The 142,726-nt window shown below is 44.1% G+C and overlaps 1 protein-coding gene, 1 long non-coding RNA gene and 1 other non-coding gene across 7 annotated transcripts; 2 read left to right on the top strand and 1 right to left on the bottom strand.

The window, feature by feature from the left end:
* Nucleotides 1-24,387: 24,387 nt before the first annotated feature.
* Nucleotides 24,388-29,665, bottom strand: LOC121822404 (uncharacterized). 3 transcript variants are annotated; one of them, XR_013044403.1, is made up of 5 exons: nucleotides 29,326-29,665; nucleotides 28,792-28,924; nucleotides 28,302-28,359; nucleotides 25,026-25,156; nucleotides 24,388-24,503 (listed from the first exon to the last, which is right to left on the bottom strand). It is a non-coding gene; the product is annotated as an uncharacterized LOC121822404 (long non-coding RNA). The 3 variants fall into 3 exon arrangements; XR_013044402.1 differs by lacking the exon at nucleotides 24,388-24,503 and having other exon boundaries at nucleotides 24,901-25,156; XR_006063490.2 differs by lacking the exons at nucleotides 24,388-24,503; nucleotides 28,302-28,359 and having other exon boundaries at nucleotides 24,901-25,156; nucleotides 29,326-29,659.
* A 275-nt stretch (nucleotides 29,666-29,940) lies between these two features.
* Nucleotides 29,941-129,589, top strand: Dcaf5 (DDB1 and CUL4 associated factor 5). 3 transcript variants are annotated; one of them, XM_006973100.4, is made up of 9 exons: nucleotides 29,941-30,231; nucleotides 59,602-59,745; nucleotides 64,445-64,481; nucleotides 65,350-65,489; nucleotides 67,404-67,533; nucleotides 86,484-86,697; nucleotides 104,116-104,182; nucleotides 119,079-119,206; nucleotides 127,723-129,589. In XM_006973100.4, exons 1-9 carry the CDS (start codon nucleotides 30,018-30,020, stop codon nucleotides 129,469-129,471), a joined length of 2,823 nt encoding a protein of 940 aa, XP_006973162.2. In that variant the 5' UTR covers nucleotides 29,941-30,017; the 3' UTR covers nucleotides 129,472-129,589. The 3 variants fall into 3 exon arrangements, with proteins under 3 accessions (XP_006973162.2, XP_006973163.1, XP_042116786.1); XM_006973101.4 differs by having other exon boundaries at nucleotides 29,943-30,052; XM_042260852.2 differs by lacking the exon at nucleotides 29,941-30,231 and adding an exon at nucleotides 31,341-31,719.
* LOC121822617 (small Cajal body-specific RNA 3) lies at nucleotides 76,327-76,465 on the top strand. Its single transcript, XR_006063794.1, has one exon.
* Nucleotides 129,590-142,726: the final 13,137 nt, after the last annotated feature.

Genomic DNA, 142,726 nt, shown 5'->3' with positions numbered 1-142,726 from the left:
AGAAACTGTTTAAAGAATGTGTTCTTCATTAGAATGGTATGTTATCTTATGGCCATTAATAATTTATACCGTCTCTCTCTCTTTTTTAATGTGTTTTGTCTCCACATATACCTTGAAGCATGCCTGAAGAAGCCAGAAGAGGGAGTTCGATCCATCCTCTGGAACTGGGATTATGGAAGGTTGTGAGCCACTGTGTGGGGTTTGGTAATCAAACCTGGGTCCTCTGGAAGAGCAGCCAGTGCTCTTCACTGCCAAGCCATCTCTCCTGTCCCTTATATCCTCTTTTATAACAACCACAATATTGCCTGTATAGGAAGCCATTCATTTAGGATTGATGGGTTTTTTTTTGTTTTGTTTTGTTTTGTTTGTTTGTTTGTTTGGGAGGGGGGTTGTGGCAGGGTCCTGTGTACTACAATCTGACCTCTCCATATGTAGCCTTGAATTCCTGACCCTCCAGCTTCCATGTCCGGATTATAGGCAGGCATGTACTACCACACCCTTTTTATGCAGTGGCGGGGATGGAACCCAGGCACAGCAATGAATTTGACACCAGCCTGGGTTACATAAGACCCTATCTCAAGAAGGAGGAAGAGGAATTGTTTTTTTTATAAACTTTCATGATGTTTTTTTCTGTCCACTAAAGAAGCTTAGGAGCTAATTGGAAACACACACACACACACACACACACACACACACAATGTTAGAAGTGAGAAAGGATATCTTCTTACTTTGGGAAAATGCCTATAATAATCTTAGAACTTCATAAAGTCCTCTTAGACTGACGGTGATACTCTCACACACCACGCAAAGGCACAAGTCACTGAACAATCATGGGTTGAATCAGCATTCCTTTTGTTCTTGAGGGAGTTGCTGAGGGATTAAGCTGAAGATGTGTGACTGAAGAGACAAGAAAATCTAAGGCTCTATGTAAGGAGAACTGACACATGCCTGTACTCGCAGCACTGGCAGAAGGGAACCTGAAGACCAGAAGTTCAAAGTTATTTGTCATACTAGTAATGAGTTTCAGACCAGCTTGGCCTACATTACAGAGAGACTTTGTTTATAAAAGAGAGGGAAGAAAGGAAGGAAGACAGACTTAGAGAAGAATCAGCAAGGGTCCAAACTTCCTAGGAGGAGAATCTGTCTTTAGAAGAGAGCTATTAGTTTAAGGTGTTTGGTCTGTCAGGGAGAAAGTTGAGTGACGTCTCTGTCATTCTGTACTGCTTTTGTCCTAGCGGATTCTCTGGAGGAGTTTAAATAGATAGAGAATTCTGAATCCACTTTTGCAAGAAAACGGCACAAGGCCATTTCTGGATCTGCTGGAGCTGGAGGGTGAAGAGTGGATAGATGACGTGTAGACCACAGAAGAAACACCACTGCAAGAGACTTCAGTTGAAGGTGATAGCTTGAAGCTGGGTGGCAGGTCACCTGCCTGTAATAAAAGCTCTTGGGAGATGGAGGCAGGAAGACCAGGAGTTCAGCCATCCTCAGCTATATGAGAGAGACATGTCTAAACACACACACACACACACACACACACACACACACACACACACACACACAAGTGGGGGTGGGGGGAGAAGGGAAGAAGAGGAGGGAAGGAGAGAGAGAATAGGGAGGAACCACATACAACTCTATTTCCTTCTGAAACAATTGTTAATGTCCCGTAAAGGACAGGTATGGTCATACATACCTATAATCCCAGCACTGGGGAGGCTGAAGCAAGAGTTTCACTACATATTCGTGGAGGCCAATAGAGGCTCCCTAGTAAGGCCTTACTCAAGGTCAGAAAGTCTGAGCTTGCTTTACCCAGCAGGGCTACATAATAGGATGATTTGGCCAAAGGCATAGTTACCAGGTGTTTTGAAGGTCTACACTTGTTGGTACTTTATACCTCGACCTTGAGAGGGAGCGGTCTTTTGCTCCTTCCCTTGCTGATGTATAAAAAGCCCATCATGATTAAACTTGGGGTGACTGGGCATCGACCCAGGGCCCTCCTGAAGCTATCCTATATCCCTGTCTTTCTTGTTGTCTCCATCTATATTTCTATCTAATATGTCTTCATTCCTCACTCCTTCCCACAAGAACCCTTCAGCATGTCGGAGCTGGCCTCCGACACAAATTCAAGGCTACTCTGATTTATATATCATGTTCCAGACCAGCCAGGGCTACATAATGAAGACCCTATCCCAACCATGCCCCACCAAGTATATTAAACATAAACACAGAGAACTTCAAGGTAGGGGCTGGAGAGATGCCTCAGTGGTTATGAGCATTTGCAGTTCTTGCAGAGGATCCTGGTTCAGTTTTTAGCACCCACATGGCAGCTCATAAACACATGAAACTCTAGTTCCAACACCCTTTTCTGGCCAGCAAGCCCCACCCCAGGGATTTTCCCGTCTCAACCTCCACAGTGTTGGAGTTACAGTCGAAGCCATACCCGGTTTAGGTCAGTGCTGGGGATTTGAATTCAAGTCCTCGTGTTTTTACAGCAAGTACTCTTAACCCACTGAGGCACCTCTTCAGCACCAGGGTCATTGTCAAGGGGAAGCTGCAGCCACAGGATTACTTGAAAGTGGAAAACTCCCCCTCCCCGCTGCCCCCATGTATCAGGTTCTATGGGACCCATACTCTTCTTTGATCCGTTGAAGAATCCTAAAGACTCATACATTCTTGGGAAATTGATATAAGTACAAATAGTTATTTTCAGACATTCAAATACATTCCATGTGGTGAGTTTCTGATGACTTCCCTCTGCCCACTGTGCAACAGGCCAGTTTTGTATCAACCGAGAAAATGGATTTCCTTCCTGGGGCTGTCGCTGACTGGTAGAACCCTTGGCTTCCCTCAAGCGATGCCCTAGATACAATCCCCATGTTGCCAAAGGGAAGTGGGGGGTGGACGAGGGAGGGGAAGGGAGATGAAAAGGGGAGACAAGAAGGGAAATGTATTGCAGCATTCATGAATGGTTTGTATATTTGTCTGGCCTTTGGACATCCCATTGAACTCATTGTAACATATCTCCTGGTTCCCTCATTCATTAGTGAATTTTAAAAAAACAAATCTTTGAGCCATATTCATGTCATGTCTCTATAAGAGTCAAAATTTTACCATTTAAAATGTCTTTCCCCTTTAATAAGTCTAATTTAAATATTCACTTTTGGTAGAGTTTTTTTTTTAACCATAAATGTGAATTTTTATTTATCACTATAAAAATCTGAATTTTGGGCTGGAGAGATGGCTCAGAGGTTAAGAGCACCGACTACTCTTCCAGAGGTCCTGAGTTCAATTCCCAGCACCCACATGGTAGCTCACAACCATCTGTAATGAGATCTGGCACCCTCTTCTGTGTACATAATAAATAAAAAAAAAGAAGAAGAAGAAGAAAATACATGTTATTTAAAAAAAAAATCTGAATTTTAGGACTGGAGAGATGACTCAGTGGTTGCTCCTCCGGCACCCACACTCATGTGCCCATCCCCACATACAGGCACACACACACACATATACATAATTTAAAAATAAAACTTTAAAAATAATAAATATCAAAATCTGAATTTTAAACAGATTCTTGGACTAATTTTACAGCTCATTCAGCTTCAGCACCTGGGACTGAAGAGAGAACTCAGTGGTTAAGAGCACTGGCTGTTCTGCAAATGGTCCGGATTCACTGCCCGGCACCCACACTGCCTCTCACAGGCCTCAGAACTCCAGCCTCTGTGATTCTGTAACGCCCTCTTCTGCCCCCTGGCTGGTACTGCATGCATATACACAGGTGCATGTAGATCGAACACTCAAACGCATAAGACAACAATAAATAAACCTTTAAAATACGGAAAGCTTGAACACCCACCTCATCACCAGCAACTTTTCCAGGACTGCCAGGAGTTCTCCCCATTCAAGCCTGGGCGTCTTCAGCACTTATTTCTCCACTGAAAACGGACTGCAGGGGACGCATCCGGCACGCCTCTTCTGTCTTCCCCGGCGCCGCCGCCGCCGCCACTGTCTGCAGTCACTTTATTAGCTACTTCTTTGAAGTCATTTGCACCTCTGGGCTTATGATTTCCATTGTCTTCTGGATATGACAGACCTGCTGTCGCTGGAGGTCTCAAGTATATGGTGTTGTTTGTTTGTTTGTTTTTAGTAAAACCAATACAGAACAGATGAAGCAAAAAACATCAATTGTCTTGACATCTATATGAGATTCCATTATGGGCTGCTATTTTCTGATCATAGAATACATTTTGTCTTGGCATCACATTTAAGATCCATGCCAGGGAAGTCAATCAGGTGGGTTTTGGGCCTGAACATACTCAGCACTTAGCTCTAATTTTCTTTTTTTAAAAAAAGATCTACTTGGCCAGGTGGTGGTAGTGCACAGCTTTGATCCCAGTACTCAGGAGACAAAGGTAGGCAAATCTCTGAGTTCCAGGCCAGCATATTCTACAAGACTGAGTTCCAGGATGGCCAGGAATACACAGAGAAACCCTGTCTCAAAAAAACCAAACCAAAACCGAAAACAAACAAAAAAGATTTATTTGTTTATGTATATGGGTGTTTTATATTGCAGGTATATCTGCATACTAGAAGAAGACATCCAACAGTTGTGAGCCACTATATGGGTGCTGGGAATTGAACTCAGGACTTCTGGAAGAGCAGCCAGTGCTGTTAACTGCTGAACCATTTCTCCAGTCCTAGCTTGAATTTTCTAAATGCAACTTCACTATTCTGTCACTCTGGAAGGCTCACACCAAGCACACAACCTCTGAGGCCATCAGATGGATGTTTGGTGCTTTTCATCCTTGGAATTAGTGTTCTGTTTTGTTTTTTCTTCAGTATTTTTAATGTCAAACACAGCCAGCACTTTCATAGCATATCAGTCTTTCTGGGATCCAACAACTTGACTTAATACAGTCTAAGCATGTTACTGGCATAAAACAGGTAGACCAACGCAAAAGAATAGAGGACTCAGAAATAAATTGACAAAGCACACACACACACACACACACACACACACACACACACACACACACACACACAAAGAGAGAGAGAGAGATCACCATCACTTAAATCAAGAATGTCTCCCAAAAGCCCATCTATTGAATGTTTCATCCTCAGCCTGGTGCCAAGGCAGAACCTGTAAGAGGTGAGGCCATCCCTCAGAAAGGGATATTGAGAATTCCACCTCTTCTACCCTCTTCCCAACTGTAAAACAGGCCTCTTCAGATGCATGCTCTCTGCCATGAGAGACCACCTCACAAAGGCACAAGGGCAGTGGATATGGTAGCCTGAGATTCTGTTACCATGAACCAAAAAAGACTTTTCTGTTTATTTTTGATATGAACATCACTTTATTGTAATGAAGTCACAAACGAAAGCATCACACAACCAGATAAACATAGTGATTTAAATAAACAAACGTCCTGTCCCAAACTCCATCCATCTCAGTGAACTTCTGCAAGTTACAACTTCCACTCTAAAACCAGGGAGCTTCACTCAGAGTTTTACACTTGCACTGTCAATTACATTTTTATTATCCTATCCAACACACACACACACACACACACACACACACACACAGAGAGAGAGAGAGAGAGAGAGAGAGAGAGAGAGAGAGAGAGGAGACAGAGTTAAAGCTAAATCAACAATTAGCTTTATATCCTCTTTCACAGCTCCTGTCTTTTACCTGCATTGTCCTCCTTCATCACCTAATAGTGGCCGTCCTTGCTTTCTTTTCTAAATCCTGTTAGCATACATTATTTTAATGTGTATATATATATTATATATGTATATAATATATATATGTTAGTTGTTGTATAATATTATTTTAAGGTGTGTTACTTTTGTTTATGTTGCATTTGTTTAACTCTGTGAAGCTGTGTTACTGTGCCTGTCTAAAACACCTGATGGTCTAATAAAGAACTGGATGATCAATATCGAGGCAGGAGAAAGGATAGGTGGGGCTGGCAAGCAGAGAGAATATATAGAAAGAGAAATCTGGGAGGAGAAGAAGTAGCCAGAGAAGAAGGAGGACTCTAGGGCCCAGCCACCCAGCAAGCCACCGAGTAAGAGTAAGATTTACAGAAGTAAGAGAATGGGGAAAGACCAGAGGCAAAAGGTAGGTGGGATAATTCGAAGTTAAGGAAAGCTGGCAAGTAACAGGCTAAGATAAAGCTAGACATTTATAAGTAAGAATAAGCCTCCATGTCTCCATGTGTGATTTATTTGAGAGCTGGGTGGTGGGGCCCCCCAAAAGAGCCAAAAGATAAAAAACAAATAACCCCAACATTTTGGTGTTCCAACATGGTGTTCCAACATTTCCACAGAGCCTGAGAAAGCTTTGGGGGGGGGGGGAGGATATGGCTCATTTAAGAGTTTCTGCCTGGGCTGGAGAGATGGCTCAGCGGTTAAGAGCATTGATTGGCTCCTCTTCCACAGGCCCTGAGTTCAATTCCCAGCAACCACATGGTGGCTCACAACCATCTATAATGAGATCTGGTGCCCTCTTCTGGCATGCAGGCATATGTGCAGGCAGAACACTGTATACACAATAAATAAATAAATTTTAAAAAAGAAAAATAAATAAAAAAAAGTTTCTGCCTGCTGGTAAGCCCTTGAGCAGCCAGTAGGAACAAAAAAACTAAGTGAAAATGCCTATCACAGTGCAAGCATCAGAATTCTCGAGCTCTAGGAAAGTTGAATGCAGTTCCTGGTCAGACAAACCTCTGAACCAGCCGGGAGTTTCACACTTGGTTTTCATGACCCGAGAATCGGGCGGAGGCAGCTGAGAGCCACGTGCAGTGGATCCAGGTTTAAGTTAGCAGTTTAAAGGTTTGCTTACATGGTCAAAAAAGGCTGAAGATATGCAATAAAAGAGATCCAGATGGAGAAACCTCTAAACAGGTTACAGTGTGTTTAACAATGTGTGTAGGCTTAAGGAAAGGAAAAGGGTATAGCCATAGAAAAAATGAATAGTCTAAAAATAATAATAAAGTCATTAAAGAGTAAAAGTAATGTAAAAGAAAAAAGCCATGTAAGTTGGGAGATACACAGGGACTCTAGATCCTGTATAGTATTGTGTTGGTTTTTTTTTTTTTTTTTTTTTTTTGAGACAGGGTTTCTCTGTGTAGCCATAGGCTGTCCTGGAACTCACTCTGTAGACCAGGCTGGCCTCAACTCACAGAGATCCACCTGCCTCTGCCTCCCAAGTGCTGGGATTACAGGCGTGCACCACCACCGCCTGGCCGTGAATGTAATCTTTACTTGATAATTATTCTTATTGTGTACAGTCTTGTTGTGTTAAAGACAAAACCTTTCATTTTTTTTTGTTTAGACAAAAAGGGGGAAATGTTGTAAAATATTATTTTAAGGTGTGTTACTTTTGTTTTCTGGAATATTTGTTTAATGATGCAAAGATGTGTTTGAGTAAATAAAATTCACCTGTGATCAGGAGGCTGAGTCAGCAACTAGTGGACAGGAAGTGGTAGGGAGGAGCCAGATGGAGAAGGATTTTTAAGGAGGGGTGAGGAGAAGCATGAGGCATTTTTGGAGAACAAGAACAAGGAGAGGAGGTGAGCTACTTGCTATTCAGCCTCTCAGAAGAGCCAAGTTCCACCTTAACCTTTGAATCTTGAGTTCTTTAGAGGGAGAGAGATTTAGTTACATTCCCTTCATAGCTTTGAAAGAGTCAGTGCCTGAGGGAATAGAATTCCCTCCAGCTACGGATGGCCCTTGTGGCCTAACCGCTGCTGGTAATGGTGAAGTTGCAGAATTGCAGTTGATATTTTGGACAGCTGTGGCTTAAAAGGCAGCAACAATTAAATAAAAGGACAACATTAGTTGACAAAAGTATACATTCTAAGCCTGTTATTGACATAAAAACAGGTAGACCAGTGTAACAGAATAGAGAACTCAGAAATGAACTGACAAAGCTCAAATTATCTAATTTTTAACAAAGGAGGCAAAAACATACATTTGGAAAAGTGTGGTGATATACTGTGTACTCTAATAAGCTTGCCTGAGGATCAGAGGACAGAACCAGCCACTAGATTAGAAATAGAGCCAGGCACACACGTTTAATCCTAGCACTTGAGATCTCATGCCTTTGCTTGGGAAGCACACATGCCTTTAATCCCAGGAAGTAATATGGCAGGGCAGAGAAAGGTATACAAGGCGTGAGGAGACAGGAGCTCACTCTCTTGAAGCTGAGGATTTCGCAGAGGTGAGAACTAGTGGGCGCTTTTCTGCTTTTCTCATCTTTTGGCTTTCACCATGATATCTGGCTCTGGGTTTTTTGTTTTTATTAAAAGACCATCTAAGGGGTTGGAGAGATGGCTCAGAGGTTAAGAGCACTGACTGCTCTTCCAGAGGTCCTAAGTTCAATTCCCAGTGCCCACATGGCAGCTCGCAATTGCCTGTAACTCCAAGATCTGATATCCTCATTCAGACATACATGCAGGCAAAGCATCAATGCACATAAAATTAAAAAAAAAAAAAAAGACCATCTAAGATTCGAACAACAGAAAAGGGTAGCCTATTTACAAACAATGCTGGCAAAACTGGATCTCCACCTGAAAAACAATGAATTTAGGTGATTAATACCTCTCACTTTGTATAAAAATCAACTTGAAATGGATCAAAGACTTTAATTAAAAACCTGAAATGCTGAAGCTATTAAATGAAAGTACAGGGAATGCTCTTCAAGACAGGCAAGAACTTTCTGAACAGAACTGCAACAGCACAGGAACCAGCCCCAAATATCAACAGGTGGGACTCCATGAAAATAAAGTTTCTTCCCAGCAAAGAAAACAGCCATCAGAACAAACAGACAGCCCACAGGATGGGAGAAAATCTTTATCAGCTACATTTCGGATGAAGGGCTGATATCCAGAATTAATAAAGGGGGCTGGAGAGATGGCTCAGAAGTTAAGAGCACTGACTGCTCTTCCAAAGGACTGGGGTTTAATTCCCAGCAACCACATGGTGGCTCATACCCATCTTTAATGAGATCTGGTGCCCTCTTCTGGCCTGCAGGCAGAATACCATATATATATAATAAATAAATAAATCTTTTAAAAAATGTATAATGGATGGTAGAAATTAAATACCAATGAAATATAACTGCTGAATAACAAATGTTCTAATAAATTAAATAGGTTAAAAAAACAAACAAGGGGCTGGAGAGATGGCTCAGAGGTTAAGAGCACCAACTGCTCTTCCAGAGGTCCTGAGTCCAATTCCCAGCAACCACATGGTGGCTCACAACCATCTGTAATGAGATCTGGCACCCTCTTTCGTATACATAATAAATAAATAAATCTTAAAAACAAACAAACAAACAAAAAACAAAAAACTCACCAAGCGGTGGTGGCACAAGTCTTTAATCCCAGCACTCAGAGGCAGAGCCAGGTGGATCTCTGTGAGTTCAAGGCCAACCTGGGCTACAAAAGTGAGTTCCAGGAAAGGCGCAAAGCTACCACAGAGAAACCCTGTCTTGAAAAACCTAAAAAAAAAAAAAAAAAAAAAAACCTCACTGCCAGGCAGTGGTGGTGCATGCTTTTAATCCCAGCCCTCAGGAGGTAGAGGTAGGCAAATCTCTGAGTTCGAAGAGCCTGGTCTACAAAGTGAGTTCCATGACACCTAGGACTACATAGACCCCCTCTGGAAAAAAAAACTAAAACAAATCCTTCACAAATGACCAATAACTTTTACATTTTTTTTTTACAGTGCTAAGAATTGAACCCAGGGTCTTGTGTATACTAGGCAAGCACTCTACCAATGAATCTCTAGCCTGGATGAATAAGCAATCTATTTTTAAAACTATTTAACATCCTTAGTTGTCAGCGAAGTATGAATTGAAACTACTTTGAGATACCAGTACACCCAATCAGAATGACTACATCAAGAAATCTGAAAATGTTGAGGATGTGGAGAAAGAGGAACCCTTATTCATCACTAATGAGAGTGAAAATTAATACAGCCATTATAGAAATCAGCTTGGAGGGTTCTCTCCTAGACCTTATGTAGCTGGAAGTTTCTCTGGTCCCGCCAGGTCCTGTGATCCTGCAGCCACTTATAAAAACAATCAATCAATCAGAGGCTTATATTAATTACTAATTGTATGGCCTTTGGCAGGCTTCTTGCTAGTTAGCTCTTATAACTTAACCCATTTCTATTAATCTATAAGTTGCCATGTGGCTGTGGCATTACTGGTCTGCTGGCATCTTGTTGCTCCTTTGACGGTGGCTGGCATCTCTCTCTCTCTCTCTCTCTCTCTCTCTCTCTCTCTCTCTCTCTCTCTCTCTCTCTGTCCCTCCACTTGGATTTCCCACCTGGGTGTAAACTTTCTTGCCATAGGCCAAAACAGCTTTATTTACTAACCAATGAGAACAGCATATAATGGTGTACAGAAAGATATCCCATAGCACTTATACCCAGAGAAACCATATCCTTTCATTGAGATAGCTTCATACCCACCTAGATGCCTATCAGCAGATGAATGGATAATGAAAATCTGGTACATATATGAAATTGAATATTCAGCATAAAGAAAAATGAAATCTACTACTAGCCTCAGGAGTATCACTCACATATCTGTGAGTTCGAGGTCAGCCTGATCTACAGAGTGAGTTCTAGGACAGCCAGGACTGCATGGAGAAACCCTGTCTCAAAAAAGAAAGAAAGAAAGAAAGAAGAAGAAGAAGAAGAAGAAGAAGAAGAAGAAGAAGAAGAAGAAGAAGAAGAAGAAGAAGAAGAAGAAGAAGAAGAAGGAAAGAAACATGAAATTACAAAATTTGTATGAGATGGTGATGGTTGGTTTTAATTTTGAGATAGTATCTTACTCGGTAGCCCAGGTTTGCATGGAACTCACTTTATAATCCAGGCTGGCCTGAGATTCATAGCAGTTGTTGCCATTCTGTCTCAGCTTCCAACATGCTAGGATTATAGGTGTGAGTCAGCATGCCCAGAGCAAAATAGACTTTTCTCCCTTATGGATATATATATATATATATATATATATATATAATTTTCTCACAATGATAGAAAGCTTACTCTCAGATTGGCCAGTCAAAAGACTACAGTTTGAATTGCACTCTGTTAAACTCCAGGTTTCTCAAACTGATCAACCTCAGTAGATCTTCCTTATGCTAGAAACTACCTCCTCTCTACTCTACACATCATATTTATGTAACTCTCTCCACTATTGATCTAGCTATTAAAGACAAACCCTGTCCAGACAGGCACAGTGGCACATGCTTGGGGAGGAAGGAGGACCAGGGGTTCAAGGTCATCCTTGGCTACATAGGGAACTCCAGTCTAGCCTGGACTACAAGCAACACTGTCTTTAAAAAAAAAAAAAAAAAAAAAAAAAGCAAGCTAGAACCATGTGAAATGTCCTAAATTCCTGTCCCTCCAGGATTTATTTTGAGAGTATGACTATGTAGCCTGGCAGGCTTCAAATCTGCAGTCCTCTTGTCTGGTAAAATCACAGGCGTGTATCACAGCATGCCCACTCTTCCTCAACTTTTGTAGGTCATCTGAGCAGTGCTTGTCTAACTATGAAGAAGTCATTGCTCCACTTCAAAGCCACCCTCTGTGGTCTGCTGTGTGGAGCTATGCTAGGATCACTGCAGTCTTCCTTTGCTTCCTGCTCTGGCAGGTGCTGCCAACACTGGAGGATCTAAAGGGATTATGAAGGGAGAGAAGACTTACTCCTTCCTGTTGCTTCCTGTTCCTATTAGTGTCACCCAGGCAACAGCTCCTCATGCCAACCGCAGCACTTGGATCCAGCTCAGATCCCTGCACCGTCATCATGTTCCTTCCGAGATACTTTCACCTGTCACCTAGCAGCCAATCTTAAGGGTCACCAACAATGCAGGGACCCTCCTCTGAGCTACTGGGGTACCACTATAAATAGGACATCACATTCTCTTCTGGATGTGGGCGTCTGCTATGTAAGGCTTCTCTTTCAAGTTGTTTGGTTGCAATGGTCTCAACTTATTTTTATTTTGTTTGTTTGTTTTGGTTTGGTTTTTTTTCTTTTCTTTTCTTTTTTTTCAAGACAGGGTTTCTCTGTGTAGCTTTGTGCCTTTCCTGGAACTCACTCTGTAGCCCAGGCTGGCCTCAAACTCACAGAGATCCGCCTGGCTCTGCCTCCCAAGTGCTGGGATTAAAGGCAAAGGCATGTGCCACCACCGCCCGGCTCAATGGTCTTAACTTTAACCTTTTATTTCCCCATCTATTTCTTTTTTAAAAAAAATATTTTTAATTATATGTGTGTATGTGTTGGTGGCTGATTATGTGCATGTGAGTGAAGGCGCTCTCAGAGGCCAGAGGTGTCGGATCCCCCGAGAACTAGAGTTACAGACATTTGTGAGCTGCCCAACTTAGTTGCTGGGAACCAAACTTGGATCCTCTATGAGAGCAGTGGTTATCCACACCTTTTATCCCAGCATTTGGGAGGCAGAGGCAGGAAGACCTCTGAGTTTGAGGCCAGTCTGATCTACAGATAGAGTCCCAGGAAACCCTGTCTCAAAAAAAACAAAAACAAAAAACAAAACCCACAAAATAAACAAAAATGAAAGAGCAATAATATGTTTTTTTTTTGTGATATATATTTTTTATTTTACAATACCATTCAGTTCTACATATCAGCCATGGGTTCCCCTATTCTCCCCCCTCCCACGCCCTCCCCTTACCCCCAGCCCACCCTCCATTCCCATCTCCTCCAGGACAAGTCCTCCCCCGAGGACTGTGACAGTAATGTGTTCTTAACCACTGAGCCATTTCTCCAAACTCCACCCATTTCTTGATTTTTTACAATGACTACCTCTTTCTCTGCTTTCCCTTTTAGTTCTCCTTTATTGTGTCTTCAGCAACTCTTTTTTTTTTCTTTCTTTCTTTTTTTTTTTTTTTGGTTTTTTTTCGAGACAGGGTTTCTCTGTGTAGCTTTGCGCCTTTCCTGGAGCTCACTTGGTAGCCCAGGCTGGCCTCGAACTCACAGAGATCCGCCTGCCTCTGCCTCCCAAGTGCTGGGATTAAAGGCGTGCGCCACCACGCCCGGCAATCTTCAGCAACTCTTATCTCTCTGTACTGGGATTAAACCCAGAGCCTTGCTCCTGCTAGGCAAGCACTCTACCACTGAGCTATACCCGGAACCCTGTATTCTAAATTGAGATTTCAAGTTGACTTACTCATAACTTGGGGGTCCCTGAAAGCTCTACTGTTGATAGGGCAATGACCAGGATGAGGCAAGAAGGAAAACTAGGTGCAGCATGATTTAGCTGGGCTGGATCAGACTTCTGGAGTCTAACAACAGGTAGTTTATTTTAGACATATTTTAAGATTTATTTATTTTTATTTGTTATGTGCATTGGTTTTTTACCTTCATATATGTCTGTGTGAGTGTGACAGATTCCCTAGAACTGGAGTTACAAACAGTTGTGAGCTGACATGTAGGTGTTGGAAATTGAACCCAGGTCCCCTGGAAGAGCAGCCAATGCACTTAACCACTGAGTCATCTCCCCAGTGCCTTATTTTAGACATATTTAAGTAAAGTATAATTATTTGGAAATAAGTGCTGTGGGATGGTCTGTATGTCAAATTGCTCTGATTGGTCAATAAATAAAACACTGATTGGCCAGTGGCCAGGCAGGAAGTAGGCGGGACAAGGAGAGGAGAATTCTGGGAAGTGGAAGGCTGAGTGAAGGAGACATTGCCAGACGCCGCCATGACAAGCAGCATGTGAAGATGCCGGTAAGCCACAAGCCATGTGGCAAGGTATAGATTTATAGAAATGGATTAATTTAAGCTATAAGAACAGTTAGCAAGAAGCCTGCCATGGCCATACAGTTTGTAAGCAATATAAGTCTCTGTGTTTACTTGGTTGGGTCTGAGATGCTGTGGGACTGGCGGGTAACAAAGATTTGTCCTGACTGTGGGCAAGGCAGGAAAACTCTAGCTACAAATAAGTTTCCTGGTAACAACCATCCCAACCCAACTTGCACAATAAAACTTAAGGTGTGACTACATTGAAACTCCTTTGCAAAGTACATGTGACCATGAAGATGGGTTCTATAGCTTAGGGCCTAGGATCTGGTGTGGTCTCTGACCGAGCTATCATAGAGGTCAACAGGCTATAAAGTACATGTGACATCTCCCCTAAGGATAGGTTCTTTGTTTTGAAAATCAAAGGTAAAGATAAAGGTCTAGTGTTGTTTTTAATTGAATCTCTATGGTTTGATTTTATCAATAGACTCAAAAGCCAGATGCTGGGGTGAAAACCTGCTAGCTCAGAGGGCAGAGAAAGCACCCAGATGCTTCCTCCTCCACTGTCATACCAGAAAGAGAGCTTTCTCCTACACCTTCTGGAACAAAACTCCTCCAACTGGATGTCCCTTCCTTCTGCTTCCTTTTACATTCTATGTTTTTTTTTCCCCTGTGAACTGGTTGCTTGCTCCACCTTTTGACCTATGGTTGATTTTATTTAATCCTAATTACAATATTCAAGCAGAAAGCTCAGAGATTAAAGATGTGTGCTAGGGCTGAGGCACACCATAGCTAAAAGCAGGTTTTCCTACTAAATAGTGCAATCTCAGGGTTCACAGTGTAATCAAATATCCTGCAACAGTCTAGGGAGGGAAAGTCTAGGATAAACATTCTAGGGGATTTGGGTGAGGCCTAGCTCTACAGATAGCAAAGCTCACCAGATCATTAACAACATCCACTCCCAGACTTCTGGATGGAAAACAGGTATTCATTTCCTCCATTGATGAAACAACCCTGAATTGTAAACAATTCCTGGTTTCTCCAATGCTTATATACAAGCACTCATGTCTTCTATACATAGTACCATAGTATGTGGTGTTGAGTAACTTATCAATGAGACATGGACTAGACTAGCATCACAAATAATCAGCTGCTCACCTTTAGTCAACTGTATTGAAGTGTTTATAAAAAGAAGTACTTTGGAGCAACATTTGATTTTTTAATAATAATTTCTACAACTGCAGATTGAAGGTGGCTTCATTTAAACACACTGAAGACTTGAAGAAATGATACATTCACGTGATTTAAGTATTTGGTTTATGTCAAAGAAAACAAAAATTTTCATGACAGGTCTAAGAGAATCCCTGATTTTTGTCTTTACAGATGAATTTTTTTTTATGGAAAGCTCAAAAACAAAATTTACTTATGCAGTTCTCAGAATGGCAAAGTAAGTTAACTTCACAGTCTTGCTAAATCTCTCTAGAGAAAAATAGGGCACTTGTAGGTGGAGTTTCTCTGTATCCTGACAGCTGCTCCCCAATAATCACACAGAGGCTTAATATTAATTATAAATGTTCAGTTGATAGTTCAGGCTTGTTAAACAACTACATAACTCTTACATTTTAAGTTAACCCATATTTCTTATCTACTCACTGCCATGTGGCATGGTACCTTTTCTCAGTATGGCAAGTTGATCTCCTTAGTCTAGTTCTTCTGCCTAATCTTATCCTGCCTACCTATTGATCAGTCAGCTTCTTTATTAAACCAATCACAGTGACATATATTCATACAGTGTAAAAAATATTCCATATTTCTCCCTTTTTGTCTAAATAAAAAAAAGGTTATAGCTTTAACATAGTAAAATTATATACAACAAAAACAGGTATCAAGTAAGAATTATAGTTACAATATCCACTCCATTTGTATTTGGCAAATTTAAGGAAAGTATTCTACTAGCTATCTCATCTTTGTGAGTCTAAATTTATATATCTAATTTACTTCTATCCTAACTTGTAATACCAACCCGAAACTATCCTTTTATGTTTCTCAATCTTATACACTTTACACCTCTTCTGTGAGTTTCTTTTCTGAATTTGGCAATAAGGGAAACTATAACTATCTAGTCTTCAACTCTATCAGATATCTGAGAAGGATATAATATTACTTGAGTAAAAAGGAAGTGAAGAGCAAACAACTTCCAAAACTATAGAAAAGACAGAAACAGCTGGATGTCTGGACAGTCACCCAAGTTTCCTCTGCAACACTGGGGCATCCATCTTTGGCATACAGACCTAGAATATCTGACAGACTTTTCTGTAAAGTAGGAATTTTAAAGGATTGTTCTGCCTTGTCTTGGCAAAGTTTGGCAGTTGCTTTCTTTTGCATCCTACCTGTCCAGTTTGGACAGTATACTGTCAGGAATTGAGGCAAGGGGAGTTTTTTTCCCAAATGGCTAGCTTTTGCCATAAAGAAAGCAAACTCCATATGGAGGTTCTTCAGTGCCCATCATTTTCTTTTGAAGTAAATTGGTGCTGTCAGGAGCAGACGTGTCCCACTGTCTTGAAAAGCCTTAGGTTATTAAACATTTTAAAACATTATATTCTATCTAAATATATCTGTTTAACCTTGAAAACATACCTAATATGACTACAAGTTTGATTATTATGGATGACTATTAATCTGTCTTTCTTAATTATACATTACACTTTTAAATGAGCTGCATAAGCACAATACCCCAAATAAGAGTAGAAACATGCATACAGTATAACAAAACTAACTTTAAATTTGTGTCAACAAATCAAAATTCATACCATTCTAAAATATTTTGTCATTAATAGTTACTTTTTGGATTAAAATATATTCAATAATATACCCTTTTATCTCATTATTTCTATAGCATATCCTCCTTTTTTCCTTTAGAGAGAGATCTTTGAATTTAACTCCTTTGTTTAGCTTTCTTCCTGACTATGACTAATAACAACTTGTAACCAACCCACTTTAAATGATGACAAACATCTATAATTAATCTTTTGGGAATGTGAATTTTTTTTCTAGACTGTTTCCTGTTGTTTGGAGGTGCTAGCACCTTTGAGGGACCCTGAGAAAATTTAGGATAATGGTTAAGTCTTTAATATTTTGTGAGGTTGGACTATCTCAGCCAGCAGCCTTGAAGCTGTTTTGGAAAATATAACACAGGCATTTTGAGATGCTGAATCACCTGGGTCATCTGTTTTCATTGGTGTCTGATCTCCTTGTTCTGAAAATATATAATTTTTTTTGTTGTTTTTTGAGACAGGGTTTCTCTGTGTAGTTTTGATGCCTGTCCTGGATATCACTCTGTAGACCAGGCTGACTTCGAACTCACAGAGCTCTGCCTGGCTCTGTCTCCCAAGTGCTGGGATTAAAGGCATTCACCACCACCACCCAGCAAAAATGTATAAACTTTTGAAGATAACATACATTTTCATATTAATACAAGTATAAACTCTGTGTTGTATACACAAGTTAACCAACAATAATTTTTTTGTTTTATGTTTGAGCAGATAAAATATACATTATGTGTTTTGTTGTTTTTCTAGGTTTATTTCTTTATGTCTGTAGTCAAGATTTCCGGGGGGGGGGGGGGTCTTCCCTGATAAAACCTGATCCATATCAACTTAGAATGAATCCATAGCCTCTTATTTCCTGTGGAAATAAAATCATAAACTCTAACTCTTCCCCAAAGCAACACATTTTTTGACTTCCCTCTTTTTTTTTTTTTTTTTTGGTTTTTTGAGACAGGGTTTCTCTGCGTAGCTTTGCGCCTTTCCTAGGACTCACTTAGTAGCCCAGGCTGGTCTCGAACTCACAGAGATCTGCCTGGTTCTGCCTCCCAAGTGCTGGGATTAAAGATTGACTTCCATTTTGAAGTCAAGAAATTTTTAAAATATATAAGTTGGTTTAATATAATAGTTTTAATAATCCAATGTTCTTAGCAGCCATTACTCATTCAGCAGTCAAAAAATTCAAAGACGCCGGGCAGTGGTGGCACACGCCTTTAATCCCAGCAGAGCCAGGTGAATCTCTGTGAGTTCGAGGCTAGCCTGGGCTACCAAGTGAGTTCCAGGAAAGGCACAAAGCTACATAGAGAAACCCTGTCTCGAAAAAAAAAAAAATTCAAAGACAACTTAATAGCATACAGGATCCTGACTCTCTGTGTATTTCCTATCTTTATGTGGCTTATTTTTTTATTACTTTATTCCTTTTTTTTAAAAAGGACTTTATTATTTTTAAACTTCTGTTTGTTTGTTTGTTTGTTTTGTTTTTTTGAGACAGGGTTTCTTGGTGTAGCTTTGGCGTCTTTCCTGGATCTCACTCTGTAGCCCAGGCTGGCCTCAAACTCACAGAGATCCACCTGCCTCTGCCTACTGAGTGCTGGGATTAAAGGCATGCACCACTACCGCCTGGTTTATTTTTAAACTATTTTTAAATCTATGACTGTACAGATCCTTTTTCTTTTTTCTCCCAAGCTATGTGTGTTTTTAAACACACTGTAACCCATTTAGAGGTTATTTTCCATCTAGATATGTCTTTATTGAGCATTTGTGTTGTTCTTGGATTGCATGAGGTGGATCTTAAACTGCTAGGTCAGCCACCAGCACTGCTCAGCTTAATGAATGGTGCTAACGCATGCTGGCTCCATCTCACAGGCAATTGCTGGAAGATGTGTCTCTGGACTGCAGCGGGCATGGAAGATACAAGACTAGGAAGCTGGGTTTGGCTCTGTTTTTGTGTGTTTAGAACTTTTTAAACCTTTCTCGGGTCTTATGTGGATGTAGATGCCAGACATTTGGGTGCCATTTGTAGGTGGAGTTTCTCTGTGTCCTGGCAGCCACTTCCAAATAACCACACAGAGACTTAATATTAATTATAAATGTTTGGCTGATAGTTCAGGCTTGTTACTACCTAACTCGTAACCTTTTAAATTAACCCATATTTCTTATCTACTCTCTGCCATGTAGTTTGGTACCATTTCTCAGTATGGCAAGTTCATGTCTCCTCATGATTCTCCAGACTTCCTCCTCCTTCTTCTTCCCAGCATTCTCTTAGTCTGTTTCTCCTAACTAACCTTATCCTGCCTAGCTATAGGCTAGTCAGCTTCTTTATTAAACCAATCACAGTGGCATATGTTCACACAGTGTAAAGGAATATTCCACAGGCACTGATTGACAGTGTAACACTGAAGCTTGGAATAAGGGTCTTAGGTCAATTTAGAGTTAAAATGCAGTGATGACCAAATTTCTTCACAGTGCCAATGAAAGTGGCTTTTCTCTCCTTCACAGAAGCACTATAACTATCCCCAGCACTGAAGGGAGAAAAAGTTCCCAGCTTTATAAAATATTTAAATTCATGCAGAGCAGTGGTGGCACATGCCTTTAATCCTAGCACTCAGGAGGCAGAGGCAGGAAGATCTCTGAGTTCAAGACCAGCATGGTCTGCAGAGTGAGTTCCAGGACAGTCAGGGCTACACACAGAGAAACCCTGTCTCAAAAACAACAAAGCAAAACAAAAAAAACATTTAAATTCAAGGTAAAGTATAGATTATAGTGCATCTTTGGGGAAGAAGAAAAAGAAGGAGGGAGTAGGAAGGACAGGTAGATGAGAGGGGAAAAGTGTTGCATCTGTGGAATTCATCCATCTTTCCATGTACATCATTGTCCATAACCTGCTGGGATGATGAACCTGCTGACTAATGGCTACGGCTTCAATGCCAGTGCTAGGGAGAGATAGCACCTTGAACAACTGGGATTCTTATCATAAAATTCATAACTGTCCAATAAGAACATACATTCTTCCATATATGTTGCTGCTTCTCCACAGGCAGAATACATGGATCCAGGAATCAAGGGTTAAAGATAGAAATGAATTGTCTCTAAATAGCCACTTCCATGATGTCTACTTCCATTTCTGCAACTTTGACTCCTTCAGCTCTGTCTTAGTTCCCAACAGAGAAATGCTTCTGCCCTGAAACACAACAGTACCCTTGAATAAAAAATTGAGACATTACCTTGCTGTGGATATCACTCTATATAAATAAAACACTGATGGCCAGTGACCAGACAGGAAGTATAGGCAGGACAAGGAGAGAGGAGAATTGGGGAAACAGGAAGAAGGAGGGGGAGACACTGCAGCCACCGCCAGGACAAACAGCATGTAAAGACGCCGGTAAGCCACGAGCCACATGGCAAGGTATAGATTTATAGAAATGGGTTAATTTAAGATATAAGAACAGTTAGCAAGAAGCCTGCCACGGCCATACAGTTTATAAGTAATATAAGCATCTGAGTGATTATTTTATACGTGGATTGTGGGACTGTGGGTCTTGGTGGAACCTGGAGAGAAGCTCTCCAGCAATACTACCTAGCCACTTTGGGCTTGTTAGGCCCTGACCAGTAGCCAAGAAGAAAATGGGGCAATTGATCCTAATTATAATATGGGAATTGGATTTCTTTTCTTTTTTTTAAAGATTTATTTATTTATTATGTCCACAGAAGAGGGTGCCAGATCTTATTACAGATGGCTGTGAGCCACCATGTGGTTGCTGGGAATTGAATTCAGGACCTCTGGAAGAGCAGTCGGTGCTCTTAACCTCTGAGCCATCTCTCCAGCCCTGGATTTCTTTTTTAAAAAGTATGTGTATGTGTGTGTGTGTGTGTGTGTGTGCATGTGTTGTGGTGTGTGTGTGTGTGTGTGTGTGTGTGTGTGTGTGTGTGTGTGTGTGTGTGCAGGCACCTGCTGAGACCAGAAGAGGGCCTTGGATCCCCTGGAGGTGCATTTACAGGTGATTGTGAGCTGTCCAATTTGGGTGCTACAAACAGAACTCGAGGTCTCAGAGGAACAACAGGGGCTCTTAATGGCTGGATCATCTCTCTGGCCTCTGAATTTTTGTTACCTGATGGGGACCAGTACCCAAGTTTCTCTGGAATCAAAGACTCTCTGGTCTTCAGCATGCTGTCATAGTCTCTGTGACTTCATGTGTCCATCCCCCCTGTGTGTCTGGGAGATGCTATTTTCTCGAGTCATCCACCCGCTCTGGCTTCTTACCTTTGGCCTCATGACTTCCCACAGAAACCAGCACAGGAACAGCTGTGCAATTTCCTTCTTTTAAACATGTTCGTTTACCTTATGTGAACCTGGGAGTGGGGAGTGCCACACCATGCATGGGAGGTTGGAGGGTCAATCACAGGAGTCGGTTCTCCCCTTTACACCATTACAGTCTCAGGAGTTGAACTCACAGTCATCCTGAGCCAGAGTGCCTACACTTGGTGAGCCGGCTTGTTGGCCCCTCTTCTAACTTCTTTTTCTTTTTTTTTTCCTTTGGTTTCTCTGTGTAGTTTTGGTGCCTGTCCTGGAGCTCACTTTGTAGACCAGGCTGACCTCGAACTCACAGAGATCTGTTTGGCTCTGCCTCCCGAGTGCTGGGATTAAAGGCGAGTGCCTCCACCGCCCGGCTCCTCTTCTAATTTCTTATGTATATTCAGAAGAAAAAAAACTCTCCTAATTCAAGTTCTTCTTCTCCTTCTCCTCCTCCTTCTTGTGTATGTGATGTCTATGGATGTGTATATATAAAGCAACAAACCCACGCGAGTCTGTTCAAGAAGTATTAGGGAAATTTATTAAGGTAAATTGAGGAAACACACTCACGAATACAGAACGGAGTAGACAGCCGAAGTCATCCTCTGATCTGACCGGGAGCAAATCCACCTCACAGGCAGGAGCAGGGAGAAGAGGCATGTGATCCTTCTCCAACTCCTCATAAGAGGTCACTTACAATGCAGGAAGCACCACCTCCTTCGGGCCCTATAGCCCAAGGTCATGGGAGGAGCAAATACCAAATATATGTTTGTAGCTAGAGTTTTCCTGCCTTGCCCACAGTCAGGACAAATCTCTGTCACCTGCCAGTCCCACAGCTGCTCAGACCCAACCAAGTAAACACAGAGACTTATATTGCTTACAAACTGTATGGCCATGGCAGGCTTCTTGCTGTTTTTATAGCTTAAATTAATCCATTTCCATAAATCTATACCTTGCCACATGGCTTGTGGCTTACCGGAGACTTCACATGGTGCTTGTCATGGCGGCGGCTGGCAGTGTCTCCTTCTGCCTTCCTGTTCTTTCTTTTGTCCTCTCTGTTAGTCCTGCCTATACTTCCTTCCTGCCTAGCCACTGGCCAATCAGTGTTTTATTTATTGATCAATCAGAGCAACAGATTTGACATACAGAACATCCCACAGCATATGTTTGCAAGTGTGTGTTTACTATGAAGGGGCCCCAATAGCTTGACCACACAGCTGCCATGACAGGCTTAGGGGCCCAGACACAGCTTCTGTGACAGGCTTACTGGCAGGCAACACCCAGATCCAGGAAAAGCCTTAAGCTAACACCACCCAGGGATCCACCAAACATTCTAACCATTAGATAAGGTGGCCAGATGTCCTTGAGTCTAGCACACATCTTTTTTTGTTTTACAGGTACCCCTAGACAGTTGTCAGCCAATCAGGGTCCTGGACCCTGGAAATCCCCTCCCCCCAACCTCTGCTATGATAAAAACTCTGCCCCACCTGAGCTCAGGGCCCTCTGCTCTCACCGCTGTGTTGGACAGACAGAGGGACCGAGCTCCAGAGCTTGAAATAAAGGCTCTCTGCTTTTACATGCGGGATTCGGTCTCCGTGGTGGTCTTTTGGGGGTCCCCGAGATCTGGGCATAACATTACCTATGGATGGATACTCTAATTTACTAATAAGTGTAAGTTTCCTCTACTTACAATGGTCCTCCCAGGGCTGACAAGATGGCTGAGCTGGTAAGGGCACTTGCCACACACCCGATGACCTGAATTAGACCCCTAGGACTCACAACGTGGAAGGAGAGAACTGACTCCCACAAGGTGCTTACCTCCAAGTTGTCTGTCTCGCTCTCTCTCACACACACACACACACACACACACACACACACAATAAATTGATAAATGTAAAAAGAATGCTCCTCCCTAAATAACTAAAATTGTTCCTCCTTCATCTCACTTAAATCTTTATTTTTTTTAAAGATTTATTTATTTATTATGTATACAGTGTTCTGTCTGCACACACCCCTGCAGGCCAGAAGAGGGCACCAGATCTCACTATAGATGGTTGTGAGCCACCATGTGGTTGCTGGGAATTGAACTCAGGACCTTTGGAAGAACAGTCAGTGCTCTTAACCTCTGAGCCATCTCTCCAGCCCCTGTTTTCTTAAATTTTATTTTATTTTATGTGTATGAGTGCTTTGTTTGTCTATGCACCAGGTGCATGCCTGGTACCCTTGGAGGCCAGAAGAGGGCGGTGTCAGATGTTCTGGGACTGGAGTTACAGAGAGTTGTGAGCTAACATGTGGATGCTAGGAATGGAGCCCTAATCCAAAGAACAATCTATCAGTGCTTTTAACTGCTGACTGCTGAGCCATCTCTCCAGCCACCAGCCCCACATTTCCCTCAACATCTTCCCCCTATAACATACACACAAAGTCTCACAGTGTAGTGCTGGCTGGCCGGAAACTCATAGAGATCCATCTGTCTCTGCCTCCCTAGTGCTGGGATTAACGTGAGCTAAACATTTTTTTGTTATTTTGCCTTTTTTTCCCCCAGAGCTGAGGACCGAACCCAGGGCCTTGCGCTTGCTAGGCAAGCGCTCTACCACTGAGCTAAATCCCCAACCCCAACATTTTTTAATATTGGGAATTATTTGAACACACTTATTAACTTTGGGAGAAAGGCCACTGACATACAACGTATTAACATAGAAGAGGAAGCAGGGGCAGGTGACTAATGGGACAGGCCAATGAAAAGATCAAATGGGAAGCTTCTTTGATGAGATGGTATTTAGAGAAGAATTTTGCAGTGGGGAGACCTGAAATTCAGGCAGGTCTCAACCACATGATCCTTGAGAAATGGCAGGGAGGTCAAGGCTGAGGACAACAGCTTGGAAGTGTACTTGATCTAGAAATGTTACTTTTTTTTTTTTTTTTTTTTTTTGAGACAGGCTTTCTCTGTGTAGCCATAGGCTGTCCTGGAACTCACTCTGTAGACCAGGCTGGCCTCAACTCACAGAGATCCACCTGCCTCTGCCTCCCCAAATGCTGGGATTAAAGGTGTGCAAAATCACCTGAGGCTGGTTTTGAACTCCTGATCCTCATGGCTCCAGTTCCTAAATCCTGAGATTTCAAGTGTTTACTATCACATACTGTCACACTCACTGAAAACTTGTTTTTTAATGTTAGTTCAGTCCAAGGAGATGTTTTTATCAATCTCCACTTTGCAATAGCGTTCCACTTTAAGATGTGCCAGGTCAATGGTTACCTAATTTTCACAAGACTACACAGCTGATGAGTGAGGGAGCCATTTTGGGGGAGTTCTAGTTTGACTTTTCTGATTTCAGTTCCCTAACTGTGTATGTCTCACATTCTTCTGTAACATGGACAGGGAGGGCCTAAGCCACCTCATCCTCTACACTAACCTTACAGTAGAGTGGAGAGGGTACATCCACAGGGCGTGTGAGCCATTTGAGTGTGGAGGATATTTCTCTTCCCCATCTGTGTGTATGGGTATAATTTTAAAAGATTATTTATTTATTTATTTATTATTAGACAGTGTCTCACATAGGTCTTGAACTTCTGATCCTCTTTTGTCTGCCTCTGGAATGTTCAGATTATAGTAGTTTTTAAATCTAAGGAAAAAAAAACAAAATAATTCAGCTTTGCTATCTACTACATAGATAGATGTTCTTTTTTTTTTTTTTTTTAAAGATTTATTTATTTATTATGTATACAGAAGAGGGCGCCAGATCTCATTACAGATGGCTGTGAGCCACCATGTGGGTGCTGGGAATTGAACTCACGACCTCTGGAAGAGCAGTCAGTACTCTTAACCTCTGAGCCATCTCTCCAGCCCTAGATAGATGTTCTTATTCCTATTTTGTCTGGATGGTTTTGAGTCATTTTGGTGTCTTTCAAGACATAACAGTCTTGTGGCTCAGATGGGAGCTATTGCTTCCTGAGTAATATTTTTGTGGGGCCAAGATATGATGGTAATTTTTGTAGGAACATAAATCTTACATAGTAGGGTTTTTCTTTCTTTATTAGAAGATTTTATTTTTTAATTATGTGCGCCTGTATATGGGTATGTGCACATGACGTCAGTGCACTCAAAGTCTGGAAGAGGGTGTTGGATCCTCCAGAGTTGGACTTACAGGGGGTTGAGAGCCATCCAGTATAGGTGCTGTGAACTTAACTTGGGTCCTCTGCAAGAACAGTGTGCTCTTGACCTCTGCATCACCTCTTCAGCACCCCCAGCACCTTCACAGGAGCAGTGGTTTTCAACCTGTGGGTCAAGACCCATTTGGGGGTCACATATCAGATATTTACATTCCGATTCACAACAGCAGCAAAATTAGTTATGAAGTAGCAACACAATGAAATAAGTTTATGGTGGAGGTCGTCACGACACGAGGAACTGCATCAAAGGGGCACAGCATCAGGAAAGTTGGGAACCCTGCATTACGGTCATCTACGAGGAGACTGGTTCATCCGGAAGGGATTGGTTTGATCCAGGGCTATGATAGGTGCTTCTTGTCAGGGTATTAAAATAGTTGTCAAGATCTATAAATAACTTGTGCTTTTACAAAAAGTCAAGCATTAACAGTCTGCTGACTTTGTCAATGATAATAAGGCAGCTGTCAGTGGTACACTACTTTGCAAATACTAAGAAACAATATTTTTAAATTCTGTTCCAATGTAGGCTTGGCATTTTGACAAGTGAGAAAACAACTGCTTTTCAAAAGCTGTTCCAAAGGAATATTTTGAAAAATGATATTTAGAAGTATTTCCATTATGGTATGTTTTCTGTTTTGTTTATTTTTTTAAAAAATGCTATGGTCTCTGTGTGACCCTGGCTGGTCTGAAACTGACTGTGTAGAGTATAAAACAGGCCCCGAACTTGCCACAATCTTCCTGTCTCCACTTCTGTAGTGCTAGGATTATAGTTGAAGTCATTTTTCTCTTTATTTTTCTTTTTATTTTTTGGTTTTTTGAGACAGGGTTTCCCTGTGTAGTTTTGGTGCCTGTCCTGGATCTCTGGCCTTGAGAACTCACATTCACCTGGCTCGGGCTGGGACTAAAGGCGTGCGCCACCACCCGCCTATTTTTTTTTTTTTTTTTTTTGGTAAGTATGTCATCAGGCATGTTGACTCACATCTGTAATCCTGTAATCTGTGACACTTCAAGGTCAGCCTGGGTTTCATACTGAGATCCTGTCTCAAGAACACCCAAAACTTAGCTGGGCGGTGGACTACAGAGTGAGTTTCAGGACGGGCTCCAAAGCTACAAAGAGAAATCCTGTCTCGAAAAACCAAAAAAAAAAAAAACACTCAAAACTCAAAACAACATATATATCATTAATTTCTAAAAGCTCACATATATCTGCATAAAAATAACTTTATGTAACCCTGTACAATGGTGATTTTTCAATGATTACATTCAGAGTTGAGGTGTAACTTTGCATGCTTGAGGTCTTAGGTTGAATCCTCAACACCAGAGCAGGATATGGTGGCTTCTCAGTACCTCTACAAAGATCAGTGTGTCAGTCTTTGAGGTTATGGAAACACTGAGAAGTGAGCCCTAAGGAATGTATGTTAGGCTACTTTCTTTTCCCCCCAGTCAGGTTTCTCTGTGTAGCCCAGATGTCCTGGAACTCTCTCTGTAGACCAGGCTGGCCTTGAACTCAGAGATCTGTTTGTCGTTGCCTCCTGAGTGCTTCGATCAAAGGCATGCATCATTACGCCCTGGCAACTACATATGCATTCTTGAACTCTTTTTTAAAATGATTGTTTGTATACCATGTGTATGGGTGGTGGAGGTGGGGTGCACATGCACACCAGTAGAGATCAGAGGACAATTTAATGGAGTCAGTTTCTCCTGCCAACTTGATGTGGGTTTGAGGTTTGAACTCAGGCTGTCAATCTTTCAAACACCAGGTAGCAAGTGCCTTTACCTGTTGCAATATCTCACCAGCCTGTACTTTATATTCTTTTTTTAAAGATTTGTTTTTAACTGGGCATGGTGGTGCACACCTTTAATCCCAGAACTCAGGAGGCAGAAGCAGGCAGATCTCTGAGTTTGAGGCCAGCCTGTTCTACAGAATGAGTTTCAGGACAGCCAGGGCTACACAGAGAAACTAATTCATTCTCATTCTCCCCGCGCCCCCCAGAGCTGAGGACGGAACCCAGGGCCTTGCACTTGCTAGGCAAGCGTTCCCCAACCCCCGAGAAACCCTATCTCAAAACACAACAACAACAAGATTTATTTTTAGGTCATGTGTATAAGTGCTTTGCCTGCATGCATTGCTTGAGGAGGCCGGAAGAGGGCATCAAGTTTCTTGAAACTGGAGTTAGAGCTGGTTGGTAGCAGCCATGCGGGTGCTGAGAACTGCGTGTGGATCCTCAGCAGCCAGTGCTCTGAACTGCCGAGCCATCTCTACACTCTTAATATAGGCAAATAAATAACGTAGTGCTTCACTTCCTGAAGTCAGTTATTATAAGTAGTTAATTTGACAAATAAAAATTATAGGATACCCCAGCTGAGCTTCAATTTTGGATGAACAATGATGAATTACTTAAAAAGCATACCCCTGATAGTTCCTGGACACACTAATACTAAAACACAACTCCCTATTCATCTGAACTTCATACTTAACTGAATGAGCCGCCCTTTATTCTCCCTGGCAACCCTATTTATAGAAATGGGGATAATCCAGAGAAGCTGAGGGTGTAGTTCAGTGGTAGAGCACTTGCCTAGCATTCACAAGCCCTAGATTCAGTCTCCAGATTTGCCAAAAAGAGGTAATAAAATCTGTCCAGAATAGCAGTAGGCTATAAAGACTAGGTGGTCCAATATCTTTGCTCCAGTTGGTCAATGAACAGTTAGGGAACTTTCCAGCAAAGCCCTAGAATTGAGCTAGCTTGTGACCAGATCCTGAACTATTTTTAGGCTGAGGTTTTTCCAGGGATTGGGGGGAAAGAGAGTCATATTTAAAATAGCGGATTAGAGTATGTACTTAAGAGGGGGGAGAAGAGAGTGTGCCTTACATTGTTGACAGAGTAAAGGCCACCTCAGACACATCATTACTCGGCCTCTCTCCCCTCCCCCAAGCAAATAAGGCAGGAAGGAATGATGGCTTATTAATTCAAAGCAGCCAGAGGGTACTTTTTAAATGTGTAGTTGAGTATGCCAGGCAAAGGAACTGCCTGATGGGAAATAACCTTGCAATGAATAAATAAAACTTTATTGTTGTTTTGAGACAGGGTCTCATGAAGCCCAGGCTGACCTTGAACTCCTGATTATCCTACCGCTACTTCCCAAGTCCTTGGATTACATCCATACACCACTGTGTGCATAGGATAAAACCTTTTCTGTTTTTCGTTTTTTGAAACAGGGTTTCTCTTTGTAGCCTTGGCTGTCCTGGTACTCACTCTGTAGACCAGACTTAGCCTCTAAGATCCGCCAGGCTCTGCCTCCCAAGTGCTGGAACTTGAAAAACAAAAACAAACAAACAAACAAACAAACAAAAATTACATATTTTCCTATTTAAAGGAGTATATTCCATTAGAGTTCTTCTTTTTGGATTTGGTGAGTTTCTCATAAGTTTAGAATGTTATAATATGGACTTTCAAATTAACTATTTGCAAAAGGGCATAATTTTGCTTGATAGGTGAACCTCTTCCATGTTCATCCCATTTTCAAGAATTTCTTTAGTTCATTTTTTCATCAGTGGTTGTATTCAACCACTCTTATGCCATCTCTGGTGCTGAGGATGTAATTCCTGCTAAATTGAAAGGGAAAAACGACACCTGCCTATTTCAAGAGTTAATTACCACTAATGACAGAGGATAGTTTCTTGGAAAAGCACTACATTGAAAAGGGGACTTTCAACTGTACCTGGTAAAATTCCAGTGCACTTACCCAGTTTCCTCACTGAGGTCAACTTGGGGACTCCTGCACTACTGAAAGGCGGCTACTTCTGGCCGGTATTGTGGCTGCTGGCTAACAGCTGTGCATCCTCAGGGCTCCACACTCGAGACCTTCGGCCTTACCACTATGAAATAAGATACAGCTATGTTCCTATAATGTTTCTTGTGGCTTGCAAATGCATCTGGAACCAATGGACACAGGACTTTCTCAATTTAATTTTGGCAATTTTCTTTGCACTTTCTTCTGTGGGGGCGTTGTTAGTGCTAAAGGCTTGAACTCAGGGCTTGAAGCATGCTAAAAAGAGGTGCTCTACCACAGAGCGACAGGCTCAGTCCCTTCTTTTAACCCCTTTCTCTTTTCACCAAGTGTCCTATCAGATTGAACAATTCGGCCTTTTTTTTTTTTTTTTTTTAACCGATGGGTTGGGGGTGGGGCGGGTGAATTAAGAGAACTGAATTGGGGAATAGAAGGGTAGCGATCAATTTTTGGAGGGGGGGGGCAGGTGCACTGACAAACACAGACAACCTTCTAGACGTCCAGTTCCATCCCGGGTTCCCTCATTTGGACAGGGACTGGGCGCCCCAGGGGGGCGGCGAGCCGCTGCCCCTCTGGCAGGGGGAGGAGGAGGTGGAGGAGGGGGGAGCCCGCCGCAGCCCGGCTGCCACTCTGATTGTTACGCGTGTCCAACTTCACAGAGTGCGGCGCGCCTGGGGGTGCACCGGGGCCGCCGTCCAGCGCCAACCGCGGTTCGGGGCGCGGGTAGCCGCCGCCGCCGCCCGCCGTCGCCCCGGGCAGCGGCCCGCGGGGGAGGGGCGGCCGGCGCCCGCGTTCTCCCGCCCGGCGGCCGGCGGAAGGCCCCCCCGCACCGCGGAAGCGCGACCGTGGCTGGCGCGCGCGGGGGGCGGGCACGGCGGCGGCGGCAGCGGCGCGGGGGGGGGGGGGAATCAGCTGCTGGAGGAGGCGGAGAAGGCGGAGCCTAGGGGGGAAGGGGAGGGAGGGAGGGACGCGACCGTGAGGAAGCCGCGAACGCCGCCGCCGCCGCCGCCGCCGCCGCCGCCCGTCTGCACACCTCGCTCCGTCTGCCATGGCTGGTTAAAGGAGGCTCGGGCTCGCCGCGCGCGCGGGGAGGGCCGGGAGGGGAGCGGCGCGGCCGGGCGTGCGGCCGAGGGAGGGGCGGCGGCGCGAGCAGCAGCAGCGGCGGCGGCGGCGGTTCCAGCATGAAGAGGAGAGCTGGCCTGGGGGGCAGCATGAGGTCAGTGGTGGGCTTCTTGTCCCAGCGGGGCTTGCATGGGGACCCCCTGCTCACTCAGGACTTTCAGAGGAGACGCCTGCGGGGCTGCAGAAACCTCTACAAGAAGGACCTGCTCGGCCACTTCGGCTGTGTCAATGCCATTGAATTCTCCAACAATGGAGGCCAGTGGCTGGTCTCAGGTAAATCAACCCCCCTTCCTTCCCCTCCCCGCGCCTCCCGGCTCCCCCTTCCAGCTGCCCCTTTGCCCCTTCCCCACCACCCTCCTGCTGCCCCCCCGCCCCGTGAGTCCCCACCCCCGCCCTTCCCAACCCCTCTCCAGCGGTGGGAAGATTTGGTGTGAAATTAATACCATTGCAGTGGGGGGGGGGGGAGAGGGAGGGAAGGGGGAGGGACGGAAGGAGGGGGAAGGAGAGGATGTCTTCTATATATATATAAAAAAAAGGACCTAAAATGGTTGACAGGTCCTTAACGCGCTTTATCCCAAGTGCAAAGTGGTCCCTCCCGACGCCTGCCCCACAAGTGTGGGTCGGGGAGGGGGGCGAGGTGACGGCTTGACTTAAGTTGGATGGCAAACTCTTCCTCTGCGTAGTTTAAAAGGTGCGGGGGGCACTGGGGGGGGTGGGGGGGGGAGAGCTGGCCGTGGGGAGAGGCCGAGGCGCGCCGGAGGCCAAGGGAAGCTCGAGCCCCGGTCCTCGGTGTCTCGGGAATTTAAAAAAAAAAAAAAAAGGGGGGGGGGCTCGGAGCCTGAGGCCGGCGGTGACAGGGAGGGACACGGAGGGGCCGCCGAGAGGCGTCCCCTCCCCCGGGCTCCCCGAGGGCCCAGTCCCCTCTCCTCCTCCCTTCTGGCCGTGGTAGCCTCTTCCGCGTCTTGTGTTTTTATTATGGTTCCGAGAGTGGCGAGGGCGCTGGAGACCGAGGGACCCGCCAGCCTGAACTTGGATGGGCTGCTTGCGCCAGGGGCCAGGGGTTCGGGGCGATCCCCGAGGGGCTTGCTGGCGGGAGGCGGGCCCCAGCATCCCCCCCCCCCATTCAATCCGAGGCTCCTGGGGGCAGGGCCGCTCCCCCCCCACCCCCCGGTTTATCTAGGCCTACTTGCCTCCAGGGTCCCACCTCCCCCCTCCCCCCGCTGGGGTGGGGAAAGTGGTGCAATCGAGGCCGGGGCTCCGGCCGGGCGATGTAGGCCTTGCTCTCCCGGGGCTCCTAGCGACAGGCAGCTGAATCGATAGCCTATTGCGCCCGGGGAGGCCCGGGCCGAGCGGCGGCGGCGGCGGCGGCGCCTGCGTACGCCGTGGTCGGGGTCGCCGGCGGCCGCCGCCGCCGCCGCCCGCTCTTCCCTGGGGTCGCGGCCCAGAGCGGAGGCGGGCGGGTGGGGCTGGGCTCTCGCCGGGGAAGGGGCGGCTCCCAGAAAAGCCGACTGCGCTGCAGAGGGCCTAGACCAGCTCGGGCGTTCCCGCTCGCCGCCTTCCTCCGCTCGTTTTCCTCCGCTGGGAGGGTAGAAGGGGGGAGCCCGGCACTAGACGTGGCGCTTAACTTCACCCAGGTGGCTCCCCGAAGGGCTTCCTAATTTGCGTCCGTGGGCCAGCTCTCCAGAAACTTCAGCGTTTAAGGCAAAGCATCTGTCTTTGCGAGTAACAGGCGGAAGTGACACCAGTGTGTGGGTAGCAGAGGTAAGAGGTCTGTGATTAATTCAGGATAAACCAGGGATTTCTCCAGAACTGACCCCATCTTTTCACACTAGATCATATTCTCCTTGCATAGAGTTTGGACCCTAGATGACACCCTACTCCACCCCCCCAAGAAACCTGATACACCACTTCAAAGCAGACCCATCATTAAAAAAAAAACTTCCACACAGCGCCGTAGTAGAATTTTATCTAATAAGTTTCAAGAACAAAAATGGAGAAAGACCCCTTCTTTAAAGGCTGTTTCTGTGTTAGTAATACAACTCTCTCCTGAGACTAATGCTTTACAGCAGAGAGGCTCCCAGACAGTTTACCTATGGAATGAGAGACTCCGAGGATACCCTTAGAATGAGCTAATTAATCATAACCGATCACACATAGCCCCAGCTTAACTCACATTAGATATAAACTTGAAATATAATATACATACCATAAAGTTATCCCAGTCAAAGTTAATGCATTTTACACCTTTTCTTTTGGTTTTTCGAGACAGGGTTTCTCTGTGTAGCCCTGGCTGCTCTGGAACTCAATCAGTAAACCAGGCTGGCCTCAAACTCAGAGATCTGCTTGCCTCTGCCTCCTGAGTGCTGGGATTAAAGACGAGCTCTATCACTGCCCTGTGCATTTTACACTTAATCCTAGCCAAATGGCAGAGAAGTAGAGAAGTAATCGTTACTACATTTTTAAAAGCACCAGAAGGGCCACGGAGCTGTATGTACTCCCAGCATTATTTTGTGGATCTTTTGTTGTTGTGTTGGAGACAGGGTCTTGCTCTGTCGCCCATGCCTTTCTCTGTATCCTCTATATCGTAGAGATAACCCCATTATCTCTAGTCTTGGCCAGTTCATTTCTTTTTAATTTTTGTTTGAGAGCGAGTCTGTATACTTCAGGAGGGTCTGAACTCCATATGCCACTGAGGATGGCATTGAACTAACCCTGCTACCTTTACCTTCTGAGTGCTGAGTTTACATTGCTTTATTCCTTTTTCTGTTTTAGGAGCCAGGGCCTCACACTTCTCCCAGGCTATTGTGGAACTCTCGTTGAAGTTCTGGCGGGCCCCAGGGCCCTCAGCCTGCAGAGTGCTGGGGTTGGAGGTGTGAGCTGTGGTGCCAGGCTCCTACCTTCAGTTTATACTGTAGAGCAGGACTGGTTGCATAGGGGCAGGCCCTGGTTTTAGGTATTTGTTTCCTTTTCTGGTCCTGGGTTCATCCCTGTCCATCAGTCAGTACTTCCTGGGTTCCAGCCGGCCTGCCCTCTCCCAACACTCCTTCTATCCCTGTCCTTCCTGGTGTGTGTGTGTGTGTGTGTGAATCTACTACTGCCCTTGCTCGTAGTCCTTCCAGCGTTCAGTTCTATTGGCCCTTCCAGTTTGACTCAGGTATTTATTCCCAGAATACAAGTTTTTGTTAAAAGCAATTCACCTTCCGTTATTTGTACACAGCTTGTGTTTTAACACAGAGTTCTTCCTGCTTGCTTTTGACAAGGAAGCCCCTTGGGGGTTCATAATACACCGTCACTTGTTAAAGCTAATTAAAAAATATGTTTTCCCTTAAGAAGTCCTTCAGTGATCTTCTCAAGTTTAAAACTATTTGAAGTGTTATATTTACATGCTTTTTTCCCCCCATTGGTTTGTTGAGACAGGATCATATAGCCCAGGCTAGCATGGAACTCAGTACGTAGCTGAGGATGACCAGTGAACTCTTTGATCCCCTGCTTCCACCTCACAGGTGCTGAGATTACAGGCGTGAGAATCCCTCCCCTTTGTAATTTTCAAGTTCAAGGCTCTCTGCAGTTCTCCCACTCTGGGATACACACACACACACACACACACACACACACACACACACACTCACTCCTTGAACTTCTGATCCTCCTCTCTCCGCCTCCCCAGTGCTAGGATGGTAGGTGTGTGCTGTGACCATGACTGGTTTCAAGGACAATTAGAATATTTCCATCAAAAAAGTTACTTTTATTATTTTTTTATCACTGACAAAAAAAAATACCCCATGAAAACAAAACTAGTATCACTATGATACCTACCATGGAAGCATTGTGGTATGTGGCATGACAGGTAATTAAAATCGTTGCTAGGCTACTTAACCCTGTGACCCTAGTTAGGTTGCTAAGCTTCTCTGTGGTGTTGTTTCCCTGGTCTGTACAATGGGACGACCAGGGCCTTCCTGAAGGGCTGTTGTGAGACTTACAGGAAGCAAAGTGTGTGCTGGGTGCAAACATCTCATAATAAAAATTGTTGGCTTCCTTTGCTTTTTGGTGCTTGCATGGTGTCGCTCATAGCCGCCAATGCGCTCTACCACTGTTGGTAGTGGACCTGTGCAAGTTAGGCAGACAGTATGGTTTTGAGACTTTTTTGTTGCCATGCAGAGGACTGAACTCAAGTTCTGGGTATTCGAGGCAAGTGCTCCACCACTGAGCTATAATCTTAGCCTTTAGTGGATTTTGTTTTGTTTTGTTTATTGAGGCAGGGTCTCACCATGTAGCCTTGACTGGCCTTGACCTGATTGTTTAGACCAGGCTGCCCTTTAACTCAGGATCCACTTGCCTCTGCCTCCCGAGTTATTGGGATTAAAGGTGTGCACCACCATGCCTGGCAGCCCTTAAGTATTTTTGAGATCTCTCTCTCAGGCTGGCCTTCAACTCTGGAGCCTTTAGCGCTGGCTCCAAAGTGCTGGGATTCCAAGTGGTGTAAGTTTTATGACTTTGTGAAATGAAGAGGCAATGTGATATGGAAAACACCTGGGAAAGGCTGACATGTGATTTGAAGTTAGATGTCTTAGTAGTCACAGATTGTGTGGATTTAGGTAAATTACTTCATTCTTCATAAAATAAGGGTAGTAGATTGCCCTAACTGCAAGACAGATGGTAACGAATGGTCAGTGAAATTGCTATGCCTGAAAGTGCTGAGGTTACGGATGTAGTTCCCTTAACAGACGGCTCACCTAGCAGGCACGAAGCCCTGGGCTCGATGACCATCACCACATAAACCTGGCACTGGATAAAGCTGTTTAATCACAGGATAAACCATCAGTCAGGGTGGTTCATGCCTGTGATCCTAGTACTTGAGAAGTAGAACCAGGAGGATCAGAAATTCAAGGCCATCCCTGGCTACACAGTGAAATTGATGCCAGCCTAGGTTCATGTTTCCCAAGTCTAAAGCAAACCTATAAAAGTGCACACAATAAGAAAAAGGAAAAAACTGGCTGGGCGGTGGTGGCGCACGCCTTTAATCCCAGCACTCGGGAGGCAGAGCCAGGCGGATCTCTGTGAGTTCGAGGCCTGCCTGGGCTACCAAGTGAGTTCCAGGAAAAGGCGCAAAGCTACACAGAGAAACCCTGTCTCGAAAAACCAAAAAAAAAAAGAAAAGAAAAAAAAAAAAAAAGAAAAAGGAAAAAACTGAAGAGGTAGTGAAGAGTGTACGTACAGGACCTGGGAATGTAGTTCAGTAGTAAACTACTTGCCTAGTGGGCCTGAAACCCTAATTTCAAGCCCCACAACTACAGGTAAATAAACCACACCAAAGTTCCCCTACATAGCTAAAAGGTTAAATCCAGGATATCCCATATATATATATGTAGTACTCTAACCCTATTAATATCATTAGGATTGCTTGCAAGAAACACTCATCCCTTGAATAATAATGCAATATATATAATATGCATATATATAACTAATTATAAGGCTTAAACTTTTAAAAGTAAGGTTTACACAGCTGGAGAGGAGGCTCAGGGGTTAAAAACACTGACTGCTCTTGGAGAAAACTCAGGTTCAGTTCCTAGCACCCTATTCACAGTCATCCATAACTGTTTGGATGATTATGAGTAGCCTCCAAGTCCAACATCTTTTTTGAGATTTGTTCAGAAGACCAATCAGAAAATAGCTCTGTGTGTATCTGACGTGGATTATAAAACGGCCTTCATATATGTGTGTGTGTGCGTGTGTGTGTATACACATGCACACGAGTATGGGTGGTTTGCCGCAGGTGTGTCTGCACCACTTGTGCCTGGTGCCCAGAGGCCAGAGGAGAGAGTTAGCTCTCCTGAACTGGAGTTACAGATGGTTGTGAGCCACTGAACTCAGGTCTTCTGGAAGATGAGCTAGTGTTCTTAAACGCTGAGCCATCTCTGGCCCCGCTTACATCTTATTAATATAAAGGTTTGTGTAAACAGAATCTTAGCAGTTTAAGAAAGGGATTTCTGCTCTTTGGGAGTGATAGTTTGCTGTAATATTATTTCCCCTTCATTGAGGTATTAGACTCTGTAGAGCTAGAGGATTAGTAGCCCATATGTGCTAAGTTTTATATACAGTAAGATTATTTGTTACCTCATTCTAGTGCTTATGACTAAAATGTTAAGAAAAGTACTTCCAGCTGGGTGATGGTGGCACACACCTTTAATTCCAGTACTCGGGAGCAGGTGGATCTCTGAGTTTGAGGCCAACCCGGTCTACAAAAGTGAGTTCTAGGACAGCCAGGACTGTTATACAGAGAAACCTTGTCTTTCAAAAATGAAAGAAAGAAAAGTACTTCCAGAAGCTTTTCATATGGCAGCTATGTTGTTCCAAAGTGAAGGTTGTGACTAAGGAGAGAGGTTTAGTTTTTGGTTATAATGTTTTATAAAGGGGGATAGCAATTTCGTCAATTCCATGTACATGGATCGCCAACATCAATGGTAGGAATCCATAGTTATGAAGAGACTGAGATTGTTCACTCTTGCTAACTTCGTTACTGCCTTTGACAAGTCCTTTGTCCTCTGTGTCAGAAGGTCAGCAGTATCTCATGAGCTGTGATGAAGGCCGAATGAGCTGACACAGGGCCTTAGTCCTGGCCCTTGTCTGGAGGTCCTACTGCTGCTACAGTTGCTGTTTCATTTGAACCTCACAAATGAACAAAAACAAAGACGTGCTCAAGTAGTGTCACGCTCTCTGAGTGGGTTCTTTGCCAGTGTAGTCTATCTGCAGTTTCATTGTCCTAAACATAGTTGTTTTTATTAAGCTGGTGCCTCATAAGGGGAGATTTTGCAGGGTAGAGCTAGGCATTTTCTCCTGCTTAGTCTTCAGTATTAAGCTGAGCTATACTTCTTTTACTTTGGCAGGTCTTTGTTTCCTTTCTAGAATATTACTCAAGAAGAGGAATTTGTTTTTCATTCTTAAGACTGGTTTCATGCAGCCTGGGTAGGCTTTGAACTTACTATGTAACTGAGAATGACCTTGAACTTATAATCCTTTTACCTAAGTGCTGTGATTACAGGCATAGGCTACCACACATGGCTCAGGAGGAGAGTTTTTTTTTTTTTTTTTTTTTTTAATCTAGATACCTGTCAAACTCTTGTTGCACAGCTTCCTTTATTCTGAATTCCCATTCTTCCAAGTCTTTATCGAAATTCTAGTTGTATCACTTGGCTTTACTACTGAAGGTGGAGTTTTTCTTTGGGATCACTGGCTCCCCAAATAACCACACAGAGACTTATTATAAATGCTTGGCTGACAGCTTAGGCTTGTTACTAACTAGCTTTTGTAACTTAACCCATGTTTCTTATCTACACTCTACCACGTGGTGGCACCTTTTTTCAGTATGACATATTCATCTTCTTCCTCTGCATCTGGCTGGTGACCTTTTCCCTAGTGTTCTCTCAGTTTTAACCTCTTTCTGCCTAGCTATTGGCCAGTTGGCTTTTTATTAAACCAATGAGAGCAAAACATCTTCACAATATACAAAAGGATTATCCCACAGCACACCACTTAATTGGTACCCCTGAGGATTGTCTTTCTTAGTGACAGATAAATTGACTTAGTTTGATGACTTAGTAAAAATACTTTAAAGGTTACTTTGCACAAAAATACTTTTAAAAGGTTACTTTGTACATGCGTGCATGTGTGTGCATGCAAGTGCAGGTATTTGATATTTGAGTGTGGGTCCCAGAACGTGTGTCAGGGTCAGAGGACAATTGTGGAGTTGGTTGTCTTCTTTCACCTCTCTATGGTGTCCAGGGATTGACCTCAGGTCTTCAGCTTGTGCATCAAGTACATTAACCACTGAGCTGTCTCCATAGCTCACTTTATTACTTATTGCTGTTGACAGCCTCTGGCAAGAACAACTGAAATGGGATGTTTGGCAGCCTTGGTTTAGTCCCAGAATACTGGTGGGTGGGTAGTGACTGGTCGGGTCTGTATTGATTCAATCTTAGAATTGTTCAAAAAGATAAAGAGCTTATGGTGTTAATTTTTCCTTTGCAAAGGGTTTTGTAAAAGTGTAGGCAAGTACAAAAATGAAATCATAACTGCTTAGAAGGTGTGCATGGAGTGTCTGGTGTAATCAGAAGAACTTACAGTTTTCTACATCAGAAGAGTTGAGACTGGAAAGAACAGTGGCATGTGGTCTGGGAATATTTACATTTGCAGCAGCTACTGTCTTAATTACTCCTCCATGAATCCTTACTGTTTAAGCACTGAAAAAAACTGTTTTCAGTGTCTAGCTCTGTTCTAATTGCTTTTGTTCTTTTGAATGTCAACAATTCTATACTTGGGTCATATAATTCAATACGACATTCACAATAGTTATCAGACTATGACAGTTATAAGATAATCCTCCCATCCATTTGTTATTTTTATTTTGTTTGTTTTGAGACAGAGTATCACTTTGTAGCCTAGGCTGGTCTTAAACTCACAAATATCCAGCTGCCTCTTGAGTTCTGGGACTAAAACTGTATGCCTTTTATTTTATTTTATTCTGTGTGTGTTGTAGCAGGAATCTTAAAAGTTCTTATTAACAAAATCAAACCCGAGGCCAGTTATTGGGGTCAATGCTGGTAGATCAGAGAGACAGAACAAGCCACAGCTATCTCACCTTGCCAGTTCCTCAGCTGGTCCTGTTTCCTCATACTGGAAGCCTCTGAGTCCTCATCCAGAATGAATCTCAGCTGAACTGTGTTGCTCCAAAGCCTGAAAGCTTAACCAGCCAAATGCTTAACCAGTCAAATGCCTCTAGTTTCTGGTCCTCACGCCTTATATATATATATCTTTCTGCTTTCTACCACCACTCCCTGGGATTAAAGGCTGGCTTTCTGAGATTAAAGGTGTGTCACCAAGCTTGGCTGTTTCCAATGTGGCCTTGAACTCACAGAGATCCAGAGGGATTTCTATCTCTGGAATGCCAGGATTAAAGGTGTGAGTGCCACCATTTTCTAGCCTTTGTATCTAGTGGCTGTCTGTTCTCTGACCCCAGATAAATTTGTTAGAGTACACAATATTTTGGGGAACACAATACCACCACAGTGTATGTGTGAATGTGGACACTTAGGAGTCATGACGTGCATGTGGAGAGCAGAGAACAATGCTTAGAGGTCACTTCTTTCCTGCCACTTTGGAGGATCTGGGGATTGAGCTCAGGTCATCAGGTCTCTGTGCAAGTGTTTCTGCTCGCTGTACCATTTCTCCATGCTTGCGTAGTGTTTTGTTTGTTTGTTTTGTGTGTGGTAGGGGAGGGAGTGTGGGGGATGGAAGCCACTGTCTCATGAATGCTAGGCAAGCGTTCATTCATTGAGCCCTACCTCCAGCTTCCATTTATTATTTTTGCAAACATTTGCTAGTGAAAAAAGTAATTCTGGGGGCTAACTGACTAGGTGGCTCAGTAGTTAATAGCACTTGCTGCTCTTCCAGAAGACTGGAGTTCAGTTCCTAGCACCCACATCAGGCAGCTTCCAACTGCCCATGACTTCAGCTCAAGGAGATCTGAGAGTCCCCTCTAACCAGCATCTGCACACATGTGGCACAAACACACTTAAATAAGACCATAAGTGAATGAATGAATGAATGAATGAATGAATGAATGAATGAATAAATAAATAAATAAATAAATAAATGAAAAGTAATTCTTTCTGCTTTGGATGACTATTGTTAATATCTGGAACATATTTTTAGCCTTTTTTGGTATGTGTATGTACTTTTTTTATTTTATTTTATTTTTTTAGCTAGAGTCTCATGTATCCCAGGCTGGCTTCAGACTCTATTTGTAGCTGATCCTCCTGTCTCCATCTCCTGAGTGCTAGGAGTGAACTGTGTAGTGATTTGACTAAGAATAGTCCCCATAGGCTCATCATGTATTTGAATATTTGGTTCCCATGGCGAACCTGTGTGGGAACAAAGAGGCTTTGCCTTGTTGGAGGAGGTGTGTTGCTGAGGGCAGGCTTTGAGGTTCCAGTGATTCTGAGTCTTCTCTCTCTGCCTCATGGCTATGGATCAAGATGTGAGCTCTGCTGTTTCTTTGCCCTGTCGTCATGGGCTTGAACCTCTGAAACTGTAAGCCAGACGAAATGCTTTCTTTCATAAACTGCCCTGGTTATAGTGTTTTATTAAAGCTGTAAAAAGTAACTGAAGACATGTGCTTACAGGTGGGCAGCACTGTGCCTACTAAGCCCTTCATTTGAGGGCAAGGTCTCATTATGTAGCTCAGGATGACCTCTGTTCTTTCATGTCAGCCTCCCTGGTGCACATATATTTGTGTGCCACCATGCCAACTCTATTTTCAAGTTATTTATTTATTTAATTTTAGATGAGGTCTCATGAAGCTTAGTCTTGAGCTCACTGTGTAGCTAAAGCAGGGTCTTGAACTCCTGATCTTCTGTCTCTGTTTCTGAGTACTGGGATTACAGGTATATATATCACCTTGCCCAGATTTATGTATATGTTTTTAAAATAAAATTGGAATGAGTTCATCTCTATTGTTTTGCAACATTTTCTAATTAAAGTGAATATTTTCTTGATATGTTGACTATTCTGAAGAATATTTTTCTTTTAACTTAGTAATATTTCCATGGGGCTGAATACATTTTTGTTAAGGTGGGCTATTGTGTGCACATGAGCAGCCTCTCCTTAGCCTTACTCGTTATATCCCTTTGGTAACTAGTTCCCAGTTGTAACAAGGAAAAAATGTCTGTAGATATCCCTAGTGCTATGGGAGGCAAAAACCACTTGGGTTAAAAAAAAAAAAAAAATTGCCGTAAAACAAAATTCTCAAACTTTTGGTCTAAAGACTTTTTATATTGAAATCATTGAAGATCTCAGAAAAACTAGTTTCTCATCTTTATGATTTATTACATTAGAAATATGAAAATTTAAATATTTATATAAAACAATAATAAATGTGTGAGTGAGAGAGAGAGAGAGAGAGAGAGAGAGAGAGAGAGAGAGAGAGAGAGAGAGAGAGAGAGAGAGTTTCTATTTCTGTTCATTTGTCTTGGAGATAAGGTCTTGGTATGTGGCTCAGGCTAGTCCAAAACTCACTTTATATCCCCACAGGCTGGCCTTGAACTCATGGTCCTCCCACTTTAGCCTCTTGAGTGCTGGGTTTATGTGTGTGCCTTGCCATTACTTGGTCTTAAAGTTAATTTTTATTTTGTTTTGCCTTTTGAGACTAGGTTTCTCCATGTAGCCCTGGCTGTCCTGGAACTTTCTCTGTAGACCAGGATGGCCTCGAACTCAGAGATCCACATTGCCTCTGCCTCCCAAGTGCCAGGATTAAAGATGTGTGTCACCACACCCACCTTTTTTTTTTTTTTTATTTTTAAGTCAGACTTCCATGTTTTCCAAGCTGGCCTTGAAATCACTGTGTAGCCTAGGATGACCTTAAACTTTTGATCTGCTTACCTCCTGAGTGTTGGCATTGAACGTGTGCCCCCATACCGTGGTTATATACGGGAACTAACCCCAGGCTTCATGTATGCTAAGCAAGCACGCTACCTACTGAATCACAGTGCTGCCCTTTTAAACCTTGAGAAACCATCCGTCTGTCTATCCATTGATTTATATATTTTTGTGTGAAGAATGTCAGAGGACAACTTGTAGGACTTGATTCTCCCCTTCCATGGTCAGGCTTAGCAGTAAGTGCCTTTACCCACTGAGCTGTTTCACTGGTCCCTTAAACTAAAAAAAAATTAAATCACTTTGTTAATATTGCCACAAATTTCATCAGAAATATCTTCACACATTAACAAATATTGAGTTAACTGTGGCAAATACAAATTTTTGGAAATTCTTTTCACTTGAAAAGTTGAATTATATCATTGGCTATATATACTGCTAGTTATTTTCTTTGAGATCAAACAAAGGCTTATCTTGTTCATTTTTCAGAAAATATTTCCAAGTCCTTGAGTCTTGAAAACCCTCGTTTGTCTGTTTCAGTAAAAATTGGTAAAAATGGAAATGACATCCAGTTCAGCTAATGATGAGGAAATCATTGTTCTTCTGTGAGCTTGTGTTTTATTGAGTACTTTGAGTTTTATCATAGAGTGTTAGGGAGTATTCTGTGGTTGAAATTTGATTTAATTATTTTTACTGTTTCTAATAGGTTTTTTTTTTATTTTTTATTTTTTGGTATCCCAATAGTAGGATTTTCCGACAATGCAATAAGCCAGATCAAGCCGAATTAAAAAGACCAGGTTTATTGAGCCAAGCACTCTCAGGTGATCTTTCCAACTCTCCAGAGGAGAGGCAGGGGAGGGAGGAGGAGAAATCACATGGTGCACTTACATACCTACAGACAAAAGTCTCAGACGCATAAGTAAAAAGCCTAAAAATATTATAAAGATTATACTGACAGTGCGATTTGTGTTACTGCTCTAATCAGCACTAAGATATCAGTGGTTTACTCATCATTACTTTTGGAATGTCAGTATAGTGTCAACACAATTTAAAAAATTGGTTGATGAGATGGCTCAGTTGGCTAAGGGGACTCGCCATGCAAGCTTGATATCTGTAGTTTGATCCCTCGAACCCACTGGATAGAGAAAACCCAATCCCAAAAGCTGTCCTCTGACCTTGTGGTGGTTTGAACTAGAATGGCTCCCATAGGCTCATAGATTTGAATGCTTGGTTCCTAGTTGATGGATAGTTTAGGAAGGATCAGGAGGTGTGGCCTTGTTGAAAGAGGTGTGCCACTGGGAGTGGACTTTGAGGTGTCAAAAGCCTATACCTGCTCTCAGCTACTGCTCCAGCTCCATATCTGCCTGTCTGCCTCCATACTCCCCGCCATGGTGCTCATAAACTCACCCTCTGAAATTGGAAGCCAGCTCTAAATGCTTTCTTTCTTTCTTTCTTTTTCCCCCTCTGTGTAGCTTTGGAGCCTGTCCTGGAACTCACTCTGTAGCCCAGGCTGGCCTTGAACTCACAGAGATCCGCCTGGCTCTGCCTCCCGAGTGCTGGGATTAAAGGCCTGTGCCATCGCCCGGCTCTAAATGCTTTCTTTTATAAGTTGCTTTGGTCATGGTGTCTCTTTACAGCAATAGAACAGTAACTAAGAAATTGTTGCCAGTAAGTGGTACCTGTTGCTGTGACAGGCCTGACCACACTGCTTATTGGTAAAATATAGACTTTGGCTTAGGAAAGTGGCTGAACGCAGTAAATGGGGATTAATGAGCCATCCTAGTATGAGCATGGAAGACAGTAGTCCTGAGAGCAGTGTGGGCTATGAAGGCCCTGCTCAAGATTTCAGAGTGGAATGATATTAACAGCTGTGCTAGAGACCATTCTTGTGATGTTTTGTCAAAGAATATGGCTGCTTTTTGTTGTCCTAAAAATCTGCCAGATGTTAAATTGAAGAGTTTTGGACTAATGCCACTAGCAGAGATTTCAAGACAACCTAGTATGAACTGTGCTATATGGTTATTAGTAATCACTCTTATGCAGATCTGCAATGAAAAAGAAGTGGGAAAAAAATTCTAAATGTACAGTGTAGAAGAAAAAGAGCACAAGGAAACGTAATGTTGGAGCCAACTCCTGTGTTCAAGGAAATGAGAAGTTTAAAGAGAGACCTATTAACTAAATAAAGGGAGTGGTGCCCTCATGGCAAGACCCCACCCAGCTAAGCTTCCAAGTTGTGAAATGCCTAAGAGATCTTCTCCTAAAGCAAAAGAAAGTTATTCAACAAAGGAAAGCATCAACAAAAATCTATGCAAATGTAACTCATGGAGGGGGCCAGATTCCATCTCAAGCAAGCAGAAGAACTTGGCAGCTTCAACCAAAGCGGTTCTAGCTTTAAAGCCAAGGATACAGGAGTAGAAGAGTTATGGAATCTTCCTCCACAGTTCAGGAAAGCCGCTGAGGCCAAGTGTGTGCAGGGGTGTCCCTGCATGAGGCCCAGAGAGACCATTGAGTGAAGCTATGAAGGTGAAGCTTGGATTTCCTTGGAGATTCCAAGATGTTGAAGATGCCAGAGCCATGAGGTACCTGCCAGGGAGAGCTGCAGACAGGGTGTGGAACCAGCCCAAGAGAGAGTAGTAGTTGCAGTCAACAAAGCTGAAAGGAGTTGGAGATTTGAAGAACGATCTATCTAATAAGCCCTTTGACATCAGACATGGAGTTAGAGGATTTGGAGTTTGACCTGATGGGTTTCAGTCTTGCTTTGGTCCAGTGTCCCCTCCCTGTGCCCCCTTTCCTCCCTTTTGGAATGGTGATGTATATTCTGTGCCACTGTTGTTGGAAGTGTGTGATTTGCTTTTTGATTTTCCCAGGGGTTGTAGTTAAGAGTTTGCCTTGAGTCTCAGAACAGATTTAGGACTTTTAAACAGGTTTGAGACTGTGAAAGACTATGGAGACTTTTGGAATTGGACTGAATGCATTTTATTTTATGGTATGACCATAGGCCTATGGGGGCCAAGGAGTGGAATGTGGGTGGTTTGAAAGAGAATGGCCCCCATAGGCTCATATATTTGAATGTTTGGTTTTCAGTTGGTGGACTGTTTAGGAGGGATTAGGAGGCGTGGCCTTGTTGGAGGAGGCTTGTCACTGGGGTTCCAAAAGCCCATGCCAGGCCCAGTCTCTCTCTCTCTCTGCCTTGGACTTGTGGATTAAATGTCAGCTCTCAGCGACTGCTCCTGAACCACGCCTGCCTGTTTGCACCTTCCCCACCATGATGGTCAAGGACTCACCCTCAAACTGTAAGCAAGCCCCCAATTAAATGCTTTCCTGTATGGGTTGTCTTGGTCATGGTGTCTCAGCAATAGAACAGTAACTAAAACAGTCCTCTGTGCTTTTGAATGTCTATTCACACACACATTGTTTTTTCAAAAAAAGCAAATAAAAATTTGTCAGGCTTGTTGAAAACATAATAATCCCAGCTATTTGAGTGGGTAAGGCAGGAAGATTTTTTTTTTTTTTTTTTAAAGACAACGTTTCTTCACATAGCTCTGGCTGTCCTGGAACTCGTTTTGTAGACCGTAGACGGGCTGACCTCGAACTCACAAAGAGCCACCTGCCTCTGCTTCCCGAATGCTGAGACTAAAGGTGTGCTCCACCACCAGCTAAGGCAGGACGATTTCTAAGAAAGAGTTGTCTAGGCCAATTATCTTAGCCAGACCCTGTCAAAAAAAAAGGCCTGATGGTGTAGCTGAATGGTAGAGTGTTTATGTAACATCCTCAGGCCCTGGGTTCAACCCTTAATACACTCAAAAGGAAAACCAAAAGTTGGTTTAGCTTTGCAGACTTTCTGAGGTCCTCCCAACACACTTTGAGACCAGCTGTTCTAAAGCATATTCTGACAGCTTTGTCTGTTAAACATCTGTGTTAAAATTTAATCAGTCCTTTCTCATTCTACTTAATTTTTGCTTTTTACAATGACTTATTTATTTATGTATACAGTGTTCTGCCTGTGTGGATGCCTACACTGCAGAAGAGACAACCAGATCTCATTACAGATGGTTGTGAGCCACCATGTGGTTGCTGGGAATTGAACTCAGAACTCTGGAAGAGCAGCCAGTGCTCTCAACCTCTGAGCCATCTCTCCGGCCCTAACTTTTGCTTTTTTCATACTCCTTGTAGCTAGATCATCTTGGAAATTAATTTTTCTTTTAGAACAAGTCTTTAGAAATATAATTTTGAACCAATGAATATGAATATTTTTTTTTGTATTTTAAAAGTGTTTTGTAGTTTGGTATTGTAGCATACTACTATAATTCTTGCCCTTTAAAGCTGGAGGCAGGGGACTCAGGAGTCTAAAACTAGCTTCAGTTACATACTGAGTTTGAGGTTAGTCTAGGCTACATGAGATTCTATCTCAAAGAACCAGAAAAATAAACAAAATACATTTGACATATATCACCCAATAATCTTCTAAAGATGTTTGCATCAACTTATGTCCAGTTTATTCTAAGAGTCCATCTTATCTATTGATGGGCATTATTTTATATTCACCCAATCAGCCAGTATGTGAAAACGGTGTTACTAAGTTTGTTGCTGAAGTTCTCTTAGAGCTGCCCTTGGCTACTAGTGAGGTCAAGACTTGTATCTTAAGCTTTGCCTGTTGTGTGGTCTTGGTCTGATCACAGTGCAGCTGATTTCATGGTAACCTTTCAACTTTGTTAAAATAGTTTTCCTGTGCCTTCTGAGATTAGTCCATGCTTCAGGTGTTTGCCTTAGGGAGTGTCTCTGCCTCAGATTAGAGACTCTCTCTTGAGGTAGTGAAGCTGACTGGTAATTTGTTTTCTAAATTTCAGAAGTTTGAACTCTGATTTTTGTTTTGTTTTTTAATTCCCATCATATTTAAGGGATGCTACTCATGCTGTTACTTAGCTTTCTTTTTCTTCAAAATTTACTCCATTTATCTGTGTGTGTGTGTGTGTGTGTGTGTGTGTGTGTGTGTGTGTGTGCCTGCCTGTGGAGACCAGAAGCACATATTGGGTATATCTTTTAATCACTCTCCACCTTACTGTTTGAGAGAATCTCGTTCTGAACCTAAACTCTCTAATTTGACTGTGTTGGGCTGGCTGGCAAACTCCAGGGATCCTCTTATCTCCACCTGCTGGGCACTGGGATTACAAGTATATGCCACCCCAACCCCAGCTCACACAGAAGCCATAATTTTTTTGGTGATATAAAAGGTGCAGATTTCAAACCAAGCTGTACTTCCACTTTATTTTATTTTATTTTTCTTGACAGGGTCTCCCTGTGTAACCCTGGACTGGCCTGGAACTTAGTATTGTAGACCAGGCTAGCCTTGAACTCAAGAGGTTTACCTGTCCCTGCCTCTGAAGTGCTGGGATTAAAAGCATGTGTGCTCCTGTCTTGAGTTCCACTTTTGAAATGGGGAACAAAAGGGTCCTTGTTTTAAGATAGTTACATTGTTAATTCCATAACAGCATTTAAGGATCCCCATTGTCTTTTAGGGCTCCCACAGCCTTTGCATTAACACATCTACTTGTGACTTGACCAATTCTGGTTTTAACTGCCACACCTGTTACAGCAGCCCCTTCCTCTTCTTGTGCAGTTGGAGTCTTTTTTTCTTGAATGTTTGAAACACCTTCACCTTGTTTCTCAGTAGGTGTCAACTGTGTGTGCTGAGATGAATCTTTAGTATTGACTTCCCACAAAACTATGTAGGGGTCTGAGGCTGGGCTCCTGTAAACATCTGGTTTTGTGATGACAAGAGGATTTTCTTAGATTTCTGTGTAATGCCTCTTGTAATCCCTGGAATCTGTGGAAGACCCAGTTGGTTCTTCATTGACTTCAGCCGCCGCCGCCGCCACCACTGCGTTGTGTGTGTAGTGGGTGTGACTCTTAGTCCTCGAGTTCTGGTACTGATCACTATTGAATTCTGTGCAGACCTGTCTCAACCTGAGGCAACTGTAGCAGAGGTGGTTTCTTGGGATTCACTGGGCATTTTGTGCAGAGAACATGGACCCAAGATGGTGGAAGAAAAAGAACAACCCTTTGTTGTAGAATATTATTTTAAGGTGTGTTACTTTTCTTTATGCTCTGGAACATTTGTTTAATGATGCAAAGATATGTTTGAGTAAATAAAATTCACCTGTGGTCAGGAGGCAACTAGTTGACAGGAAGTGGTAGGGAGGAGCCAGGTGGAGAATTTTTAAGGAAGGGCGAGGAGGGCTTTTTGGAGGACAGGAGCAAGGAGAGGAAGTGACCTACTTCCTATTCAGCCTCTCTGGATAGCAGAATTCCACCTTAACCTTTGAATCTTGAGTTCTTTAGAGGGACAGAGGTTTAGTTAAGTTTCCTTCATAGCTTTGAAAGAGTCAATGCCTGGGGGAACAGAATCCCCTCTGGCTATGGCCCTTGCAGGCTAATGGCTGGCCACCTGGCTGTTGGTAGTAGCAGAGTTGAAGTTGCTGATTTGGACAGCTGTGGCTTAAAAGGCAGCAACAATTAATTAAAAGGACAACAATTAGTGCCCCATATGGGGCGCAAAATTGTTAATGCTTGTTCTTACTCTTTTTTGGGGTGGCCGCCAACCAGCTCCCAAATAAATCACTCACAGAGATCTTATTCTTAATTATAAATGCTTGGTCTTAGATTGGCTGGTTTTTTGCCAAGTTTTCTTAACTTTTTTTTTTTTTTAAAGATTTATTTATTTATTATGTATACAGTGTTCTGCCTTCATGTATGCCTGCAGGCCAGAAGAGGGCACCAGATCTCATTATACATGGTTGTGAGCCACCATGTGGGTGCTGGGAATTGAACTCAGGACCTCTGGAAGAGCAGCCAGAGATCTTAACCTCTGAGCCATCTCTCCAGCCCAAGTTTTCTTATCTTAAATTATCCTGTCTACCTTTGTCTCTGGGCTTTTCCTGTTCTCTTCTGTAAATCTTATTCTTACTCAGTTGCTGGTTGGGTGGTTGGGTGGCTGGCCCCTGATGTCCTCCTCCTTCTCTGGCTCCTCCTTTTCAACCCCTCTTCCCAGATTTCTCCTTCTATTTATCCTCTCTGCCTGCCAACTCCACCTATTTCTCTCTCCTGCCTCACTATTGATTGTTTAGTTCTTTATTAAACCATCAGGTGTTTTAGATAGGCACAATAACACAGCTTCACAGAGTTAAACAAATACAACATAAACAAAGTAACATACCTCAAAATAATATTCCCCAACAGCCCTTGGTTGATGCTTTTTGTATTGTTATTTTTTTTCTTTTTCCAGAGCTGAACCTAGGGCTTTTGCTCTCTACCACTGAGCTAAATCCCCAACCCTGTATTGTTATTTTTTAATGTAGGTGTTAGGAATTGAGCTCAGGTCCTAGCAGAAACAGAAGAAGAAATCTACCATGCTTGAGTGTGCTTTCTCCTCACACCAGTCACAGAATAGGGTTGGAAAGGTACCTGGGAGATCATTTTTCCAATGGCCCCATTTTGCCTATCAACAAACAGATACAAAAGAGGTTAAGCTCACTAGTCCAAAGGACTACCATCAATTAGAGGAAGAGGGGAATTGAAGTCCAACATGTCCCTGCTCTTCTTCTCTTTCTGCTCAGGAATTAGGGCATTGACTGGATTTGAGTTTGGATTTTAAAGCTTGGATGCCCACTTCCTATTGAATGTAAAATGCTCCAAGCCAGAAGCCAAGACAAGTCAGGCCTCACTTTCTTCTTCCTCCTTCCTGAGGCAGGATCTCATTCCTAAGGCAGGAACTCAGCCTGGCTTCACATTTCCCTCAGTCCTCTTGCCTCTTAAGTACTGGGATTACAGGTATGTGCCACCGTGCCCAGCCCTTACCTTTTGACTCCTTTAAAATGGGAATAACTTTGCTCTCTCACCTAGTTGAGGGTATGAAATAAAATTAGATAAACAGGTTTCTCTTTCAAAAGAAAAGTACTAGAGAGGGTGCAGCAGAAGTTAGTTCTATTAGATGTAGATTAGATTAGATTAGATTAGATGTAGATGCTATTCCAGCTCTGGCTTAGTCTGTAGCCTAGGAATGCCTTGAAGTTTTCATCCTTCTGCCTCAGCCTCCAGAGTAGTTTTAATTAAGGCTTGACTCGGCCTCTGGCAACCTCTGCAGTAAGGTGCAGAGTCCATATGTCACCCTTGTCTCTTCAGACCTGCCAGTACATGCCATTTGATTCTCCTTATCCACAGTCACCGAACCTTGCTTACCTATGGACAGAATGCAGCCATCATTCGGTCTACAAACACTTGGGCAGGTGGTGTAGCTCAGCTGGTAGAGCATTTGCCTAACATTCAGGAAGCCCTAGTACCTAGTACCACACAACCTGATGACGTCTTGTCTGTTGCCTATAATGGAGGCAAGAGGTTCAAGAGTTCAAGGTCATTTTTAGCAGCATTGAAGTTTTGGGCCCAAGCCGAATTAATTACATAAGACTGTCTTTTAAAAAAGTTCTCACCTTGGCTATTTAATCTGACTGGTTTCAGGAACTCTTCATTGCCTGGTCTCTACTCAATAGGCTGGATTGGGGTAGAATAGAGAGGGGTCTCTGGAGCCAGATTACCTGGATTCGGAGCATTGTGTTTTTTCAGCGTTCACCTGTAGGCCAGATTGGCCTTGAATCCTGATCCTCCTGCTCTGCTTGCCAGGTGCTAGGATTGCAGGTGTGTGCCACCACACCCAACTAGTATTTTTAAAAATATTTCTTATTAATTCTTTGGGAATCACACATCATGTACCCCGATTGCACTCTTTCCCCGTCTTCCATGTCTGCCTCCCTATGACCTTCCCCTCCCTCCAGAAAAAGACAAATCCATTTTGTGTTGTCCACATATTCACTGGAACATGATCAAATTTGTAGTGGCCAGCCCGGCAAGGTGAGGGAGGATGAGTCTTTCTCCATCTGCATCTGTCATAAGCCATGAGCTGAGGAGAGCCATGTAGTGGCCGGAACTGGGTGGGACTAGCTCTCCCATGAGGGACAGGGCCAGCTCTCCTGCATCCACTGCTGTTGCTGCAATGTGTTGCCACAGTGCGGTTGCTACTGAGGGGCAGGATCAGGTCCCCCATGAGGGGTGGGGCCAGCTCTCCCTGTGCTCACAGACAGTAACATGGCTTCAGGTGTCAGCCCCGACCACAGACATCTGCATGGGCTTTGGTGGTAATATGGGCCACAGACATCAACAAGACGCGGGGCAGTATCAGGACCACTGACTCACTCATGACTTCATTGGCTGCACAGACAATGAGCCTCAACATGGTCTCAGGAGGTTACACATGCCACTCACATCAGCAGAGCTCCCAAAGGCAGCAGAGCCTGAGGATATCACAAAGGCATGGGGCATTGCATGGACTGCATATATACATATGGATCTCAGGTTTCAAAGTGGCCTGGGACATGAGCATGGACCACAGACACCAACATGGCCCCCCGTGGTACCTTAGGCCATGGTGGTCCTTTGAGGAGGTCCAATCCAGAAAGTAAACCTTTCTTCATCTCGGGCCTCCATCTTTGCCCAGAGCCAAGGGCATCCCGAGGCTGGCCTGGCGGCAGGTTTCAGGAGCTGAGTCTGTGTCTGCATAAGTTCGAGCCTGTTGTACATCATCCTGCCACCCCGTGCTGCAGTGACAGCATGTAGACCTCAGCCCTCTCACCTGTCACTGCATCATGGGTCCAGTCCTGCCCCTTTCCCTAGTGCACATACCTCTATTTTCTTCTATCTTTCCTGCCTCTCCATCACATATTTCCCCCCCTTTGGTTTTGGTTTTTCAAGACAGGGTTTCTCAGGTGCTTCTAATATTTTTGTTTTTGTTTTAATATTTTATTTATTATGTATATAGTGTTTTCTGCCTGCATGTATCCCTGCAGGCTAGAAGAGAGCACCAGCTCTCATTACAGATGGTTGTGAGCCACCATATGGGTGCTGGGAATTGGACTCAGGACCTCTGGAAGAGCAGCCAATGCTCTTAACCTCTGAGCCATTTCTCCAGCCAATATTTTTGTTTTTAAAATGAATATGTGATTTATAGTCTGATATTATCTAAAACATTTGAAAGACAAGGATAAATTCACAGATGATACATTATTATTATTATTATTATTATTATTATTATTATTATTATTATTGAGATAGAGTCTCTCTACATAGTCCTAGCTGTTCAAGAACTCACTATGTAGACCAGTTTGGCCTCAAACTCAAAGAGATCCACCCCTCTCTGCCTCTCAGGTGCTGGGATTAAAGTCATGTGCCACCATGCCTGGCTTAGCATACAAGTGTGTGTGTGTGTGTGTGTGTGTGTGTGTGTGTGTGTGTGTGTGTGTGCGAGTGCGAGTGATACCCACAGAGACCAGAAGAGGGTATCAGATCCCCTAGAGTTACATGAGGTTGTGAGCCACCTGAGGTGGTTGCTGGAAACCAAACCTAGGTTTTCTGAAAGAGAAGCAAGTGCTTTTAACAGCTGAGCCATCACTCCAGCCCCTATTTTGGCATTTTGAAACAGGGTCTCACTCTGTATTCCAGTATTGCAACTCAGTATTCATATCTCAGGCTGGTAATCCTCAGTCTCCTGAATGTTGGGAATACATGACTACTAAACAATGATTTTAGCTGGACTTTAGTTACTGGACATTTAAATGGTTTTCGGTCTTGTCTTTTCAAGCAGCTTGTGCTGAGGAGCCTTTCCCAGAGTGTCAGGGTAATCCCTCAGTCTTGGCCTGTGCTTGCCTAATTTCTTGAGGAAACTAAAAGCAAATTGTTTCCTTCTGTGCTCAGCTGTTCTGGACTATAAAGAATGCCAACTGACTGCTTTTCTAATAGCATGGTGTAGGGTTTGCATGGTTTGCTGCTTAATGCTAAGGACCTTCTGGGAAAGGTAACTTCAGAGCTTCTCTATTTATTATTATCATCATCATCATCATCATCATCATCATCCCTTAGTGATTTTGGTGCAAAGTGAAATGAACCCAAGTACCCAGTAGCTGCACTTTCTTCCAGTTCTCAGAGAAGCTGAAGCTGTGCAGTGTCTGAGGGAACGGCCCAGAAAAGCTGGCCTTGGCTGCAGCTGCTGCCCATGCAAGAGCACTCCTGTGGCACGTGGAGGCCCAGGGTTGGAGCTCTAGTGCCCACCCACAACAAGCAAGCCACAATGAACACACACCTGAGTCTGCTTGTCTGTTGTGTGGCTTGTCTATGGTCCAGGCTTCTGTGAGGTACCTTTGTGCTTCCTCAGGCACCCAGGAGAGGTGGGGCCTCTGGGAACTTGACCCTGGTTGGAGTGATGAGGCAGTGAAGGGCAGACGCACATGTAGGGCAGTTGCGATCCAGAGGGTTGCTCACTCTTGTGGAGCAGTGCCAACAGCACAGCAGCCTGGAGCAGCAGCATGGTGAAGCACACACACAGCACAGCTGGAGCACCGTGGGAGGGGTTAGCTAGTCTGGGTAGAAGGTCTCTGCAGCTGAGTAGTCTCAGGCTGCAGTCATTCAGGAGGAAGCTGCAGCGCTAAGGGTTTTGTGTATTATTTTTTATGCAAATGAGCGTTTTGGCTGCATACCTGCCTGTGCACCGTGTACATGCTTGTCAACATGAGCCCTGGACCAGAAGGCGGCTTTGCCACTCCCACGGTTGAGACATTGGGATCTTTGACAGGACTGTGACCATGTCAAACAGTCTGCATTCACTCAGGACTTTGTTCATATTCCCTCCTGGCTTCCTTGTCTCCCCATACTAGACCTGGACTGAGCCTGAATCTGTAAGCAGCCTCATGCCAGGCTCATGAGCTATCTTGCGTGATTATATATTTCACTTGGACTGTTTGCAGGTCAGACAGTTTTGTTTTTTTTTTAAATTGACTAGATGGGGCTGGAGAGATGACTCAGCAATTAAGAGCACTGGCAGCTCTTCCACAGGTCCTGAGTTCAATTCCCAGCAACCACATGGCAACTCACAGCCATCTGTAGTGGGATCCGCTGCCCTCTTTTGGCATAAAGACATACATGCAGATAGAGCACTCATACATTAAATTAAATAAATAAGTAGATTTAAAAAAATGACTAGATGAGGAGGCTAGAGAGATTATGCAAGCATAAGGATCCCAGTATCCCCAGAAAGCTAGTTCTGGCAACATTTGTGGTAACCCCAGCACTGCAGGCAGAAGGGCTTCAGAGGGACACACAGATCCTGGGAGCTTGCTGGCCAGCCAGTCTAGCCAAAACAGAGCCACTGGTTTAGAGAGAGAGAGAGAGAGAGAGAGAAGATGGAGCGCTATAGAGGAAGACATCTGATGACCTCTGATCCCAACACATTCATACATATGTGAGCACACTCCCACATGAGTGAACACATAACACATACACACAAATAAAAGTTTAAAAAATAGATAAAATTTTTAGTGGTAGAGCACTTGCCCTAGTACTCAGGAGGCCCTGTCAATCCTCAGCACCACACATACGAAGGGGTTGGGATTAAAGAAAGCAGGAATACAGTTGACTGGGGAGAGCTTGGTGTGGTATTCATCTGTAATCCCAGCAGGGACTAGCAGTTGAAGGCCAGCCCTGGCTACATAAGAGCCTGCCTGGAAGCAAAGCAGCAGGAATTGGTAAGGGATTTGGGGACAGGAGAGTCCTTGCTCAGGCACGCTGCCCTGCTCTCTGCTGACCTAAAAGCAGACCTCAGTTTGTGCCACTGAGTTTCTTTGCCACATGTGGTTGAAAGTGTGGTCTGGACACAGGATTCTTAACACCTTGCTTAAGGAAGCCAAGGAGGCAAGAAGGGGTGAGGTGGAGAGTGTGGGTGAGGGGTGGAACTTTACATTTCACACTTAAGGCAAGCACTGCCACTGTGATTTACCTCAGTGATTCCAGTCTCCCGTGGAGTTTGCAGCACATCATCATGTTTAGTGGTAAGGTCATTGTTGCTAATCCCAAGGCACTCAACAAGTAAACACTTGGAAGAATTAAATCATCCTGCAAACGCCCACAGTGATTAATGATGATGCTATTGGATGGTGACATAAGCCCAGACTTTAAATGCAAAGGTGACACACGTTGATTTCAGCTGAACAATTTTTTTTTTTTTTTTTTTTTTTTTTTTTTTACGAGACAGGGTTTCTCTGTGTAGCTTTGCGCCTTTCCTGGATCTCGCTTTGTAGACCAGGCTGGCCTCGAACTCACAAAGATCCGCCTGCCTCTGCCTCCCGAGTGCTGGGATTAAAGGCGTGAGCCACCTGGTGAACAATTTTTTCTTTTAAAATATTGTAAATGTTTATTGTGTGTGCACGTGTGCCAGAGCATGGGTATGGAAGTCAGAGGACAGTTATCAGTAATCCTCGTGGGTTCCCAGGATTGAACTCAGGTTTGGAGCCAAGAGTCTTTCCCTGCTGAACCATCTCACTTCTTCTGAATGCCTCTTTTTGTTTTGTTTTTGCTTGTTTGTTTTGAGAAAGGGGCTCACTATGTAGCCTTGCCTAGCCTGGAATTAAATATGTAAACCAAGCTGGCCTCGAACTTCAGAGATCCACTCACCCCCTGCCTCCCAAGTGCTGGGTCTAAAGTCTAAAGTTGTGTGCCACCTCTCCCTGCCTGTCTCCCCTACCCCCGTGTGCTCTAATTCAATTCCTGGCCGATGTTTTAGTAAGAAGTTTAATAAGAGGTGTCCTCCATTGCTGTATTTCTTTGCAATAAGTATTCTGGCCCATTGCACGAAGCCTTGTTTTCCTTTTCTATTGTGAAGTTTAGAAAGTCCAGAATATTTTTTTATTACAGAATTGTGTGTGTGTGTGTGTGTATGGAGGGCATAAGAGGGTGACAGATCCCTGGAGTTAGCGTTACAGGCATTTGTGAGCTACCTAGTGTGGGTGCTGGGGATAGAACTCAAGAGCAGCACCCGGTCTTAGCCTCTGAGCCATCTTTCCCACCCCATCTTTTGGAAGTTTTGTTTTGTTTTGTTTTGGTTTTTTGTTTGTTTTGAGACAGGTTTTCTCTGTGTTGTTCTTGCTGTCCTGGAACTCACTCTGTAGACCAGGCTGGCCTCAAACTCACAGAGATCCACCTGCTTCTGCCTCCCAGAGTGTTGGGATTAAAGGTGTGCACTACTGTGCCCAGCAGAAGTTTTTAATCGTACACAAAAGGAGAATATAACTATAGCACCATTATTCCTATAAGATAATAATTCCTTATTTAAATGTAAAGAACTATAAACACAAATCAGATTTGAAAAAATGTTGATAACTTGCTGGATTTACTTTTAATCATGTTTGTTTGCTTTTTTATTGAAAATAGATTCTTTCCTCATACAATAAATCCTGATTATAGTTTCCCCCCCTCTACTCCTTCCAGTCTCCCCGCTCCTTTCCCTTCCCTTCAGTCTCTCATTAGAAAAGAACAGGCTTCTAAGAGATAACAACCAAACACACTAAACCATCATATGGAAGTTGGACACATCAACTCGGTAGGAGGAAGAGTCCAAGGGCAGGCTCAAGAGGAGTCAGAGACCCACTCATTCTCCAGTAGGAGTCCATAAAAGACCAAGCTAATACCTATAATAACTGCAGAAGACTGGCTGTAGCCCCAGACAGGCCCTGTGCTTGCTGCTTCTGTCTCTGGGAGCTCATATGCTCCTTACCTAGTTGATTCAGAAGGCCTTGTCCTCCTGGCGTCCTCCATCCCCTCTAGCTCTTACATCTCAGGGATTCCCTGAGCTCTGAGGGGAGGGATTTGATGGAGACGTCTCATTAGAGACTCTTTCCACATAATGTCTGGCTGTGGGTCTCTGCATCTCTTCCCATCTGCTGCCAGAAGACTCTGATGAATGGATAAGACCCTGATCTGTGAGTATAGCAGATATCATTAGGAGTCATTTTAATGATTTTTGTTTGTTTGTTTCACCCTAGGTCTCTGGGGTAGCTAGTCTCTGGTTCTTGGTTACCCTAGCAGTGCCGGGTATGAGTTCCTTTTTGTGGAGTAGGCCTTAGATCAAATCAGACATTGGTTGGCCACTCCCACGAGTTCTGTGCCACCATTGCCCTAGCATATTTTTGAAGACAGGACAGATTGTAGGTCAAACCTTTTGTGATTGGATCGGTACCTTCCCATACCAAATAGACTAGAATGTAGGGGTGAAAGCTCCATGTAGGCACCAGCCTGACTACTTCATGTTCATGTTGCCCTTAACAGTGCCCCCCGCCCCCTGTAAGTCTGCAGAGAGCAACCCTTTGTCTTAGCAACAGCCTAAGTTGTTTGGGGATTTCTGTAGACCCCCTTTGGCCAACAACTCAATTGAATGTCCCACCTCTCTCTGGAAGCCTCCCCTAGCAGCAAGAGATGACCAGTTAAGATTCCATATCCCCCATTACTAGGTGTCCTCATTAGGATTACTTTTATAGATTCCCCTGTACTAGGTTTCCACACCACCCCTCAAAAGTCTGCCAATTCTAGCTGTCTCTGCTTGCTCTCTCCCTCTCCCTCATCTTCCCCCTACTTGGCCCTGCAGCTTAGGGTAAATGCAAAGACGCAATTCCTGGATGCATAATTAAAGTGTCTTTAGTTCTGTAAGAAACCATCACAGTATCTTCCCAAGTGGCTGTCCCATTTAACTTCCCATCAGTCTTTGTTCATTTGGTGTTACCCAGATTTGAGCACTTCAGTAGATACAGTAGTACCTAATTATTTTCATTTCCCTGGTGATGCGTTGCTTATTTCCCCTTTGCTTATCTTTTTTTGATGACGTATTTGTCATTTTAAAGTTATATTGTTTTATTTTATTTTATTTTATTTTTTTTTTTGTTTTTTTAAGGGAGAAAGAGTTCATTTAGGTTCAGTTCAAGGGTATAGTCTATCGTGGAAGGTGAGCCAAAGTGCAGGAGCTGGAGGCAGCTGGTCACATGGCATACATAGTCAGCAGAGCAGTGAATGTGTGTTCAGTGCCCCCCTTAGATATTCAGATTTCTTCCTGTTATCTAGTTCTAAGGGTCCTTTATATAATTTGAATAACTTACCAGATAGTGCCTGTAATTCTTTTCTGCTCTGTGACTTGCTTTGTTCTCTTAACAATATAAGATGTAGTTCTTTTCCATTTTTACCATATTGAAAAGAAGTGTCAGCCGGGCGGTGGTGGCCGCACGCCTTTAATCCTAGCACTCGGGAGGCAGAGGCAGGCGGATCTCTGTGAGTTTGAGGCCAGCCTGGGCTACCAAGTGAGTTCCAGGAAAGGCGCAAAGCTACACAGAGAAACCCTGTCTCGAAAAACCAAAAAAAAAGAAAGAAAAGAAGTGTCCCAACACTAGCCTAACAGTCACAATGGGCACTGCAGCTGCTTCCTGTAAAGCACCTAGGCATGGCTGTAGGGGATGAGCAGAAATGTGCATGCATAGTCATGTTCAGGGCTTACCTTTAAAATGATTTTTATTTTTAACTTTGTGTATCTATATGCCTTTGTGTGTGAGTGCAGTGCCATGGGAGACCACAAGAGGGTGGTGGATCCTCTTGGAACTGGAGTTACAGGCCATCCTGAGCCGCCTGATGTGAATGCTGAGCCCTGAACTTTGTCCCCCTGTAAGAGCAGTACCTGCCCGAACTGCTGGGCTTTCTCTCCAGCCCAGCACTTGTTGGTTCACTCATTTAGGTGCAGGCAATTCTACAGAGAACAAAACCGCCAAATTCCTGCTGTTGTGTAGCTTGAAAATAATTTTTTTACACAAATGGATGAAGGAGTACATACTCCTTTACACCCAGTTTTTACCCTTAGCAAAGTTGTCTTCTCTGCATTGACCCTTACAAGTCTAGTGGCGTAGTGCTCTGTGGCATGACCGTGTATAGATGAGCTATAAGTAGTGCTAAGTACGTAGTCAGCACAGCACAGCTGTTCCATTCATCGTAGTTCCAATCTTGTGTAGGTGGGGAGCCAGAGGCTCAGAGCTGCTGTGATTTATTGCTCTTGTAACTTAATTTTTTTTTGGAGGGGGGAAGAGTATGTTATTGGCTTATAAAAGTCAAACAGGAGGAGTGGGAAAGCTGGCCCAGCATTGGGTGTTCTTCCAGAGGACCCACGTTCAGTTCTCAGCACCCATGTCAGGCAGCTCACAACTATCACAACTATCTGTTGTGATAGTTACTCCAGTTCCAGGAGATCCAACACCTCTGGCCTCTGCAGTGGCTGCACTCATGTGCACATAACCACATGCAGATACACACACACACACACACACACACACACACACACACACACACATTTTTTTAAATCAAGTAGGAATGGGTATAATAGTTCGGTGGTGAACACTTGAACCTTGATAGCATTCACAACAGGCTCCAGTAGGGGGCAGTAGTGTGTGTGTGTGTGTGTGTGTGTGTGTACGTGTACACACCAAGTGATAAATGTAATCTCTACTTCTGTTTCCTGGAAGTAATTTTTGTTCATAGTTTGTTCCTCCTCCTAGACACTTTTTAATACATCTGCAAATATATAGAACAAGTATATTCTCATTCTCTAGGAGCTAGCTCATACAGTATGCTATTGCTTTTGCAATTCAGACCACTGAGAATTACACAGAGGGAAGAGTTGGGCTCCTATGAGAGCTGGGTTACATCAGCTTCCTATTAGGGTCAGGCAGGCCCTTAGTTGTCTATAGACCATCTCATAGTCACTAAAACCACATCAAAGATTGCTTTGCAAATTATTATGCTAGAAATGCTGAGTTCTTGGTTGCCAGCAGTAGAAGCCAGTTCAGGTTCTATTGGCTATTCCCTGCTCCCTTCCCAAAAGACTTTACTAGAAAGAGTCCAGATAATAAACAAATATTTAAATACCATGTCTCTAGAAAGACAGGACAACAAAATGGTATTGGGTGAGGAGTGTGTTCTCTATGTCAGTGCTTATCCATTTTAATTTCTGTGTTATCTGTTTAAGAGTCAGACTTGAAAAGGGATGGAAATGTAGTGGTAGAGTACTTGCCTAGTGTACACAAGGCTCTGGTTTCCATCTCTATTACTACTAAAATAAAACAGGCAACCAGACAACAAAAATGAAACCCAAACAATTCCTGGGAGAATGTGGATGATTTAGAGTTCAGGTACCTCACGGATAAAATGTGTGCCTTCTCAGAATCTGCCATAGCTGGGGAGGTGTAGATTCAGAAAGGATGGGAGTGTTAGTCTTACACTATCAACGGTTTAACCCTAGACTCTTGCTCCCTGCTAAAGGAGGAGATGACCGCCGAGTTCTGCTCTGGCACATGGAACAAGCTATCCATTCCAGGGTCAAGCCCATACAGCTGAAGGGAGAACACCATTCCAACATTTTCTGCCTGGCTTTCAACAGCGGGAACACCAAAGTCTTCTCTGGAGGTAAGGACTGATTCTACCTTGGGAAATTAGTTAAACAAGTGGTAGGATAACACATTTTTCTTCCTATGTCTTACTGAGCTGTGGAATTACTGCCTTCCTATAGTTTGTTTGGACATGTGAATTAGGGTTCCATCCTCCTCCTCTCCCCTCTGTTCCTCCCTCCCTTCCTTCTTTCCTTCCTTGGTCCTTTCTTTGGCAGAAAATCTTCATATTGTAATTTGTTGCAATATACACAGAGGAAGCAATAACCTTACCGTGTATGGTGCACTGATTTTGCTTTCTGTTCTGTTCTATCTCTTCTGAGATTTTATGTTTGTTACTACTGTATTTATTTTTAGTTATTACTACACTCTTTACATAGCTTCCAGGAATTGAATTGGAGTCACCAGGCTTACGCAACAAGCTTGTTTACCTCCTTTTTTGTTTTTTGTTTGTTTGTTTGTTTGTTTGGTTTTTTGAGATAGGGTTTCTCTGCACAGCCCTGGCTGTCCTGAAACTCATTCTGTAGACCAGGCTGTCCTCGAACTCACACTCTACCTCCTGAGTGCTGGGATTAAAGGCATCTGCCACCACCGCCTGACCTTCTTTTACCTCCTGACCCATCTTTCCAGCTATAAATACTCATCTAAAAAGAAAGATTTGACCATGACTTTGTTTTTTGAGACAAGGCCTCATGTAGACAGCGCTTAGGATGACATTGCACTCTCTGACCTTCTGTGTCTGCCTCCTGAGTGCTGGGATTACAGGCCTTTCCTGCCTCCCTTATTTTCCATCTCTGCTGCTGCTGCTTGGTCGATTGATGACCAAAGTCTCAGATAGCCTCAGATAGCCCTGGTTGACCTTAAACTCCTACTTCAAGTCATGGGATTGTAGACCAGTAACATTAAGATTGATTAAAAAACAAAAACAAAAACAAAAAACTAAAAACAAAACAAAAAAAACTTAAAAATTTTCATTTGCTTATTTGAGAAGTACGCCATGACAAGCATGTGGAGATCAGAAAACACTTGGCTAAAGTTGGTTCTCTCCTTCTATCATATGGGCCCTGAGAATCTAACAGTGGCCCATCAGACTTGATTTTATATATATGTATATGTATATTTGCATGTATGGAACACACACACACACACACACACACACACACACACACACATATATATGTATATATATATATATATATATATTTTTTGGTTTTTCGAGACAGGGTTTCTCTGTGTAGCTTTGCACCTTTCCTGGATCTCGCTCTGTAGACCAGGCTGGCCTCAAACTCACAGAGATCCACCTGGCTCTGCCTCCTGAGTGCTGGGATAAAAGGCCTGTGCAACCACCGCCTGGCTGACACATATTTTTTAAATTATGTATTTTATGTGTGTAGAGGCCAAAGGATACCATTGCATCCTCCAGAGCTGAAGCTGTGAGCGTTTGGGGGATGCCTAGCTTGGTAGGCAGGCTGCTGGGATTCCAGCGCCACTCCCATGACTGGATAACAAGCACTCTCAACCACTGAGCTATCGTTTTATCCCCCACTAGTTCATTTGTAAAGATACTGGTTGTGACTCAAGTTGGTGTCCTGGCCTATAGATGACTCTTGTTTGAAAAGGTAGTGTGTTAGGGTGCAGTTGGAGTGGCTGACACGCCACGTGGTGATGGCTACTTCGTCAGATAGTCTGCTGCAGCATTTCTAGCCCTGACCTTCTGTTAACTGCAGATCTCCCCGTTGGCTGTCTCCCGTGTTTCAAGGCACTTTGAATGCACCTGGCTGGCAGGACACTTGCCTAGGACATGCAAGGCCCTGATTGACCCTCCGCATGGCCAAAATAAGGGTAGAGGGGACAACAGCTGTAAAAATCAAGTGAAGGAAACTGCTGCACATATTTCAACTTGTCAACAGCGCAATTTTTATGAGCTTCCCCTTTATCTTGATTGATATTGTTTTGTGATAAGGTTTCCTTCAGTAGCCCAAGCTGGCTTGAAGCATGGGATTCTCTGCCTTAGCCTCCTGAGTGCCACCATGCCTGGTTCCATGGCTCATCTTAATAGTAGCCTTGAATTCACTGTGTATACAAGGCAGGCCTTGAACTCCTGTTCTTTATATCCCACCTTCTAAATTCTGGGATTATGGATGTGAGCCACTATGCCTAACTCATCTTTCCAGTGATCTTGAATTTACCCTCCAACCTGCCTTTTGTTTGTTTGTTTGTTTTTTGTTTTTTGAGACAGGGTTTCTCTGTGTATTTTTGGTGCCTGTCCTGGAACTCACTCTGTAGACCAGGCTGGGTCTGGTCGAACTCACAGAGATCCGCCTGGCTCTGCCTCCCAAGGGCTGGGATTAAAAGCATGCACCACCACCCAGCCCAACCTGCCTTTTTTTTTTATTTTTGTTTTTGTTTTGTTTTATAGTCCGTCAGACCTCTCACTCTTCAAGTCATTGATTACACAGAGTTTCATTCATTTCCGTGTTTAGAATGACTTAATTGATCTTGTGTGCACAGGATGTAAGAGTACATTGTTTCTACAGCGGTGAGAGGGCAGCTGGGGTCGGTTTTGCCCTTCCACCTTGATGTGAGTCCAGGCATCAACATCTGTTGCCCCTGAGCCGTCTCTCTCTCTCTGGCCATAAATTTTCATTAAAAAATATTTGCCACACACCTTTAATCCCAGCACTTGGGGCAGAGGCAGGTAGATCTCTGATTTTGAGGCCAGCCTGTTCTACAGAGCAAGTTACAGGACAGCCCAGGCTAAACAGAGAAACCCTGTCTTTGAAAAACAACCAAACAAACAAATTGACCGTGTTTTTCTTTGTCCCAGAGAGTAAGGTCTAACCAGTTGACTCTCCAGCCTCGTTTCTCTTGCCAACTAGACTACTTGATTACTTGGGTGACATTGGGCTGCTTTATTTGCCTTGTTCCTTCCCACCTTTTTCAAGTTTCTTGAGGCTGGGTCTCACTACAGCCCAAGGTGACCTAACCTGGCCTACTGCTCATTGTGTAGCCCAGGCTGGCCTTGAACTTGACGAAATCTTCCTGCCTCTGTTACCTCAGTACTGGGTTTATAGTTCCCAGCCACACATCCAGCTTATCCTTGTCCCATTAGCAGGAGTTTAAAGTTGCTTGAGTGTCTTTGGTATCTGATTCACTCATACACTTTCTCTCTGAACATGAAGGGGATAATTGTCCCATTTCCCCATAGTTCACCCTCCTCCCCCTCCTTTGTGTAGTTGGACTCAATTCTTTTTCTTTCTTTCTCCCTCTCTCTCTCTTTTTTTTTTTTTTTTTTTTTTTTTTTTTTTTTTTCTGTTTAACCCTGGCTGTCCTGGAACTCACTCTGTAGACCAGGCTGGCCTCGAACTCACAGAGATCCACCAGCCTCTGCCTCCTGAGTGCTGGGATTAAAGGCGTGTACCACCACCCGGCCGGACTCTCACTTCTTAAAGGACTGGACAGAATCTTATTCTCATGTCCCCAGTGCCCCACTGTGCTGGGCCCTTGGAAAGTGTTAGTGTGAGTTCCCTTATGTCGTTAGTGTGTACTCACTGGAGAACTTTGAAAGTTGAGATGACTTAGATCCCGTCCTTATTGCTGTTTTTGCCTTCTATTTAGATGGCTTTGGGCTATGCATTTGAGAGTGGGATATGTCTTTTGTCTTACACATGCATGCTTTAATTTTTTTGGCTTTATAAACCATTTGAAGACATATCATAAATATAGTGTTTTAGATTCTTAGAATATGAATATGAGAAAGTTGTGGAAGAAAGCTTTACCCTCATTTAGGATCACACTCATCAGATTTTAATGCTATGAAGGATTAACTAAAACAAACATTTATTGGGAACCTATCAAGTGCTCAGCCCAATTCTGAGTGCCTTTATAGGCTCATATCCTTGTAACAGCCCCATAAAGTAGATAGTTATTATTCCTATGTTCACATAGACAGCCGAAGCCTAGAATTGTTAAGAGATTGTATTCCAAGTTGTAGCCGTTGATGGTTGCTTTGCCCTGGGGGTGAGGTGGCTTAGTGTGGATGAGTGAACTGTTTGATTATTCACTCTTTTCCTGAGTGGCTAACAGTTTATTTGCATCTGATCCGAATAATGCATTCTAAGAACTGTTACCAGGATATACTTGCTTTTTAAAGAAAACAAAACAAAAACTCAAAAGACCGCTCTGTCCTTAATGGTTTTTTGTTTGTTTGTTTGCTTTAGAGAAAACATGTGGCTTTTTGAGACAGGTTCTCATGTGTCCTAGGCTGGCTCTGAGCCTCCTCACCCTCCTGCCTCCACCTCACCCTCCTGCCTCCACCTCACCCACGTGTTGGGATTATAAGCAGGTGATACTATGCCTGGCATCTTAAATGGTCTTCATGTATTTTTCTAACTTAACACTCCTACTTTGTATTTTGTATCATGTTGTATTTTGTTGATAGTGTGTGTGTGTGTGTGTGTGTGTGTGTGTGTGTGTGTGTGTGTGTGTGTGTACAGGTGCCAACCACAATACACATGCTATGGCACATGTGTAGGACTACTTTCAGGATTAGTTTTTCTCCTTCTACCATGGGTTCTGGGGATTGAATTTAGGAAACAGGCTTTCACCTACTGATGTCAATATAGGAATTTTTTCCTGAAAAATTTAAAATCCCATATTGTCATGTGGAAGGGACCATCTTGCAGGAATTGTGAAATGTCTGTCTTTTTCCTTTGTAGGGAATGATGAGCAAGTTATCCTCCATGATGTTGAAAGGTAAATAAATTATTGGTGTATGATGACAACTCACCATTTCTTAGATGAACAGAGGCAAATATCTCCTTAGATGTGAATTTTAGACCTTGAAGAAAATAATATAGAACCAATATTAGTTTTCTGAAAAAAAGAAAATGATTGCTATAATAGTTTGAGGGAATTTTTTATTTAAAAAAGAAAGAGATTTACAAAGTTGGCATACAATTACAGAGATAAGAGGGAAGGATTTTTCCTCTTTATTATACTTATTTGATATTATTTATACATAATAAAATTAGTAGTTAATAATGACTAATACTGATTGAGTTTTTACTGTCCTGTGCCAGACACTGTTCTAGGGATTTAATGCATTGATCAGTTGAACGTCACTTTGGTTTTGTGAGGTCCTGCTGTGACATCGTGACATGAGGGAACAGAGGCGCAGAGTTGTTGGTGCCATAAGGGCAGGTGATGCTGGGACTTGTGCCCTGGCTCTGTCCAGCTCAGAGCTCTGCTGTCAATCACCATGCTAGTCTGCTGTCATCAGGTCCAGCTGCTTTTAAACCGCCCCTTTGTCTTTGGAATTCTGTACCACTCTCAACTCTCCGTATAAGTAGATGAATTTGTGATAAATAGAAACATTAAATATGCTTAGTATGAAAAGTATAAAGATGATCCCTTTAAATGTATACGTACATATTTTATGCACATACATTATATACTTATTTTTTCATTTGAACATTACCTTTTAGCTAATTCAGTATCTTGTTGGCTTACCTGGGTTAACTGTCCTGGGAATGAAAGAAACTGAGCTAGCACCATAGGGCTGGAGCTCTGCACCATGTCTGTGTATGTGTTTGCGACAATGTGCTTCTCTCCTGTTTCTTAGCAGTGAGACCCTGGATGTGTTTGCTCATGAAGATGCAGTGTATGGCTTGTCAGTGAGCCCAGTGAATGACAACATTTTTGCCAGCTCTTCAGATGATGGCCGGGTTCTCATTTGGGACATCCGGGAGTCTCCCCATGGAGGTAGGTCACTGTGTACAGAGTTGTTGGGTTGTGCCGAGCAGTCTGATAGCAAGCTCCTTGTGTGTTTGCTCTATTTATAGTCTGTGTGGGGTTACATCCAGGGAACAGAAATCTAGGACGCTGACATGTAGCACAGATATGACAGTGGAGGACCCATCCTGGCCGGAGTAGTCGGAAGGAGAACACATTTAGCAAACGTTCTACAGTTGCCTGGGACTGTACAAACCCTGCTCCTTGGTACTCAGTGGCCTAGAGGCAGAAGATGTGTTGCTTCATTGTGGAGGGTAGCTCCCAAAGCTCCTCTTGGTGCTTGTCCACACGTTGTGGGTTGTTTACGGAGAAGAGGGATGCTGTGTACTTCTTGTTTAAAAGCCACACAGACCCTCCCCAGACTCCATGTGGGTAAGTGGTGGCAAGCACACTCCGCCTCTGAATAGTCAGTGAACTCCTCCTCCACAGTGCTCTGCAGGCTGACTGAAGGACTTGATTATTGCCTGGAGTTCTTCAGGAACTGTATCTTCTTAGCTTATTTCCTGCAGAGGGGTTTCTCTCTTCCTGTTTTTTCTGATTCTGCCACCGTGCCTGCCTCTGTCCTTAGTTTGATTCTGTAATGGTCAAACTAGGAACGTGTGAACCCACAGTTACTGTCTTGCCTTCTTCGTCTGGCAGAACCTAGGTCTGTATTTGCTCATGTATCAGACCTTCACAGGTTCAGGATAGCAAAGAAGCCTGTCCTCAGGGTCAGCAGAGCTGGTCACAACAGACAGTATCCATTACTGCAGTTCTGGATGTTTGTATGTACACTCTTCCCTTTTCTGCATTGCCGATCTGTCAGGTGCCTGAGTGCTTCCCCTGCCTAGGGCCCTAAGCACAATGTATTTGGAAATCATAGATGAAGAGGTGATCTTTGTCTTTGATTATAAAAGATCCCAGAGGAGTATGGGAGTATTCTTCCCTCACCAGGAATTGATAATATATGTAAAGGGTGCAGGAGTCAGGTCAAGTTGATTAGGAACTGGCTGGATTCAGAGGCAGGTCAAGTGTTAAACTTTAAAACAAAAACATAATCTGGGTCTTCCTATGTAAGCTGGCTTTGAACTCACAATCTCTCACCCTCAATTGCAGAAAAAGGTACCAGGCTTTTTTTTTTTTTTTTTTTTCTTTTTCTTTCTTGAGACAAGGTTTTTCTGTGTAACATCTCTGCCTGTCCTAGAACTTACTTTGTAGACCTGGAACTCACAGAGATCCACCTCTACCTCCCAAGTGCTGGACTTAAAGGTGTGCACTGCCACCACCACCTGGCTCAGGTTTTGTTTGTTGGTTTATTTGTTTGATTCTGGAAGTCAAGCGCAGTTCTGCCCACCAAGGGAGGAGCATCATGAACCAGAAGGCAACTGCACTGTTGCTTGGCTTTGTCTTAATTTTTCACTGTTTCACTTTGTCTTCATTAAATCTATTTGTTTACAAAACGTTGCCGGGCGGTGGTGGCGCACGCCTTTAATCCCAGCACTCGGGAGGCAGAGCCAGGAGGATCTCTGTGAGTTCGAGGCCAGCCTGGACTACCAAGTGAGTCCCAGGAAAGGCTCAGAGAAACCGTCTTGAAAAACCAAAAAAAAAAAAAAAAAAAGTAAAAAAGTACTAAAGGTGTAATAAAAACTTTACCAGGAGTTGTGAAATTTTTTTAGTGGAGTTCATTTTTCTGTAAACAGGTCACTTTTCCCTTTGAAACACTGGGATCTGAGTGTTATACTTCAAGTCTGGCTGTATACATTTAATTGGTATTGGAGGGCTCAGGGAGACATGATGGTAGGGTGCTTGTGGGGTGTTCACTACACCGAGTGGCAGCATCTTGCGTTCACACTGCTGCTCAGCTGTCTGCCCCTAATAAACGGTGTCTCATTTCTGTTTTCACAGAGCCCTTCTGCCTGGCAAACTATCCATCAGCCTTTCACAGTGTCATGTTTAACCCCGTGGAGCCCAGGTTATTGGCCACAGCCAATTCAAAGGAAGGAGTGGGACTATGGGACATTAGAAAACCTCAGAGGTAAGACCCAGACACGGAAGAAATTCAGATTTTGCCTTCTTCGTTTCTCAGGGAGTAGAATCAGCCAGCAAGTGTTGCAAGAACTTGAGTAGCAGCTAAGCTCAATTGGGCATCTCTTCTTTCTGTTTTGTTTTGTTTCTTTGTTTTTCAAGACAGGTTTTCTCTGTGTAGCCCTGGCCATCCTGGAACTCTCTTTGTAGACGAGGTTGGCCTTGAACTTACAGAGATCCATTTGCTTCTGCCTCCTGAGTTCTGAGATTAAAGGTGTGTGCCACCACCATCCAATTGGGCATCTCTTAACATGTCCTGCTTTTTTAAAGCCAGCAGACAGATGAGAGATTCACTCTCCTTCCTGTGGAATCAGAAGTTGTAGTCTGGACTCTAGACAGGTAGTTTCTGGGCAGTTCTGTGAAGAAGTTAAACCCTCCCTTAGTGCCTCTGTACTTGTACAGGAGCTCTTCTGGGTGGGCTGGGGTTTCCACGTTCCCTGCTGCCGAGCTAAGTTAAGGCTTCCTTAACTTCAGGCCACCGGGTGTCCCTTGGTAAGCTTTAGTAGAACTGTGAGCTCTATGCTACAAAAGGCAGAATGTGGACTCCCTCTGCCAGCCTGCTCCCAGCCTGCTTTCTGCACCACTTAGAGTTGCAATGAATGGCTGGCTATTGGGGTGGAGCCCTGGGGTCGTCTCCAGTAGAAAGCTTGAGTAATTTATGATATCACAGCAGTGTCTTGAGGGGAGTGTTAGCCACCTTCTTAATTCTGATCCTCCCCCAGGCCACCCAGCCAGTTTCCTTCCTGCTGTGCACTGGATAGGCCCTCTTTCCCCCTCTCCTTGGCTTCTCACTAAATATGGTTTCTTTTAAATTTTCTAAGACATACACCATCATGTTTGCTAAGTAGTAGGGAGAAGGTGAAAAGATATTTGGGAGCAATTCCAGGTCTATATGGAAGGGTGATGTGCAGAGGAACAGATGGGGTGGGAGAACAGAGCCTGTAGGAGGGGCCCGGCCCCTGATTGTTGTTTTGTTTGTACAGTACCATCTATTGGATGTAGAGCTTTTATATAGAAAAGTGTAGAGAGAAAGAAGGAAAAATCTGTTTGAGTACATCAGTTCATTCTTCTTAGTCTGTGGTCACTCTAAAGGTAGCTAGAGTGTACAGTTTCTTAATGTGTCTATCTTCTTAGATATAATTTAATGCAGACACCACAAGTATACATCCTATGAGTGAAGGAAATGTAATAATACCCATGCTCTCAGCTTTCCCTCCATTTATTTATTGTATACATGTGTGCATGAGTGCACACATTCATGTTCCACAGTACATGTGTGGAGGTCAAAGGACAACTTTTGAGAGAAAGAACATTCTTCCTCTACCACATGGTCTCAGGGATCAATCTCAGGTCATCAGGCTTGTCTATCAGTAGGTGCCTTAAATCTCTTAGTCATCTCACTGGCCCTCAGCGTTAATTTTTTTTTTCTATTTATCAATTTATCTATTAAGGCTTTGGATGTCTGGGAACTCACTATGTAGACCAGGCTGGCTTGGAACTCACAGAGGGCCACCTGCCTCTGCCTCCCAAGGACTGGGGTTAAAGGTGTGGGACACCACATCCAGCTTAATTTCTTTTTTTAGGTATGTATATATAATAGAGATTTAGTCATATCAGCACCACAGATCTGGCACATTCTTCAAGGGCTTCATATTCCATTAATAGTATGTACTCAAAGGCTAAAACTTGTTTCTTTTTTTTTTTTTTTTTTTCCGTTTTTCGAGTCAGGGTTTCTCTGTGTAGCTTTGCGCCTTTCCTGGGACTCACTTGGTAGTCCAGGCTGGCCTCGAACTCACAGAGATCCGCCTGGCTCTGCCTCCCGAGTGCTGGGATTAAAGGCGTGCGCCACCACCGCCCGGCTAAAACTTGTTTCTGATAAACAATGCTGTGTTGAACCTGGTTGCCTATCTATTTGACCTACTTTGCAAAACACCTGTGAGGAACTGGTACACCAAAGAGTGTGTTTTACTTTAAAAATTGCTTATTTGTATAATATCTTTATGTGTACGCGGGTGAAGGTGAGGGGTGGGTGCTATAGTAAGCATGTGGGGGTCAGAGGACAGAGCGCGGAAGTTGGTTTTCTTCACTGTGCGGGTCCAGGGGATCGAACTCAGGCCATCAGGCTTGGTGGCATGCCTTTACCCACTGAACCACCTGGAGGTAGGGTGTGGTATTTTAAGTCCCTCCCTCCCTGACTGTCTCCCTCCCTCTCTCTCTCCCTCGTTTGTTTTTTTTGTTTTTTTTTTTTGAGCCTGCATTTCACATGGCCCATTGCTGTGTACCCCGACTGAACTTGAACTCGCGATCCTCTTTACCTGGCTTCTGAAGCACTAGGATCGACGTGCACTGTTACTTTCTGTTCTCTCCCCTCCGTCTTACTCCCATCCCTTTTCTTTATCAGGAGCTTCCCTACTGCTAGCCCGGGCTGCCAACAAACTTAAAGCAAGATGTTAGTTTTACTGTTACTCCTCCTGTTGTTGTTGTTATTATTGTGGGGAGTGTCTTATGCCATGACGTGTACACGAGGCCAAGGACAGCTTCCAAGAGTCAGTTCTGCTTTCTGCCTTGGGTCTAGGGACTGAACTCGGTCCTTCAAGCTTTCCTTGCAAGAGTTTTTACCCAGCGATCATCTTGCCTCCTTGAGCTTTGAACTTTGATCTTGTCTCTACCTCTGAGTGATTACAAATGTGTGTCACTATGCCAAAGGAAGGTGTGATTACAAATGTGTGTCACCATGCCAAAGGAAGGTGTGATTACAAATGTGTGTCACCATGCCAAAGGAAGGTGTTTTCTGATTTAAAAAAAACTGTCAAATTGTACCCTCACCACCAAAGGCTACAGTGACTTACAATTCTACCAACTGTATTAGTGGCTGTGTATAGCTCCTGACTGACCTGTACCAACAACTGCTAGTCTTCAGGCAGAAGACGATATTTATTGTTTTGATTTCTTTAGTTATGGCTGGACTTTTGTGTTTTCTCTGGTAACCTACAGTTTTCTAAGTACATGTTAAGGAAAAGCATCTACTGAGGCCAATGGCAGCCTAGCCTGGTTCTGTTTTTGGCACCAGCGGAGCACAGTCCCATGGGAACAAGATCTCTCCTTGTTATTTCAGCTCTTCTAATGTTCTGGAAGGCTTTGTTGGTGCTGGATAGAAAGGGGCATGGATACTCTTAGAGGCCTCCTTAATTTCACGTACTCTGGACTTAAGGGATTCAATTACAGATCTTCTCTGTTTGATCCCCCAGTACACGCTGGTGTAAAGGAGAGGGAAAGAGAGCTGTCAGTCTTTCCTGTGTAGGGTAATTCTGCTGAGTTGCAGTAGGTAATTTGTTTTCTGAGTACAGCTCCCTAGAAAATCCAACCCAGACCTCAGGATAGTTTGGAGTCCCTCAGGAGGACAAGCCTTGAGCAGGATCAGTCCATTTCAGAGATACTTATAGAAAGAAATTTTAGGAGTCTTGTAAACCCCTTATAATTGCAAATAAAATTATATGTACTAATCTGTGAGAGTACATGAAGTTTTTTTTTTTCTAGGACAAAAAGATTTTACTTGGTGTTGTGGCACACACCTTTAATCTCAACACTTTGGGAGGCAGAGGCAGGTGATCTCTGTGAGTTGGACACCAGTCTGGTCTACATAGGGCCTCTAGGCTAGCCAGGGCTGTATAATGAGACCCTGGTTTTGGTTTTGGTTTTTGTTGTTGGTTTAAAGAAAGAAAAAGAAAGCTTTTGTTAGGTTTCATGGAGACCTCAGCCCAGAAAAGATGAGTTGCTTACACTGAGGAGTCTAGGTTTAGCCTGCTGTGATTCTGTTCTGTTTTTATTATAAGTTATTTCCAGTTTATCGTAGCATGGGGGTGGATTCAAGGTCTACTCTGAAGGGCTGTTGGGCTCCTAGAGACAGTCTCCTTAGGAGCCACGAGGACACTCTCCTCAGTCCCTATCCTTCCGGCTCTGAAGTTGTTGAGCATTTTCTTCTGCCTTCTCCTAAAGCAGATGGCTCTACTTCAGCCTGAAGCCTGTAGGTGTCTGAGCACAGCCATTCTGTTCCCGACTGCTCTGAAATAAACCGATGAGAGGCTGCTTGGCAGGATAAATGGTAGCGGTGAAAGGACTTGAGTTAGCATCTGGTCTGACCTAAGAGAACCTAAGGGAAAAGGCTGCAGAGCTGGAGTGCTGCCAGTCCAGGTCGGGGGCCTTCAGACAGAGAGTAGATCTAGGCCAGTGGGTCTGAGACCCCCAGAAGACCATCGGATAGCACAGATACTTACATTATGACTCATAACAGTGGCAAAATTACCGTGATGAAGTAGCAGTGAAAATAATTTTATGGTTTAGGAGCTATCGGACTCTAAGCTGAGCTATGTCACCTGTCATTACCAGAGATAATGACAATTATAGGATCTCTCTCTCTCTCTCTCTCTCTCTCTCTCTCTCTCTCTCTCTCTCTCTCTCTCTCTCTCTCTCTCTCTCTGGCTTTGAACTCATAGAGATCCTCTGTCTCTGGAGTAATGGGAGTGCTTGGACTAAAGGCGTCTACCACCACCTTCCAGTGGAGTAATTTCCAGCTTTACTTTTTATGAGATAGGTTCTTTTTGTTTTCCGGGTTTTTTGTTTGCTTGTTGGTTTGCTTTGGTCTACTGGTACAGGGTTTCGTTGTGCAGCCCTGGCTGTCCTCAAACTTGCTCTGTAGACCAGGCTGGCCTCAGATTTGCTGTGTAACTGGGGATGACCTTGAACTCCTGGTCCTCCCTCCCCTGTCTCGTACAGGCCGGTGCTGGCGCGTGTGACTAGGCTCTAAGTGCTGTTTTTTGTTTGTTTGTTTTTAGTATTATCCATTAAAAAAAAAAAGATTTGCTTATTTTATGTGTATGAATGTTTTGCCTACACATACACACACACACACACACACACACACACACACACACACACACACACACACACGCCACTTTAAAAAGTCAAAAGATCTTATGTATCATTGAGCCTTTTTTTCTGTAGTAGCAGCCAAAATGGAGTTCAAGGTTCTCCTTTAAACTTCGTGGTGTGTTCAGGCTCCCATCATTTTTTTTTTAGATTGATTTATTTTCTTTTATGTGTATGGGTGTTTTGCCTGCATGTGTGTCTGAGCACGGTGTGTGTGTGCGGTATCTGCAGAAGAGGGCACCGGATCCACCGGAACTGGTTACTTATGATTGTTAGCTGCCTTGTAGGTGCTGAGATTAGAACCCAGGTCCTCTGGAAGAGCAGGCAGTGCTCTTGCCCACTGAGCCATCTCTCCAGCCCGGCCCCACTTCTTGAAGGCTTAATATTAATCTTAAACCCTCAGATTTCTTGCCTGGCCCTAAAAGGGAAAGTTGAGCCTTAGGAGTTTGGGTGGTGATGACTGGGCCACAGGGAGGGAACGTGCATAATTGACTAAAGGAGAGAACTTCCCGCCTACAAGTATATCTGACACGTTCAAACAAGATGTGACTGGTTCCGTCTCGGTGTTTCTGTGGGTCTCCACAGTGTCCCTCCTTGTCGTTGACAACATCCCACGTAGGTCATGCTCGGACTGTTCAGCAGTTGGAAATAGTTTTAGACCTGCGGTCCTCTATCTACTGTCTGGAGAGTGGAGAGAGAGCGAAGCTCCCCAGTGCTCTGCCTGTCTCACCCCTCCACTGCTTGTTTCAGCTGTCTGCTCACCCACCATCTCTTTCCCTTTCAATCTTTTTAGTTTTTGTCAGGAACTATTAGTTTTATGCCAAGTAGGAGTCTCTAGCTTTGACAAGGACATTGGAGAAAGTGGCCCTCTCTCACTTAATAATAAAACTAGGCAAGGCAGGAATTCCTATAAAGATTTACCTTGGTTGATGGTGTTTCAGACACTGTATAAATGACACATGAAAAAATGAGCAGCGAGAAAGTACACATTGCTACTTGTGTGGTTAGTTTTTGTCAACCTACACAAACCTAGACGTATTTGGGAAGAAGGAATCTCATTATGGAATTGCCTCCATGACATTGGCATGTGAGCATGTCTATAGGACATTTTCTTGATTGTGGATTGATGTGGGAGGTCCCAGCCCTCTGGGGTGCTGAGCCCCGCGCCGCCCCCCCCCCCCTTGCAGGTCCAGGGAAGAGGTGTAAGGAAGGGATTCTGAAGCAATCCAGTAAGCAGCAGTTCTGGTCTCTCTTCAGTTCCTGCTCTGGGTTCCTCCCAGGCTTTCCTTGCTGGTGGGCTGTAGCCTGTGCGCCAAGTAACACCCCACCCCACCCCAAGCTGCTTCTGTCAGTGTTTACCACAGCAGCAGAAGCAGACCAGGACATCACTCTCAGAGGAAATTGCTCTTGGGACCGGGCCTTGCTCTTGGGATTGCTAGGTTAAAGAGTCTGCTCTTTGAGACCTGTGCCAATCCTACGTCAATAGAGACCAAAATAAATGTAACTCCTTGCCTTCTGGACCAGCCAAGAAATGTGTGCCATATTGCATTTGAGGGGTCCTCATATAAAATGTTAAAACTTGGCATCCAACATTAAAGTCTTGGGGGTTTTCTTCAACTTGAAAGAATGAGGCTCTCGACCTAGACTTCTATCCTTATCAAAGAGGACAAAGAATTTGAGACAGGGTCTTACTTACTATGTTGCTCTGGCTGGCCTGGAATTCACAATATTGACCAGAGATGTGTCTGCCTCTGTGTTCCAAGTGCTGGAATTGAAGGTGTGTACCACCATGCCCAACGAAGTAGATAGCTTTCTTAAATAAGCAGTTGGACACTCTGGCCCCCTCAGGCACTTGAACCCACATGTACATATGCACACTCACACTTAAGTACTTAGCACTATTCATAAAAGAAAGGGTTACTAAGGCTGGGCAGTGGTGATACACACTTTTGATCTTAGCATGCAAGAAGCAGAAGCAGGTGGATCTCTGAGTTCGAGGCCAGTCTGGTTACAGAGTGACTTCAGGACAGTCAGGGCTACACAGACAAACCCTGTCTCCCAAAACCAAATTGGATTTCATAAATATTAAGAACTTTTGTTAATTGTTGTGAAATGGCGCATGCGAGGCCTCAGCGGCTTTGAGCCGAGGTGCCCTGGCGGCCATGCAGATGTGGCGGGCTGTGGCATGATGCCGTGGAAAGCTAGACATGGCATCCATGCAGAAAGTTTTATTATTAAAGTGGAAAAGGGGGGAGGGGAAGAGAGGGAGAGGGAGGAGAAGGGAGCGGGGGGTGGGGGGGGCAGAGGTGTGCACTACCTCATGGCAAGAAGGGGAGGAAGAGGGAGGAGGGCTTTTCCTCTTAAAGGGGACTTTACATAAGACTGGGCAGGTCCCCAAGGGGTGGTTCAGAATGCTAACATTAATCAAAGACAGCATTACATCTGTGAAAAGATAAGCCAAGGACAGGTACTGTATGTGTAATACATATATTGAATAAGAATTCATATCCAGAGTATATAAAGAAGTATGAATCTGTAAAAGAGATTTTTTTTTTTTTAAATTTTTCAAGACAGGGTTTATCAGTGTATTTTTGGTGCCTATCCTGGATCTCACTCTGTAGACCAGGCTGACCTCAAACTCACAGAGATCTGCCTGGCTCTGCCTCCCAAGTGCGGGGATTAAACACATGTACCACCACCACCTGGCTGTAAAAGAGATTTTTAAGTAAGACTGTATATGGGTATTTTCCCTACATGTATGTCTGTAAGCTGCGTGCGTGCGTGTGTCTGGTGCCCAAAGAGGTCAGAAGAAGGTATAGGACTCTCTGGAATTGGAGTTACAGACAGGTGGGTACTGGGAATCTAAGCCAGGTCCTCTGGAAGGGCAGCCAGTGCTCTTAACCACTGGGCCATCTCTCCAGCTCTTAAGTTCCATTCTTTAAAATCAGCAGAAATGCTTTATCAAATAAGATAACCAAACGACAATAAGCATTTGAAAATTTAAGGTTTCTGGCTCACAACTGCAATCCAGTACTTGAGAGATGAAACTAAGAGGATCAGGAGTTACAGGTCATCTTCACCTGAATGGCAGGTTCAAGGCCAGCCTGAGTTAATGAGACTTTTAAAAAAGGAAAGAAGAAAAGTTAAAGGTTAAAGCTTTGCAGCTTCATTACTCACAAGGTGACTGGAAATGCTCAGAATGATTACAGTGGAAAAAGATTGGTAGTATGAACAATGCTGTGGACCTTAGGAAGCCATCATAATTTGGGCCAATCTGAATAGGTACAACTGTCAGGGCAAACTGTAAACGTCTACCGAGGCTAACCAGAGGACTCAGCAGCCTCGCTCTTAGATCTACCTAAGGGATAGGATTATGTGTTTCCACTAAAGGTAAATGTGAAAATATTCTCAGCTGCTTTATTCATAGCAGCCAAAAGTAGAAACAAGCCTAAATGGCCACTGTGGGAAATGGGCAAGCAAAGTGTGTGGTGGCCATGTACTGGAACCCTGGCCATACCGTGGAAGGAAAGACTGTTGATACTCACACTGATGTGAAAGAGGACAGCTCAGCCACAAAGAAGCCTGTCCTCTGTGACTGCATCTGTGTGGTGTTTACAGACAGGCGGACTACAGGTGTCAGACAGAGGTCACCCCGGGGTAGGAGCGTCACTGAGCTATGCTGTGTTCATTGTTGTGTGTAGGTGTGTGGCACAGAGGATCAAACCCCGGCGCCTCACACTTGGTAAACACTCTGCCAGTGAGGTACATCCCTAGCTTATGTTGTATCATAAAATGAGTTTGATAAAAACGAATCCAAAATGGAAGCTGCAAACCAACCATGTAGACAAAGGAGAAAATGTCTTTTGTCTGCAGAAGGCAGCGATCCTACATGAAAATGGAGGTCTCTGTCTGACTTAGGACAGCTGGCTAAGTCTGATCGTTCACCTCCATACAGCCTTTTAAACTGTCGCTCTGAATACTGTTTTCCTCGGTATCTGCTGAGTAAATGTACTATATTATATTACAGAAGCAAGCAAAAGAAACCAAGTGAAGTACTTCTCCATTCAAAAGATAAAAAGGAAAGGGAAGAGAAACAGAAAAAAAAAATCCAAGGCTACTTACTCTTGCTTCTAGGAGTATTTACCCTGTTCCCTGTGAGGCCAGTGCTTGTAACAACCTCATTAGCCCTATGGAGAGCTGACTTGAAGGTACAGAGAACAGAATCAGAAGGCCCCAGAAGTTTAGATGACATGGTAGGGAACCCCAGCAGAAAACCAGGCCTCACTGGAGTGGTTGTCAGAGGTCAGCTCGTAAGTGCCTCCGTCCTTCTCCACCCCTCCTCTCCCCTTCCCTTTTAAATTTTCTTTGTATTTTAAGACAAGGTCTCACTGTGGAGCCCCAAATAGCCTTAATTTCTGGCAGTCCCCCTGCTGCGTCAGCCTTCCAAGTGCTCGGGTTACAAGAGTGAGCCGCCATACCTGGCTTAGCCGCTCCTCTTCTCTCCCACTTGTCTTTACCATACGACCCTTATGTAAGTGCTCCACCCACTGGGACGCTTGCTCAAAGCCCGCTTTCTCCCCCAGCACTGTATTCCGTTCTTCTCTGCTTGATCAATGCTGTCCTCGTTCTTACATAGTTCTGGGTGAAATCCTAGAGTCCTGTGTAAGTTTCCCGTCTTTACCCATCCTTATTATGCCTGGGACCTCCTGAGTTCCAGGACCCTTTCTCCATTTCATAGCTGCCGTCACCTTCTTTCCATCCATGCTATCTGCACTGGCTCTTGGCCTGTTGTATTTAGTGCAGAGCCTTAAACGTCATTTTTGCTGTTCTCTCATACCTTGCTTGTGTTATCTTTGTTCATATACATATCCCCAGAACCTGTATTGTGTAGGATGCTATAAAAATATAAATTTTTTTAACAGACTTAATTCACTTTTATTTTTCTTGTATGAAAACCCTTATGTGGTGGTCACAGCTGGAGCCTGTGTCCTCTGAACAGAGGCTCTGGTGTGGGTTTTCACAAGATCGCCAGTGAACTCCTGATAAGGAGACTTGGTGAACACTGTCTCCTTCCAGAGGTCGGGGGTCAGGTAGCTGTAGGTCTTAGAGATGGCATCACAGGTGGCCTTGGCAAGTTGTCCAGGGTGGCAGTGCAGCCCCTGGCTGACGTATAGCTGTCATCAATACCATAAATAGCAGCAGCTTGGGCACAGGAGCAGAGATGATGCCAGTGCCTCTGGGGGGCAGGAATGAGGCGCACCAACACAGAGCCACAGCGGCTGTCACTTTGCACGGAACAGTGTGAGCCTTGCCAGTCTTCTTCCCCCAGTAGCCTCTTTCTTTGCACAGGGACAATGGAAGGCTTGGCCAAGATGATGGCCCTGCGGTGTCAGTGGCTGCCTCCTTGGAGCACTTCATACCAAGACCAACATGACCATTGTAGTCCCCAATAGCGACAAAAGCCTTGAACCTGGTCTGCTGACCAGCCTGATTCATGCTGACCAGGCATGATCTTTAGAACCTCCTCCTTTAGGGATGTACCCCGGAGAAAAAAGACCAGGTAGTCTAATAAAGTTGCTTTCTAGCTTTAAGTCACAAGGTGGCGCTGTGAAACTAATTTTGCTCATTGGTGGACTCCAGGCTGGCATATCCTCCTGACCTCATGATTATCAAATATCAGAATCACCTGGTTGCTACTTAAAGCAGTCTTTAATGAAATTTGTACACAGGGGTTGAATTGTTGGTCTAGAGCAATGGTTCTCAACCTTCCTAATGCTGTGACCCTTTAATACAGTTCATGTCGTGGTAACCCCCCAGCCATAAAATTATTTTTGTTGCTACTTCATTACTGTAATTTTGCTACTGCTATGAATCATAATGTAAATATTTTTGGAGCTGGAGGTTTGCCAAAGGGGTCGCGACCCATGGTTTGAGAAATTCTGGTCTAGAGAGACCTATGAGCTGCTGTTTTAAGTAAATACTCTATAAGCAATTTTAGCAATTTGGCTTTTTTCCAACAGTGGAAGGTGTCTGTGGTTACCTAGAGAGGTCTGTGTTGAATGGTCTCCATGGCAAGTTCCAGGACAGCCAGGATTACATAGAGAAATCCTGTCTCAAATTTTTTAAAAAATATACACACATACACATCCATATAATCTACCATATGGACTAGGTATTCCATTTGATTATGCAGAGATATCTGTCAGAAATGTAATTAACTCCTTCAGTAAAATTTAAATTTCTGGATGTTAAAAACATGAACTCAAACTCATGGAGAATCAATCACTGGGGACAATAAATTTGTGCAGTCACAGATCGAAGATTATGATGTGATTTTTCTCAGGCTAGTTGTTCAGGCCTGTTCCCCCTCAGGGAGGTTTCATTCTTGGGACTAAGGGTCAGACTATTTTGGAAAAACAAAAGTGTCTTGTGGTCAGGAGCTTGATGTTTGAGTCTCAGAACATGAGGCCATACGGGAAGCAGAGAGAGAAGGGGGGAAGCGTGTGTGTAAAGCCAGCTGTGGGACAGGACAGCTCGTGGCAAAGGACGGGGAGGGGGAGGGGGAGGGGCAAGCTCTTTGCTTCCCTCCCAGATCATATAAAGACAGTTCATCGGGTTACTAAACAGAGTTCAATGGATAATATTGTACCTATTCCTTGTGTCTCTAGGATTCTTTGTATTCTGTGTATTGAACTATAGAGATTACAAAATGGTCCAGGTTCCATATAGGTCATCCTAAAGCAGAAACTCACATGGAGAGGTTTTGTCCCTGTGGTTGACTTGACTTCTGTCTCTCTGCTTGCAACATGAACCGGCTCTGATGCCTGAGTGGTAATAGCAGTGCCTTGGCCCAGACATAGACTACTGGGACACTGGTGCCAGGGTGTATTGGAAATCTTGTTGGCAGCATCAGGCAGCATCAGATGAGTTACTTAGTCATGGATTTATGGTAAGGTACTTTGTGGGGTCTACGCTTGGAAGCATTTTCAGTTCCCCATTGTGGTGGTTAGAATGAGAAGTCCCTATTTGTCCCTGTCCCGTTCCCCCATTCCCCTCCCCTCCCCTGCCATGGGCTCATAGATTTGAATGCTTGGTCACCAGGGAGTGGCACTATTTGAAAAAAATTAGGAGGTGTGGCCTTGTTGGAGGAAGTGTGTCACTGCAGGTGGCCTTTGAGGTTTCAAAAGCTCAAGCCAGGCCCAGTGGCTCTCTTGTTCCTGCTGCCTGTGGATCCAGATGTAGAACCCGGCTCCTTCTCCAGCATCCTGCCTGCTGGCATGCCCCCATGCTCCCTGCCACGATGACAATAGACTAAAGCTCTGAAACTGTAAGCAAGGCCCATTTCCATGCTTTCCTTACAGACCTGCCACAGCCATGGCGTCTCTTCACAGCAGCAGAACACTGACTAATACTCATACTGAGCTAGACATGATGTTCCTAATCACTTCCTCGGCCTGTTTTCTTTTCTTTTCCAAGGCCTTGGCCAAGTGTTTTTATCCTGCTAGAGCCATAAGAGGTCCAGCTGAGTGTTTTCTTCCTGAACCTGAAAATATTGTGGAAATAACCTTTTATTCTTCCGTTAGGGATGTTTCAGTTGACTCATTTTAATGTGTTGACCAGTGCTTCAAGAGACCCCTCACGTGTGGGCGTGCAGCAGCAGCAGCAGCAGCAGCCATTTCTTGAGCAGTAGAGATGGTGGCAGCTTTGTCATTAGTGGTTTGAGCTGGGCAGTGGTGATACATATACACCTTTAATTCTAGCACTTTGGGGTGGGGCGGAGTACAGAGGCAGGCAGATTTCTGTGAGTTTAAGGCCAGCGCGGTCTACACAGTGAGTTTCAGGAGAGCCAGGGCTACATAGAGAGACCTTGTTTTTAATTAAAAAAAAAAAAAAAAAAGGTGGCTTTCTGAGAGCAAGGAGAGGGCACCAGATCTCATCATAGATGGTTGTGATTAGATAACCATGTGGTTGCTGGGAATTGAACTCAGGACCTCTGGAAGAGCAACCACTGCTCTTAACCTTTGAGCCATCTCTCTAGCCCTGAGCCATCTCTCAAGCTCTGAGGCAGTCTTCTATAAAATTACTCAGTTCTTGCTGGGTGTGATGGCGCACACCTTTAGTCCCAGCACTCTAGGAGACAGAGACAGGCCGATCTACATGAATTTGACACCAGCCTGGTCTACAAAGTGAGTTCCAGGACAGCCAGGGCTACAAAGAGGAAACCCTCTCTCAAAAAACAACAACAAAAAGAAAATCACTCAGTCCTCCTGGAGGAATGAACATTTTCTTTTTCAGGGAATATGTTAAGGATGGAGGGTGGGGTAGAAACAGACATTGCAGATATTGTTGGTGGAGTGGTACTGTGATCTCAAAAGGAATTTTCTGGTAATAAGAGGCTGTAAAATTTTCCATATTGTTTGGTTTGCATTTCATTGAGACTCTGGTAATCTCTGTCTATCTTGCTCAGCCCCATTCCAAAATAGAATCATGTTTCTGAGAAGTCTACATTAAAAAACACTTGTTTATTCTTTGACAATTCCATATGTGCATATGTTTCATAGTCAGCGCCCCACTGTCCTCTCTGACCTCCCTCCCGCTGCCACCCAACCCTTTCACCCCAGCAAGCCCCCCTCCTGCTTTCTGTTTCTTGGTTTTCAGACAGAGTCTGTCTGTGTAACCCTGGATGTCTAGAGCTCTTCATGTAACCAGGCTAGCCTCGAACTCACAGAGATCCCTCATCCCTGCCCAAGTGCTGGGATTAAAGGCATGAGTATAATTGAAGTTGCATACATGAGCCTGGTGTGGGCAGCTCACCAGTGGCCACACTACTGGAGACAGTGACTCCTTCTCCCGGTAGTGACCACCCGTAGCTCTCAGCCAGGGGTAAAGCTCATGACTGAATGTGACAGGCTCAGCCTTATGCAGGTTGGCACAATGGCCATGTCATGCTCCGAAGAGCACTTCAAAGCACTGTTTCCTACCCTCTGGCCCCTAAATTGTTTTTACCACCTCTTCAACAGTGTTCCTGAGCCTTGTGGGTGGTAGGCATGCCCTATTTAGGGCTGAGCACTCAGCAGTCACTGACTAGTTTCGAGTTTCTGCATTAACTGCTACCTACTCTTAAAGCTTCTCTGACCACGCCTTGAGCAGTACTCACCTGTGGGTATAAACATAAATATTTAGGTCTGGCGAGATGGTTCAGTGGCTAAAGTCACTTGCCACAAAGCCTGATGATCTGAGTTCAGTCCCCAGGACCCACGTGGTAGGAGAACCAATTCCCACATTCAAGTACCCATACACCTGCATACACACAGAAGAGAGAGAAAATAAAATAATCATAAATATCTGAAAGACCATTTGGCAACATATCCATTTAGCAAGCGATAGTAATGTATTCCTCCCTAGAGCCTATGGCCTTCCCAGCCATGATCCTTTGACCAAGTTTACAGTTTACAGGGGCTGGATTCTCTCCTGTGAATGCAGGCCTCAGATTCAATAGGAGTGTGGTTGGTCACTCCCATAGCAGTCCCCTATTGCACAGTGGGCACATCTTGCCTGGGAGGATGGTATTGTAGCATAACACGCGGGGTCCCCTCCTGGGTAAGAGACTTGGATGGCTTCCCCCCCAGTAGCCTGCATAGCATCTTTCAGCACCGCGAAAGCTAGCCAGTGGAGAGGGAGTTTCCACTTCAGTTCAAGCTTGATTTCTGTGTCCTGCAACAAAGTGTAATGTTTTCAGCAATAGGACCTTACCATCTAGTTCTGGTGGGCAACCAAGAGCAATGATGATAGTGTGTATTCTTTGGGGGTTTCCCCAGTCAATAACTCATAGGGAAGTATCCCGTGGAGGGAATGGATTTTTATTTAATAATCTGAAAGCAAGCATTATCCACCAATGCAAGGGACCTGAGTTCAAACTTTTTTCCTTTAATTTTTTAAAGTTAGCTTACTAAAGTAAGCTAATTTTCTAAATTTAAAATTTTTATTGGGGTGGTGGTGGCACACACCTTTAATCGCAGCACTCTGTGAGTTTGAGGCCAGCCTAGTCTACAGAGTGAGTTCCAGAACAGACTCCCAAGTTACACAGAGAAACCTTGTCTCAAAAAAACAAACGACCCCCACAATATACATTTGTGTGTGTGCACACATGTGTGAGTACACACATGCCACAGTGCACATGTGGTGTCCGAGGACAGCTTTTGGGAGTTGATTCTCTCCTGCCTTGTGAGTCTGGGGATGGATCTGGAGTTGTCAGGCTTGGTGGCAAGTACCTTACCTGTGGAACCATCTCTCTAGCTCTCCATATAGCTTTTTAAAATGTCCTTGGTTTTAGTTAACTTTCCCCCTCACCACCTCTTCTCCTCTACCTCCCCACCCCCACTTAAACCTTTGTACCCCCGGTGCCCCTCCCAGTACTCACATCACTTGTGTTCTACTACCACCATGACTACCCAACCCCACTCTGCTGCCTTAAGTCCCTCCTGCCCCTAATCTGAGCCCTTTTATCTTACTGGCCTCTACAGAAATTTCAAATTAAACGTATATCTAAAAATTCAAAGCTAGGATGTATATGTGATGGCCTGGGTTACCACACTCAGAATAATACTTTCTAGTTTCATACATTTTCCTGGAAATTTCATAATTTCAGTTTCCTTTACAGCTGAATAAAATTCCATTGTGTATTGATAGACATCCAAACTGATTCCACTTCCCAATTATTGTGAATAGAGCAGTAATGAACATGGATGTACATATCTTCGTAGTAGTCATTTGGATATGTGCCCAAGAGTGGTATAGCTGGGTCATATGGAAAGTTAAGATCACCTTTAATCCCAGCACTGTAGAGGCAGAGGCAGGCAGATGTCTGTGAGTTCGAGACTAGCCAGGTCAACATAGTCCGTTCCTGGACAGTCAGGACTATGTAGAAAGACTGTTTCCAAAAAAATAAAATTTTTTTTTCAATAAAAATAGAGTTGTAGATATCCTTCCTCCAGCCCCTAATGGGGTCTTGGCATGTAGCCCATGCTAACCTTCAACTTGTGTTTCCTGAATGTTGGGATTATAGGAGTATGCCATTCATTATGCCTGGTCTCTGGTCTCTGTGTGTGTATGTGTAAGTATTTGTACACTGGAGACCAGCAGAGGGCAGTAGGTCCCCTGGAGCAGAAGTGACCGGTGGTTATGAGCCCCATGACCTGTGTGGTGGGAACCAAACTGAGGTCCTCTGGAAGAGCAGTGCATGCCCTTACCCCCTGAGCCAGCACTCTAGACCTGAGCTGCAGAATCTTGAGCAGTACTGGATCCTGACTATGAAGATAAACTGCTGTTAAACCTTTTCTCCTGGCAAAATAGATCATTCCTTATTCTCCCTGGGTGTGGCCAGCTGCATTCTCTTACTTTCTGGAGTTAAGGTATCATTCCATCCTTCCGGAAGGAATCATATTTTGTTCCCTACGAAGCAGCCCTAACTACAGCAGATTTTTAGGCACCCTCTTTGTGTGAGAGATGAATGTTCCTACCCAGAAGCACAGTAAGGAGAAAAGTCACAGGAGCCACAGAAACCTGCACTGTAACCAAATTACAAAGGACTGATCAAGGAACTCGGGTGGGAATAGAATAGACCCACAGGCCAGTGCTGGGCAGGCTCTTCTTCGGGCCTGACTAGAATGGACAGAGAAAATGGCTGTTAACTGATGGAAAGGGGCCTGGCAGAGGCTCTGGCTTCCCGTCGGGGACTTGAGCTAATGCAAACCCTGCTGCCGTGCGGTGGGGCTGGCCAGGCTGTTTCTGTTGAGTCTTGTTTCACCCCCACCCACTCTCAGTTCCACAGATGCTGACTGGAGACTGAAAGCCGCTCATTGTTTTTAAACTCTTGTTTAGATAACAGCACATGCCTGTGGTGGCCAGAGCACCCTGTCAAGGAAATGCCTGGGCTCCAACAGCCCTGTCTTTCTTTCTCTGTGTGAGTGTGGCTTGTGCCCAGGACATTATACGATCACTTCTTTCGACGAAGGGTTTATTACTTGGGGACTTGAGGGATTCTAGGCTTCTCCTTGGTACTTGGAATGCTGGGATGGTTTTTTGTCTTCCTCCCTTCCATCCATTCCACCCAGGAGAATTGCAGGCTATTTTATCGAAGCCTTGTTTGTACGCACAGCTGGACCACGACAGCATTCCTCCCCTTGGTGAGACGATTGCCTGGGAGGGTGAGGTAGGCAGGACTGTGGCTGGTGTTGGCAGTGGTTTTTATGACGGTGGTAGACCTGCACTGACGTTTCCAGGGCGACCCTCCCATAGCTATCTTCATTCCTCTCTCTTCATCACTCTCCCGCCCCCACAAGCTTCGCTGGGATGGCTCAGTAAGCCATAAGAGTACTTACTGCTTTTGCAGAGGACCCAGGTTAGGTTCCCAGCACCGTCTTGGTGGCTCACAGTCATCTGTAACTCCAGTTCAGCGGGGCTGATGCCCTCTTATGACCCCCGTGGGCATCAGGTCCACATTGAGTCACATACCTATTTGCAGGTAAAATATACATGATACATAAAGTAAATTAATATACAATTTTTTAAAAATCTAAACCTGCGCTGGATATGTTCATTTGGTAGTTATTGTTTGCCTAGCATGCATGAAGCCCTAGGTTCATTCCATAGCACCATGTGTGTATGGCCCTGCTGTGGTGGTACTCATCTGCAATGCCAGCACTCAGGAGGTGGAGACCTGAGGAGCAGACAGGCAAGTCAGGACCTTGTCACCAAAAGAAGTTACTTAAAAACATACAGGTTCTGTTTTGTTTTAATTTCATATCTATTGGTGTTTTGCCTGTGTGTGTATCTGTGTGAGTGTGTCAGATCCCCTAGAACTGGAGTGATAGACAGCTGTGATCTACCATGTACTGGTACTGGGAATTGAACCTGGGTCCTCTGGAAGAGCAACCAGTGCTCACCAGCCCCCACCTCTATGCCCACCCCTGCCAAAAACAAAAAACAACCAACTTTTTTTAGCTGTGTGTGTGAGTGTATGTGACATGTGTGCCATCGTGTGTGTGTGTGTGTGTGTGTGTGTGTGTGTGTGTGTGTGTGTGTGTAGAAGTCGAAGTAAGTATAACTTTGGGGTTCTTTTTTTTTTTTTTTTAATATTTATTTATTATGTTGTTTATTATGTTTATAGTGTTCTGCTTACATGTATGCCTGCAGGCCAGAAGAGGGCACCAGATCTCATTACAGATGGTTGTGAGCCACCACGTGGTTGCTGGGAATTGAACTCAGATCTCTAGAAGAGCAGTCAGTGCTCTTAACCTCTGAGCCATCTCTCCAGCCCAACTTTGGGGTTCTTTTTTTGTTCTCTTTTTACCATGTGAGTCCCAGGGTCTGAACTCAGGTCCAAAGGCTTGGCAGCAAGTGTCCTTACCCACTGAGCCATCTTGTCCTTGATAATATTTTCTTGTAAAATTATTCAAAATTTACCTTTGGAGGTTGAAAGAAAGGCTTATGTTTTAAATAACTTATTTTAATGTAATCAAGGAACCATCCCCCTACCCAGAGGAGCTGTTCTTTTTGTTGTTGGTTTGGTTTGGTTTTTTTGCTTTTAGTTTTTTGTTCTTTTATTTTGAGACAGGGTTTCTCTGTGTAGCCCTGGCTGTTCTGGAACTTACTCTATAGACCAGGCTGGACTCAAACTCAGAGATCCACTTGCCTCTGCCTCTGAGTGCTGGGATTAAAGGCCTGTGCCACTACAGCCCAACTTCAAGGAGCCATTCTTAACATAATTATTATATCTAATAGAAGATACTCTTACATTTAAATACCTTTGGGTTGACATTCTGATATAAGCCCTGCAGGACAGCCTGGATCCATCTGAAGAAGCTAATTCAGTGTGTTTTACACACACACACACACACACACACACACACACACACACACACACACACACACACCCGCCTCAGACTTGATCCTTGTCCTTTGCCTTCCTTCCAGTTCCCTCCTGCGCTATGGTGGCAACCTCTCTCTCCAAAGTGCCATGAGTGTGCGATTCAACAGCAACGGGACCCAGCTCCTGGCCCTGCGGCGGCGCCTGCCCCCTGTGCTCTATGACATCCACTCCCGCCTGCCCGTGTTCCAGTTTGACAATCAGGGTTACTTCAACTCATGCACTATGAAGAGCTGCTGTTTTGCGGGGGATCGTGACCAGGTCGGTGCCTTGGCTGTCTGCATCTCTCCATGTCTTACTGTATTGCTCTCAATTTCTCTTTTGTACCACACGAAGTAGAAACTTTGGAGGGGAAATAGTGATACTGATATATATATATATGTATGTGTGTGTGTGTGTATATATATATATATATATAATTTTTTTTGATGTGTTTTGTCTGCATGTATGTCTGTAAGGATGTTGGATTTCCTGGAAAAGGAGTTACAGACAGTTTTGGGCTGTCATGTGGGTGCTGGGAATTGAACCCAGGTCTTCTGGAAGAGCAGCCAGTGCTCTGAACCACTGAGCCATCTCTCCAACCCCTGATTCTGCTTCATAATGACTGTCTTCATCCAGGATGCCGGGGGTGCATTCATGCAAGGCACACCCTAAACCAAGGCTAGCTACAACCATGTTTCTAAGCAGCTGCTCTGCCACACTTGTGAATGGATCTTGAGATTCTAAGAATGTGCCATTTGAAAGGAAAGAGGAGCTGGTGGCAAATGAGCCTGCCAGTGGAAGGTGTTTCAGTACCACAGTGATGAATGAAAACCCACATGCCGTCCGAGAGCCATGTCTCTTGAATGGCTGCTTGAATGGCATCATTTTCTTGGATGAAATGGCCTCAGCAGCCTTGTTTGAGAAAGAGCCAGCATCATAACAAGAACTTTCTAGCCCTAGCTGTATGTTTCTAGTCTTTTCTGAATTACTGGGATTAGAGATACTGATGTTGATTTAATGGGGGCAGTTTAGGGGCTGTCGAGAAGGCCTAAGGGTTAAGAGAACTTGCTGTTCTCATAGGGGACCTGAGTTGGGTTCCCATTACCCACACCAGGCAGCTCACAGCCACCTGTAACTCCAGCTCCAGGGGATCCTGTCTTCTTCTCACCTCTGAGAGCACCCGCACAGGTGCAGCATGCATAGATACGCAAATGTACACTTAAATGAGTTTAAAGGGGGCAGTTTAAAAGTGGACTTGGTCAGAGAAATCCTGAAGTAGTTGTCAGTGATCATTTGGACTGGCTTCAGCAATTGAGCTGAGTAAAGAATCTATTGCTAAACTGGGAGGTGGTGGCGCACGCCTTTAATCGCAGCACTCGGGAGGCAGAGCCAGGCAGAGCTCTGTGAGGCCACCTGGTCTACTGAGCGAGATCCAGGACAGGCTCCAAAGCTACACAGAGAAACTCTGTCTCGAAAAACAAACAAAAAGAATATTGCTGGTGACTTTTTTTTTGGGGGGGGGGGGGTTCGAGACAGGGTTTCTCTGTGTAGCTTTGCGCCTTTCCTGGGACTCACTTGGTAGCCCAGGCTGGCCTCGAACTCACAGAGATCCACCTGGCTCTGCCTCCCGAGTGCTGGGATTAAAGGCGTGCGCCACCACCGCCCAGCTTGCTGGTGACTCTTGAGCAATATAGCTTTCTTTTCAAGGTTCAAGGATAATGAGTCTTATTGCTCCTTACATCCAGATAGGGAAAGAAATGCTAGTGTCCTATGAGTGCTGTGACCCACCGGCTGTGTCACATTTGACATCAAGGTTGACATGGGCAGCGGGGTGTGGTGTCGCACGCCTTCAATACCAGTACTCCAGAGGCAGAGGCCGGTGAGTCTCTGTGGGGCTGAGGCCAGCCATTTACCTACATTGTCAGTTCCAGGGCAGCCAAGGCTACACGTCAAGACAGTCTCAAAATAAATAAATTAGTTAATTAATTAAAGTCTCATAGACTGTGCCTCATCTCTTCAGAAATATTTGTTTGCTTTTGGAAAGAGGCATAAAAGAAAGAATTCTTTGAGAATCTCGAAAGAGCCTGGTTTTCTTTTTTGTTTTTGTTTTTTTTTTTTTTTTTTGTTGTTATTGTTTTGTTTTGTTTTTCAAGACAGGGTTTCTCTGTATAGCCCTGGCTGTCCTGGAACTTAATTAACTCTGTAGCTCAGGCTGACCTCGAACTCACAGAGATCCGCCTGCCTCTGCCTCTGAGTGCTGGGATTAAAGGTGTGTACCACTACTACTCAGCTAAGATAGTCACCTTTTACAGGTAGAGAATAGGTGTCCAAATTTAGGATTTGTTCTCAATTCGGAATCCTAGGGCCTACTTAATTGAGATCTACATTGAACACTACTAGATGGTTAGATAAGGGATGTCTCCTAGGGAAGGCCACAGAACCTGAATGATTTTGTTCTTATTTGCCTGTGTGGTATTACAGACTTGAGATAAAATTGTGTGTGTGTGTCTGCATGAGTATGAGCCCCAGGTGCATGTTTGAGCCCACAGAGACTAGAAGAGGGCATCAGATTCTCTGCAACTAGAGTTAACGGGGAGTAATGAGCCACCACTCGAGTGCTGGGAACCAAACCCGGTCCGTCATTACAAAGAACAGCAAATGCTCTTAACCACTGGGCCATGTTTCCAGCCCTCCACCCCCCCTTTTTTTTCTTCTTTTGAGGTGGGGTTTCATGTAGCTCAGACTGGCCTGGAACTCAGCATGTGGCTGAGAAAAACCTTAAACTTGTTAATCCTCTTTCCTCTCTTCCTGGGTCACATGTTGGGGTTACAGGTATAAATCACCAAGCACAATTAATGCTGCTCTGGGGGTGGAAGCCAGGGCTTTGTGCATGCTAGAGAAGTACTCTATCAACTGAGCCACGCCCTCAGGCAGATTTTTTTCTTGAATGAAGGATGAAATAGGTAAAGAAAGTAGATGTTGTGTTTTCTTCAGACGATATTAGCATCCAAAGCCTGTCTTCATGGTATCCTTAAAACACCCAGAACAAAGGCCTCTGCCGAAATGTAGAGCATGTAGGACCACGGTCTCAGACATAGCACTGTGAGTATTTTGGCTTGATGAGTCTTTGCTATGACGGGTTGTTCTGTGTGTTGTAAGATGGGTAGCAGCATCCCTGGCCTCTCCTCACTAGATGCCAATAATGTCATCCTCTTTTGTCCTCCTAAGAGACAAAAGATGGCCAGACATTGCCAAGTGCCCCTTTAAAGGGGAATGTGTTCCCTGGTTGAACAACTATGATCTAGTAGATTGTAAAGATCCAGCATGCCCAGAAACACTGATATTGCCAGAGCAGAGCCATGTAAACTGTTTTGAAGATGACTGTGTTTTGCTTTGTAGATTAATATGTAATGATAAAAAAGATGGTGTGCCTTTTGGTTTTCTCTATTGAGATTTGACTAAGTTATTGTTTATGACTTTTATCGTAGTGGGGGTATGTAAACATTATAGTCTCTTTGATAAATAACATTGCTTTTTGATTATAAAATTTGGTTTTTCTTGGATGAAAAGGATGTAAAAGTTATTGACTCTGGCCTTGAATCAGTCTTCAGTCTACTCATGTCCCCCTTATAGATTATCAGAGACACCTAATCTAGTGGATTAGGAAATAGATTTATGTTTGACATTTCTGTTCACTCCTTAGGGACAACGAACATAGCCAACCCATCATTGTCTTGTCTCCAAGTCCTAGGATGTAGTAAGGGCACAATAAAAATACTTGTTGAAGTGATTCTTGGGTGCTTTTGATGGATGTGGTATTTAGTGCTCTGGACAGAAAGCTTCTACAACTGTAAATCAGGATTGGTAATTATTTCTCCTGTCCAACTCCTAGAGGCCTTGATTAGGATGAATTAAGTAATGTATGTATAGTGAAATGGTCAACTAAACTTACAGTTTTAAGTGGCAAACAGACTTAATGTCCTAGCGTTGGAACATGTCTCTCAAAGGTGATTCATAGGCTCTGATTTCTAGGGTCAAGGCTTACTCAACGGCAGCCAGTCTGTGATCTGTACAACTGGGAGTTTTTCACTAGTCCAGACAGGATCTTTTTTGCTGCTTTTAAGTTGTTTGGGACAGGATCTCAATATATTTGCCTAGTCTGGCCTCAAACTTGCAATCATAATGTCTCAGCCTTCTAAATGGGTAGGATTACAGGCATTTGTCACTGCATCCAGCTTTATATTGACATCATTCCTATGTTTATACTCTGAAGACTCCTGTAGCCTGGGGCTCTGTGCTGTGCACTCTTCATTTAGTCACAGGCTGGGTAATCATCCCAGAGAGGAATTTGAGAATTTCCATAATAGGAATGAATGAACATGGATGATCCCATCTATCTGGGACAGCCTTCTAGCTTTTAATTACCAGAAGATTAGTCAGGCCCCATGAATGGATCCAAATACTGTGCCAGAGGGCCTGAACTTTTTTTTTTTTTTAAACCATCCTACGTTCACTAGGTAGTCCATTTGCCTCAAAATGAAATTAATATTTTGAGAAATTAGACTCAAGGAATAACATATGAAATAATGCTGTGCCCACTTTGTGGCCTACAAGTTCTAACCACAGAGCTTTCAGAGGTCATTTTGAACCAACTCTTCCTTTTGAGAAAGCTGTGATTCAGAAAGGTAAGGTGCCCAAATCGCCACATGTGTTCTTGTAGCTGAGCGAGGACTAGAACTCAGACTCTTAGAAGCAAGACAGACTGCGAAAACGAGTCAGTTTGTCTGGAGTGTACAGTAAGGAGCAGTGGGAGCTGTAGTTACCTGGAAAGCCTGTGTTCTGTCAAAGTGGGATGGTTCCCACTCCGTTTGCCCGTCATTCCCGGGACAGTCTCCATGTTGCCAAGTATCGGATTTTTTTTTTTAAACAAAGGTAGATTTTCTTGTGAAATACTGCTTTTAATTACTGTAACAAGTTGATACCTCATTGTAGTATTATAGCAAATCTGTGTATTGTCTGTATTCTGATGTAGGCCACCTTGAGATCTCTGTGCCTTACTCCACAGGATATTTTATCTCATGGTTGGTTCATGGTCTGTCTGATTAATGCTTGAGTGAAAACAACATTTCCTAGCTTTATGCCTTTCAAAATTAATAGAGCAGATGTTTGGTGAACATTATTATGCTCCAGATGCTATGGTGGACCAGTTCACATGGCTTTGCATGGTTTGATTTTCATTCCAAGCTCTTTATATAGTCTTCCCAGCTTTAGGCTACTAATGCATGGTTTGTTTATCTCTAGTATATATAATAATATTCACTGCTAGATTAGGGAACAGTAGCATTTAATTTGCTGGATATCAACAGAAACAAAACCCTAACAAAAGATTTGAGCTTTTTTTTTTTTTCTTTTTGAGACATGGTCTCACTATGTAGCAGGTTTTCTTTGGCCACCAACCACCTCCCAAATTACCACACGGGGACTTATTATTCGTTATGAATGTTTGGCCTTATCTTATGTTTGTCCCACTAGCTCTTATAACTTAATTTTACCTGTTTCTCTCCATCTATGTTTTGCCTTGGAGCTTTACCTTTCTTTCTCTCTGTTTTTTTGTTTTGTTTTTCGAGACAGGGTTTCTCTGTGTAGTTTTGGTGCCTGTCCTAGATCTCACTCTGTAGACCAGGGTGGCCTCGAACTCACAGAGATCCACCTGGCTCTGCCTCCCGAGTGCTGGAATTAAAGGTGTGCGCCACCACCGCTAGCCTTTCTTTCTTTCTTTCTTTCTTTCTTTCTTTCTTTCTTTCTTTCTTTCTTTCTTTCTTTCTTTCTTTCTTTCTTTCTTTCTGTCTGTCTGTCTGTCTGTCTGTCTGTCTGTCTTACTCTGTGTCTGTCTGGCTGGCTGGCCCTGGGTGTCACCCTCTTTCTTCCTTATTCTCTCTCCTCTCTCAAGCCTAGATTCCTCTTCCTATTTATTCTCTGTCTGCCGGCCCCACCTATCCCTCTACTGCCGAGATACTTAGCTTTTATTAGACCAGTCAGGTGCTTTAGGCAAGCAAAGCAGCACATCTTTACATCATTAAACAAATGCAGCATAAATAAATGTAACACATCTTTACATAGTTAAATATTCCACAACACTATGTGGCCCAGGCTGACCATGAACTTTTGGCCTAAAATGATCCCCCAGTCTCAGCTTCCTCCCTTGAGCAGTAAGGGCTACAGGCATAGGCTGACTGCCCCATTCTTGGAGTTGATTTTCAGCAAGTACACCTAGTCCCAGAGTCTAGTGAGTGACCTTGCAGCAAAACAGCATTCCTCCCCTAGAAGTCACCTGAGTTCAACAGTTCTCTCCTCAGTCATGGACCCTTACATTTTGTTTTGTTTTCTTCCTGAAGCTGGACTGGCTACACATTCTGTTCTAAGCTTTACAGTCTCATGTATACCCTGGGCGAGCTAAGCTCTTAACAGGGTTAAAAGAATGTTAATATTCCACCTGCTGGCTTTGCTGGTGTACATCACTCGCCTTTTATTCTCTTGATCTTTAAATGGCTCTTGTCCTAGCCTGGGTCTAGCGGAATGCCCAGGCTTCTGAGTAGCCAGTCTTTCATGCTAACAGCTTGTGTACCTGGAAATGGACGTGCTGAATATTTAAAAATCTCTCTTTAGTCTCAATTAATGGCTGGGCCTGCGTGTCCTATATCTCGCTGAAAGAGGAATGGGGAAGGAAAGAGCGGGATAGCCAAGTGTTCTTGAAAAGGCTGGGCAGCAGGGTGACAGAGCATTGGGATCTCTTTCTTGTGGATTTGACAGTTGGCAAGGGCCTCCAAAATCATGGTAATGAAATCATTGGCCCCTCTCCCAAAGGGCTCTTGTACTTCCTGAATCCAACAAAGTTTGTGACCTGGCTTCAGACATGATGTCACTGCTCACCCTCTCTGCTGATGTGGTGTGGGTAGGACGAGCATCCTGACTGTATGTGTAAGAACTCACCAGACTGGAGAATTGCCCTGTAAACTGTAGCTCTACTTTTCTGGGGCTCTTGTCTGTCCCCCTTTCCCCTAACACACACACCCATGTGACTGCACATGTGATATGCTCTTCTTCATAGGAAATAAAAATAGACTTTTCTACAGGAAAGTTGAACTCTTGGGTTCCGTCCTTTGATTTGTGTTAATGACTTTTGGCTAATTTTTTCTACTTTCTTGCTTTCTGTTTTTCCTCTTGTATTTGAATCCACGTAGCGACCTTCAGGTATAGTTGGTTTCATCCCCCTTGAAAGTAAGGCCTAGAGTGATTTGAAATGGCTGGTCGTGTCAGGACTGAACCAGGGTTAACTCCAAATCCTTCCCTGTGATTGTGGCCTCTTCTCGTTACCATGCTGCCTCCTGTGTTGCTAAGATCAAGTGGTCTTCGTGGGCCAATGGGGAGCTGCACACAGAGCGTGTGGTCAATGAATCCTTGCATGCATTGTTTAGGGAGTGGATTTTTAAAGGAGTTTTTGTGTGTGTACACATGTGCCACAGCACTACATGGAAGACAGCCTTCAGGTGGTGTCCCTCACCTTTCCACCTTGTTTGGGATAGGGTCTCCTCACTCTTTGTCAGTGTGAGACAGGGGAGTGTCGTCAGAATTTTAGACAGTCTTTTAATAAAAAACCCAAAGCCAGATATCAGGGTGAAAGCGGAAAGATCAGAGAAGCAGAACAGCCACCCACTAGTTCTTACCTCTTCGAAATCCTCAGCCTCAAGAGAGTGAGTTCCGGTTTCCTCACACCTTTCTCTGCCCAAATACCACTTCCTGGGATTAAAGGCATATGTGCTTCCCAAGCAAAAGGCATGAGATTTCAAGTGCTGGGATTAAAGGTGTGTGCCACCACTGCCTGACCTCTAGTGGCTGGCTCTGTCCTCTGATCCTCAGGCAAGTTTAATAGGATACACAATATATCATCACAGGGGAGTCTTCTGTGTCCGCTTCCTGTTTTCCTCTAGGGACATCCTGAGCATTAAAGAGGACTTTTGTGTGGGGTCTGGGGATCCACAAGCATGCCAAGTGCTTTTACCCACTGAGCCATCTCGCCAGCCACTAGGGAGTGGATAGCTTGTTTATTTGTTTTGTTTTCTTGAGACATGGTCTTACTGTGTAGTGTAACCCTGGCAGACCTGGAACTGGCTACAAAAGCCAGGCTGGCCTGGAACTCATGGAGATTCATTTACCTCTGATTAAAGGCATGTGCTACCATGGCCTGTGAGTGAATATTTTAGAAGATTTTGTTTTAACCAGGTGCAGACCTGTAGTCCTAGCTGCTGCAGAGGCTGAGGCAGGAGGATCCTACCATCCCCAAAGGAAGGACTAGGAAGGGCTGTAGCTCAGTGCTGGCATGCTGGCCTTCCATGTGTAAGGTCTTAAGATCTGATCCCCAGAACCAAGAGAGGAAAGGTGAATTGAAGAGCACTTGTTTATTAAATCAGCTGTTTTGAATTCTCTTAAATCTTGGGCCATTTTGAAAATCTGAGCACTGTGAATACTGTCAGAAAGTGCATATAGCTGGGCGATGGTGGTACCTGCCTTTAATCTCAGCACTTGGCAGAGGGAGGCAGATATCTGAGTTCAAGTCCAGCATGGTCTACAGAGTCCGAGGATAGCCAAGGCTACACAAAAACCCTGTCTCAAAAAAAATAAATAAAGTGCATATAACTGCATAATGTTGTAGATAATCATAAAGGTTTTCAGGACCCCAGGGACCTAGATGCTCAGCTATTACCAATCTTGAACAAAGAAGTTTTCCCTTGGTTGAGGTTCTTCTTGTAGTCCATTTACTGATTCAGTTTAAGAACTTAGAAATCGCCGGGCGGTGGTGGCGCATGCCTTTAATCCCAGCACTCGGGAGGCAGAGCCAGATGGATCTCTGTGAGTTCAAGGCCAGCCTGGGCTACCAAGTGAGCTCCAGGAAAGGTGCAAAGCTACACAGAGAAAGCCTGTCTTGAAAAAAAAAAAAAAAAAAAAAAAAAAAGAACTTAGAAATCATGGAAAGCCCACTAGAGGTAGTCTAATTAATAACTGTTTGGCTGAAAAAGAACACAAGGCAATCTGGATTTGTTCTTAGGTTAGGAATAAGTAGAATTGTTGCAACCTGGTAACAGGACCTGACAGTTCCCCTTTAGGCACAACCTTAGCTAGGAGTGTGGACCCAACTGGACACCTCAGCAGACATTAACGAAGTAGGACCGGTCAAAGTGCCTGCCAGTCTCCTTCGCCATATGATCCGGTCAATAGCTTTGCCTTTTCTTCCTGCTCCTCAAGCTTCAGAGAAAAGAGGAAATCATCTTAGAGTGCTTAGAGCCTTGACTTGAATAACCAGTATAGTTGGACTGAAGTGAGATGGTCCAGTCCCTGACTACCAAAACTGTGGCCAGTGGAGGGAAGACTGGGTACCAATGCCAGCTGGCTAATGCCGCTTCAGCCCAAACCTGGGTTTCCAAAATGAGTTTCCACAAATTCTTGTCTTCAAGTAAGGCAGGCTACTTGCTTATAGCACCTGCTGTTGATTTGGATGGAGCTTTTTGTAAAAGTTTTCTTCCTTACTGATTATTTGAATATTATCAGCTGCTGTTATAAAATACTTCTTAACATATTTTTCCCTACTCAGACCTCATAAAGCTTGGTTATTAATAAACCAAAGAATTCCAGAAGTTTAATAGAGCTAAAATGGCAAGTGAACCAAAACAACAAGAATAATCTAATTTCACATGCAAAACCAATATTATTCTTGTGGGTATGAATATGTATATATGCTCTCATCCTCTGGGTATGCATGTATGTATGTTTTCATTAAGAGCCAATACAATTCTATTTGTCTTATCACCAGTTAAATCTGTCGCTTGCCCATCTCCAGAGAAAATTTGCTGTAATGCTTTAGATAATATTTGTGGCAGGTACTAGTATAAATAAATGTATAACCAGACATGTGTTTATACAACTAGTAAACCTTCCTCTGGAAATGATCTCTGAAGAGTCTTCACAAAGTTGTACTGTCTTATTTTTTTCCTCCCTTCTAACAAAGTTCAGGGGAACTAAAGAGCTATGTTAATTAAATAAAAATAGCAGTTTCTCTTCTATTACTGATCCTGGCCAAAGAGCCATCTGGTTTTTCTAGCCTAGTCAATACAGTTAATTAGACAGGCATGCCATTTACTGGAGAATAATTAATCAATTACTGTGGAAGGAGCCCTTGGAGAGAACTCTAAGTTGATCAACATGCACTGAGTAGTAACTGATTGATATATTTCCTTCAGTAGATGTTGGAGAATATTGAGAGCTATGCAGACATGCATACCACACACATACACATGGTGTACACACACACACACACACACACACACACACACACACACACACTCTCACACACTTTTATGTGTGTTTTTGTTTCCATCCATCCAGCCATCTACATAGCTGTTAAGAGAGCGGCAAGAGATTCTTCTCTTCCAAAGGGCCTGTTGAGACTTATTCTGAGTATTAATTAGACTATGTCTAGTGGTTGGCTTGTCTTTCTTGTTTGTTTGTTTTTTCCTTTTAACTCAGATTTTTTTTGTTGGTAACCATATTTCTAAAATCATATAAAACTTACAAGTAGCTGCTAGGAATTTACCTGTACTCCAGACAGCACTCTGAAATCACTTTTCTGTCATAGGCCTAATTTAGATCTTGATTTGAGCTTGTGTGTGTGCATGCATGTGTGCATTTACATCTTGGATGTTTCTTGGGTGAGCTTCTCAGATAGTAAAAGCACCTTGCAAACAAAGAGAAATGTCTAGAGAAAGTTGTTATTTAAGAGATGAAGAAGAGCACTGGAAAGATGTTATGTTAGTTACTTTTCTGTTGCTATGCTAAAACACCATGACCATGGCAACTTATAAAAGAGATTAATTTGGCTTAAAGTTTCACAGGGTTAGGGTTCATTAAATAGTGTTATGAAGGAACAGCTGAGAGCTCACATCTTGATTCACAAGTAGTGATGGGGAAGAGAGAGAGAAAGAGAGAACACAAACACACAGAGACACACTTCCTTCCAAAAGGCCACGCCTCTTAATCCTTTCCAAATAGTTCTACCAACTGGAGACCAAGTATTCAAGTATATGAGCCTATGAGGGCTGTTCTTGTTCCAACCATCACAAATGACTCAGTGGTTAAGAGCACTTGTTGCTCTTGCAGAGGGCCCAGGTTCAAGTCCCAGCACCTACCTGGTGGCTCCCAACCATCTGCAGCTCCAGTTCCAGGGGATCTGACGCATGCACGTGGTGCACTTCCATGCATGCGGTGCACTTCCATGCATGCAGGTAAAACATTTGTACACATAAAGTATATTTTTAATTTTTTTTTTTAAAGAGAGGGATGAGAAAGTAGGGGCTGGAGAAATGGCTCAGTGGTTAAAAGTATAGCTTGTTCTTCCTGAAGACCTAAGTTCAGTTCCTAGTATCAACATCTGGTAGCTCATAACCACCAGTAACTATAGCTCTAGGGAGATCTGACTCCCCTGGTCTCTCTGTGCACCTGCACTCATACATACACATAATTTTTTTTTTTTTATTTAAAAGAGAGAGATGAAGAAATGGGCCAAGTGTTGGGTTTTATCACAGCACCAGGGAATAACGAGTGTCACCCAATGACTGTTTCTGTATGCATTAGTTAGTGAGTTGACACAGTATCAGGGCAAATAAACCCACAGCACTGCCTGTGTGCTGATCTTTTTGTTGGTGCTGTTTCTGGTGTTGCTTCTGATGTGTTCTTGAAATCTGATGTGAAGGAGTGATTGTTGAGCCTCCCTATGCTTGATCAAGCTAGTATCTCTGTATGCCAGTGGATTCGATTAAACGTCATTGTACTCTTAAGTGAATGGTGATAGGAATCATTGTGTAGCCAGCGGTTAAAGCTTTGATACTAGTTGGAAAAGATTGTGGAGAATCTGAACCCTACAACCCACGCTCAGTTTTGTATTGTTGTTACCCTTCTTGCCCCAAAGCCAAAGTATGTCTCCTTTGACCCAAGGTGGTATATGGTTCTCCTACCTTTCTTTAACTCCGAGTATTTGGAAATGAGGACACCATTCAAGTAGTCTTTGAAACAGTCTTCCTCCTTTGGCATCTTCTTGTTCTACTCACCTACAAGGTAAAGCCTCCTAAGAACTGAGTTTTGGGGGTTTTGTTTGTTTTGAGACAAAGTCTATATAGCCCCAACTGTCCTGGAACTCTCTATGTAGAGCAGGCTAACCTCAAACTCACAGAGATCCGCCTGCCTCTGCCTCCCAAGTGCTGGGATTAAAGGCGTGCGCCACCACACCTGGTTGAAACTGAGTTTTTAGTTTGTTTAGAATGAGGCTAAATAAGAAACTTAGCTGAGAAATGGCCAATTCTTCATTTTTATGTATCTGCCTGGCTAAAAGCCATTTTTACCCCTTTATTTTTTCCATCCTTCTTCTCCTTCCTCCTTTTTCCCTTTTAAGACAGTTTTATTGTGTAGCCCAGACTGTCCTGGGACATCAGTTTCCCTGCCTGGGCCCCCAAAGTGCTGGGGTTGATACATGTAACTGCACACCCAGTTTGACACCTAATTTCAAATAGCATCTGTGATTTGTACCCAGAGAACCTTATCCAAAGCTGATCCATGGTCAAGGACTTCTGGTCCAGAGAGCAGTAAGGTTGGTACCAGAGTAGTTACCCCAGATTCGTATGTTTAATATCTCTGTTCCCTTTTATGGTGTTCACATTTAAAACATCACTGTAGGGCTCGTGACATGGCTCACCAAGCCTGTCAACCTGTTTTATCCCTTTGATCCCTATGGTAGAAGGAAAGAACCAACTTTCAAAAGTTGTCTTCTGAGTTCCACACGCCCTTCATGATACAGGTGGCCACTCACATGCACAGCACACACACTTAAACAAACATCTCCATGGGGAAATCCCACAATTTACTGTAAAATTTTACAAGAAGATTGAAGCAGGATCACGCCTGTAATCCCAGCACTCGGGAGGCAGAGGCAGGCGGATCTCTGTGAGTTTAAGGCCAGCCTGGTCTACAAGAGTGAGTTCCAGGACAGGCTCCAAAACTACACAGAGAAACCCTGTCTCGAAAAACCAAACAAAACAAAAAACAAAAAAAAGATTGAGGCAGGAGATCTGATAGTTCTAAGCCAGCCTAGGCCAATAATAGTGAGATACTGTCTCAAACAGGTGGGGAAGGAGGGAGGGAGAGAAACAGGAGGTGAGGAGAGGAGGAGGTGAGGAGAGGGGAGAGGAGGTCAGGAGATGAGGAGGGCTAGGCTGTTTGTAAGTGGAGGTCAGCTTGGCCTGTATAAGACTCTTTCTTAAAAATTAACCAAGCTAAAACAGTTTTTAAAAAACCAATTGGAATTGGGTGTCAAGATAAAGGGAGACGATTAGAGCTGGGGAGGTGTCCAGGCTGGTGAAGTGCTTGTATGTGAGTGTGAGGACCCAGTTCCAATACCCCAACACTCTCCAGAACCATGTGGAAAACTGGATCATGATGGCCCAGTCTTTAATCCCAACAATGTGGAAAAAGAGATAGATAGATAGATAGATAGATAGATAGATAGATAGATAGATAGATAGATAGATAGATAGATAGAGAGAGAGAGAATTATACCTCTTTTTTTCATCACTTAAGATGCTTTATGGTTAGTCCAAATGATTATGTGTAAGGAAAGTTAATGAGATCGTGCACTGTAGCTTTCTCTTGGTAGTGACCGGCGGTAGTTAGCGCTCTTCTGTCTTTGTTTCTTGTCCAGTCTCTGTTGTCCCCACAGCGGAGTGCTTTTACGGGAGCCCACCAGGACTTCAGTGCCTTGAGCTCCAACCGTTTGCAGGCCTCACTCAGTCTGAGGCTTCAACCAGCCCAGTCCTAGGAGGCAACCTTAGGAAAGGAAATTCTTCCTGTGGTGATACTAAATGCCTCTCTATACAGGCCCTCTTGAAATAATCTTCTGCACAGCTTTGAAAAAAAGCAAGGCCTGATGACAAAGGCCTGTGATCACAAGTTCAAGGCCAGCCTGGGCAAGCTAATACGATCCAGTCTCAAGACAGTGAGTTTTTAAAAGACTGGGAGATGAGTTGAGTGGTAGAGTGTCCGCTCGGCATGTAGCCCAGGCTGACCCGGAACTCTTATGTAGCTTAGGCTAGTATCTTCCTCACTCAGCTCTTTGCCTCAAAGCCTTTGGAACACTTGGATGGCAGGTTTGAGACATTACACACAGTTTGCTAATTTATATTTTTGAAATATCCCAGAATCCTCTGCCCTGTTCTGGAATAGTTTGCTCCCTAATTTTCTCCAGGGTTTTGTTCAAAATGCCATTTTATCAGAGGCCTTCTGTGAACACCCTACATAAAACAGAAACAAGCTGCCCCACCACTCCCTAGATTCTCCACCCAGATGATTGGCTTTTCTTTGGATGTTTACCGGCCCCGAGAACACTGTGTATGTGACTGTTTCTTGTCCCTAGCCTTGTGCCTTGTCCACATTTATAAGATGATAGTTCCATGAGGGCGGGGACAGGGTCTCTTTTCCTTCCCTGGAACAGTGCTCAGCACATAGTAGACACTCAATAAATATTTGTTTAAAGAATAAAAGAATGAACTTATTTTTATTTCGGACTCTCCCAGTTAACAGTATCCCAGGCAGCCCAACTGTTAATGTTGGCCAGAGTCCAGCAGACAACCACTAAATGCCATAAATGAATTCCTCAGGGCATCTTGTAATTCCAGTGTTAGTGAGCACTTACCCAGTCTGACTCGATGTCAGTGGGGTGAGACCCCCTCCCTGGAAGTTCTCCCAAGCAGTTCTGTCCGGGGAGATGAAGAGAGCTTTTAAGGGGAAGAGCTATCAGAACTTGCCTTATCCCCAAAAGCATTTAAAGCATCCTAAGCATTTTCTGTGTGTCTGAGGAGCTACCATATTAAAGCCAACAGGCTTAACTCTGTGGGAGCATTTTCTTCCTTCTAAGGCTGTCTTCTGAGTCAGCGTTCTGTCTGGACGGGCGGCCCTTTAACGTTCCCAGGGCTCTGCCCCAGGAAGCACTGAGCAAGTAGCAAGCACCCATCCTTCAGTGAAGTAAACCTGACAAGCATGGCCTGGTAGTACTTTTTTAGTATGATTTTTTGTTTATTTAGTTTGGGGAAGGAAGGAAGCAGGAATTCTATGTCAGGTTTACCGCCTCTTTCAAGCAGAACATGAAGCAGTGAGATATTGACTAGCGAGTTTTAGTCCATGCTTACACACATACTTGCATGTAATTAGATGACTCTTTGGTGTCCTGGTGTCCTCCCCCCTGTCTTACGGTGGTTCAGTTTTCTCTGGAAATACAGTAAGCGACAGCAGAGCAGAGACGTGTGAGAGGGAGAGGATGACTGCAGGAACCGCCTGTGGCCACCGGCAGTTTGAGTTTGCCCGTGACGGGGAAGCTGTTCTTCTGTCAGGGCAGGGAGCTGGGCTGCTCAGAAGCCTGCTCACGTCGTCTTTGGTTAATGGCTGCTCCTGCACAGCACTCATTTCTTAGAGCAGTCTGCAGACAGGCTTTGGAGAAAGGCTTTGGGAAGAGATGTCGAGCCTGGCAGTTGGCAGTCAGGCAGAAGGTGGCCCGAGGGATAGGGAGTTAGACCGGCTGAGCCCGCAGGCTACAGGAGAGCCATTGCTGTGTTCTTCACCCCCTCGACTTTCTTCTCTGAAGCTAGCTTAGTGCTCACACTGATCTTGTCTCAACCCCCCTCCCCCTGCAGACAGGGTTTCTCTGTGTAGTTTCGGAGCCTGGATCTCGCTCTGTAGACCAGGCTGGCCTCGAACTCACAGAGTTCGAGGCCAGCCTGCCTCTGCCTCTCCAGCGCTGAGATTAAAGGCGTGCGCCACCACTGCCCGGCTCATCTCAACTCTTATTATGGTTTTTAAAAAAATGATTTACTAGCCTTCAAAAACCTTGAGGAGCACGAGTAAAAGGTGAAGGCAGGACATTTATAGTGAAGCTGTGTTCTCCTCAAGGGTCCAGGCAGTGAGGAGAAAGCCCTGACTTAGTATCTTCGCCTGCTAAATGAGAGAGCCAGGTTGTTGTTCTTCAAGAATGAATGGTGGAACCCAGATGAGACCCTGATGTCCCTGTCTACCACCTAAGTGGTTGACAAGTCACTCACCATGTAAATTTGCTCAAGACTAGGAAACCCAAAGGTAACAAACGATGCTACACTCCAATTGAAAAGCTTCCTTGCAGTTCAGAAGTTGGAATTCAGGAGCCCAGGAATTTCACACCAAGATTAACAAAAAAGATTTACTCACTATATACTAACCCGGAGCAGCTGATATGCCAGCCACGCTGTTACTCACAAAGGCATGTAAAGTGACACCTGGATTCCCAAGGGACTTACATCAAGTAGAAAATGTAAAACATGTAGGTATACAAGTCGCTAGGTTCCATTAAGAGAATACAGGCTTGGCAATTCCCAGAGGAGTTGAGACAGGATCAGCGTGAGCACTGGGCCAGCTTCAGAGAAAGCCATGAAGGCCAAAGAGACACGCAATGTGTTTATGCATCTAATTAATTAGATCTAGCAATAATGACCCCTTTCAGACTGGGCAATTTGACGCTGCTACATTAAAACAATGCTATGTCCTTGGCACTAAGTCATGTTTGGGTTGGCAGCAGATTGTCAGGGGGAGAAACTTCAGGATGTCAGGGGGATGCAGAGAAACTCCAGGATGTCAGGGGGATGCAGAGAAACTTCAGCATGTCAGGGGGATGCAGAGAAACTCCAGGATGTCAGGGGGATGCAGAGAAACTTCAGGATGTCAGGGGGATGCAGAGAAACTCCAGGATGTCAGGGGGATGCAGAGAAACTCCAGGATGTCAGGGGGATGCAGAGAAACTCCAGGATGTCAGGGGGATGCAGAGAAACTCCAGGATGTCAGGGGATGCAGAGAAACTCCAGGATGTCAGGGAATGCAGAGAAACTCCAGGATGTCAGGGGATGCAGAGAAACTCCAGGATGTCAGGGGATGCAGAGAAACTCCAGGATGTCACAGGGATGCAGGGAAACTCCAGGATGTCACAGGGATGCAGGGAAGCTCCAGGATGTCAGGGGATGCAGAGAAACTTCAGGATGTCAGGGGATGCAGAGAAACTCCAGGATGTCACAGGGATGCAGGGAAACTCCAGGATGTCACAGGGATGCAGAGAAACTCCAGGATGTCACAAGGATGCAGAGAAACTCCAGGATGTCACAGGGATGCAGAGTTTAGGATGTTTGACCTCACATTAATGATCTCTATGAAGATCCTAGTTTATTTTCTACCTTGTGATCTATAAATATTTGTACTAGGCTATTTGCTTTGTGGCACCTTAAATATATGACAATCTATATTGTTTTTTAAAAATTGTATGTGTGGCAGAGAAAAACTGTTCTTGCCTTTCACTGTGGGATCTGGGGATCAAACTCAGGTCATCAGGCTTGCACAGCAATTGCCTTTGCTCACTAAGACATCTCACTGGCCCTGTTGTAAAAAAAATTTCTCTTTACTGAATGACATAGGTATATCACAAGGTTATATAACATTTATTATTATTATTATTATTATTATTATATATGTAATTGAATAATTATGTTCCCAATTATGAAATAATAAATGCAATGTCTCTTGTTCCAACAGTATATCCTCTCAGGCTCTGATGACTTCAACCTGTACATGTGGAAGATTCCTGCAGATCCAGAAGCAGGTGAGTATGTCCCACTGTGGATATGGTGCACATTGGCTCTCTTGGCCTATGGCATGCCATTCCCTGAGAGAATACTGGTACAAAGGATGAATATATGTCTTTTAAAAATATTTTTTAGATTTTTATTTCATTTTATGTGTATGAAAGTTTTGCCTGCTTATGAATGTATGTGTATATGTGTGTCTGGTACCCTCAGGAGGGTGTGAAGTCCCTTGGAAGTGGAGTTACAGATGATTGTGAGCCACCATGTAGGTGCTGGGAACCCAACCTGGGTCCTCTGCAAAAGTAAAAAGTGCTAACTGCTGAGCTTTCTCTCCAACCCCTAATACTTCTTTCTTTTAATATAAGCAGTTTATCAGAAGATGTCCAAGGGAATTTTTAAAATGAAGATTAGAAGTCAGGTCATATACATCGTATCTGGCATAAATGATACTTAGATATTTTTTCCCAAGAACCTCCTTTCTTTTTTAAAAGTTTATAATCTACTTATTTGAGTGTGTGTGTGTGTGTGTGTGTGTGTGTGTGTGTGTGTGTGTGGGCGCGCGCGCACATGCATGAATGCACACTAGCCATGGCGCACGTGGAAGCTAGAGGAGAGTTAACTTGCCGGGTCAGTTTCCTCTCCCCCGTGTGGGGCCAGGGATTGGACACGGGTTGTCGGCTCCGCAGTGAGCACCTTACCCCTTGAGCTGCCGCTCTGATCCCAGAACCTTCCTGCTGTCGGTCACTCTTTTCTTCCTTTGGTTTGGTTTTTGAGACAGGGTTTCTCTGTGTAGCTCTACCTGTCCTGGAACTCACTCTGTAGACCAGGCTGGCCTTGAACTCATAGAAATCCACCTGCCTCTGCCTCCCGAGTGCTGGGATTCAAGGAGTGCGCCACTCACTCTTTATGGGTGAGATTAGAGGTAGTTCCTAGAAACAGGGTTTCACTATGTACTCCAGACTAACCTGGAGTTCTGAATCCTCCTGCCTCGACCTCTAGATTGCTGAGATTTAAGTGTGTGCTACCACACCCTCCTCCTAAAAATCTTTCTTTAGACCTTAGGAATTTCTTCTATATCCTGTTTCAAAGGATTTTCCCAGAACATTTATAATTTTTTATTATTTTAAATTGTGTGTGTGTGTGTGTGTGTGTAGGTATGTGCACACGAATATCAGTACCCCTGAAGGCGACAGGCCTTGGTCCCTTGGAGATGGGAACATGGGGGCTGGGAACTTAACTCTAGTCCTCTACAAGAATAGGAAGTGCTCTTGACTTCAGAACCATTTCTCCAGCCCTGGAGTTTTTTTGTTTGTTTTGTTTTAGGTTTTTAAATATATATGTTGCTGTTCAGTGCTTTCCCTCCTCCATCACACACCCTGCTGCTTGTTTTATGCTTGATTGGTTGCTTGGTGATGTTAACTAAAGGAGGGCTTCTCTGATGACGGGCGGGTGTGTTTCTTGAGGTTTGCTAACCCTAGGCACCAAGTAACCATTCCTGTACTTGCTCTAGATGTATGCAGACAAAAGCCTAGGTTTTCCATAAATTTGGATTTAAGTTGTCTGAGTTTTCAACATTTTTTAAAAATTGCTTAAACATTTTTTTAATTTGTTTTTATTTTATATGCATTGGTGTTTTGCCATGGGTGTCAGGTCCCATGGAACTGGAGTTACAGTTGTGAGCTGCCATGTGGGTGCTGGGAATTGAGTCAGGATCCTCTGGAAGAGCAGTCAGTGCTCCTGACCACTGAGCCATCTCTCCAGCCCCTCAACCTCATTTTTTTTTTTTTTTTAAGATTTATTCATTTTGTTGTATTGTGTTTTGCCTCCATATTTGTCTGGTCTGTGCTCCACGTGTGTGCTTGGTGCACATGGAGGTCAGAGGAGGGCATCAGATTCCCTGGAACTAGGGTTACAGATGATTGTGAGTCACCATTTAGGTGCTGGGAATCGAAGCTTGGTCCTCTGCAAGAGCAACAAGTGTTCTTAACTGCTGAGCGATCTCTCCAGCCCCTCAAACCTCGTTTTTCAATAATGGTGTCCTCACCTATTTAATGTTACCTACTGCCAGAAAAATGTCTTGTTTTTAATTTGAGGACAGCTCAACTCAACTGATATAGGCAATACATGGGTGGCATCAAACTGAAAAGTGGTCATCAGAAAAATCACAGGACTCTGCCAAGTATGACACAAAATATGTCCGGTGCTCAGAGCTGGGAGATATTTCTTCAGCTTTGTCTGTTGCTGAATGAATAATGTCACTACCAAACTCCTAAAATGGGGGTCGGGTGGGGTGTATCCAGTTGCTGTGGTCTGATTACTAAGTAAGTTATAAAGCACTTTGCTTCTGGAATTTGGAAGTTGGAGAAGCAGCCTCGCTCTCAAGCACAGCCAGATGTGCAGCAGTCTGCCCGAGCAGAGAGAACGCTGGCATTGGAGTTTATTCTGGAGTTCACCGCCCCCACAGCTCATAGATTGATAGCTGAGAAGTAATCTTTGGGTTTAAGTGTATCTTTCACCTGGACTTGTGGTAGTTTTAATTATTAAACCAATATATCTTTTAAAGTAGAAAGGCTATCCCTTCCCCTTTCTGGAGCTGTTCTCTACAGTCTTTTCACACTTCTATAAAGAAAAATGGGAGTTAGCAACAGAATGGGAGTTTTTGTATCTTTTATAGTGGTGCACACCTTTAATCCCAGCATTCAGGACCAAGGCCAGCCTGGTCTACATGTTGAATTCCAAGACAGCCAGGGCTATATAAAAAGACCCTATCTTATAAAACAAAAACAAACAAAAAACCCATAAATGTATTCCCTCATATTTCTGTAAGTTGAAGGGTCAAGGTACCACCAGTAGATTGTGTTTCTCTCTGGCTTGAAGATGGTCTTTTTCCTCTGTCCCCTCTCCCTGATGTCCCTTCTCCTTGCAAGGTAGCTCTCAATTCCCTTTCAAGATGTTCTTCAGAGATGGCTTATTTTGTAGTTCCTCGGGTGAGGTTGGTTCTTCTTGCTACACTGATTTCTCTCTTAGTCTGTCCTGTCTCTGTGGGTCAGTTAATCCAGTTAGTGGATTCCGCAGATGTAGTCAGACTGGGCCAAAGTGTGCTACAAGGTGTGTGGAAAGCACACCCAAGGCCAGGTGCACACCTTTAATCCCAGTACTGGGAGACAGAGGTAGGTGGATCCCTGAGAATTCCAGATCGACCAGAATTAAATAGTGAGAGCCCATCTTAAAAACAAATAGCAAACCAAAAAATACAGCAAGTTTCGTATAAGCTGTTGGAGGCTACAAACCCCACATCCACTTAAATTATACTTGAGTTAGTCAGAAGCCCACCATCTCCACCCTGGCTATTGCTGACTTCAGTGTCAAGGTTTCTCTGTTTGCAAGGGCAGGGCCATATGGTTTCCCGCTTGTTGGCTTCAGTAGCTGGTGGTTGTGGGCTTGCTTTCTCTGTGTCTCCAGCATTACATTATCAGTCACAGAAAATCAGTTCCTTTAATCATCATCTTGTTCTGCATGGAATGAAAGTACCTTTTGCAGTTATTTTTAGTAAGCTTGATTCATCTGGAATACCAGCCTGCTGCCACTACTGACGGAACCCACCCAAATTCTCTCTTATGTGTGGACTTTCCTCTTCTTTCTGGGCATCCTCCTCCTTTTTCTCTACTTCTGCTATTACTGTAATTAAATTATTTTTATTAAAGTCATACATGTGTGTAATTTTTAAATCAAATAATTATTTAAAACTTAAAAGCCTTCTCTGCTTTGTCTGATAACAGCTTATAATTTATTTGTTTGCTTAATTTTCTTGTCGTTGGGTTTTGAAGGGGGAGATTGAGTTTTTGTTGTTATTTTGGGTTTGGGCTTTTTTGGCAGGGTTTCTCTGTGTAGCCCTGGCTGTCTTGGAACTGGCTCTGTAGATCAGGCTTCCAACTCAGATCTGGGATCAAAGGCATGTGCCACCACGCCCAGCTTATTTATTTATTTATTTATTTATTTATTTATTTATTTATTTATTTATTTATTTATTTATTTATTTATTTATTTATTTTGGTGGGGGGCTTTTCAAGACAGGATTTCTCTGTGTAGCTTTGGAGCCTGTCTTGGAACTTGCTCTGTAGACCAGGCTGGCCTCTAACTCACAGAGATCCGCCTGTTGTAACACAAGTCTTAAAGGTCTTACAATAAAAAACCTTGAGCCAGATATTGGGGTGAAAGCTGAAAGATCAGAGAAGCAGAACAGCCATCTACTAGCTTACCTCTACGAAATCCTCAGACTCAAGAGAGCGAGTTCCTATTTCCTCACGCCTTATATACCTTTCTGTGTCCTGCCACATTACTTCCTGGGATTGAAGGCATGTGTCAGCACTGCCTGGTTCTCTTTCTCTCGTGTAGCCCAGTGTAGCCTTGAACTCACAGAGATCTGAATGGATCTTTGCTTCCCGAGTGATAGGACTAAAGGTGTGTGCCACCACTGCCTGACCTCTGTGTCTAATTTAGTGGCTGGTTCTGTCCTCTGATCCCAGGTAAGCTTTATTGGGGTACACAATATATCACCACAGCGTACCTCTGTCTCCTAAGTGCTGTTTATTTATTTTTGAGACAAGGTCTCACTGTGTAGCACTAACTAACCTGGAACTTGCTATGTATCTTTTTTTTTAAAATATTTATTTATTGTGTGTGTGTGTGTGTGTGTCTGTCTGTCTGTCTCCTGTCTTCAGGGCCACCAGAAGGGGAAACCAGATCCCATTACAGATGGTTGTAAGCCACCATGTGGTTACTAGGAATTGAACTCAGGCTCTGGAAGAACAGCCAGTGATCTTAACTGCTGAGCCATCTCTCCAGCCCCTTACTATGTATCTTAATTTTATATGGAGGCTATTTGAGGGATAGTTAAAATACGGCTGTAAAGGCCAGCGAGATGGTTCAGCCGACAGAGGTGCTTGTGTGCAGGCCTAACGGCCTTAGATTGAAGCCTTTTCGGATCACTGTCGGTTGACAGCACCTGTCTCAGCTTAAGTGGGGTGTGCAGTTCCTGGCAGGTGGGCTCTAGAGAAGTGTGTGATGGTGTAACTGCTCTCTGTTCACGTTCTTAGCCTTCTTCAAACTGGCTTCAGAAATGCTTGACATTGCCAGATGATGTGGCGCCACGCCTTTAATCTCAGCACTCGGGAGGCAGAGGCAGGCAGATCTCTGTGAGTTCAAGGCCAGCCTGGTCTACAGAGTGAGCTCTAGGACAGCCAGGGCTACACAAAGCAACTCTTGTCTTGAAGAAAAATGAAAAAGAAATGCTTGACATCTCTTTTTATATGTAACAAACAGCTATACTTTTTTTTTAAATTGTATTTCTGTGTGTGTGCACAAACATGTACACATCTGCACTCAGGCACACATGTTCATGTGCCCTCAGGCACATGTGGAGATTAGAGGACAACTTGGGGGAGTTGATTCTCTCCCACATATGGTTCCTCAGGATTGAACCTGGGTCGGACGACTTAGCAGCACATCACTGTGCTTGCTGAGCCATGCCTCTGGCAGTAGTGCAATACTTACTAACACTCAGAAGGCTACTAGGACTGTTATGATCAGTGTAGAGACAAAGCATTTTCTCTCTAGTAACTTAGATATGTGGAAGTAATAGATTTGGCAAAGTAGTGGGAAAGATGAGTTAAATATTAATCTTTCTCTCTCTTCTAGCTTGTGTAGGCTTTAAGGTTTTCACAGATAGAGCAGCTTCCCCTGAGATATGACTAATTTAATGCCATACTACATATATGTTTCTTTTCTCTTTTTCTGACGTGTGTGTGTGTGTGTGTGTGTGTGTTAATTGTTGTAACTCGAACTGCTAAATGGTCTTATTAATTAAAAAGCCAGAGCCAGATGGGGTGAAAGCTGAAAGAGCAGAGGAATAGAACAAGCCAGCCACAAGTTCTTATCAACAAGAAATCCTCAGCCCAAGAGAGCTACTTGCTGTATATTCGCGCCTTATATACCTTTCTGTGCCCTGCCATCTTACTTCTTTTCTCCGCCCAGCTACATCACTCCCTCTTTCCGCCCAGCTCTATCAGTTCCTGTCTGTCCAGACCTCCAGAACTCTATGGTTAACTAGTGCTGGGATTAAAGGCGTGTACCACCAATGCCTGACCTCTATGTTTAATATAGTGGCTGATCCAGTCCTCAGATCCCCAGGCAAACTTTGTTAGAGCACAAATAAAATATCACCACACACTGTTGTTTGAACCTAGATAGAGCCTCTGGCATGCTAGGCAGGCACCCTACCACTGAGCTATATCTCTAGCCCTGACCTTATTTATAGAGAAAGGTATAATGCAGATAGAATGATAGTCCTGTTTTCCTGAACCATTCATCTTATAGTCGGGGGCTGTAGAAGAACACTCTAACCCTTCCAAACTGTTTCTTCTATGTAAAGTAAGAACAGTGACATCAATGAAAGCCATAATATCCACTTGGTGTTACTGTGAGAGTACTTAGTAGCTGTTCAGTGATTGTTCTTCCTCATTTAAAAGTCGCCTCCCTTTCTGAACATTTCCTTTTAAAAAGGCAGGATGGAGACACTGTCCTTTGTGTCCCCGTGAATGACTGACCCAGTGGTTCTTACATGAAGACTGCTGGAGTCATGAGTCATCTAAAGGGCTTCCTTTTTAACAAACTTTTCACTGTCAAGTCGCTTCAGCCACCCCCACAGGCCGGAGACTGGAAACATAAGGTGCATTTGTCAGCCTGCATGTATGTGTAGACAATAGCTATTCCTCTTTTCTATATTTAATTTTATTCTGTGTATGTGTGCGTATGCACAAAGGTCAGAGGACAGCCTACAGGAATTGGATTCCTCCTTCCACCATGGATTCCAAGAATCGAACTGCTCGTCAGGCTTGGGATTGCATCTACCTGCAGAGCCATGTCACTGGCCCTCCTTTGCTTTTCCCAGACATTTGCTCTCAGTGAGTTAGACTCAGACATCTGGTTTGTGCTTTCCTTGTAACTGGAAAAACAACTGTTTGCAGTTGGCCACACGTAGTTGGCTGCAGACACATGTGAAGTCCATATGAAGGAAGAGCTCAGTACACTTGTCTCTCGGTACAGCTGAACATGCTGCCTGTGGAGTCCTGGGGCCCTGCCGACAGCACCGTAGTCCCCATCTGGCTCCTCTCATCTCTTAGTGCTTCCATGTTCCCCAGAGACGCTCCCTCTGTCTTGTCAATGTCTTTGTGTTTCTCCACAACTGTTGGCCTTTGGAATGTTCGGGTTCCTCAGGGCATCTCTTCTAAGTATGTAGGAGGAGAAATGTCTTTTGCCCTTCATATTTGTAAACTCTCTCATTCTACCAGTGGAGTCAAAAATGAAGTGGGCTGATTTCTCAGCAGCTATTCACCAAATCTTATCCTTAAGGCAGGTTATAGCTCTAGCTTTCTCCTTCAAGCTTTGTTCCAGAGACTATGGCATGGGGCTTTACTTGAGTTCGTTCACTTACTGAATATCTTAGTTAAGACATTATTGCAAAGTTGTTTGAACAGATCATGAAAAGAAGGATTCTTTTATTTTCCTTTACAGTGCTATGGGAAGCTTAACCCAGGCCTTGACTATACTAAGCAAATGTTCTACCACAGAGCCACACTCCAGCCACTTTCTTAACTTAAGAATTTCTGGCTGGATGGTGGTGGTGCATGCCTTTAATCCCAGCACTCGGGAGGCAGAGGCAGGTGGATCTCTGTGAGTTTGAGGCCAGCCTGGTCTACAGAGTGAGTTCCAGGAAAGGCACAAAGCTACACAGAGAAACCCTGTGAAAACCAAAAGGGGGGGGGGAGTAATTTCTGTGATAAGAGGGATGAGCAAAAGGGTATTACCTGCATGTGCACTTAATTTAAACATGATTCTGGTTAGGTATCTCAAGACTGTCATGGAATATTTGTACACTGTGAAGATGTGTCTGCCAAGGCACCTTCTGATTGGTTTAATAAACAGCTGAATGGTCAATGGGCAGGAAAGGATAGGCAGGCTTTCCAGGGAGAGGAAGAGGAGGAGGAATCTAGGCATGCAGATTTTGCCAGAGACTGAAGAAGTCGAACATATGGTACAGAACAGACATAACCAAGACACGTGGCAGAATGTAGATTAATAGAGACAGGCATAACCAAGACACGTGGCAGAATGTAGATTAATAGAGACAGGTTAATTTAAGTTATATGAACTAGTTGGAAAAAAAGTCTAGACTAAGGCCAAGCTTTCATAATAATTAGTGTCCGGGTCGTTATTTGCAGGCTGGCAGTCCAAAGATAGTCCCTCAAGAAGGCTTGCTACGTAAGACATAGGATTCCAAGGTCCATAGACAGGTAATTACTAAGAAGAGTATGAATAGACTTAAGGAACTTGGTAAGATTTTCATGGAACTGACACTTGAAAGCATCATGAAGGCTAGATAGAGGGGAGTTTAATTACCTTTTTCTTCGCTCTTTCTTACTGTGGTGAAAATCCTATACAAGAAACATCCAGCCAGGCCGTGGGGGCACAGGCCTTCAATCTCAGCACTTGGGAGGCAGAGGCAGGTGCATCTCGGAGTTTGAGAGCAGCCTCGCCTACAGAGCGAGTTCTGGGGCAGCCAAGGCTACACAGAAAAACTTTGTCTCAAAACAAGAAAAAAAAAAAGAAAAGAAAATCCAAAAGTAGCATCAGGAACATAGAGACAAAGAAACATCTAGATAAATCCATATTCTGGGTAATAGAACCTACAAGTGGAGTTGTTTGTTTTGTTTTGTTTTTTTCCCTTATATTCTACAGTCTAACATATTTGTTTTTCAGTTTGTTCATCAAATATTTATTGAAAACCTGCAGCTAGGCAGTGTTGTAGAGACTGGGGCACAGCAGAGCCAGAGGCCTGCCATCAGAGAGTTCACTCTTAGTGAAGGAACTTTTCTTCAGATACGGTAGGCATGAAGAACACCAGAGTCCAGCTGTGCAGTGGAAAACAGTCAAGCAGAGGAAGGGTTGTAGGAACGGCATTGGTGGGGCTTGGGAAGCCAAGAGATGCAGCTTTTGATTCAGTAGAGGCTTCATTGAGAAGGTCACAAGTTGAGTGAAAACCTCAGAAGGTAAGAGAGAGAGCGCCGTGTATCAGTCCCGGGAAGGACATTTCAGGGAGCCTTCAGAAAGGTCTTGGAGCAGGAGTGGGCCGTGTGTATTTGACACACGTGGAAGCTGATGGGTTGAGCAGAGCGAGGATATTGAAGGGGCTATACAATGGGAGATGAGGTCCAAGGTAAATGAACAAAGGAGGATGGGCAGATATTCAGCTGTGTGAATTTATTGAAGAACTGAGGAACCATTCCAACCTGACGTGACCTGTTTTTAGAGGATTGCCCTGGCTGCTGAGTCGAGTGTAGGTGGTAGGAGTGTTGTCAAGGAGAGGACAACGGGGAGAACGACTCTGTGTTTCAGGAGACGTGGGAAGAGCTAGTGGTGGCTTGAACCAAGGTCCTACAGGTAGATGAGAGATACATGGAGGAAGCAGAAGCATTAGAATTTCTTGAGTAGCAAAAAAAGCTAAGAAAGAATGACCATGGCCAGGCGTGGGGGTATATGCCTGCAATCCCTGCTAGGTGGCTGAGGCAAAATGAGTTCATGGCCAGCCCAGACTACATAGCAAAGCCTGTGCTGGGAGGGGTGGGGGGAGGGGGAGGGGGGAAAGAAGGGGAAATAAGGAAAAGAAAAGGAGGAAGGGAGATCAGTAGTCTTGGGAGAACAACATGAAGGGTAGTAAGCTGTGTCAAATAAGATCAGTTGGGTTGCAGACTGGGTTAACCATTGGATTCTTTAATAAATATCACATGCTCTCATCTGCTAAAGTTTCCTAAGCCCAAGAAGGTAATTTCAGTGTTGTTGTTGTTATATCCCTTGTGTCATTTGAATGACTAGTTACCTGATACTTCAACTTCTAAAATGTTGTATTGCTTGTTAGTATTTGCTCATAGCTGTACTTTGAAAATCTGTTAAGGTTCTTCTGTGACTGCTTAATACATTTCCTATACAACAATCTTTTTTGCCTGAGTCTAGAATGATGTTCCACTCCTAACAGTTGTTCTTTTGACAGTCATCCTGGCTCTGTCTTACTAGAGTGGGCATGGCAGCATCCAAGTCTGCAAAATCTGAATTCTTTTTCTCTTCATGAAGGCCTGGGCACTTGCTCGGAAATGCACAGTTTCTTTTTATTTTTTTCTGCCTTAATTTTTTGGTTTGTTTTCATTGTTGTTTTGGAGCAAAGTCTCGCTATGAAGCCCATGGCCTCAAGCTCAGAATCTTCCTGCCTCAGCCTCCTGGGAGCTGGGATAACAGGCGTGCACCATCACACTCAGCCTGTTGTCTTCCTCCCCTCTGTGTCCTCCCCATCATCTGCTCTCTGGCCCTCAGGACTGCTTTAATACTTCGCCTTCCTTATCTTAGTGTTGATTTAGCGGTTTGCCTTCCTCTTCTCACAACAGTGTCTGGCCAATGATCCCAACAACAAGAAAATCAATAATGGTATTTCATTAAGGTTGCATTTTGGATTGATTTTGGTACAAAATACAAGTTTTCTATCTGTGTGGTACTGAAGACCACGTCCCTGCATGATTAATTAGGTACTTCTAGATAAAAAGCATCAACAAATCTTGACCATACTGCTTTTAGCTTTTAAATTGGAAGTGTGGTTGTTCTTGGTGGACTCAGGAAGCCGATGATGTTGGCGAGAACCAAGTAGCTGGGGTTGACAAGTGAGAGGAATGTCTGACTCTTGAGAGGCCTAAGGAGGTAAACCCCTGACCGACCGGGTGTCATGAGAAGAGATAAGTAGAGAAGAGGACAGAAATTAGGACTTTAAGGTGTAGTCCTTTGTCTTCTCTGTTGGGAACATTTGGCTCAATTTGGAGGAGAAAACAAAAGCCAATGTGGCTTCTTCCTTCCTTCCTTCCTTCCTTCCTTCCTTCCTTCCTTCCTTCCTTCCTTCCTTCCTTCCTTCCTTCCTTCCTTCCTTCCTTCCTTCCTTCCTGTCCGTCTTCCCTCCTTTCCTCCCTCCCTCCCTTCCTCCCTCCCTCTCTTCCTTCCTTCTTTTTTCCTTCTTTCTAGAGATAGAACTAGGCAATTGAACTGTGCACTTGTAGAGGTCAGGACAACCTCAGGTGTCAGTCTTCACCATCCTTGAGACGAGGTCTTTTAAAATTTTTTTTTTTCTGTTTTGTATATCAGGCAATATATGGGTCCTGGAGATCTGAGCTCAGCTCTTCATACTTGTGAGCAAGCACTTTACACACTAAGCCCTCTTCCCAGCCTCAACTTTGATCTTTAAAAAAAAAAAAGGATTATTTTATGTGCATGGGTGTTTTGCCTGTATGTGGTACCCACAGAGCCTTGAATCCTCTGGAACTAAGGGGTTGTGAGCCACCACGTGGGTGCTGGGAGCTGACTGAGCTTTCTCTATAATCTCCATTGACTTTTGAATAAAACCTGCAAACAAGTGCCATCATGTTTGACAAAGCCAACCAGAGCAGATGGCCCCAAGAAATGACTGTTTTACAGAAGTGACAGCTCAGAAAGACCTGTCCTTTTTTCTGAGTATGTTTATTTGTTAAACTGTTAACTTGCAGTTTATTTGTTGATATTCATTATTAGCTACTAGATCATAACTCAACAAATATTTGCATACACTGTACAGTTACATCTAAATCTGATCAGTCATTTGAAACCCAAGAACCAGAGTGCAGAGCAGGATGTCTTTATCTGTCCCCACTGCAGCTCTTTTCCCCTCCCTGGGGATGTCGGCATAGCAGATAGGTGTACAAACCAAACAGCTATGGGTAATAAATGATACAAATGTGTTTTAAAACAATTATTTGGTGTCCATATAATTTTAGCATTTAGTATAAAAATGAATGAAAATTTGCATCCTAATGAAGTGGACGTGCTTGTTCATATACTTACTGCTTGTTCATATACTTACTGCATGCTGGAGATCGGCTCAGCACCTCGGGCTTGCTGGGCAGTGCTCCACTGCTGAGCTACATCCCCAGCTCGCCTCTTTATTTTTATGTAAGGAATTAATTCCATCTTGGCTGAGTGTTTGAATCTGCAAACATAGAGCGTCTTGAACATTGTCCAGAGCTGATAGACACTTTGATTCTGTAACCATCAATGCTGAGCATGTGCCTCATATAAATAGGTAGTACAAAGTGACAGGCTGTATTTCGGGATCTTTGAAAAATTGTGGGGCATTCTGACCTAAACCCCAGCAAAACTCATTTTAACAATTTTTTATGAAAGTCAAGTTAGCAACTCAAACAGCAAGTTTTGGAATTGGACATTTTAGCACACAATGCAGTCCAAAGATATGTTGGTGCTAATTTGGTGCTTCTGTGCTGAGGAAAGTACTGTACGTGCATTGAGAGCCCATCCACTGCTGTGCTTCTGGGAACGTGGCCTTGGTTGCCCTAACAAATGGCAGAAATGCTTCCTGTACCTGTTTTACCATCAGAACCTTGGCTCTGTTAACCTGGATCCTTTTTCAGATTTCCTGGATTCCAGTTTGGACAGGAAGGAAAAAAAAAAAACCCACAGTAGGATTAAACAGAAGATTGACACTAGCTTCAATACCGTTTCTTTACTAGTGACCACCCCATTTGGGGTGTAGGGACAAGAAGAGGATGTTTAAAAAGTAGAATTCGGAGAGACGTGGCCAGAGTGCTTCTTGACATGTCAACCTTTCCTGCAACAGAAACAGACACGCAGCCGCACATGCTAGTCAGTCTTCACGGTCAGCCTAGGAGTTCCTGGGAAGAGGGTTGCAGGAAGGATTGTCTAGGTGAGGTTGGCCCGTGGGCGTGCTTCTGGAAGATTGTTTTATTCTGGATTTTTTTGAGACAGGGTCTCACTTTGTAGCTTTGGTGTCGTGGAACTCACTATGTAAATCAAGCTGGCCTTGAACTCAGAGGTCTACCTGCCTCTGCCTCCTGAGTTAAGGGTGTGTTCCACCACAACCAACTGGAACATTGTTTGGATAGCCTTCATTGATGTGAAGTGGGCAGCACCATTTGGACTCTGGACTATACATGTGTAGAAAGCTAGCTGAATACCAGCATGCCTGCGTTCCTTCTCTCTGCTCCTGACTATGGATGTGATGTGGCCACCTGTCTCAGGTCCTGCTCCAATACTGGCCCTAGTAATGGACTATAATGTGGAACTGTAAGAAGGGTGCTCCTGAGGGATCCTGTGAGCTCTGTGCCTAGAGAGCTGCTGTGTGCCCTTAGGTTCCCATGGACCCCTTTCCTCTCCCTAGGCCCAAGCCATCTTTCCCTCCTCCCTCCCACCCTCAGGTACTTGACATTGTGACACAGTGTGTCAGGCCACACTCTTGTCCTGGGACACATGCAGCCCATGGGCCACAGGTCGGACACACCTATACCCCACCACGTCAGCCTGCTTTATCCAGGAGGCCAAATGCAGGAAGGTTCCTGGAAAGAGGCTACTTGGGGGAGGCACATTGTCCTAGTCAGTGTTCTTTCTCTGAGATCCTGGGGAATGTCTGGAATGAGTGTTGATCCAAGTATTGCTGAGAGTGGGATGGGGTACATAGGACAGAAACAGTACTTGACAGTCCTTTGCCTCCTGGTAGAGACACAAAGTACCCATGGCTCAGGTAACACCGGTTTGTGTCTGGATGCCTCACTCTGCCTTATTAGCTTTGTGTATACTCAGTTGTGGGTGACCCTCAGAAGCAACTTTGTTCAGAATGCAGAGCAGGTGTTTCATGGGGATGTAATACCATTGCCAGTCTGTATCGAACCTCTGAGTGTGTCCCAAGTTCATTAATGACAATATCTTTACTGTGTTAACACATTCCAGGCCCTTGGTACTTTTTTCTTTCTCTAAAGGATACTTACAAGGTGTTCCTGAAAATCCAGCTTTCAGGCGTGGCGTGGTAGCACACACCTTTAATCCAACACTTGGGAGGCAGAGGCAGGTGGATCTCTGTGAGTTCGAGGCCAGCCTGGTTTACAGAGCGAGATCCAGGACAGCCAGGGCTACCCTGGCTCGAAACCCTGTCTTGAAAAACAAACAAACAAAAATTATAAGGCTTTCTATAAGTGGACTTATTGTTGAATGGAACTGTACATGTTGTTTTCAAGGCCCACTCTGTAGTTCAAATTTTTTAATTATTTTTAATTACATTTATTTATTTACTTTGGGCAAGGACAACTCCTTCCATGGTTGTGAGGCCCTAGGACTGAACTCAGGTTGAGTCGGACAACAAGTGCTTTTCTCCACTGAGCTGTCTTACTGGTTCTACTTCCAACTCTTAATACTTGCTTATTATGAACGTGAGCCAGGTCTCCTTTGTCTTCAGCTCTCCCTGCTGTTCGAGGACAAAAAAGGATTCTATGCATTGTTACTCTGTTTTCCCTCCCTCTGATGTCGTCTTAGTATAAACTGAGAGTTGAACAGATCAAAGATGCACGCCTTGTGTATTTAAATCGTCACAGGTTCCTGGTTTTGCATGCTCCTGGCTTAGCTGTTTAACTCGTCCCAAGCATTCAGTCTCATTTTGTTCTATTGCATTTCCTAAGATGACATTTGGATTAGAACTTGGAGACCAAAAACTTGAAGTTTTAAGTGGCTTCGGGTCATTGACAATGGAATTGCTGTGGGTGGTCGTGGGCATTGCTTGCAGGCTAAAGAAAGACAGGCTCTTGGGAAGAGCGCATATGCGGGGAGGTGTTCCATCCGTCTTTCCATGGCAACCTTATCTGCGGTTATGCATTCTGCTCTCCCAGAGTTAGGAAGAAATCTCAGCTGCCGTTCATTCCGAGTTGTTTATGTGTCATTACTGGAGCCTGTTTTATCATTTGACTCGGTTTCCCTTTGTCTTCCCAGGTGGCATTGGCAGGGTGGTCAATGGAGCCTTCATGGTGCTGAAAGGGCATCGGTCTATCGTTAACCAGGTCCGGTTTAACCCCCACACGTACATGATCTGCTCTTCTGGTGTAGAAAAGATTATCAAGGTGAGACACTTTCTTTCCCCTTCCATCCTTTTTAGGGAAAATGTTTGTAGTTGTTTTTTTTTTTTTAAGAGGACTGAACCCAGGGCCTTAAGCGCTCTACCACTGAGCTAAATCCCCAACCCTGTAGTTCGTAACTGGAAGAAACTGGAACAATGTGTATAGGGATTTATATCTAAATATGTTGAGCATTTGTTAAAGTTCTCAGTGAGTGCCAAAAATGGTGGGCCACGCCTGTAAGCCTGACACTTAGAGCTGAGGTTAGGAGAACCACAAACCCAAAGCCGGCCCTGCTGCAGAGCAGGACTCTGTCTTTAAGGGGATGGTGTGTCAGTGATTTGACATATTAGAAAATATTAGAAGTTGATATTGTAAAAGTAGGTAAGGGTCGGGTGGTAGTGGTGCACACCTTTAATCCCAGCTCTTGGGAGGCAGAGGCAGGGGGATCTCTGTGAGTTCAAGGCCAGCCTGATCTACAGAGTTAGTTCCCAGACAGCGAGGGCTACACAAAGAAACCCTGTCTCAAAACCCACCCCGACCCCCAAAAAAGTAGGTGGGCGTGGTGGTATATGTTGACGTGTTTTTAATCCCAGCTCTCAGGATGCAGAGTTGAGCACACCTCCGAGTTTAAGCAAACATCATCCTACAGGGTGAGTTCAGGCCAGGCAGGGCTACACGGTTGTTTGTTTGTTTGTTTGGGGTTTGTTCTGTTTGTTTTGTTTTGACACAGGGTTTCTCTGTGTAGCAGCCCTGGCTGTCCTGGAACTCACTCTGTAGACCAGGCTGGCCTTGAACTTACAGAGATCTGCATCACTATTCCCCTGCTCCTTTGTTTTTTAAGTGATTTTTTTAATGACTTCCTTTCAGAACCATTGTAACATGTTTATGAGCAGAACTCACCAGCCAAGATCAGAAACTGCTAGAATACAACACGTAAAGTAGTGTGCAGAATACACTCCATGCGTCAAAACCTGGTGACTAGCTTTAAAAGGGGGTCTGGCCAGGCGGTGGTAGTGCAGCCTTTACTCCAGCACTCGGGAGACAGAGCCAGGCGGAGGTTATGCTTCCCACAGTAGTTGAAATTCCTCAGTGTTTTTAGTGACAAATGAAACCTGAGAAAATTTGTCATGATTTAGTATTATTGTTTGAGGATTTCATACATGCACATGATGTCTTTTGATCAAATCCACTCCCTATTCCCCCAACCACTATCCCCTCCCAACTTTGTGCGCTTTGTGTTTTCAGCCCACTTAATCCATTTCGCGCTGTCGGGATGTGTGGGGTTAGGACCTTTATTGGGTGTGTGCCGCCTCCTGTGTCTGGTACCTCTGAAGAAAACTGAACTTCCTCAGCAATCACCAGTTGCTAATAGCTCCTCAGCTGTTAGAGTTTTGTGTGGCTTGAACCTGCCTCTGAGAGTTCCTCTGTGCAGCTCTCCCGCTGTATCTGTCCGGAATGCGGTTTTGCTGGTCCTCCACCACCTCTGGCTCTTACAGTTTGTCCACCCTCTCTCTGCAGCAATCCCTAAGCTAAGGAGGGAGAGGATATCGATGCATCATTTGGGATGGAGTACTCTGCAGTCCCTTATATTTGCAGATGATGAAATTTAAATCACAAATTGCCGTTGGGGTCATGTGGTAATGTGTAGAAAGCCAGGCTGGAGCCTTACCTCTCCACGTCCACCGTGCTTTGGGAAGGGAGTGAGTGGGCAGCTGACTGGACCATCTCAGCTGTCCTTCACTTGGACAGTCACTGCACTAGCCCTGCCCCTCACGTTACTCCGCTGTCCTTTGGCCTGTGATGAATAGGTTGGCACTGTAACATGCCCTTTCTAGGCCTGTTGACGTCATTCTCTACAGAGAGCTCTCCGCCTGGGCATCTCCTTTAGAAGAGAAATTCCTGTTTGGCATGTGCTCGGATGCTTCTGTGCTGAGTTTCCCCAGATATTGTTTAGTCAACTGAAGTCTTAACTCTAAAGGTCATAGGTTGGAAACTGGCCAAGTTCTCAAGAAAGAGGAGAAAATGTTTTCTCTGTGAGGTTATCCAGACTGAGCTGCGGAACTCAATGCTCCCAGGTTCCCATAGGAACGAAGAGACACAGTTGGCCATTTAAAACCTTACGTGTGCACAGTGAGAGAAAAAGACAAGGGCTTCTCGGGGGCTCTCAGCTTCGGTTTCTCACAGATGTCTTCCCATTTGCCGTCTGGCTGGCAATAGCACAGAATGAAAAGCATTACAGGTTGGGTTTGGTGATGCACACGGGAGGCTGAGGCAGGAAGATAGAGTATTTGCAGATCAACTTGAGCTACCCAGTGAGGCTTTGTCTCAAAAGAAAGGAAAGGAAAAGTCAACGCAGGAGAGGCAGGGAGAAAGGATACAGTTGAAAGTAAGTGCTGCTGCCCTTCTCTCTGTTGGAATTAGTACCCTTGCCTGAGTTTACAGCATCCTGAAAGGCCCCTAATTCTCTTTAAGTGAGGGCGTGCCACACCTGTGCCTGGGGTTTGCCTGGGCCTGACAATTGCTCTTGAATGGAATGTCACCTTGCTACTCGCTGCTTCTACAGGGTCAGGTCATGGGCTCCAGAGCATCGTCTCCCCTGAATTCTGATTTTCTCTGTCTACTCTCCTTTCTCCCTGTCCGCATCCTTTACGGCCGTCTCTTCAGCTTGGCAAAGAGCCAGCCTCTTCACACTCAGAACAGGTCCTCTGTTCTGGATGGACACTCCTGGATGCCACACTCAGCATAGAAGGGGTTTGTTTTATAGCTAAAAGGAAGGGGAAATTCATTTTTCCCTCAAAGCTCTATATTATTATTTTTTGAACATAAAAACAGATTATAATTCAAAAGTCCAGGGTTATTTGAAACTGGAAAATATTTTCTCTATAGAAAATAGTAAAAATGGGGCCTGAAGAGATGGCTCAGTGGTTAAGAGCACTGACTGTTCTTCCAGAGGACCCGAGTTCAATTCCCAGTACCCACATGGCAGCTCACAACTGTCAGTAATTCCAGTTCCCTAGGCCCCAATATCCATGGCAAAACACCAAGGTACATAAAATAAAAATAAGTTTTTTTAAAAAGTCACACACACACACAAAAAGAAAATAGTAAAAATGATAACATTTCCCAATAAGCCCTTTTAAGCCAAATAATAGCTGAATTATAAATATTGATTAGATTCTGGGATACAGAAGAAACCTGTCTTCATCTGTTCAGAGAGCTATGTTTTACTTAAGTTGTGTAAGTGAGATTTTTTTCTTTCATCTTCCCCTTCACAGTTTGATTTACAGCAGACATTTTTCTATAGGCTAATCCATAGTCTAAAAAGATTTTAGCCTCTTCTCCTCAAAGTACAGCTAGCATATTCTTTCAGCTTGATACGGTATAAATTTTTATCCTAATAGAGAAATGTTTCACTAAAGCTTGCCCAGTGCTTGGGCAAAACAAAAACTTATTATAAGCCACAGTCATTCTAGGGTCCCCCCTGCTAGGTAGCCTCCCTGGATCTGTGGGTTGCAGTCTGATTGTTCTTTGCAAAGCTCTATATTATGATACATCTGTGTGTGCTGTTCATGGTAGGCCCTATGGAAAGCATAAAGATAAAGAAAGGTCACACAAGTCTTCCTAGGAATTGATGGCCCAGGAGGGGGGAGAAATAAAGATAAAGGGTTCCCGAGACATGAGGACAAAACACTGCAGAGGGATTTTTTTCATTTGGGATCATCTCAATAGAGGTGACTGTGCCATCTTTCCAGCTCTTAAAGTTTGAAGGCTGAAAACATGTATCCAGTGCCAGGGACCCATCTGGTAGAAGGAAAGAACCAACTCCAGCACTGCGATTGTCTTCTGGCCTCATACATGGACTGTGCTTCACACCTAAACACAAATATACAATAAATAAAAGTGTGTAGGAGGACAAGTCTTTGGTTTTGTTGGATTAAAAAGTATTCCTTTACCACCTGCTCTGTGCCAGGCATTGTGCTTATGAGGAAATGCTCAGAAATGGGAAAATGCATGACTGTTGAGAAAATGATCTTGAGTGGCCAAAGGCAGAGGATAAGGAGAGGACTAGGGTACCAGTCTGGAGGACCCCAGAAGGTCCTGACAGCCACATTGCAGAGTCTGCAAGCCCCACCTAACAGTTGAGGACCTTTACCTGTGTACAGGTAATTGTGGGTTTAGTAGATGGTCCAATTCAAAGGACTTACACAGAGAAGAGGACTTAGAGCTGCTACTTCAGCATGTTCTGGTCACTCAGCTCAAACATTTGCTGTCCATAAGAATTGAGTCTTATCCTTTTCTGCAGCTGCTTGAGAAAACTGTGCCCGTTGAGAAAGCTGCTCAGACCTCAAGGAGGCACAGCTAACCACATTTAATAAGTAACGGGGTCCCCTCTTCAGAGGTAATTGCAATGTAGATTTAAGCACAGTCGCTAAGGTACAGAGTGGGCACTTGAAAATGACGACATATCCAAGATTCGGGGTTCCCAAAAAAGTCTAGCAAGTTGGTTTTTTTTTTTTTTTCATTGATTTGCTTTAAAAAAATTAATTTGTGTGTGTGAGTGTTTTGTCCACATGTATGTATGTATACCATATGTTTGCAGATGCCTGTGGGGTCCAGACTGCATCAGATGCCCCTGGAACTGGAGTTCCAGGTGGTTCTGAGCTGCTGTGTGGGTGTTGGGAACTGAACTTTGGTTTTAACCACTGAGCCATCTCTCCAGCCCCAGCATTGCTTCACTTTTGAATTGTTGACTCTGAGGTAAAGAAATGGACCGTTTCATAAATGGTTGAAATGGTTCTGGACCAGGATAGTAGGGGGTCAGTAATTCTGTTGTCCAGCTAAAGCATTTTGGTCTTAAAGTTTTCTGGCTGTGGGATTCGGCCACCGAATTAAAGAGAAAGCAGCATGCCAGTTAGTGCTTGGCTATAACTTATGTTATCTTATTACTCTTGAATCTGTGGTTGAGAAATAGAGACTTTCCAGGATGAAGGCATTTGCTTAGGACGTGGGAAACGGAGGCACTGGACTCCTGCTGCTCTGTACTGCTCTCAAACACACACTGACTTCTAGGAGGGCGTTTTGTTTCACTCTGAATCTTAGGACTACATTAGGGCCCATCTAATTCCCTGTTTAGTATAAGGAGCCAAGCCTCATGCAGGGTCACCAGTTAGCTAGGAGCCAGTCTGAGAGTCCACTCTCCACATCTCCTGCCTTCTGATCCAATCTCATCCCATTGTCCCAAGCTTTGAAATAAACAGTTCAGCTTAACTTGACACATTCCAGAGCCCAAATAAAACTGATTTTCATTCCTGAAGAGAAAATGTGGGTGCTGGGAGATTAGAACTTTAAAAATGGCTTGTCAGAGGGCTGGAGAGACAGCTTAGTGGTTAAGAGCACTGGCTGTTCTTGCAGAGAGAGGACCTGGGTTCAGTTTCAGGGGATCCAACTACCTCTTCTCACCTCCAAGGCAGGTAAAACACCCATATACAGAAAATAAAATTTTAATTTTAAAAAGTCACTTATGAAGTAGTTAGGCCGTTTATGTTAGCAGAGTCTGGATTTCTATGAAGAATACGTAGATTTGTTTTCATATTAGGGGAGATAGCAAATAACATTTTATTATTTTTTAAACTGGGAAAATGAAGCGCTTGGGCCAGAATTAAGAATGAGACTCCAAAAAGCATCCTAAGGTGGTTGGTTACCGTTTGAGCCCTTCAGTTCCCTTCCTAGGACACCAAATTCTTATTTCCTGAGAAATCTGTGTGTAGAAGTGGTCATCTGTAGTCTTGTGCTGCCTAGGTGTTTTCCAAGCATTGGCTGTCACGAAGAATTTGAATGTCCCTCAGACAAGATCTTTGTTTTCTGCTGCTTGCTTTATACTTACTATATGTTAGTGTTTACTAACCCTGCCTCACCTCTCCTGACCCCTTGAGTCACGTCTCTGGGGCTTCAGAGTCAACCCTGTTCTGGAGTTATCTCTTGGGCACACTAAAGTTGAAGGATCATTGCTTTCAAGTTCCTGGGTGAGAATTTGAAGCTGGAGAGGGGAGGACCTTGAAGAGCTGTGGACAGGAAACAAAACAGAAAGAACACACCTGGATTCGGGGGTCCAGGAGGAGGAGCAGCTGGCCCTAGGTGTCCTCAGTCTCCTGTGAACTGGAATCTTCCAAAGAGATCAGCTCTCAGGGAGCGCCAAGGAATTTGTGGGAGGGGTAGGCCTGGAGACAGTTCCTAAGAGGTGAATTTGTTCTTCGCTTTGGGGAAGTGAACGGGGGAGGAGGGGAGACACTATTCTCTTGCGTTAGATGTCATTTAAAGATAAGATACCAGCCTGTCAGGCAAAAAAATGTCTGGAATTCCACAAGATGCCATGGCTGTGGGCTGGTGTAACGGAGTTGCTCTGTACTGCTCTGTAGACCAGTGGCAGTCAGGGACAGCTTAATTACCTTGAACTTGATTTTGCATAACTTAACGCAGCTGTACAGCTCAGCTTTTTTTTTTAAAAAACTTTTAAACAGTTGTATTGAGGTAGAATGACATAAAAATGAGAATATCTTTAAAACAAATAACTTGGCAAATTTTGATACATAGATACATTTGTGAGACATCATCTTAGCCAATATAGTAGACATTGTTGTCACTCACCAAAGTAACCTTGTGTCCTTCTTTAGTCCTTCCTTACCCCACTCCATCTTCTGCTGACCCCCACACTCCACTATTGAATTTTGAGGGACTTCTGGATAGAAGTCTTTTTTTTTTTTTAATGCCAAATGCTGTTTATTGAAGGAGGGAAGAGGTCTTAAATACAGGCTTACAGCACAATGGGAGAACCCCAGAAGGCAGAAGTTCGCTACTGATGTTTTACAATCTTGCATCTAAGCTGTTAACGCCCATTATGCAGGATACATAGACATGGAACTTCCCTTAAGCATTCAGGAGGGTAGAACCCAGCAGGGAATTAGCATAGGGAGGATATCAAGGTCAAGGTCAGCAAGCCAGGCAACAGTTACCCAAAACGGGAGGGGGGGGCAGGGCCCTACAGGTCCCCACTTTACTAAAAAATAAGCTTCTGATTTAGGTTGTATGGGACCTTACCTGTCATGGAGATGCCTGTCCAGGCCACACAGGTGCTCTGTCTTAGGTTGGTGAGCGCCCCCCGCCCAGGCATTACCAGTCTCTAAATACTCATTATCATACAGGCTCAGTCGAGTGTGAGCTGCAGAGTTAACTGCTGCCAAAGATCTCAAAGTGGCACTGGACTTGCAATCTGTGTGTTCAACACAGAAAAGACCGACAGAGGTCCTATCTCACCCATAGCCAGTAGGCTAAAGGCAACTGACAGCTCAGCTTTTGAGTCAAAAATACCTAAATTAAAAACTCTAGTTTTACTGGGTGGTGGTGGCACATGTCTTTAATCCCAGCACTTGGGAGGCAGAGGCTGGTGGATCTTTGAGTTTGAGGCCAGCCTGGTCTACAGAGTAATTTCCAGGATATCCAAGGCTACACAGAGAAACACTGTCTCGAAAAAAACACCACCAGAAAAGAACCTCTACTTTGCTACTTTCTAGCTGTGGGTGTAGGTCCTTGACCAGGGAGCAGTGACCAGGTAAGGGATGGGGCTGCCTGCAGTCCCTTTCCAGGGAGAGAGTGTCTTGCCTCTTCCTGAAGCTAAGAGAATTACCTGTGAAGCAAGCAAGCGACACCCTGGTTAAGAGAACCCAGTTTCCTGGGTAACTGACGCCTGCATGTCCAGGAGGGAAGTGCAATGTGGGCAGTTGTCTACTCTTATAAGCTCCAATGAGTAATTTTCATTGGCTAAAATAGAATATAGCTGTTTGGGAGAAGTGGAACGATAGGCTGAAGTCTTTTTAGGGTGTTTGTTTTGTTTTGTTTAGACAAGGTCTTACAGTGTAGCCCTAGAAGGCCTGAAACTTAACTGTGTAAACCAGGCTGGCCTTGAACGCACAGAGATCTACCTGCCTCTGCCTCCCAAGTGCACCACCGTGCCTGGCAAAGCATATTTTCAAATACACTACCTAATATTCATGTCATCTTCCACCCCTCCTTTTGGATTAAGGCTATAATTTCCGGTGAGGAAAGAGACAATATGTGGGTATCCTCCACCTAAAGACATCCTTAGGTCTCTGACTACAATCTAATTCTATGCTCTAAACGGCTTTCAACCACCCCTAAAAGCCTCACTTTGGATACACATTTTATAAGAGTCATATAACTTGTTCTTTTGTGTAGGGGTTGGTGACTGTTTTGTTTTGTGTTTAAACAAGTTCTGGCTATGTAGCTCAGGTGATCCCCCTTGTGATCTCCCTGTCTCAGCCCCCCAAGCCCTAGTATTACAGGAGTGTGCCATTGTACCCGGAAAGAAAATATTTTTAAAGGTGTTTGGTGACTTTAATATGACAACGTCTGGGAGAAGCTCTGCTTTGGTGTCTTTATCATGGCCCACTATAGAACACTTCCCATTCAATCCTGGTTGCTTTTGTTTTTCATCTTCTGTGTAGATCTGGAGCCCATACAAGCAGCCAGGATGTACAGGAGACCTCGACGGTCGGATTGAAGATGATTCCCGCTGCCTCTACACCCATGAAGAGTACATCAGCCTTGTATTGAACAGTGGGAGTGGCCTGTCCCACGACTACGCTAACCAGTCTGTCCAGGAAGACCCCCGGATGATGGCGTTCTTTGACTCTTTGGTGCGCCGTGAGATCGAGGGCTGGAGCTCCGACTCGGACAGTGACCTCAGCGAGAGCACCATCCTACAGCTGCACGCGGGCGTCAGTGAGCGCTCCGGCTACACTGACTCAGAATCCTCAGCCTCCCTGCCCCGCTCCCCGCCTCCCACGGTAGACGAGTCTGCAGACAGCGCCTTCCATCTGGGGCCCCTGCGTGTCACTGCCACAAATGCAGTGGTGTCAACCCCAGCAACGCCCACGTGTGAGGATGCAGCCTCTCGCCAGCAGCGCCTGTCTGCTCTGCGGCGCTACCAGGACAAGCGCCTCCTGGCCCTGTCCAATGAGTCTGATTCTGAAGAGAATGCCTGTGAGGCTGAGCTGGACACAGATCTCTTCCCCCGGCCGAGGTCGCCCAGCCCCGAGGATGGATCCAGCAGTTCCAGCAGTTCCAGCAGCTCGGAGGAAGAAGAGGAACTGAACCAACGCCGAGCCACCACCCGGCAGCGAAACGCCATGCGGAGACGACAAAAGATGGCCCGGGAAGAGCGGCCCAATGCTCCAGTCAAGCCCACCAACACCTACATTGGAGAGGACAATTACGACTACCCTCAGATCAAAGTGGATGACCTCTCCTCCTCCCCAAACTCCTCCCCTGAGCGGAGTGCTTCCAATCTGGATCTGGATCTCCAACCAAGCCGGGCACCAGCAACTGCCAACATGGAATCAGTAGAGCGAAAGATTTATAAAGCTTACAAATGGCTCCGCTACTCCTATATCTCGTACTCAAATAACAAAGATGGAGAGACCTCCTTAGTGGCAGAGGAGACGGATGAAGGGAAAGCAGGAACCAGCCCCAAAGACAACCCAACCCCTTCTTCTAGTAAGGACGCCTGCCCAACCCAGAGAGACCAGGACCTGCCCCCTGAAGGCTGCAGCAAAGATGCCGGTAAAGAAGGGACTTCCACCAGAAACCCCAGCAGTGGCGCCAGCCGCGAGCAGGGCAGCCATCCTCGGGCAGAGGTGCCAGAGGGCACCTCTCAGGACACCAACAATAGCGGCCCTCTCGAACACTCTTTTGAAACCAAGAAGCTCAATGGCAAGGCCCTGAGCAGCCGGGCCGAGGAGGCGCCCTCTCCTGTCCCCAAGGCCTCTGGTTCCACTCCCCACAGTGCGTCTGGCAACTGTTCCAGGACCCAGTCTGATGACAGTGAGGACAGGAGCCTTGACACCCTCTGTGCCAACCACAACAACGGACACCTGCACCCCCGGCCCCCTCACCCCCACAACAATGGCCAGAACTCTGGGGAGCTGGAGACAGTAGTCTGCTCTTCCCCGGGACACCCAGACACTGACCATGATAACCCACCCCTGACAGGGATGCTTCTGCACAAAGATTGTTGTGGGTCTGAAATGGCCTGTGAGACCCCCAGTGCTGGAGTGAGAGAAGACCCCTCGGACCCCTCGGCCATGGACAGCAGCAAGGTTGTTCATGGCCACAGTGGCCTCAAAAGGCACCGAATTGAATTGGAAGACACAGATTCAGAGAATTCCTCCTCAGAGAAGAAACTAAAAACATGATAAATACAAAGGGAAAACAAAAAGCTACAGAAAGTAGCCTTACAAAGTAATTTTTTCTTGTTTAGTGAACACAGAGGAAAGGAAAAAGTATTAAAGGCGCATAAAACCAGGGCCTGAACCGTGTCTGCTGCTGCCCCCTCTGTTCACCACTCTCCAGTGGGTCAGAATGTCCGGCTGGCCCCGCCTTGTGCTCTGCTGAGGGGGGAGACTCCGAAGGGCTCTCTCCTGGTGAGATGCGAGCATAGCGTTCCTGTGCAGGCTCTGGGACGGTGACCCTGTCTTGGGACATTTGGCTTGTTGTTGTGTGTATGTACCCACTGGCACATGTGGGCTTGTTGTCTTCTGAGGCCTTTCTTACCTGTCCATCAGCAAAGCCCTGTGGGTCTGTAGAGTTTACCATCTCACCTGTTCATTGTCCACATGACATAGGTGTTCTGGTCCTAACCAAGAGTGTCCCTAGATCAGACTGGCTGCCGTGACTTGTCGATTTACGCTAGCAGAAAGGAGAGGCCTGCCTTCAGCCTGGCCCTGCTGAAGAGGAAAACATGGCTCCTCTCTAAATGGTCCATGTTTTCTGCAGCTGACACATCATTGAGCATTTACTGTGACTCTAAGTGGAACATTGTTCCCGCTAAGAAGAGGTTGACACTTGAGCTCAGATCCCCATAGTGTCACTGTTTGCAGAAGGGGCAGAGCTACACTCGGTGTGAGGTCCATACAGTAGCTAGTGAACAACACACTTGATCCACTTGTGTGCTGGCTCCTAAGAGGCGCTCAAGGCCAGCAGGTGCTTCCTTGGCTCCAGCTGATGGAGTTCAGGCATACTGGAAGAAGAAAGGACCCCTTGGGAGAGCTTTTTACCCAAACTAATAAAATGGCTGGTAGAGGGATGCTAACAAGTTGTAGTGGAGAGCAGAAGGTGGTACTTACTGTATCCAGTGCCAGTCCGTCAGTCAGAACATGGTACTTACTGTATCCAGTGCCAGTCCGTCAGTGAGAATGTGGTACTGTATCCATTGCCTGTCAGAATTGGCAGGCCTAGCATCTTCCTTGGGCTTGGAGCTGTCAGAGGTGGTGGGGTTCCACCTGAACTTGACAGAGTAGAGGGCATATGGAGAGACAAGTCTCTGGTTTGTCTCCTGGCTCCCTGAAGACACTGTTCTGTTGAAGTAGGTAACAGTGGAGAGAAGAAAATGTCAAATTTCCAGTTTATATTGGTGATGGTAGTCCCTGAGTTGTCAATGAAGGGTTGTGCAAGATAGGACCTAAGGATGCCCAGATGTCCTGTCGGTGTAGATGTTGGTGTAGCAGGAGGAAGAAAGAACAGTGGAACTTTAGATGCAAAGGTGCTGGACAGCTGGAGCCTGGCTGGAGCTGGCAGAGGGAAGACTTAGCACCAGGCAACTGTGGCCTCACTGACACATCCTTTCAGAGGGGGACCTGTCCCGCTGGGATGGAGCCAAGAGAAGACCACTTGTGGAAGCTGAGGAGTGGATGCTGTTCAGTGCTGGGAGCCAGGGTGCTTATAAAAGGAAGGCAGTTGGTAAGCCAGGAGGATAGAGCATCTTGCTGAGCTTTGAGGAAGGAAGATGTGCTTAGTTTAGTATCTGGTGATGTGGCTGAGGTGTGAAAGCACAGTTTGGGAAGGAGAGGAAGGCGCCTGAGTGGGGATGCATACAGTCAGCAGCTGGACTCATCCTGGGGAGCGGGACAGCAATTCTGTAACCAACGTTAGAATTTCTTTAGATTTGTAATTAAAATGGTTCTATGATTTATCTTTTGGCTATTCACAGATAATTGTAAATTCTGGTTTTATAAGCCCAAGTCATTTTACATTTGCTTTTCCAAAATTATTAAATTGGAATTTTTAATCCTTTATATACAAAAAAGTTATAACCACTCAGTGTGTGTCTCTCTTCCCCTTAGCCAGCACATCTGATTCTTCTGTTCCATTTTACCTTAATCTAATCAGATAGACTTACACCCCACATTCTCCCTGGAGGGAAAAGAAAGCAAAATTAGCTATTGATAATTAGTTTCTAAGAGCCCAGGGTGGTCTTTCATGTAAAAGCTGTCTATCTCATTTGGGTACTCAAAACATTCAAAAGTCAGAGTTCACTTAGTTCATAACTGTAGACGCTGAAAAAGATCATCCTTTGAGGGATGTGTTCCATCCTTGGGAGAGATTTCCAGCACCATAGGTTGGGTTCTCAAGGTTGGGCCCTGAAATAGCCACCAGAACAAGAGAAAGAGGGATACTTCTTTTAGCCACTCCACACTCATTTCCAGAGGTCTTGTGTTGTGTGATCCTGATACTGGAAGCCTGATGGGAACCACTTCGAAGATCCCTTTGCCTGGACCATTGTAGAATCCAGGCCTCCCATGTTGAAGACATATTTAATCCCCAGATTCTTCCATGATGGGTGTTTTTCCTAGCAAGAGAGGGCACTGATGAGGCTAAGAACTCCTGGAAGTGCCTCTTAAGGATTTTTTTCTGCATCCTGTATATAATGTTTTAAGCAGCAGGTCCAGGTACGTGAAACTGTTTCTCTTCCCTTTATTTCCCACTTGGTTTTGTAAATGATTCTCAACCGATAAATGAGTTCATTGAGTTGTTGGCTTGAGGCAAAAGAAGTCTGTGCTGATTTACTAGGAGTCTCGTGTTGTCTGTCAAGGTGCCTTCCTCTGCTGAAGCCTTACCTCCTCAAAGCCCTGCCTCCTCTCACCCAGCAACGCTGACTCTTCTCTGTGTATATGCAAATAAACCTATTAATCACTTCTCCCCGGCTTCCTCCTCTCTTCCTAGGAAGGCTTGGTTGCTTAGACACCCTCCTTTATTTCTTTGCTGTTTTCATCGCTGCCCGGTTGGAAAATTGATTTAGATCCACACTGAAGACGAGAAGACAAATCCCATGTCTAACAGTCAGGTCACTTCTAGGTATTGGGACAGAGGTCACATCTGACAATAAAGGGAAGGGAGGTGCTGTGTCCACTTGGTCTCCTTCCCCAGACTCACAGGGACTCAGGACAGTGAGCTCCTGGAACTGACATTTTTATTAGTTGGAATTTCACACTGTAGTGAAGTAGCATGGCCACCCCCTCCCCCAGCGGATGTTTTCTGATGCTTCCAGAGATGATGATGCTTTTCATGATGTCTTAGGTACATTGCAAACTTTTTTCTTTCAAAAGAGGAGAGTGAAAAACAGTGAAACTTGTGCCATTCTATAAAGCCGTTGAACATAGGCTATATTTAACTGAAACATTCCTACCAACCAAGATGCTTGTCAGGAAACCCCTCCAAAGGAAGCCTGTTCTTCCCTTACAACCTGAGTCCAATTGTGTAGTGTACACTGGGGGATCACCAAGGTGCAGTCACACTCCTGAGTCCTGGGCTTGTCCCCAATGGCAGGATAATGGCTTTTTTTTTTTTTTTTTTTTTTTTTTTTTTTTGGTTTAATGGGAGGTGGCAGAGGGCGGGGAGGAGGTAGGGTTAGTTTGGGTGTTTAGTTTTATTTATTGTGTTTTGCTTCCAAAAAAGATAAAAATCACAATCTCATAGTAAAGCCCTAGCTATTCTCAAACTGTAACAGTCCTCCTGCCTCGGCCTCCTGGACACACATACACACACACACCATCACACCCAGCTCTAGGGTAATGGTCTTCAACAAGCTGTGTGGCCCTCTGGTGGGGTGTTCTAGTCAGAATGTTCATTTGTCCTTGAGCAAGAATGAAATACTAGAATGAAATAACATGAGTTTGATTAAACAAACTTTCATTGTCTTCAAAGATCCAGTGCTTCTGACAGTATGATGAGAATCTGACTCATTTGGACTCTAGTTGTATTTTGTTGCTGCTAGTAGGCAAGATGCTTCTTGGGATTGAAACTTAGAGGCAAAGATGACTGGGAAATCGGCCTATGTAATATGCAAACAGGAGGAATCAGTTCCATTCCCCATGTGTAGAAGGGCTCTGGGGAGCTTATCCTACTGTGAGGTTATCTAGCATTTCAAATGGCCTAAGTTGGGGAATGACTCTTTTCTGAGCTCATGAGCTATTCCAGCAGAACTTTATCTGCCTGTCACTACCCCACCAAGCCTGGGGAAGGACACACACTAAGACACCCAAGTGACCACAAGAGTACTTGGACAGGAGAAAAGTTGTGTTGTCTAGGGAAGTTGAAAGGGAAGACATCTGGGGGTTTAGAAGACTGCAATAGAAGAGATGGAATGCTAAGTAGGGTCAACAGCTTCCTGGATCCATATAACTGGCATTCACCATGTTAATTAGGGGAAGAGGCTCAATGGTATAGTGCCACTGAAAAACAACAAACACCAACCAAAACCCTCAGGTGTAATCCCAGATTTATCATTGAAGTCAACAGAAATGTAGAGAAACTCTCCTAGAATCCATAAATACTATGGAAATGGCCCTAACTAATTTCCTTTCTTCGTAAGAAACCTGTGAGTGAGCCGGGCGGTGGTGGCACACGCCTTTAATCCCAGCACTCGGGAGGCAGAGCCAGGCGGATCTCTGTGAGTTCGAGGCCAGCCTGGGCTACCAAGCAAGTTCCAGGAAAGGCGCAAAGCTACACAGAGAAACCCTGTCTCGAAAAACCAAAAAAAAAAAAAAAAAAAAAAGAAACCTGTGAGTGGAAATATCATTGAACTTGCATCCTACGTTGGTTCTGAGTGAAGAACATTTCGTGAGTCAGGCAACTCCCCAATACTCTTGGGAACTATCAGATAGGTCCCTCAACTCTGAAATGTAACTCCTCCTGTTCCAGAACCTTGGATCAGAGGGCTCTCTAGATCCTACTCAAACATTACCGTTTTTTTTTTTTTTTTTTTTTTTTTTTTTTTTTTTTTAAATTTATTTATTATGTATACAGAAGAGGTCGCCAGATCTCATCACAGATGGTTGTGAGCCACCATGTGGGTGCTGGGAACTGAACTCAGGACCTCTGGAAGAGCAGTTGGTACTCTTAACCACTGAGCCATCTCTCCAGCCCCTTTTTTTTTTTTTTTTTTTTTTTTTTTTTTTTTTTTTCAGGTTTTTTTTTTGTATTGCTTTTTTTTTTTTTTTTTTTTTTTTTTTTTTTTTTTTTTGGTGTTGTTTTTTTAGATTTATTTATTATGTATACAATGTTCTGTCTGCAGGCCAGAAGAGGGCACCAGATCTCATTACAGAGGGTTGTGAGCCACCATGTGGTTGCTGGGAATTGAACTCAGGACCTCTGGAAGAGCAGCCAGTGCTCTTAACCACTGAGCCATCGCTCCAGCCCACATTACCGTTTTTTGAGACATCTCTGTAGTGCCCACCAGAGCTGGTTGGTGAGCCAAGATCTTTGTCTCAAGTTCCTCTGTGTGTGTGTGTGTGTGTGTGAAAGAGAGAGAGAGAGAGAGAGAGAGAGAGAGAGAGAGAGAGAGAGAGAAACCAACAGGATCTATATGTGTGTTTTTAAAATTTGTACAATAAGGCACTTATCTGAGAATGACATGTAGAGAGAATACAAGTACTCACTGTCCTTGGCACATCTCTTTTTTTGTTCTTCTGCTTGTTGACATGACATCCATGTGCACACCACTAGAAGGCTTTTTGGAGAGCGATCCACCAAGGCATATGGGTAGTCAACATCCTTCAGAGAAAGAATGGCTGTTTATTAGCAAGTTTCAGAAACTACGGTAAAAGAGATTGGCCCCATTCCCATGGACCACATGAAGCTTGCTTTAGAGCCTTTGGCATGACCTCTGAGAATCTTAAAAGCTAGGCATGGCTGACAGAGACCTCATAGATCTTTGCACATGACAAGCTTGCAAAGGTTGGGATAAGGAGTGGTACATTTTTTTAAGCTAAATTCTTGATACCGCCTGGGCGGTGGTGGCACACGCCTTTGATCCCAGCACTTGGGAGGCAGAGCCAGGCGGATCTTTGTGAGTTCGAGGCCAGCCTGGATTACCAAGTGAGTTCCAGGAAAGGCACAAAGCTACACAGAGAAACCCTGTCTCGAAGAAAAAACAAAAAACAAAAAAAGAATTCTTGACACGGTGATATTGGAGAAGATCTGGGCCTTAAGAGCTAGGACAGCAATGCTCTCTTGAGTTGCTGAGGTCAAGTTCTTGGACCTGGTGCTGGGCCAACCCTAAGAGAACCTGGAAAGGGTCAAGTCATGGAAAAGTGCTGTGTGTGCCAAAGTAGAGTTAACCAGTTTTCCATGCAGGGTTGAGTGTGTGTGTGTGTGTGTGTGTGTGTGTGTGTGTGTGTGTGTGTGTGTGTCCCATCCAAGAAGTCGTTAAACCATAAAAACCAACAAAGAAGTCTGACGAGACCAAGGAAGGAAAGGTGAAGTTCACTGCCTGCCTCTGTAATAAAGGAGCTGGATTAGCTACGTGGGGACATGGCTGTGGTTCTTGGAGCGGGCAGAGAAACGTGAGAGGGGTTTTGCATTGCTGGTGGAAAAAAGGGCAATGGAATTACACTTAAATTACACTTTACCTGAAACTTACATGGTTTCAAGGAAAGCACATCTGCCTGAAGAGAGGCCAGAACATGGTATCATAGGGCAGACGAGGCATAGAAGAGGCAGAACCTAAAGAAGTACTTTGGAGCTGAGACGAGAGGGGAGGGGAGAGGGCCCTCATCAGCCAGCTGTTTCTGGTCCATTCTAAAGGTGATGATTACTAAGGCCAGTGTTTCCATCAGATCTCACTGCCTGCTTCCTGAATATGGTTCCTGGGTCCTTGCTTCCTGCGTGAAGTTCCATTTGGCCTCATTCTTACCAAGTGACTGGGACTTGATCACAATGTATAGCAATAGTAAGGGACTGTAAATGGTCACATGGAGGCAGGTTGAGTTGGGTGGAGCCTTTGGCAAAAGAGTGGATTGAGATTGGACCACCCTTACCCTACACCCAAGAGTTTGCGCCTCTGACCACATTCTCAGCTGTTTGGCTGCAAGAGAAAAGCCGCGAACATGCTAGGGGCCTGGGAAAGATCAAAGGAACTGGAGAGTAGGAGCCCGGTTGCTTAGGTCTGAAGTACGAATGGACTTAAGACTAAGAGAAGACCCTTCGAGTTCAAGAAAGGGCTTGCTTTTGTATAGTGAGTGGTACGTGGCTTTCGTCCCAGCACTCTGGAGGCAGAGGCAGGTTTCTGGCCTGGCCTGCACATTGAGTTCCAGGACAGCCGGGACTAGATAGAATGACCCTGTCTCAAACAAAAGGAGAAAGGTCCTGGTGAGGAAAGGAATCTTTTCAAATGCAATCCTCCCAGTTACGAGCCCAACTATTATGACCTTCTTGAACATTGGGTCTTCTTTAACTGGAACACTCGGTTTGCAGCTCCTGTCTCTCTATGGTTCGGGGGGTGGGTCGGTTTGTCCTGTGGTACAAAGGGTTGAACCCACTCAGGGAGGTAGGTCAGCACCAAAGGTGGACAGTTGGTCTCAACTCTACCTGATTCCACACAGGATTTTTTTGTGGGAGAAAGAGTTGGTTAAACACAAAGACCTGGATCATCATTCCCCAAGTTAGAGCCTCCCATGGAGAGACCTAAGGGAGAAGTCACAGATTTGAGTCCCTACTGCTGCAGTGGGGTGCTACTTCGATTCCTCAGGAGGTTGGTTAGTTCTTCTAGTCAGCAACTATTCTCTCTACGGACTTTCTCCCCCTGGTTTCAAGTCCAGTAGGCAAACATTTCATAAGACCAGGAGATATGCCTGGGGAACAGTTTGGACCTTCTAAATGCTGCACTTACACCTCTTCACCCTCCAGATCTACATGAAAGGAATCCAGAGGAAGGTAAGTTCTTGGATTCTACTTGGAATAAAGGAAGGGAAGGAAGGGTAGGCTGGGCTGATGGCCGTGACACAATTGAAGTGTGACTCTAGGGTCTTCTAAGTAAGAGTCAGACTTACCCTAAAGACTCACATTGCTGGGGGGTCAGGTTTGCAAAGTCGAACTAGGGCTGGAGGTGCAGGTGCACATCTGTAATCCCAGTACCTGGGAGATAGAGGCTGAAAGAGCAGGAGTATAAGGCCAACCTGGTCTATATCATGAGTCCCAGGCCAGCCAAGGCTACATAGTGAGACCCTGTCTCAAAATAAACAATACTCTCCACAAAAAAAAAAAAAAAAAAGCCAGTAGGGCAATGGTGCCACACACCTTAAATCCCAGCATTTGGGAGGCAGAAGCAGGCAGATCTCTGAGTTTGAGGCCAGCCTGGTCTGCAGAGTAAATTCCAGGACAGCCAAGACTGTTACGCAGAGAAATTCTATCTCAAAACAGAAGCCACACTACATTTTTTTGTTTAAGATAACCAGCTCACCTCTTCTAGTTGGAATTGTCTCTCACCGTCATTAATGCAGTCATAGATCACGGACTGTCCTACAGGGCTGGGACCAGGCCTTGGCAGAGACAGGAAGGAAATCAAGTCTCTACTCTCCCCAGACGCTGGGCTTCCTACCTTCAAAATCTAGACTGTAGAGGGCAAGGCCAAACTCCACACTACCAGCTTGACTGCCATGGGTCATACAATCCTTAGTAGGTGAAGTAGCCAATCCAGAAAAGGGCATTAGTGCCTTTCAGGGCTCTCTCTCTCTCTCTCTCTCTCTCTCTCTCTCTCTCTCTCTCTCTCTCTCTCTCTCTCTCTCTCTCTCTCTCTCTCTCCCAGAGCTAGTCCAGGTTATTGAGAGATCAGGTGGAGGGAAAATCTGAACCAACACACGCACCTTGGGCACCTACAGAGTTACAGGTACTTTCTCCTATCAGCCTTCATTGGGAACCAATGAACAGGAGCGGTTATGCGAGTTTCTCAGACCTCTCCTGCTTTTCAAATTCTGACCCCTCAAGGGAACATCACAGACCCCACTCAGTGGAATTGAAAGAGCAGGCTGAAAAGGAGCTTTTGTACCAGGTCCCCAGGTCTTGTACCCCACACCATCCTGCATCACTTGTAGATGTAACCAACCGTCTTATTAAATAAGAAACACAGAAACAATGTAAAAGAGAGAGCCGAGAGGTCAGAGCTCAGAGCTAAAATCTCACCCTTCCTCCTGCTGTCCCAGCTTCGCAAAAAGAGACCTACTTCCTGTCGGTTCATTTTTTTATAGTATGTTGTTCTGCCTTCTCATTGGTTGTAAACCCAAACACATGACTGCCTCGTCACTGTCTGAATGTACAGCCCCCTAGGTCTTAAAGGCATATGTCTCCAATGCTGACTGTATCCCTGAACACACAGAGATCTTATGGGATTAAAGGCGTGTGCCACCACCGCCACACTCTTGCTATGGCTCTAATAGCTCTGACCCCCAGACAACTTTATTTATTAACATACAATCAAAATAATATTTCAGTACAATTAGATTACCACCACATTTCCCCTTTTCTATTTTAATAAAAAGAAAAAAAGCAAAAGGTTATAACTAACAAAAGAAAAACTATATACAAAAGTACAATAACTATATACAATATATACAAGTAATAAATACCTAAACAGGTATTTGACAAATCAGAGAAAATAATTCCATTATCTATCCTATTTTGGTAAATCCAAGATGTATCTAATGCACTTTCTATCCTAATTAATTTTCAACTATAACTAACTAATCTTCAACCATAACTCACTAATCTTCAACTCCCTCAGAGACCCAAGAAGGGAATAATATTAGCTAACAAAAATAAAAACAGGAAGTGCATGCAAGCAATTTCCAAAAAATTTTTGTGAGTTGACAGAAACAGCCAGTTGCCTGGGCAGTCACCTGAGGTTTCTCCACAGTGTTGGGGCATCATCTTCAACCTATAGGCTTAGTGTATCTGACAGACTCATTTGTGAAGTAGGATGTACACAAGGTCAACAGTTCAACCTCACATTGGGTGAGAGCAGTCCACGTACCAGAAACACCTGAATTCCACTAGTGTCCTGTCATGATTCAGGATTTTAAATTCTGGAAATTGTTGACAGTTTTTTAATTCAGCTGTCCATTCTTCTTGGCTGTGTATATATGGCTTCATCTCAGCATCCCCTTCTTCTCCACATCCCTCTATTAAATGCCAGTCTACTTTTGAGAGGCATGAGCTTTCAGCTGCTGTTCCATTGTACAACAGAATCCATCAGCCCTCTGCCTGTTAAGCTGCCTTCGAAGAAAAGGGCACTGTACCTTTTCCGGATGTGAAGGCCACTTCAGGGATGGGGCCATATTGTCCTGGCCTCAGAAGATGCCTTTTGATAAAGCCATAACCACACTTGTTTTGGCAAGAATCAGTAGTCCCTTGTTTCGTGATCTGTCTGTCCATTTTGTCCTGTTGATTCGAGGATACTTTGTTGTCCAGTGGCTAACTTTTGCCAGAATGAAAGTTGACTCCATATGCAGTTTCTTCAATGCCCATATTTTCTCTAAAGTAGATTGGTACTGCCAGGAGCCGACATGTCTCAAAAAAGAAAAATTTTCTAAGTTATTAAAACATTGTAAATGCCATATTCTGTAGATCTCTGAAGGGTTTGAAGATGACCTGTCTAAAACATCTCTGCTCAATTTTTTAAAACATATCTAATATGACTACAAGTTCTATTGTAATGTTTAACTACTAACTTTCATTTCTTTATATCCTAAGAGTTGATAATAATAACATTCAAGGATCAGAAATTTGCATTACATTGTTAAATGAATGGTATACATACAATTAGAAATATACATATAGCATTTTCTAACAATATCAATTTCAAATTTGTATACAATATAAAACAATCCAATCCAATGTAAAGTATTTAAAACTAGTAATTGTCTTTTTCTTTTCTTTCTTTCTTTTTTTTTCTTTCTTTCTTTTTTTTTTTTTTTAAACAAGAATCTTAAATCTAATCTCCTTTGCTTAGCCTTTTTCTTAACCCTTGACAATAACTTGTAACCAACCCCCCTAAATACTGAAAATTATCCCAGACCCAAAACCCATTAAAAAGACCAAAAAACCACCCGCCCCACACCACCTCTTTGGGAATGTGGGCGTCGTATTCTTAAAATTGCTTCCTGCTGGGTATGGGCGAAGTTTTCTTTATCCTGAAAGAAAAATTTTAGGTTAATTGTCAAATTCTAAGAGAGGTAACTATATCCTTCATTATCCAGTCTGTGTATAATGCCAAAGTTCAGGGTTTATCTCAAGTCCTTATTCAAGTAGTCTTTGAGACTGGATCATCTCAGCTAGTCATCTCAAAATTGCTCTGAGCATCTTATAGTTCAAAGCTGATCTATGGATGATGTTTGTCAGCTTAATGATATTATTATTGTCCACGTGGAATTGTTGTTGTTGTGGGGCCCCATCTTCTTTCTGGAGACTTCAGTTGATGTTAGGCCTGGCCATGATTTCCTGCAGAAAACTGATAAGAGACTCGAACACAAAAACATATATATGCAGCTAGTCTTTTTTCTAGAATTAATTAGTACTCTATGTGACCATTCATATCTTAACAAAGTTTAAAATGTATATATATATATATTAATCTTGTAAATTTTGATATAAAATTTATACTTTGAGAAAAGTTTAAAGAATCAGAATAGAATCAAAGAGTTGAGATTAGTAATAGAATAGTCCCTTAATTAATTTTGCTTTTGTCCTGTACCATAGCAGAAGATGGCTCTTATTCTGGCATGATACAGGGAGTTTGTATTTACCTTTTAACAACATGCTTGAGTTTAAAGAAGGAGAGAGCCATTCTCCAACTCCAAAGTCAGCTTTAAATTTTAATTGAACTGGGACTATTAGAAAACCAATAGTGTTAAATCTTTAGAGAAAAGCAGAAACAAACATTTAGGAAGACATAAAAAATTTTTTAGATAATATATACCCATACACCGTTTCACTCTGTTTCTTGGGATAGATGATTTGTCACTTTTCTTCAGTTGTCTCATTTGTCCAGTGTTCTTCAGATTCCTTAACCTTCATTCTCCTAAAAGACAAAAACAAAAACCTTTCCCCAAGACTAATTTTGGGGATGTTTCTTTTTGACAAGTTATTATCTGATTAAATGAAAAGGCATGTGTTATTGATACAAGTTAGTTTAAATTGGATGTTCATGCTGGTTGATGAACTATCACCTCCTCAATTAAGAGGTCTCTCTTGTTCAAATCGAACCTTTATCAATTTTGATGGTACCCACAGCTTATCTTCTCCTGTAGAAACAAAAGCAAAACCTCGTCCCCAATGTAATACATACCCTGGTTTCCATTCTGAGGTCAGCACATCCTTAAAGTATATAGGCTGATTTAATTCTGTAGTTTTTTCTATTATCCAATGTCTCTCTGCAGCTGTTGTTCCTTTCTCATTGGCATTCAGAAAATTCAAAGTTAGAAGAGCATTATGCAGTCTATTTCTGGGGGTTTTTGTTACCCATTTCTGTTTATTTAGCATATCCTTTAGAGTTCTGTTTGATCTTTCTATAACTGCTTGACCTGTAGGATTATGTGGTATGCCTGTAATATGCTTTATATTGTAATAAGCAAAAAACTGTTTCATTTTAACAGAGACATATGATGGAGCATTGTCAGTTTTGATTTGTGCAGGTATACCCATGATGGCCATAACTTCTAGCAAATGAGTGATTACAGAATCAGCTTTTTCAGAACTCAAAGCAGTTGCCCATTGAAATCCTGAATAAGTATCGATAGTGTGGTGTACATATTTCAATTTTCCAAATTCTGCAAAGTGAAACACGTCCATCTGCCAGATTTCATTTCTCTGAGTACCCTTTGGGTTACATCCTGCTGGTAATGGCGTTTGATTGTAGAAGGAACAAGTAGGACATTTCTTTACTATTTCTTTGGCTTATTGCCAGGTTATGGAAAAATCCTTTTTTAAACCTTTACTATTGACGTGATGTTTTTTATGAAATTCTGAGGCCTCCAGCACATTTCCTATCAATAATTTATCAATCTCATCATTGCCTTGTGCTAGAGGGCCTGGCAGACCAGTATGGGATCGAATGTGAGTTATATATAAAGGATGATTCCTTTTCCTGATTGTATCTTGTAATTGAATAAATAGTGAAGTTAATTCTGAAGCATCAGGGATAAATTCTGCAGTCTCAATATGTAACACCACTCTTTCAGCATACTGAGAGTCAGTTACTATGTTGAGAGGTTCTGAAAAATCCATTAATACCAACAGAATAGCATACAATTCTGATTTTTGAACTGAATTATACGGACTTTGAACCACTTTACTTAAATTTTCTGATTTGTAACCTGCCTTTCCTTCTTTGTTGGCATCTGT

Source organism: Peromyscus maniculatus, chromosome 14 (genome assembly GCF_049852395.1).
Source record: "Peromyscus maniculatus bairdii isolate BWxNUB_F1_BW_parent chromosome 14, HU_Pman_BW_mat_3.1, whole genome shotgun sequence".
NCBI lineage: Eukaryota > Metazoa > Chordata > Mammalia > Rodentia > Cricetidae > Peromyscus > Peromyscus maniculatus.
This window is presented reverse-complemented; position numbering and strand designations above follow the sequence as displayed.

Excerpts from the sequence above, each read along its gene's own strand:
- Dcaf5 (XM_006973100.4), top strand. The coding sequence starts at position 30,018 with ATGAAGAGGAGAGCTGGCCTGGGGGGCAGCATGAGGTCAGTGGTGGGC. Across the intron at positions 30,232-59,601 it reads AGGCCAGTGGCTGGTCTCAG|GAGGAGATGACCGCCGAGTT; the intron begins GTAAATCAACCC and ends TCCCTGCTAAAG. Across the intron at positions 65,490-67,403 it reads CCGGGAGTCTCCCCATGGAG|AGCCCTTCTGCCTGGCAAAC; the intron begins GTAGGTCACTGT and ends CTGTTTTCACAG.